The sequence below is a fragment of the Canis aureus genome, chromosome 20 (genome assembly GCF_053574225.1).
Source record: "Canis aureus isolate CA01 chromosome 20, VMU_Caureus_v.1.0, whole genome shotgun sequence".
Lineage (NCBI taxonomy): Eukaryota > Metazoa > Chordata > Mammalia > Carnivora > Canidae > Canis > Canis aureus.
The window spans coordinates 2,387,255-2,531,105 of NC_135630.1; positions in this window are offsets into that span (position 1 = coordinate 2,387,255).

A 143,851-nucleotide genomic window follows, 5' to 3' on the forward strand; every position below is an offset into this window, starting at 1 on the left:
CAGAGTGAGTTTCACACGTCTTCACCAGAGACGATTGCCAGAGGCTTCTGAGTACGTTAACAATGCAGACCTGGAGGGTATCTCCAGGTGCAGTAGAGCGGTAATCTTGGAACCTCCTGACTCAGAGTACTGCTACCTTCTCACTGCCATAGGAATGCAGCTAGTTGACAGCTGACTTCAAGACATGCTTCCCTGTGAGAGCTGAGGACAGGGCAGAACCCTCCCGCATCCTGCCTGACTGTAGGAGTAGCTGCTAACATCCTTATGTTAGTGGCTTGGAGAGGTTGCGGGAAAAGCATGTGTGAGCACTGGGCCTGAACTCCCGTGTATCTGAGTTGAATACAGCGATTTCCAACGGCTTTCCTCAACCAGAGTGTAGCTAGGTTCCAAATCCCATGTACGAGCGGGTAGCAGACATCTGCCTCCCATGCATACACACTTCTGAGAGTTGAGCTTATAGCCTGTACCTCCACATCCAGCCTGCTGGTACCCTTGGCTTCTAAAAGGCCTAGGCTCGCTGTTTGACGGAAGTGCTGGGAGAGGTAATTGGAATATCCCGGCACACAAGGCGAGTGCCTCCAAGCTCATATCACGATTTCCCAGTAATTCTTGTGGTAGACAGGTGCTACACACTAAGTTCCATATGTGAGATGGTAGCTGAACGCCTTGTCCAAAAGCATCTTACTTCTGAGAGTTGAGCCCACCCTCAGTCCCTCACAGTTCCACACTGCCTGCAGAGTGAGTTTCACACGTCTTCAGCAGAGACGATTGCCAGAGGCTTCTGAGTACAAGTTAACAATGCAGACCTGGAGGGTATCTCCAGGTGCAGTAGAGTGGTAATCTTGGAACCTCCTGACTCAGAGTACTGCTACCTTCTCACTGCCATAGGAATGCAGCTAGTTGACAGCTGGCTTCAAGACATGCTTCCCTGTGAGAGCTGAGGACAGGGCAGAACCCTCCCGCATGCTGCCTGACTGTAGGAGTAGCTGCTAACATCCTAATATTAGTGGCTTGGAGAGGTTGCGGGAAAAGCATGTGTGAGCACTGGGCCTGAACTCCCGTGTATCTGAGTTGAATACAGCGATTTCCAATGGCCTTCTTCAATCACAGTGTAGCTAGGTTCCAACTCCCATGTCCGAGTGGGTAGCATACATCTGCCTCCCATGCATATACACTTCTGAGAGTTGAGCTTATGGCCTGTACCTCCACAGCCAGCCTGCTGGTACCCTTGGCTTCTAAAGACCTAGGCTCGCTGTTTGACGGAAGTGCTGGGAGAGGTAATTGGAATCACCCGGCACACAAGACTAGTGCCTCCAAGCTCAGTTCAGCGATTTCCTAGTAATTCCTGTGGTAGACTGGTGCTACATACTAAGTTCCATACGTGAGAGGGTAGCTGAACGCCTTGTCCAAAACCATCTTACTTCTGAGAGTTGAGCTCAGCCTCAGTCCCTCACAGTTCCACACTGCCTGCAGAGTGAGTTTCGCAGGTGTTCAGCAGAGACGTTTGCCAGAGGCTTCTGAGACGCAGGGTAACAATGCAGACCTGGAGGGTATCCCCAGGTGCAGTCGACTGGTAATCTTGGAACCTCCTGACTCAGAATACTGCTACCTTCTCACTGCCATAGGAATGCAGCTAGTTGACAGCTGGCTTCAAGACATGCTTCCCTGTGAGAGCTGAGGACAGGGCAGAACCCTCCCGCATGCTGCCTGACTGTAGGAGTAGCTGCTAACATCCTTATGTTAGTGGCGGGGAGACGTTGCGGGAAAAGCATGTGTGAGCCTTGGGCCTGAACTCCCGTGTATCTGAGTTGAATACAGCGATTTCCAACGGCTTTCCTCAACCAGAGTGTAGCTAGGTTCCAAATCCCATGTACGAGCGGGTAGCAGACATCTGCCTCCCATGCATACACACTTCTGAGAGTTGAGCTTATGGCCTGTACCTCCACATCCAGCCTGCTGGTACCCTTGGCTTCTAAAAGGCCTAGGCTCGCTGTTTGACGGAAGTGCTGGGAGAGGTAATTAGAATCTCCCGGCACACAAGACGAGTGCCTCCAAGCTCAATTCACGATTTCCCAGTAATTCTTGTGGTAGACAGGTGCTACATACTAAGTTCCATATGTGAGAAGGTAGCTGAACGCCTTGTCCAAAAGCATCTTACTTCTGAGAGTTGAGCACACCCTCAGTCCCTCACACTTCCACACTGCCTGCAGAGTGAGTTTCACACGTCTTCACCGGAGACGATTGCCAGAGGCTTCTGAGTACAAGTTAACAATGCAGACCTGGAGGGTATCTCCAGGTGCAGTAGAGTGGTAATCTTGGAACCTCCTGACTCAGAGTACTGCTACCTTCTCACTGCCATAGGAATGCAGCTAGTTGACAGCTGGCTTCAAGACATGTTTCCCTGTGAGAGCTGAGGACAGGGCAGAACCCTCCCGCATGCTGCCTGACTGTAGGAGTAGCTGCTAACATCCTTATGTTAGTGGCTGGGAGAGGTTGCGGGAAAAGCATGTGTGAGCACTGGGCCTGAACTCCCGTGTACCTGAGTTGAATACAGCGATTTCCAACGGCTTTCCTCAACCAGAGTGTAGCTAGCTTCCAAATCCCATGTACGAGCGGGTAGCAGACATCTGCCTCCCATGCATACACACTTCTGAGAGTTGAGCTTATGGCCTGTACCTCCACACCCAGCCTGCTGGTACCCTTGGCTTCTAAAAGGCCTAGGCTCGCTGTTTGACGGAAGTGCTGGGAGAGGTAATTGGAATCACCCAGCACACAAGACTAGTGCCTCTAAGCTCAGTTCAGCGATTTCCTAGTAATTCCTGTGGTAGACTGGTGCTACATACTAACTTCCATACGTGAGAGGGTAGCTGAACGCCTTGTCCAAAACAATCTTACTTCTGAGAGTTGAGCTCACCCTCAGTCCCTCACAGTACCACACTGCATGCAGAGTGAGTTTCGCAGGTCTTCAGCAGAGACGTTTGCCAGAGGCTTCTGAGACGCAGGGTAACAATGCAGACCTGGAGGGTATCCCCAGGTGCAGTCGACTGGTAATCTTGGAACCTCCTGACTCAGAATACTGCTACCCTCTCACTGCCATAGGAATGCAGCTAGTTGACAGCTGGCTTCAAGACATGCTTCCCTGTGAGAGCTGAGGACAGGGCCGAACCCTCCCGCATGCTGCCTGACTGTAGGAGTAGCTGCTAACATCCTTATGTTTGTGGCTGGGAGAGGTTGTGGGAAAAGCATGTGTGAGCACTGGGCCTGAACTCCCGTGTATCTGAGTTGAATACAGCGATTTCCAACGGCTTTCCTCAACCAGAGTGTAGCTAGGTTCCAAATCCCATGTACGAGCGGGTAGCAGACATCTGCCTCCCATGCATACACACTTCTGAGAGTTGAGCTTATGGCCTGTACCTCCACAGCCAGCCTGCTGGTACCCTTGGCTTCTAAAAGGCCTAGGCTCGCTGTTTGACGGAAGTGCTGGGAGAGGTAATTGGAATCTCCCCGCACACAAGACGAGTGCCTCCAAGCTCAATTCACGATTTCCCAGTAATTCTTGTGGTAGACAGGTGCTACATACTAAGTTCCATATGTGAGAAGGTAGCTGAACGCCTTGTCCAAAAGCATCTTACTTCTGAGAGTTGAGCACACCCTCAGTCCCTCACACTTCCACACTGCCTGCAGAGTGAGTTTCACACGTCTTCACCAGAGACGATTGCCAGAGGCTTCTGAGTACAAGTTAACAATGCAGACCTGGAGGGTATCTCCAGGTGCAGTAGAGTGGTAGTCTTGGAACCTCCTGACTCAGAGTACTGCTACCTTCTCACTGCCATAGGAATGCAGCTAGTTGACAGCTGGCTTCAAGACATGCTTCCCTGTGAGAGCTGAGGACAGGGCCGAACCCTCCCGCATGCTGCCTGACTGTAGGAGTAGCTGCTAACATCCTTATGTTAGTGGCTGGGAGAGGTTGCGGGAAAAGCATTTGTGAGCACTGGGCCTGAACTCCCGTGTATCTGAGTTGAATACAGCGATTTCCAACGGCTTTCCTCAACCAGAGTGTAGCTAGTTTCCAAATCCCATGTACGAGCGGGTAGCAGACATCTGCCTCCCATGCATACACACTTCTGAGAGTTGAGCTTATGGCCTGTACCTCCACAGCCAGCCTGCTGGTACCCTTGGCTTCTAAAAGGCCTAGGCTCGCTGTTTGACGGAAGTGCTGGGAGAGGTAAATGGAATCTCCCGGCACACAAGGCGAGTGCCTCCAAGCTCAATTCACGATTTCCCAGTAATTCTTGTGGTAGACAGGTGCTACATACTAAGTTCCATATGTGAGAAGGTAGCTGAACACCTTGTCCAAAAGCATCTTACTTCTGAGAGTTGAGCTCAGCCTCAGTCCCTCACACTTCCACACTGCCTGCAGAGTGAGTTTCCCAGGTCTTCAGCAGAGACGTTTGCCAGAGGCTTCTGAGTACGTTAACAATGCAGACCTGGAGGGTATACCCAGGTGCAGTCGACTGGTAATCTTGGAACCTCCTGACTAAGAATACTGCTACCTTCTCACTGCCATAGGAATGCAGCTAGTTGACAGCTAGCTGGCTTCAAGACATGCTTCCCTGAGAGAGCTGAGGACAGGGCAGAACCCTCCCGCATGCTGCCTGACTGTAGGAGTAGCTGCTAACATCCTCATGTTAGTGGCTGGGAGAGGTTGCGGGAAAAGCATGTGTGAGCACTGGGCCTGAACTCCCGTGTATCTGAGTAGAATACAGCGATTTTCAACGGCTTTCCTCAACCATAGTGTAGGTAGGTTCCAAATCCCATGTACGAGCGGGTAGCAGACATCTGCCTCCCATGCATACACACTTCTGAGAGTTGAGCTTATGGCCTGTACGTCCACATCAAGCCTGCTGGTACCCTTGGCTTCTAAAAGGCCTAGGCTCGCTGTTTGACGGAAGTGCTGGGAGAGGTAATTGGAATCTCCCGGCACACAAGACGAGTGCCTCCAAGCTCAATTCACGATTTCCCAGTAATTCTTGTGGTAGACAGGTGCTACATACTAAGTTCCATATGTGAGATGGTAGCTGAACGCCTTGTCCAAAAGCTTCTTACTTCTGAGAGTTGAGCCCACCCTCAGGCCCTCACAGTTCCACACTGCCTGCAGAGTGAGTTTCACACGTCTTCACCAGAGACGATTCCCAGAGGCTTCTGAGTACAAGTTAACAATGCAGACCTGGAGGGTATCTCCAGGTGCAGTAGTGGTAATCTTGGAACCTCCTGACTCAGAGTACCGCTACCTTCTCACTGCCATAGGAATGCAGCTAGTTGACAGCTGGCTTCAAGACATGCTTCCCTGTGAGAGCTGAGGACAGGGCAGAACCCTCCCGCATGCTGCCTGACTGTAGGAGTAGCTGCTAACATCCTTATGTTAGTGGCTGGGAGAGGTTGTGGGAAAAGCATGTGTGAGCACTGGGCCTGAACTCCCGTGTATCTGAGTTGAATACAGCGATTTCCAATGGCCTTCTTCAATCAGAGTGTAGCTAGGTCCCAACTCCCATGTCCGAGTGGGTAGCAGACATCTGCCTCCCATGCATACACACTTCTGAGAGTTGAGCTTATGGCCTGTACCTCCACATCCAGCCTGCTGGTACCCTTGGCTTCTAAAAGGCCTAGGCTCGCTGTTTGACGGAAGTGCTGGGAGAGGTAATTGGAATCACCCGGCACACAAGACTAGTGCCTCGAAGCTCAGTTCAGCGATTTCCTAGTAATTCCTGTGGTAGACTGGTGCTACATACTAAGTTCCATACGTGAGAGGGTAGCTGAACGCCTTGTCCAAAACCATCTTACTTCTGAGAGTTGAGCTCAGCCTCAGTCCCTCACAGTTCCACACTGCCTGCAGAGTGAGTTTCGCAGGTCTTCAGCAGAGACGTTTGCCAGAGGCTTCTGAGACGCAGGGTAACAATGCAGACCTGGAGGGTATACCCAGGTGCAGTCGACTGGTAATCTTGGGACCTCCTGACTCAGAATACTGCTACCTTCTCACTGCCATAGGAATGCAGCTAGTTGACAGCTGACTTCAAGACATGCTTCCCTGTGAGAGCTGAGGACAGGGCAGAACCCTCCCGCATGCTGCCTGACTGTAGGAGTAGCTGCTAACATCCTTATGTTAGTGGCTGGGAGAGGTTGCGGGAAAAGCATGTGTGAGCACTGGGCCTGAACTCCCGTGTATCTGAGTTGAATACAGCGATTTCCAATGGCTTTCCTCAACCAGAGTGTAGCTAGGTTCCAAATCCCATGTACGAGCGGGTAGCAGACATCTGCCTCCCATGCATACACACTTCTGAGAGTTGAGATTATGGCCTGTACCTCCACATCCAGCCTGCTGGTACCCTTGGCTTCTAATAGGCCTTGGCTCGCTGTTTGACAGAAGTGCTGGGAGAGGTAATTGGAATCACCCGGTACACAAGACTAGTGCCTCAAAGCTCAGTTCAGCGATTTCCTAGTAATTCCTGTGGTAGACTGGTGCTACATACTAAGTTCCATACGTGAGAGGGTAGCTGAACGCCTTGTCCAAAAGCATCTTACTTCTGAGAGTTGAGCACACCCTCAGTCCCTCACACTTCCACACTGCCTGCAGAGTGAGTTTCAACGTCTTCACCAGAGACGATTGCCAGAGGCTTCTGAGTACAAGTTACACTGCAGACCTGGAGGGTATCTCCAGGTGCAGTAGAGTGGTAATCTTGGAACCTCCTGACTCAGAGTACTGCTACCTTCTCACTGCCATAGGAATGCAGCTAGTTGACAGCTGGCTTCAAGACATGCTTCCCTGTGAGAGCTGAGGACAGGGCAGAACCCTCCCGCATGCTGCCTGACTGTAGGAGTAGCTGCTAACATCCTTATGTTAGTGGCTGGGAGAGTTTGCGGGAAAAGCATGTGTGAGCACTGGGCCTGAACTCCCGTGTATCTGAGTTGAATACAGCGATTTCCAATGGCCTTCTTCAATCACAGTGTAGCTAGGTTCCAACTCCCATGTCCGAGTGGGTAGCAGACATCTGCCTCCCATGCATACACACTTCTGAGAGTTGAGCTTATGGCCTGTACCTCCACATCCAGCCTGCTGGTACCCTTGGCTTCTAAAGGCCTAGGCTCGCTGTTTGACGGAAATGCTGGGAGAGGTAATTGGAATCACACGGCACACAAGACTAGTGCCTCCAAGCTCATTTCAGCGATTTCCTAGTAATTCCTGTGGTAGACTGGTGCTACATACTAAGTTCCATACGTGAGAGGGTAGCTGAACGCCTTGTCCAAAACCATCTTACTTCTGAGAGTTGAGCTCAGCCTCAGTCCCTCACAGTTCCACACTGCCTGCAGAGTGAGTTTCGCAGGTCTTCAGCAGAGACGTTTGCCAGAGGCTTCTGAGACGCAGGGTAACAATGCAGACCTGGAGGGTATCCCCAGGTGCAGTCGACTGGTAATCTTGGAACCTCCTGACTCAGAATACTGCTACATTCTCACTGCCATAGGAATGCAGCTAGTTGACAGCTAGCTGGCTTCAAGACATGCCTCCCTGAGAGAGCTGAGGACAGGGCAGAACCCTCCCGCATGCTGCCTGACTGTAGGAGTAGCTGCTAACATCCTAATGTTAGTGGCTGGGAGAGGTTGCGGGAAAAGCATGTGTGAGCACTGGGCCTGAAATCCCGTGTGTCTGAGTTGAATACAGCGATTTCCAACGGCTTTCCTCAACCAGAGTGTAGCTAGGTTCCAAATCCCATGTACGAGCGGGTAGCAGACATCTGCCTCCCATGCATACACACTTCTGAGAGTTGAGCTTATGGCCTGTACCTCCACAGCCAGCCTGCTGGTACCCTTGGCTTCTAAAAGGCCTTGGCTCGCTGTTTGACAGAAGTGCTGGGAGAGGTAATTGGAATCACCCGGCACACAAGACTAGTGCCTCCAAGCTCAGTTCAGCGATTTCCTAGTAATTCCTGTGGTAGACTGGTGCTACATACTAAGTTCCATACGTGAGAGGGTAGCTGAACGCCTTGTCCAAAACCATCTTACTTCCGAGAGTTGAGCCCACCCTCAGTCCCTCAGAGTTCCACACTGCCTGCAGAGTGAGTTTCGCAGGTCTTCAGCAGAGATGTTTGCCAGAGGCTTCTGAGACGCAGGGTAACAATGCAGACCTGGAGGGTATCCCCAGGTGCAGTCGACTGGTAATCTTGGAACCTCCTGACTCAGAATACTGCTACCTTCTCACTGCCATAGGAATGCAGCTAGTTGACAGCTGGCTTCAAGACATGCTTCCCTGTGAGAGCTGAGGACAGGGCAGAACCCTCCCGCATGCTGCCTGACTGTAGGAGTAGCTGCTAACATCCTTATGTAAGTGGCTGGGAGAGGTTGCGGGAAAAGCATGTGTGAGCACTGGGCCTGAACTCCCGTGTATCTGATTTGAATACAGCCATTTCCAACGACTTTTCTCAACCAGAGTGTAGCTAGGTTCCAAATCCCATGTACGAGCGGGTAGCAGACATCTGCCTCCCATGCATACACACTTCTGAGAGTTGAGCTTATGGCCTGTACCTCCACATCCAGCCTGCTGGTACCCTTGGCTTCTAAAAGGCCTAGGCTCGCTGTTTGACGGAAGTGCTGGGAGAGGTAATTGGAATCTCCCGGCACACAAGACGAGTGCCTCCAAGCTCAATTCACGATTTCCCAGTAATTCTTGTGGTAGACAGGTGCTACATACTAAGTTCCATATGTGAGAAGGTAGCTGAACGCCTTGTCCAAAAGCATCTTACTTCTGAGAGTTGAGCACACCCTCAGTCCCTCACACTTCCACACTGCCTGCAGAGTGAGTTTCACACGTCTTCACCAGAGACGATTGCCAGAGGCTTCTGAGTACAAGTTACACTGCAGACCTGGAGGGTATCTCCAGGTGCAGTAGAGTGGTAATCTTGGAACCTCCTGACTCAGAGTACTGCTACCTTCTCACTGCCATAGGAATGCAGCTAGTTGACAGCTGGCTTCAAGACATGCTTCCCTGTGAGAGCTGAGGACAGGGCAGAACCCTCCCGCATGCTGCCTGACTGTAGGAGTAGCTGCTAACATCCTTATATTAGTGGCTGGGAGAGGTTGCGGGAAAAGCATGTGTGAGCACTGGGCCTGAACTCCCGTGTATCTGAGTTGAATACAGCGATTTCCAATGGCCTTCTTCAATCACAGTGTAGCTAGGTTCCAACTCCCATGTCCGAGTGGGTAGCAGACATCTGCCTCCCATGCATACACATTTCTGAGAGTTGAGCTTATGACCTGTACCTCCACATCCAGCCTGCTGGTACCCTTGGCTTCTAAAGGCCTAGGCTCGCTGTTTGACGGAAATGCTGGGAGAGGTAATTGGAATCACCCGGCACACAAGCCTAGTGCCTCCAAGCTCAGTTCAGCGATTTCCTAGTAATTTCTGTGGTAGACTGGTGCTACATACTAAGTTCCATACGTGAGAGGGTAGCTGAACGCCTTGTCCAAAACCATCTTACTTCTGAGAGTTGAGCTCAGCCTCAGTCCCTCACAGTTCCACACTGCCTGCAGAGTGAGTTTCGCAGGTCTTCAGCAGAGACGTTTGCCAGAGGCTTCTGAGACGCAGGGTAACAATGCAGACCTGGAGGGTATCCCCAGGTGCAGTCGACTGGTAATCTTGGAACCTCCTGACTCAGAATACTGCTACATTCTCACTGCCATAGGAATGCAGCTAGTTGACAGCTAGCTGGTTTAAAGACATGCCTCCCTGAGAGAGCTGAGGACAGGGCAGAACCCTCCCGCATGCTGCCTGACTGTAGGAGTAGCTGCTAACATCCTAATGTTAGTGGCTGGGAGAGGTTGCGGGAAAAGCATGTGTGAGCACTGGGCCTGAACTCCCGTGTATCTGAGTTGAATACAGCGATTTCCAACGGCTTTCCTCAACCAGAGTGTAGCTAGGTTCCAAATCCCATGTACGAGCGGGAAGCAGACATCTGCCTCCCATGCATACACACTTCTGAGAGTTGAGCTTATGGACTGTACCTCCACAGCCAGCCTGCTGGTACCCTTGGCTTCTAAAAGGCCTAGGCTCGCTGTTTGACGGAAGTGCTGCGAGAGGTAATTGGAATCTCCCGGCACACAAGACGAGTGCCTCCAAGCTCAATTCACGATTTCCCAGTAATTCTTGTGGTAGACAGGTGCTACATACTAAGTTCCATATGTGAGATGGTAGCTGAACGCCTTGTCCAAAAGCTTCTTACTTCTGAGAGTTGAGCCCACCCTCAGGCCCTCACAGTTCCACACTGCCTGCAGAGTGAGTTTCACACGTCTTCACCAGAGACGATTCCCAGAGGCTTCTGAGTACAAGTTAACAATGCAGACCTGGAGAGTATCTCCAGGTGGAGTAGAGTGGTAATCTTGGAACCTCCTGATTCAGAGTACTGCTACCTTCTCACTGCCATAGGAATGCAGCTAGTTGACAGCTGGCTTCAAGACATGCTTCCCTGTGAGAGCTGAGGACAGGGCAGAACCCTCCCGCATCCTGCCTGACTGTAGGAGTAGCTGCTAACATCCTTATGTTAGTGGCTGGGAGAGGTTGCGGGAAAAGCATGTGTGAGCACTGGGCCTGAACTCCCGTGTATCTGAGTTGAATACAGCGATTTCCAATGGCCTTCTTCAATCACAGTGTAGCTAGGTCCCAACTCCCATGTCCGAGTGGGTAGCAGACATCTGCCTCCCATGCATACACACTTCTGAGAGTTGAGCTTATGGCCTGTACCTCCACATCCAGCCTGCTGGTACCCTTGGCTTCTAATAGGCCTTGGCTCGCTGTTTGACAGAAGTGCTGGGAGAGGTAATTGGAATCACCCGGCACACAAGACTAGTGCCTCCAAGCTCAGTTCAGCGATTTCCTAGTAATTCCTGTGGTAGACTGGTGCTACATACTAAGTTCCATACGTGAGAGTGTAGCTGAACGCCTTATCCAAAACCATCTTACTTCTGAGAGTTGAGCTCAGCCACAGTCCCTCACAGTTCCACACTGCCTGCAGAGTGAGTTTCGGAGGTCTTCAGCAGAGACGTTTGCCAGAGGCTTCTGAGACGCAGCGTAACAATGCAGACCTGGAGGGTATCCCCAGGTGCAGTCGACTGGTAATCTTGGAACCTCCTGACTCAGAATACTGCTACCTTCTCACTGCCATAGGAATGCAGCTAGTTGACAGCTGGCTTCAAGACATGCTTCCCTGTGAGAGCTGAGGACAGGGCAGAACCCTCCCGCATCCTGCCTGACTGTAGGAGTAGCTGCTAACATCCTAATGTTAGTGGCTGGGAGAGGTTGCGGGAAAAGCATGTGTGAGCACTGGGCCTGAACTCCCGTGTATCTGAGTTGAATACAGCGATTTCCAATGGCCTTCTTCAATCACAGTGTAGCTGGGTTCCAACTCCCATGTCCGAGTGGGTAGCAGACATCTGCCTCCCATGCATACACACTTCTGAGAGTTGAGCTTATGGCCTGTACCTCCACATCCAGCCTGCTGGTACCCTTGGCTTCTAAAGGCCTAGGCTCGCTGTTTGACGGAAGTGCTGGGAGAGGTAATTGGAATCACCCGGCACACAAGACTAGTGCCTCCAAGCTCAGTTCAGCGATTTCCTAGTAATTCCTGTGGTAGACTGGTGCTACATACTAAGTTCCATACGTGAGAGGGTAGCTGAACGCCTTGTCCAAAACCATCTTACTTCTGAGAGTTGAGCTCAGCCTCAGTCCCTCACAGTTCCACACTGCCTGCAGAGTGAGTTTCGCAGGTCTTCAGCAGAGACGTTTGCCAGAGGCTTCTGAGACGCAGGGTAACAATGCAGACCTGGAGGGTATCCCCAGGTGCAGTCGACTGGTAATCTTGGAACCTCCTGACTCAGAATACTGCTACCTTCTCACTGCCATAGGAATGCAGCTAGTTGACAGCTAGCTGGCTTCAAGACATGCCTCCCTGAGAGAGCTGAGGACAGGGCAGAACCCTCCCGCATGCTGCCTGACTGTAGGAGTAGCTGCTAACATCCTAATGTTAGTGGCTGGGAGAGGTTGCGGGAAACGCATGTGTGAGCACTGGGCCTGAACTCCCGTGTATCTGAGTTGAATACAGCCATTTCCAACGGCTTTCCTCAACCAGAGTGTAGCTATGTTCCAAATCCCATGTACGAGCGGGTAGCAGACATCTGCCTCCCATGCATACACACTTCTGAGAGTTGAGCTTATGGCCTGTACCTCCACATCCAGCCTGCTGGTACACTTGGCTTGTAAAAGGCCTAGGCTCGCTGTTTGACGGAAGTGCTGGGAGAGGTAATTGGAATCTCCCGGCACACAAGACGAGTGCCTCCAAGCTCAATTCACGATTTCCCAGTAATTCTTGTGGTAGACAGGTGCTACATACTAAGTTCCATATGTGAGATGGTAGCTGAACGCCTTGTCCAAAAGCATCTTACTTCCGAGAGTTGAGCCCACCCTCAGTCCCTCACAGTTCCACACTGCCTGCAGAGTGAGTTTCACACGTCTTCACCAGAGACGATTGCCAGAGGCTTCTGAGTACAAGTTAACAATGCAGACCTGGAGGGTATCTCCAGGTGCAGTAGAGGTGTAATCTTGGAACCTCCTGACTCAGAGTACTGCTACCTTCTCACTGCCATAGGAATGCAGCTAGTTGACAGCTGGCTTCAAGACATGCTTCCCTGTGAGAGCTGAGGACAGGGCAGAACCCTCCCGCATCCTGCCTGACTGTAGGAGTAGCTGCTAACATCCTAATGTTAGTGGCTGGGAGAGGTTGCGGTAAAAGCATGTGTGAGCACTGTGCCTGAACTCCCGTGTATCTGAGTTGAATACAGCGATTTCTAATGGCCTTCTTCAATCACAGTGTAGCTAGGTTCGAACTCCCATGTCCGAGTGGGTAGCAGACATCTGCCTCCCATGCATACACACTTCTGAGAGTTGAGCTTATGGCCTGTACCTCCACATCCAGCCTGCTGGTACCCTTGGCTTCTAATAGGCCTTGGCTCGCTGTTTGACGGAAGTGCTGGGAGGGGTAATTGGAATCACACGGCACACAAGACTAGTGCCTCAAAGCTCAGTTCAGCGATTTCCTTGTAATTCCTGTGGTAGACTGGTGCTACATACTAAGTTCCATACGTGAGAGGGTAGCTGAACGCCTTGTCCAAAACCATCTTACTTCTGAGAGTTGAGCTCAGCCTCAGTCCCTCACAGTTCCACACTGCCTGCAGAGTGAGTTTCGCAGGTCTTCAGCAGAGATGTTTGCCAGAGGCTTCTGAGACGCAGGGTAGCAATGGAGACCTGGAGGGTATCCCCAGGTGCAGTCGACTGGTAATCTTGGAACCTCCTGACTCAGAATACTGCTACCTTCTCACTGCCATAGGAATGCAGCTAGTTGACAGCTGGCTTGAAGATATGCTTCCCTGTGAGAGCTAAGGACAGGGTAGAACCCTCCCGCATGCTGCCTGACTGTAGGAGTAGCTGCTAACATCCTTATATTAGTGGCTGGGAGAGGTTGCGGGAAAAGCATGTGTGAGCACTGGGCCTGAACTCCCGTGTATCTGATTTGAATACAGCCATTTCCAACGACTTTTCTCAACCAGAGGGTAGCTAGGTTCCAAATCCCATGTACGAGCGGGTAGCAGACATCTGCCTCCCATGCATACACACTTCTGAGAGTTGAGCTTATGGACTGTACCTCCACAGCCAGCCTGCTGGTACCCTTGGCTTCTAAAAGGCCTAGGCTCGCTGTTTGACGGAAGTGCTGGGAGAGGTAATTGGAATCTCCCGGCACACAAGACGAGTGCCTCCAAGCTCAATTCACGATTTCCCAGTAATTCTTGTGGTAGACAGGTGCTACATACTAAGTTCCATATGTGAGATGGTAGCTGAACGCCTTGTCCAAAAGCATCTTACTTCTGAGAGTTGAGCACACCCTCAGTCCCTCACACTTCCAGACTGCCTGCAGAGTGAGTTTCACACGTCTTCACCAGAGACGATTGCCAGAGGCTTCTGAGTACAAGTTACACTGCAGACCTGGAGGGTATCTCCAGGTGCAGTAGAGTGGTAATCTTGGAACCTCCTTACTCAGAGTACTGCTACCTTCTCACTGCCATTGGAATGCAGCTAGTTGACAGCTGGCTTCAAGACATGCTTCCCTGTGAGAGCTGAGGACAGGGCAGAACCCTCGGGCATCCTGCCTGACTGTAGGAGTAGCTGCTAACATCCTAATGTTAGTGGCTGGGAGAGGTTGCGGTAAAAGCATGTGTGAGCACTGTGCCTGAACTCCCGTGTATCTGAGTTGAATACAGCGATTTCTAATGGCCTTCTTCAATCACAGTGTAGCTAGGTTCCAACTCCCATGTCCGAGTGGGTAGCAGACATCTGCCTCCCATGCATACACACTTCTGAGAGTTGAGCTTATGGCCTGTACCTCCACATCCAGCCTGCTGGTACCCTTGGCTTCTAATAGGCCTTGGCTCGCTGTTTGACGGAAGTGCTGGGAGAGGTAATTGGAATCACCCGGCACACAAGACTAGTGCCTCAAAGCTCAGTTCAGCGATTTCCTTGTAATTCCTGTGGTAGACTGGTGCTACATACTAAGTTCCATACGTGAGAGGGTAGCTGAACGCCTTGTCCAAAACCATCTTACTTCTGAGAGTTGAGCTCAGCCTCAGTCCCTCACAGTTCCACACTGCCTGCAGAGTGAGTTTCGCAGGTCTTCAGCAGAGATGTTTGCCAGAGGCTTCTGAGACGCAGGGTAGCAATGGAGACCTGGAGGGTATCCCCAGGTGCAGTCGACTGGTAATCTTGGAACCTCCTGACTCAGAATACTGCTACCTTCTCACTGCCATAGGAATGCAGCTAGTTGACAGCTGGCTTGAAGATATGCTTCCCTGTGAGAGCTAAGGACAGGGTAGAACCCTCCCGCATGCTGCCTGACTGTAGGAGTAGCTGCTAACATCCTTATATTAGTGGCTGGGAGAGGTTGCGGGAAAAGCATGTGTGAGCACTGGGCCTGAACTCCCGTGTATCTGATTTGAATACAGCCATTTCCAACGACTTTTCTCAACCAGAGGGTAGCTAGGTTCCAAATCCCATGTACGAGCGGGTAGCAGACATCTGCCTCCCATGCATACACACTTCTGAGAGTTGAGCTTATGGACTGTACCTCCACAGCCAGCCTGCTGGTACCCTTGGCTTCTAAAAGGCCTAGGCTCGCTGTTTGACGGAAGTGCTGGGAGAGGTAATTGGAATCTCCCGGCACACAAGACGAGTGCCTCCAAGCTCAATTCACGATTTCCCAGTAATTCTTGTGGTAGACAGGTGCTACATACTAAGTTCCATATGTGAGATGGTAGCTGAACGCCTTGTCCAAAAGCATCTTACTTCTGAGAGTTGAGCACACCCTCAGTCCCTCACACTTCCAGACTGCCTGCAGAGTGAGTTTCACACGTCTTCACCAGAGACGATTGCCAGAGGCTTCTGAGTACAAGTTACACTGCAGACCTGGAGGGTATCTCCAGGTGCAGTAGAGTGGTAATCTTGGAACCTCCTTACTCAGAGTACTGCTACCTTCTCACTGCCATTGGAATGCAGCTAGTTGACAGCTGGCTTCAAGACATGCTTCCCTGTGAGAGCTGAGGACAGGGCAGAACCCTCACGCATGCTGCCTGACTGTAGGAGTAGCTGCTAACATCCTTATGTTAGTGGCTGGGAGAGGTTGCGGGAAAAGCATGTGTGAGCACTGGGCCTGAACTCCCGTGTATCTGAGTTGAATACAGCGATTTCCAATGGCCTTCTTCAATCACAGTGTAGCTAGGTTCCAACTCCCATGTCCGAGTGGGTAGCAGACATCTGCCTCCCATGCATACACACTTCTGAGAGTTGAGCTTATGGCCTGTACCACCACATCCAGCCTGCTGGTACCCTTGGCTTCTAAAAGGCCTAGGCTCGCTGTTTGACGGAAGTGCTGGGAGAGGTAATTGGAATCACCCGGCACACAAGACTAGTGCCTCCAAGCTCAGTTCAGCGATTTCCTAGTAATTCCTGTGGTAGACTGGTGCTACATACTAAGTTCCATACGTGAGAGGGTAGCTGAACGCCTTGTCCAAATCCATCTTACTTCTGAGAGTTGAGCTCAGCCTCAGTCCCTCACAGTTCCACACTGCCTGCAGAGTGAGTTTCGCAGGTCTTCTGCAGAGACGTTTGCCAGAGGCTTCTGAGACGCAGGGTAACAATGCAGACCTGGAGGGTATCCCCAGGTGCAGTCGACTGGTAATCTTGGAACCTCCTGACTCAGAATACTGCTAACTTCTCACTGCCATAGGAATGCAGCTAGTTGACAGCTGGCTTCAAGTCATGCTTCCCTGTGAGAGCTGAGGACAGGGCAGAACCCTCCCGCATGCTGCCTGACTGTAGGAGTAGCTGCTAACATCCTTATATTAGTGGCTGGGAGAGGTGGCTGGAAAAGCATGTGTGAGCACTGGGCCTGAACTCCCGTGTATCTGAGTTGAATACAGCGATTTCCAACGGCTTTCCTCAACCTGAGTGTAGCTAGGTTCGAAATCCCATGTACCAGCGGGTAGCAGACATATGCCTCCCATGCATACACACTTATGAGAGTTGAGCTTATGGCCTGTACCTCCACATCCAGACTGCTGGTACCTTTGGCTCCAAAAGACCTAGGCTCGCTGTTTGACGGACGTGCTGGGAGAGGTAATTGGAATCTCCCGGCACACAAGACGAGTGCCGCCAAGCTCAATTCACGATTTCCCAGTAATTCTTGTGGTAGACAGGTGCTACATACTAAGTTCCATATGTGAGAAGGTTGCTGAACGCCTTGTCCAAAAGCATCTTACTTCTGAGAGTTGAGCACACACTCAGTCCCTCACACTTCCTCACTGCTGCAGAGTGAGCTTCACACGTCTTCACCAGAGACGTTTGCCAGAGGCTTCTGAGTACAAGTTAACAATGCAGACCTGGAGGGTATCTCCAGGTGCAGTAGAGTGGTAATCTTGGAACCTCCTGACTCAGAGTACTGCTACTTTCTCACAGGCATAGGAATGCAGCTAGTTGACAGCTGGCTTCAAGACATGCTTCCCTGTGAGAGCTGAGGACAGGGCAGAACCCTCCCGCATCCTGCCTGACTGTAGGAGTAGCTGCTAACATCCTTATGTTAGTGGCTGGGAGAGGTTGCGGGAAAAGCATGTGTGAGCACTGGGCCTGAACTCCCGTGTATCTGAGTTGAATACAGCGATTTCCAACGGCTTTCCTCAACCAGAGTGTAGCTAGGTTACAAATCCCATGTACGAGCGGGTAGCAGACATCTGCCTCCCATGCATACACACTTCTGAGAGTTGAGCTTATGGCCTGTACCTCCACATCCACCCTGCTGGTACCCTTGGCTTCTAAAAGGCCTAGGCTCTCTGTTTGACGGAAGTGCTGGGAGAGGTAATTGGAATCTCCTGGCACACAAGACGAGTGCCTCCAAGCTCAATTCACGATTTCCCAGTAATTCTTGTGGTAGACAGGTGCTACATACTAAGTTCCATATGTGAGAAGGTAGCTGAACGCCTTGTCCAAAAGCATCTTACTTCTGAGAGTTGAGCACACCCTCAGTCCCTCACACTTCCACACTGCCTGCAGAGTGAGTTTCGCAGGTCTTCAGCAGAGACGTTTGCCAGAGGCTTCTGAGACGCAGGGTAACAATGCAGAACTGGAGCGTATCCCCAGGTGCAGTCGACTGGTAATCTTGGAACCTCCTGACTCAGCTAGTTGACAGCTGGCTTCAAGACGATTGCCAGAGGCTTCTGAGTACGTTAACAATGCAGACCTGGAGGGTATCTCCAGGTGCAGTAGAGTGGTAATCTTGGAACCTCCTGACTCAGAGTACTGCTACATTCTCACTGCCATAGGAATGCAGCTAGTTGACAGCTGGCTTCAAGACATGCTTCCCTGTGAGAGCTGAGGACAGGGCAGAACCCTCCCGCATGCTGCCTGACTGTAGGAGTAGCTGCTAACATCCTTATGTTAGTGGCTGGGAGAGGTTGCCGGAAAAGCATGTGTGAGCACTGGGCCTGAACTCCCGTGTATCTGAGTTGAATACAGCGATTTCCAACGGCTTTCCTCAACCAGAGTGTAGCTAGGTTCCAAATCCCATGTACGAGCGGGTAGCAGACATCTGCCTCCCATGCATACACACTTCTGAGAGTTGAGCTTATGACCTGTACCTCCACAGCCAGCCTGCTGGTACCCTTGGCTTCTAAAAGGCCTAGGCTCGCTGTTTGACGGAAGTGCTGGGAGAGGTAATAGGAATCTCCCGGCACACAAGACTAGTGCCTCCAAGCTCAATTCACGATTTCCCAGTAATTCTTGTGGTAGACAGGTGCTACATACTAAGTTCCATATGTGAGATGGTAGCTGTACGCCTTGTCCAAAAGCATCTTACTTCTGAGAGTTGAGCCCACCCTCAGTCCCTCCCAGTTCCACACTGCCTGCAGAGTGAGTTTCACACGTCTTCACCAGAGACGATTGCTAGAGGCTTCTGAGTACAAGTTAACAATGCAGACCTGGAGGGTATCTCCAGGTGCAGTAGAGTGGTAATCTTGGAACCTCCTGACTCAGAGTACTGCTACCTTCTCACTGCCATAGGAATGCAGCTAGTTGACAGCTGGCTTCAAGACATGCTTCCCTGTGAGAGCTGAGGACAGGGAAGAACCCTCCCGCATCCTGCCTGACTGTAGGAGTAGCTGTTAACATCCTAATGTTAGTGGCTGGGAGAGGTTGCGGGAAAAGTATGTGTGAGCACTGGGCCTGAACTCCCGTGTATCTGAGTTGAATACAGCGATTTCCAATGGCCTTCTTCAATCACAGTGTAGCTAGGTTCCAACTCCCATGTCCGAGTGGGTAGCAGACATCTGTCTCCCATGCATATACACTTCTGAGAGTTGAGCTTATGTTCTGTACCTCCACAGCCAGCCTGCTGGTACCCTTGGCTTCTAAAAGGCCTAGGCTCGCTGTTTGACGGAAGTGCTTGAGAGGAAATTGGAATCACCCGGCACACATGACTAGTGCCTCCAAGCTCAGTTCAGCGATTTCCTAGTAATTCCTGTGGTAGACTGGTGCTACATACTAAGTTCCATACGTGAGAGGGTAGCTGAACGCCTTGTCCAAAACCATCTTATTTCTGAGAGTTGAGCTCAGCCTCAGTCCCTCACAGTTCCACACTGCCTGCAGAGTGAGTTTCGCAGGTCTTCAGCAGAGACGTTTGCCAGAGGCTTCTGAGACGCAGGGTAACAATGCAGACCCGGAGGGTATCCCCAGGTGCAGTCGACTGGTAATAATTGGAACCTCCTGACTCAGAATACTGCTACCTTCTCACTGCCATAGGAATGCAGCTAGTTGACAGCTAGCTGGCTTCAAGACATGCCTCCCTGAGAGAGCTGAGGACAGGGCAGAACCCTCCCGCATGCTGCCTGACTGTAGGAGTAGCTGCTAACATCCTAATGTTAGTGGCTGGGAGAGGTTGCGGGAAAAGCATGTGTGAGCACTGGGCCTGAACTCCCGTGTATCTGAGTTGAATACAGCGATTTCCAACGGCTTTCCTCAACCAGAGTGTAGCTAGGTTCCAAATCCCATGTACGAGCGGGTAACAGACATCTGCCTCCCATGCATACACACTTCTGAGAGTTGAGCTTATGGCCTGTACCTCCACATCCAGCCTGCTGGTACCCTTGGCTTGTAAAAGGCCTAGGCTCGCTGTTTGACGGAAGTGCTGTGAGAGGTAATTGGAATCTCCCGGCACACAAGACGAGTGCCTCCAAGCTCAATTCACGATTTCCCAGTAATTCTTGTGGTAGACTGGTGCTACATACTAAGTTCCATATGTGAGATGGTAGCTGAACGCCTTGTCCAAAAGCATCTTACTTCCGAGAGTTGAGCCCACCCTCAGTCCCTCACAGTTCCACACTGCCTGCAGAGTGAGTTTCACACGTCTTCACCAGAGACGATTGCCAGAGGCTTCTGAGTACAAGTTAACAATGCAGACCTGGAGGGTATCCCCAGGTGCAGTCGACTGGTAATCTTGGAACCTCCTGACTCAGAATACTGCTACCTTCTCACTGCCATAGGAATGCAGCTAGTTGACAGCTGGCTTCAAGACATGCTTCCCTGTGAGAGCTGAGGACAGGGCAGAACCCTCCCGCATGCTGCCTGACTGTAGGAGTAGCTGCTAACATCCTTATGTTAGTGGCTGGGAGATGTTGCGGGAAAAGCATGTGTGAGCACTGGGCCTGAACTCCCGTGTATCTGAGTTGAATACAGCGATTTCCAATGGCCTTCTTCAATCACAGTGTAGCTAGGTTCCAACTCCCATGTCCGAGTGGGTAGCAGACATCTGCCTCCCATGCATACACACTTCTGAGAGTTGAGCTTATGGCCTGTACCTCCACAGCCAGCCTGCTGGTACCCTTGGTTTCTAAGGCCTAGGCTCGCTGTTTGACGGAAGTGCTGGGAGAGGTAATTGGAATCACCCGGCACACAAGACTAGTGCCTCCAAGCTCAGTTCAGCGATTTCCTAGTAATTCCTCTGGTAGACTGGTGCTACATACTAAGTTCCATACGTGAGAGGGTAGCTGAACGCCTTGTCCAAAACCATCTTACTTCTGAGAGTTGAGCTCAGCCTCAGTCCCTCACAGTTCCACACTGCCTGCAGAGTGAGTTTCGCAGGTCTTCAGCAGAGACGTTTGCCAGAGGCTTCTGAGACGCAGGGTAACAATGCAGACCTGGATGGTATCCCCAGGTGCAGTCGACTGGTAATCTTGGAACCTCCTGACTCAGAATACTGCTACCTTCTCACTGCCATAGGAATGCAGCTAGTTGACAGCTAGCTGGGTTCAAGACATGCTTCCCTGTGAGAGCTGAGGACAGGGCAGAACCCTCCCGCATCCTGCCTGACTGTAGGATTAGCTGCTAACATCCTAATGTTAGTGGCTGGGAGAGGTTCCGGGAAAAGCATGTTTGAGCACTGGGCCTGAACTCCCGTGTATCTGAGTTGAATACAGCGATTTCCAACGGCTTTCCTCAACCAGAGTGTAGCTAGGTTCCAAATCCCATGTACGAGCGGGTAGCAGACATCTGCCTCCCATGCATACACACTTCTGAGAGTTGAGCTTATGGCCTGTACCTCCACATCCAGCCTGCTGGTACCCTTGGCTTCTAAAAGGCCTAGGCTCGCTGTTTGACGGAAGTGCTGGGAGAGGTAATTGGAATCTCCCGGCACAAAAGACGAGTGCCTCCAAGCTCAATTCACGATTTCCCAGTAATTCTTGTGGTAGACAGGTGCTACATACTAAGTTCCATATGTGAGAAGGTAGCTGAACGCCTTGTCCAAAAGCATCTTACTTCTGAGAGTTGAGCACACCCTCAGTCCCTCACAGTTCCACACTGCCTGCAGAGTGAGTTTCACACGTCTTCACCAGAGACGATTGCCAGAGGCTTCTGAGTACAAGTTACACTGCAGACCTGGAGGGTATCTCCAGGTGCAGTAGAGTGGTAATCTTGGAACCTCCTGACTCAGAGTACTGCTACCTTCTCACTGCCATAGGAATGCAGCTAGTTGACAGCTGGCTTCAAGACATGCTTCCCTGTGAGAGCTGAGGACAGGGCAGAACCCTCCCGCATGCTGCCTGACTGTAGGAGTAGCTGCTAACATCCTTATGTTAGTGGCTGGGAGAGGTTGCGGGAAAAGCATGTGTGAGCACTGGGCCTTAACTCCCGTGTATCTGAGTTGAATACAGCGATTTCCAATGGCCTTCTTCAATCACAGTGTAGCTAGGTTCCAACTCCCATGTCCGAGTGGGTAGCAGACATCTGCCTCCCATGCATACACACTTTTGAGAGTTGAGTTTATGGCCTGTACCTCCACATCCAGCCTGCTGGTACCCTTGGCTTCTAAAGGCCTAGGTTCGCTGTTTGACGGAATTGCTGGGAGAGGTAATTGGAATCACCCGGCACACAAGACTAGTGCCTCCAAGCTCAGTTCAGTGATTTCCTAGTAATTCCTGTGGTAGACTGGTGCTGCATACTAAGTTCCATACGTGAGAGGGTAGCTGAACGCCTTGTCCAAAACCATCTTACTTCTGAGAGTTGAGCTCAGCCTCAGTCCCTCACAGTTCCACACTGCCTGCAGAGTGAGTTTCGCAGGTCTTCAGCAGAGACGTTTGCCAGAGGCTTCTGAGACGCAGGGTAAAAATGCAGACCTGGAGGGTATCCCCAGGTGCAGTCGACTGGTAATCTTGGAACCTCCTGACTCAGAATACTGCTACATTCTCACTGCCATAGGAATGCAGCTAGTTGACAGCTAGCTGGTTTCAAGACATGCATCCCTGAGAGAGCTGAGGACAGGGCAGAACCCTCCCGCATGCTGCCTGACTGTAGGAGTAGCTGCTAACATCCTAATGTTAGTGGCTGGGAGAGGTTGCGGGAAAAGCATGTGTGAGCACTGGGCCTGAACTCCCGTGTATCTGAGTTGAATACAGCGATTTCCAACGGCTTTCCTCAACCAGAGTGTAGCTAGGTTCCAAATCCCATGTACGAGCGGGTAGCAGACATCTGCCTCCCATGCATACACACTTCTGAGAGTTGAGCTTATGGACTGTACCTCCACAGCCAGCCTGCTGTTACCCTTGGCTTCTAAAAGGCCTAGGCTCGCTGTTTGACGGAAGTGCTGGGAGAGGTAATTGGAATGTCCCGGCACACAAGACGAGTGCCTCCAAGCTCAATTCACGATTTCCCAGTAATTCTTATGGTAGACAGGTGCTACATATTAAGTTCCATATGTGAGAAGGTAGCTGAACGCCTTGTCCAAAAGCATCTTACTTCTGAGAGTTGAGCACACCCTCAGTCCCTCACACTTCCACACTGCCTGCAGAGTGAGTTTCACACGTCTTCACCAGAGACGATTGCCAGAGGCTTCTGAGTACAAGTTACACTGCAGACCTGGAGGGTATCTCCAGGTGCAGTAGAGTGGTAATCTTGGAACCTCCTGACTCAGAGTACTGCTACCTTCTCACTGCCATAGGAATGCAGCTAGTTGACAGCTGGCTTCAAGACATGCTTCCCTGTGAGAGCTGAGGACAGGGCAGAACCCTCCCGCATGCTGCCTGACTGTAGGAGTAGCTGCTAACATCCTTATGTTAGTGGCTGGGAGAGGTTGCGGGAAAAGCATGTGTGAGCACTGGGCCTGAACTCCCGTGTATCTGAGTTGAATACAGCGATTTCCAATGGCCTTCTTCAATCACAGTGTAGCTAGGTTCCAACTCCCATGTCCGAGTGGGTAGCAGACATCTGCCTCCCATGCATACACACTTCTGAGAGTTGAGCTTATGGCCTGTACCTCCACATCCAGCCTGCTGGTACCCTTGGCTTCTAAAGGCCTAGGCTCGCTGTTTGACGGAAATGCTGGGAGAGGTAATTGGAATCACCCGGCACACAAGACTAGTGCCTCCAAGCTCAGTTCAGCGATTTCCTAGTAATTCCTGTGGTAGACTGGTGCTACATACTAAGTTCCATACGTGAGAGGGTAGCTGAACGCCTTGTCCAAAACCATCTTACTTCTGAGAGTTGAGCTCAGCCTCAGTCCCTCACAGTTCCACACTGCCTGCAGAGTGAGTTTCGCAGGTCTTCAGCAGAGACGTTTGCCAGAGGCTTCTGAGACGCAGGGTAACAATGCAGACCTGGAGGGTATCCCCAGGTGCAGTCGACTGGTAATCTTGGAACCTCCTGACTCAGAATACTGCTACATTCTCACTGCCATAGGAATGCAGCTATTTGACAGCTAGCTGGCTTCAAGACATGCCTCCCTGAGAGAGCTGAGGACAGGGCAGATCCCTCCCGCCTGCTGCCTGACTGTAGGAGTAGCTGCTAACATCCTAATGTTAGTGGCTGGGAGAGGTTGCGGGAAAAGCATGTGTGAGCACTGGGCCTGAACTCCCGTGTATCTGAGTTGAATACAGCGATTTCCAACGGCTTTCCTCAACCAGAGTGTAGCTAGGTTCCAAATCCCATGTACGAGCGGGTAGCAGACATCTGCCTCCCATGCATACACACTTCTGAGAGTTGAGCTTATGGCCTGTACCTCCACAGCCAGCCTGCTGGTCCCCTTGGCTTCTAAAAGGCCTTGGCTCGCTGTTTGACAGAAGTGCTGGGAGAGGTAATTGGAATCACCCGGCACACAAACTAGTGCCTCCAAGCTCAGTTCAGCGATTTCCTAGTAATTCCTGTGGTAGACTGGTGCTACATACTAAGTTCCATACGTGAGAGGGTAGCTGAACGCCTTGTCCAAAACCATCTTACTTCTGAGAGTTGAGCTCAGCCTCAGTCCCTCACAGTTCCACACTGCCTGCAGAGTGAGTTTCGCAGGTCTTCAGCAGAGACGTTTGCCAGAGGCTTCTGAGACGCAGGGAAACAATGCAGACCTGGAAGGTATACCCAGGTGCAGTAGACTCGTAATCTTGGAACCTCCTGACTCAGAATACTGCTACCTTCTCACTGCCATAGGAATGCAGCTAGTTGACAGCTGGCTTCAAGACATGCTTCCCTGTGAGAGCTGAGGACAGGGCAGAACCCTCCCGCATGCTGCCTGACTGTAGGAGTAGCTGCTAACATCCTTATGTTATGGCTGGGAGAGGTTGCGGGAAAAGCATGTGTGAGCACTGGGCCTGAACTCCCGTGTATCTGAGTTGAATACAGCGATTTCCAACGGCTTTCGTCAACCAGAGTGTAGCTAGGTTCCAAATCCCATGTACGAGCGGGTAGCAGACATCTGCCTCCCATGCATACACACTTCTGAGAGTTGAGCTTATGGCCTGTACCTCCACATCCAGCCTGCTGGTACCCTTGGCTTCTAAAAGGCCTAGGCTCGCTGTTTGACGGAAGTGCTGGGAGAGGTAATTGGAATCTCCCGGCACACAAGACGAGTGCCTCCAAGCTCAATTCACTATTTCCCAGTAATTCTTGTGGTAGACAGGTGCTACATACTAAGTTCCATATGTGAGAAGGTAGCTGAACGCCTTGTCCAAAAGCATCTTACTTCTGAGAGTTGAGCACACCCTCAGGCCCTCACACTTCAACACTGCCTGCAGAGTGAGTTTCACACGTCTTCACCAGAGACGATTGCCAAAGTTTTCTGAGTACAAGTTAACAACGCAGACCTGGAGGGTATCTCCAGGTGCAGTAGAGTGGTAATCTTGGAACCTCCTGACTCAGAGTACTGCTACCTTCTCACTGCCATAGGAATGCAGCTAGTTGACAGCTGGCTTCAAGACATGCTTCCCTGTGAGAGCTGAGGACAGGGCAGAACCCTCGCGCATGCTGCCTGACTGTAGGAGTAGCTGCTAACATCCTAATGTTAGTGGCTGGGAGAGGTTGCGGGAAAAGCATGTGTGAGCACTGGGCCTGAACTCCCGTATATCTGATTTGAATACAGCGATTTCCAACGGCTTTCCTCAACCAGAGTGTAGCTAGGTTCCAAATCCCATTTACGAGCGGGTAGCAGACATCTGCCTCCCATGCATACACACTTCTGAGAGTTGAGCTTATGGCCTGTACCTCCACAGCAAGCCTGCTGGTACCCTTGGCTTCTAAAAGGCCTAGGCTCGCTGTTTGACGGAAGTGCTGGGAGAGGTAATTGGAATCACCCGGCACACAAGACTAGTGCCTCCAAGCTCAGTTCAGCGATTTCCTAGTAATTCCTGTGGTAGACTGGTGCTACATACTAAGTTCCATACGTGAGAGGGTAGCTGAACGCCTTGTCCAAAACCATCTTACTTCTGAGAGTTGAGCTCAGCCTCAGTCCCTCACAGTTCCACACTGCCTGCAGAGTGAGTTTCGCAGGTCTTCAGCAGAGACGTTTGCCAGAAGCTTCTGAGACACAGGGTAACAATGCAGACCTGGAGGGTATCCCCAGGTGCAGTCGACTGGTAATCTTGGAACCTCCTGACTCAGAATACTGCTACCTTCTCACTGCCATAGGAATGCAGCTAGTTGACAGCTGGCTTCAAGACATACTTCCCTGTGAGAGCTGAGGACAGGGCAGAACCCTCCCGCATACTGCCTGACTGTAGGAGTAGCTGCTAACATCCTTATGTTAGTGACTGGGAGAGGTTGCGGGAAAAGCATGTGTGAGCACTGGGCCTGAACTCCCGTGTATCTGAGTTGAATACAGCGATTTCCAACGGCTTTCCTCAACCAGAGTGTAGCTAGGTTCCAAATCCCATGTACGAGCGGATAGCAGACATCTGCCTCCCATGCATACACACTTCTGAGAGTTGAGCTTATGGCCTGTACCTCCACTTCCAGCCTGCTGGTACCCTTGGCTTCTAAAAGGCCTAGGCTCGCTGTTTGACGGAAGTGCTGGGAGAGGTAATTGGAATCTCCCGGCACACAAGACGAGTGCCTCCAAGCTCAATTCACGATTTCCCAGTAATTCTTGTGGGAGACAGGTGCTACATACTAAGTTCCATATGTGAGATGGTAGCTGAACGCCTTGTCCAAAAGCATCTTACTTCTGAGAGTTGAGCACACCCTCAGGCCCTCACACTTCAACACTGCCTGCAGAGTGAGTTTCACACGTCTTCACCAGAGACGATTGCCAGAGGCTTCTGAGTACAAGTTAACAACGCAGACCTGGAGGGTATCTCCAGGTGCAGTAGAGTGGTAATCTTGGAACCTCCTGACTCAGAGTACTGCTACCTTCTCACTGCCATAGGAATGCAGCTAGTTGACAGCTGGCTTCAAGACATGCTTCCCTGTGAGAGCTGAGGACAGGGCAGAACCCTCAGCATCCTGCCTGACTGTAGGAGTAGCTGCTAACATCCTAATGTTAGTGGCTGGGAGAGGTTGCGGGAAAAGCATGTGTGAGCACTGGGCCTGAACTCCCGTATATGTGAGTTGAATACAGCGATTTCCAACGGCTTTCCTCAACCAGAGTTTAGCTAGGTTCCAAATCCCATGTACGAGCGGGTAGCAGACATCTGCCTCCCATGCATACACACTTCTGAGAGTTGAGCTTATGGCCTGTACCTCCACATCCAGCCTGCTGGTACCCTTGGGTTCTAAAAGGCCTAGGCTCGCTGTTTGACGGAAGTGCTGGGAGAGGTAATTGGAATCACCCGGCACACAAGACTAGTGCCTCCAAGCTCAGTTCAGTGATTTCCTAGTAATTCCTGTGGTAGACTGGTGCTACATACTAAGTTCCATAAGTGAGAGGGTAGCTGACCGCCTTGTCCAAAACCATCTTACTTCTGAGAGTTGAGCTCACCCTCAGTCCCTCACAGTTCCACACTGCCTGCAGAGTGAGTTTCGCAGGTCTTCAGCAGTGACGTTTGCCAGAGGCTTCTGAGACGCAGGGTAACAATGCAGACCTGGAGGGTATCCCCAGGTGCAGTCGACTGGTAATCTTGGAACCTCCTGACTCAGAATACTGCTACCTTCTCACTGCCATAGGAATGCAGCTAGGTGACAGCTGGCTTCAAGACATGCTTCCCTGTGAGAGCTGAGGACAGGGCAGAACCCTCCCGCATGCTGCCTGACTGTAGGAGTAGCTGCTAACATCCTTATGTTAGTGGCTGGGAGAGGTTGCGGGAAAAGCATGTGTGAGCACTGGGCCTGAACTCCCGTGTATCTGAGTTGAATACAGCGATTTCCAACGGCTTTCCTCAACCAGAGTGTAGCTAGGTTCCAAATCCCATGTACGAGCGGGTAGCAGACATCTGCCTCCCATGCATACACACTTCTGAGAGTTGAGCTTATGGCCTGTACCTCCACAGCCAGCCTGCTGGTACCCTTGGCTTCTAAAAGGCCTAGGCTCGCTGTTTGACGGAAGTGCTGGGAGAGGTAATTGGAAGCTCCCGGCACACAAGACGAGTGCCTCCAAGCTCAATTCACGATTTCCCAGTAATTCTTGTGGTAGACAGGTGCTACATACTAAGTTCCATATGTGAGAAGGTAGCTGAACGCCTTGTCCAAAAGCATCTTACTTCTGAGAGTTGAGCTCACCCTCAGGCCCTCACACTTCCACACTGCCTGCAGAGTGAGTTTCACACGTCTTCACCAGAGACGATTGCCAGAGGCTTTTGAGTACAAGTTACAATGCAGACCTGGAGGGTATCTCCAGGTGCAGTAGAGTGGTAATTTTGGAACCTCCTGACTCAGAGTACTGCTACCTTCTCACTGCCATAGGAATGCAGGTAGTTGACAGCTGGCTTCAAGACATGCTTCCCTGTGAGAGCTGAGGACAGGGCAGAACGCTCCCGCATCCTGCCTGACTGTAGGAGTAGCTGCTAACATCCTAATGTTAGTGGCTGGGAGAGGTTGCGGAAAAAGCACGTGTGAGCACTGGGCCTAAACTCCCGTGTATCTGAGTTGAATACAGCGAATTCCAATGGCCTTCTTCAATCACAGTGTAGCTAGGTTCCAACTCCCATGTCCGAGTGGGTAGCAGACATCTGCCTCCCATGCATACACACTTCTGAGAGTTGAGCTTATGGCCTGTACCTGCACATCCAGCCTGCTGGTACCCTTGGCTTCTAAAAGGCCTAGGCTCGCTGTTTGACGGAAGTGCTGGGAGAGGTAATTGGAATCACCCAGCACACAAGACTAGTGCCTCCAAGCTCAGTTCAGCGATTTCCTAGTAATTCCTGTGGTAGACTGGTGCTACATACTAAGTTCCATACGTGAGAGGGTAGCTGAACGCCTTGTCCCAAACCATCTTACTTCTGAGAGTTGAGCTCAGCCTCAGTCCCTCACAGTTCCACACTGCCTGGAGAGTGAGTTTCGCAGGTCTTCACTAGAGACGTTTGCCAGAGGCTTCTGAGACGCAGGGTAACAATGCAGACCTGGAGGGTATCCCCAGGTGCAGTCGACTGGTAATCTTGGAACCTCCTGACTCAGAATACTGCTACCTTCTCACTGCCATAGGAATGCAGCTAGTTGACAGCTGGCTTCAAGACATGCTTCCCTGTGAGAGCTGAGGACAGGGCAGAACCCTCCCGCATGCTGCCTGACTGTAGGAGTAGCTGCTAACATCCTTATGTTAGCGGCTGGGAGAGGTTGCGGGATAAGCATGTGTGAACACTGGGCCTGAACTCCCGTGTACCTGAGTTGAATACAGCGATTTCCAACGGCTTTCCTCAACCAGAGTGTAGCTAGGTTCCAAATCCCATGTACGAGCGGGTAGCAGACATCTGCCTCCCATGCATACACACTTCTGAGAGTTGAGCTTATGGCCTGTACCTCCACAGCCAGCCTGCTGGTACCCTTGGCTTCTAAAAGGCCTAGGCTCGCTGTTTGACGGAAGTGCTGGGAGAGGTAATTGGAATCTCCCGGCACACAAGACGAGTGCCTCCAAGCTCAATTCACGATTTCCCAGTAATTCTTGTGGGAGACAGGTGCTACATACTAAGTTCCATATGTGAGAAGGTAGCTGAACGCCTTGTCCAAAAGCATCTTACTTCTGAGAGTTGAGCACACCCTCAGGCCCTCACACTTCAACACTGCCTGCAGAGTGAGTTTCACACGTCTTCACCAGAGACGATTGCCAGAGGCTTCTGAGTACAAGTTAACAATGCAGACCTGGAGGGTATCTCCAGGTGCAGTAGAGTGGTAATCTTGGAACCTCCTGACTCAGAGTACTGCTACCTTCTCACTGCCATAGGAATGCAGCTAGTTGACAGCTGGCTTCAAGACATGCTTCCCTGTGAGAGCTGAGGACAGGGCAGAACCCTCCCGCATCCTGCCTGACTGTAGGAGTAGCTGCTAACATCCTAATGTTAGTGGCTGGGAGAGGTTGCCGGAAAAGCATGTGTGAGCACTGGGCCTGAACTCCCGTGTATCTGAGTTGTATACAGCGATTTCCAATGGCCTTCTTCAATCACAGTGTAGCTAGGTTCCAACACCCATGTCCGAGTGGGTAGCAGACATCTGCCTCCCATGCATACACACTTCTGAGAGTTGAGCTTATGGCCTGTACCTCCACATCCAGCCTTCTGGTACTCTTGGCTTCTAAAAGGCCTAGGCTCGCTGTTTGACGGAAGTGCTGGGAGAGGTAATTGGAATCACCCGGCACACAAGACTAGTGCCTCCAAGCTCAGTTCAGCGATTTCCTAGTAATTCCTGTGGTAGACTGGTGCTACATACTAAGTTCCATACGTGAGAGGGTAGCTGAACGCCTTGTCCAAAACCATCTTACTTCTGAGAGTTGAGCTCAGCCTCAGTCCCTCACAGTTCGACACTGCCTGCAGAGTGAGTTTCGCAGGTCTTCAGCAGAGACGTTTGCCAGAGGCTTCTGAGACGCAGGGTAACAATGCAGACCTGGAGGGTATCCGCAGGTGCAGTCGACTGGTAATCTTGGTACCTCCTGACTCAGAATACTGCTGCCTTCTCACTGCCATAGGAATGCAGCTAGTTGACAGCTGGCTTCAAGACATGCTTCCCTGTGAGAGCTGAGGACAGGGCAGAACCCTCCCGCATGCTGCCTGACTGTAGGAGTAGCTGCTAACATCCTTATGTTAGTGGCTGGAGGAGGTTGCGGGAAAAGCATGTGTGAGCACTGGGCCTGAACTCCCGTGTATCTGAGTTGAATACAGCGATTTCCAACGGCTTTCCTCAACCAGAGTGTAGCTAGGTTCCAAATCCCATGTACGAGCGGGTAGCAGACATCTGCCTCCCATGCATACACACTTCTGAGAGTTGAGCTTATGGCCTGTACCTCCACAGCCAGCCTGCTGGTACCCTTGGCTTCTAAAAGGCCTAGGCTCGCTGTTTGACGGAAGTGCTGGGAGAGGTAATTGGAATCTCCCGGCACACAAGACGAGTGCCTCCAAGCTCAATTCACGATTTCCCAGTAATTCTTGTGGTAGACAGGTGCTACATACTAAGTTCCATATGTGAGAAGGTAGCTGAACGCCTTGTCCAAAAGCATCTTACTTCTGAGAGTTGAGCACACCCTCAGTCCCTCACACTTCCACACTGCCTGCAGAGTGAGTTTCACACGTCTTCACCAGAGACGATTGCCAGAGGCTTCTGAGTACAAGTTAACAATGCAGACCTGGAGGGTATCTCCAGGTGCAGTAGAGTGGTAATCTTGGAACCTCCTGACTCAGAGTACTGCTACCTTCTCACTGCCATAGGAATGCAGCTAGTTGACAGCTGGCTTCAAGACATGCTTCCCTGTGAGAGCTGAGGACAGGGCAGAACCCTCACGCATCCTGCCTGACTGTAGGAGTAGCTGCTAACATCCTAATGTTAGTGGATGGGAGAGGTTGCGGGAAAAGCATGTGTGAGCACTGGGCCTGAACTCCCGTGTATCTGAGTTGAATACAGCGAATTCCAATGGCCTTCTTCAATCACAGTGTAGCTAGGTTCCAACTCCCATGTCCGAGTGGGTAGCAGACATCTGCCTCCCATGCATACACACTTCTGAGAGTTGAGCTTATGGCCTGTACCTCCACATCCAGCCTGCTGGTACCCTTGGCTTCTAAAAGGCCTAGGCTCGCTGTTTGACGGAAGTGCTGGGAGAGGTAATTGGAATCACCCGGCACACAAGACTAGTGCCTCCAAGCTCAGTTCAGCGATTTCCTAGTAAGTCCTGTGGTAGACTGGTGCTACATAATATGTTCCATACGTGAGAGGGTAGCTGAACGCCTTGTCCAAAAGCATCTTACTTCTGAGAGTTGAGCTCACCCTCAGTCCCTCACAGTTCGACACTGCCTGCAGAGTGAGTTTCGCAGGTCTTCAGCAGAGACGTCTGCCAGAGGCTTCTGAGACGCAGGGTAACAATGCAGACCTGGAGGGTATCCCCAGGTGCAGTCGACTGGTAATCTTGGAACCTCCTGACTCAGAATACTGCTACCTTCTCACTGCCATAGGAATGCAGCTAGTTGACAGCTGGCTTCAAGACATGCTTCCCTGTGAGAGCTGAGGACAGGGCAGAACCCTCCCGCATCCTGCCTGACTGTAGGAGTAGCTGCTAACATCCTTATGTTAGTGGCTGGGAGAGGTTGCGGGAAAAGCATGTGTGAGCACTGGGCCTGAACTCCCGTGTATCTGAGTTGAATACAGCGATTTCCAACGGCTTTCCTCAACCAGAGTGTAGCTAGTTTCCAAATCCCATGTACGAGCGGGTAGCAGACATCTGCCTCCCATGCATAAACACTTCAGAGAGTTGAGCTTATGGCCTGTACCTCCACAGCCAGCCTGCTGGTACCCTTGGCTTCTAAAAGGCCTAGCCTCGCTGTTTGATGGAAGTGCTGGGAGAGGTAATTGGAATCTCCCGGCACACAAGACGAGTGCCTCCAAGCTCAATTCACGATTTCCCAGTAATTCTTGTGGTAGACAGGTGCTACATACTAAGTTCCATATGTGAGATGGTAGCTGAACGCCTTGTCCAAAAGCATCTTACTTCTGAGAGTTGAGCCCACCCTCAGTCCCTACAATTCCACACTACCTGCAGAGTGAGTTTCACACGTCTTCACCAGAGACTATTGCCAGAGGCTTCTGAGTACAAGTTAACAATGCAGACCTGGAGGGTATCTCCAGGTGCAGTAGAGTGGTAATCTTGGAACCTCCTGACTCAGAGTACTGCTACCTTCTCACTGCCATAGGAATGCAGCTAGTTGACAGCTGGCTTCAAGACATGCTTCCCTGTGAGAGCTGAGGACAGGGCAGAACCCTCCCGCATCCTGCCTGACTGTAGGAGTAGCTGCTAACATCCTTAAGTTAGTGGCTGGGAGAGGTTGCGGGAAAAGCATGTGTGAGCACTGGGCCTGAACTCCCGTGTATCTGAGTTGAATACAGCGATTTCCAATGGCCTTCTTCAATCACAGTGTAGCTAGGTTCCAACTCCCATGTCCGAGTGGGTAGCAGACATCTGCCTTCCATGCATACACACTTCTGAGGGTTGAGCTTAAGGCCTGTACCTCCACATCCAGCCTGCTGGTACCCTTGGCTTCTAAAAGGCCTAGGCTCGCTGTTTGACGGAAGTGCTGGGAGAGGTAATTGGAATCACCCGGCACACAAGACTAGTGCCTCCAAGCTCAGTTCAGCTATTTCCTAGTAAGTCCTGTGGTAGACTGGTGCTACATACTAAATTCCATACGTGAGAGGGTAGCTGAACGCCTTGTCCAAAACCTTCTTACTTCTGAGAGTTGAGCTCAGCCTCAGTCCCTCACAGTTCCACACTGCCTGCAGAGTGAGTTTCGCAGGTCTTCAGCAGAGACGTTTGCCAGAGGCTTCTGAGACGCAGGGTAACAATGCAGACCTGGAGGGTATCCCCAGGTGCAGTCGACTGGTAATCTTGGAACCTCCTGACTCAGAATACTGCTACCTTCTCACTGCCATAGGAATGCAGCTAGTTGACAGCTAGCTGGCTTCAAGACATGCTTCCCTGAGAGAGCTGAGGACAGGGCAGAACCCTCCCGCAAGCTGCCTGACTGTAGGAGTAGCTGCTAACATCCTAATGTTAGTGGCTGGTAGAGGTTGCGGGAAAAGCATGTGTGAGCACTGGCTCTAAACTCCCGTGTATCTGAGTTGAATACAGCGATTTCCAACGGCTTTCGTCAACCAGAGTGTAGCTAGGTTCCAAATCCCATGTACGAGCGGGTAGCAGACATCTGCCTCCCATGCATACACACTTCTGAGAGTTGAGCTTATGGCCTGTACCTCCACAGCCAGCCTGCTGGTACCCTTGGCTTCTAAAAGGCCTAGGCTCGCTGTTTGACGGAAGTGCTGGGAGAGGTAATTGGAATTTCCCGGCACACAAGACGAGTGCCTCCAAGCTCAATTCACGATTTCCCAGTAATTCTTGTGGTAGACAAGTGCTACATACTAAGTTCCATATGGGAGATGGTAGCTGAACGCCTTGTCCAATAGCATCTTACTTCTGAGAGTTGAGACCACCCTCAGTCCCTCACAGTTCCACACTGCCTGCAGAGTGAGTTTCACACGTCTTCACCAGGACGATTGCCAGAGGCTTCTGAGTACAAGTTAACAATGCAGACCTGGAGGGTATCTCCAGGTGCAGTAGAGTGGTAATCTTGGAACCTCCTGACTCAGAGTACTGCTACCTTCTCACTGCCATAGGAATGCAGCTAGTTGACAGCTGGCTTCAAGACATGCTTCCCTGTGAGAGCTGAGGACAGGGCAGAACCCTCCCGCATGCTGCCTGACTGTAGGAGTAGCTGCTAACATCCTTATGTTAGTGGCTGGGAGAGGTTGCGGGAAAAGCATGTGTGAGCACTGGGCCTGAACTCCCGTGTATCTGAGTTGAATACAGCGATTTCCAACGGCTTTCCTAAACCAGGGGGTAGCTAGGTACCAAATCCCATGTACGAGCGGGTAGCAGATATCTGCCTCCCATGCATACACACTTCTGAGATTTGAGCTTATGGCCTGTACCTCCACAGCCAGCCTGCTGGTACCCTTGGCTTCTAAAAGGCCTAGGCTCGCTGTTTGACGGAAGTGCTGGGAGAGGTAATTGGAATCACCCGGCACACAAGACTAGTGCCTCCTTCTCAGTTCAGCGATTTCCTAGTAATTCCTGTGGTAGACTGGTGCTACATACTAAGTTCCATACGTGAGAGGGTAGCTGAACGCCTTGTCCAAAACCATCTTACTTCTGAGAGTTGAGCTCAGCCTCAGTCCCTCACAGTTCGACACTGCCTGCAGAGTGAGTTTCGCAGGTCTTCAGCAGAGACGTTTGCCAGAGGCTTCTGAGACGCAGGGTAACAATGCAGACATGGAGGGTATCCCCAGGTGCAGTCGACTGGTAATCTTGGAACCTCCTGACTCAGAATACTGCTACCTTCTCACTGCCATAGGAATGCAGCTAGTTGACAGTTGGCTTCAAGACATGCTTCCCTGTGAGAGCTGAGGACAGGGCAGAACCCTCCCGCATGCTGCCTGACTGTAGGAGTAGCTGCTAACCTCCTTATGTTATTGGCTGGGAGAGGTTGCGGGAAAAGCATGTGTGAGCACTGGGCCTGAACTCCCGTGTATCTGAGTTGAATACAGCGATTTCCAACGGCTTTCCTCAAACAGAGTGTAGCTAGGTTCCAAATCCCATGTACGAGCGGGTAGCAGACATCTGCCTCCCATGCATACACACTTCTGAGAGTTGAGCTTATGGCCTGTACCTCCACATCCAGCCTCCTGGTACCCTTGGCTTCTAAAAGGCCTAGGCTCGCTGTTTGACGGAAGTGCTGGGAGAGGTAATTGGAATCTCCCGGCACACAAGACGAGTGCCTCCAAGCTCAATTCACGATTTCCCAGTAATTCTTGTGGTAGACAGGTGCTACATACTAAGTTCCATATGTGAGAAGGTAGCTGAACGCCTTGTCCAAAAGCATCTTACTTCTGAGAGTTGAGCACACCCTCAGTCCCTCACAATTCCACACTGCCTGCAGAGTGAGTTTCACACGTCTTCACCAGAGACGATTGCCAGAGGCTTCTGAGTACAAGTTAACAATGCAGACCTGGAGGGTATCTCCAGGTGCAGTAGAGTGGTAATCTTGGAACCTCCTGACTCAGAGTACTGCTACCTTCTCAATGCCATAGGAATGCAGCTAGTTGACAGCTGGCTTCAAGACATGCTTCCCTGTGAGAGCTGAGGACAGGGCAGAACCCTCCCGCATCCTGCCTGACTGTAGGAGTAGCTGCTAACATCCTAATGTTAGTGGCTGGGAGAGGTTGCGGGAAAAGAATGTGTGAGCACTGGGCCTGAACTCCCGTGTATCTGAGTTGAATAGAGCGATTTCCAATGGCCTTCTTCAATCACAGTGTAGCTAGCTTCCAACTCCCATGTCCGAGGGGGTAGCAGACAGCTGCCTCCCATGCATACACACTTCTGAGAGTTGAGCTTATGGCCTGTACCCCCACATCCAGCCTGCTGGTACCCTTGGCTTCTAAAAGGCCTAGGCTCGCTGTTTGACGGAAGTGCTGGGAGAGGTAATTGGAATCACCCGGCACACAAGACTAGTGCCTCCAAGCTCAGTTCAGCGATTTCCTAGTAATTCCTGTGGTAGACTGGTGCTACATACTAAGTTCCATACGTGAGAGGGTAGCTGAACGCCTTGTCCAAAACCATCTTACTTCTGAGAGTTGAGCTCAGCCTCAGTCCCTCACAGTTCCACACTGATGCAGAGTGAGTTTCGCAGGTCTTCAGCAGAGACGTTTGCCAGAGGCTTCTGAGACGCAGGGTAACAATGCAGACCTGGAGTGTATCCCCAGGTGCAGTCGACTGGTAATCTTGGAACCTCCTGACTCAGAATACTGCTACCTTCTCACTGCCATAGGAATGCAGCTAGTTGACAGCTGGCTTCAAGACATGCTTCCCTGTGAGAGCTGAGGACAGGGCAGAACCCTCCCGCATGCTGCCTTACTGTAGGAGTAGCTGCTAACATCCTTATGTTAGTGGCTGGGAGAGGTTGCGGGAAAAGCATGTGTGAGCACTGGGCCTGAACTCCCGTGTATCTGAGTTGAATACAGCGATTTCCATCGGCTTTCCTCAACCAGAGTGTAGCTAGGTTCCAAATCCCATGTACGAGCGGGTAGCAGACATCTGCCTCCCATGCATACACACTTCTGAGAGTTGAGCTTATGGCCTGTACCTCCACAGCCAGCCTGCTGGTACCCTTGGCTTCTAAAAGGCCTAGGCTCGCTGTTTGACGGAAGTGCTGGGAGAGGTAATTGGAATCACCCGGCACACAAGACTAGTGCCTCCAAGCTCAGTTCAGCGATTTCCTAGTAATTCCTGTGGTAGACTGGTGCTACATACTAAGTTCCATACGTGAGAGGGTAGCTGAACGCCTTGTCCAAAACCATCTTACTTCTGAGAGTTGAGCTCAGCCTCCGTCCCTCACAGTTCGACACTGCCTGCAGAGTGAGTTTCGCAGGTCTTCAGCAGAGACGTTTGCCGGAGGCTTCTGAGACGCAGGGTAACATTGCAGAATTGGAAGGTATCCCCAGGTGCAGTCGACTGGTTATCTTGGAATCTCTTGACTCAGAATACCGCTACCTTCTCACTGCCATAGGAATGCAGCTAGTTGACAGCTAGCTGGCTTCAAGACATGCTTCCCTGTGAGAGCTGAGGACAGGGCAGAACCCTCCCGCATGCTGCCTGACTGTAGGAGTAGCTGCTAACATCCTTATGTTAGTGGCTGGGAGAGGCTGCGGGAAAAGCATGTGTGAGCACTGGGCCTGAACTCCCGTGTACCTGAGTTGAATACAGCGATTTCCAACGGCTTTCCTCAACCAGAGTGTAGCTACGTTCCAAATCCCATGTACGAGCGGGTAGCAGACATCTGCGTCCCATGCATACACACTTCTGAGAGTTGAGCTTATGGCCTGTACCTCCACAGCCAGCCTGCTGGTACCCTTGGCTTCTAAAAGGCCTAGGCTCGCTGTTTGGCGGAAGTGCTGGGAGAGGTATTTGGAATCACCCGGCACACAAGACTAGTGCCCCCAAGCTCAGTTCAGCGATTTCCTAGTAATTCCTGTGGTAGACTGGTGCTACATACTAAGTTCCATACGTGAGAGGGTAGCTGAACGCCTTCTCCAAAACCTTCTTACTTCTGAGAGTTGAGCTCAGCCTCAGTCCCTCACAGTTTCACACTGCCTGCAGAGTGAGTTTCGCAGGTCTTCAGCAGAGACGTTTGCCAGAGGCTTCTGAGACGCAGGGTAACAATGCAGACCTGGAGGGTATCCGCAGGTGCAGTCGACTGGTAATCTTGGAACCTCCTGACTCAGAATACTGCTACCTTCTCACTGCCATAGGAATGCAGCTAGTTGACAGCTGGCTTCAAGACATGCTTCCCTGTGAGAGCTGAGGACAGGCAGAACCCTCCCCCATGCTGCCTGACTGTAGGAGTAGCTGCTAACATCCTTATGTTAGTGGCTGGGAGAAGTTGCGGGAAAACCATGTTTGAGCACTGGGCCTGAACTCCCGTGTATCTGAGTTGAATACAGCGATTTCCAACGGCTTTCCTCAACCAGAGTGTAGCTAGGTTCCAAATCCCATGTACGAGCGGGTAGCAGACATCTGCCTCCCATGCATACACACTTCTGAGAGTTGAGCTTATGGCCTGTACCTCCACAGCCAGCCTGCTGGTACCCTTGGCTTCTAAAAGGCCTAGGCTCGCTGTTTGACGGAAGTGCTGGGAGAGGTAATTGGAATCAACCGGCACACAAGACTAGTGCCTCCAAGCTCAGTTCAGCGATTTCCTAGTAATTCCTGTGGTAGACTGGTGCTACATACTAAGTTCCATACGTGAGAGGGTAGCTGAACGCCTTGTCCAAAACCATCTTACTTCTGAGAGTTGAGCTCAGCCTCCGTCCCTCACAGTTCGACACTGCCTGCAGAGTGATTTTCGCAGGTCTTCAGCAGAGACGTTTGCCAGAGGCTTCTGAGACGCAGGGTAACAATGCAGACCTGGAAGGTATCCCCAGGTGCAGTCGACTGGTTATCTTGGAACCTCCTGACTCAGAATACTGCTACCTTCTCACTGCCATAGGAATGCAGCTAGTTGACAGCTGGCTTCAAGACATGCTTCCCTGTGAGAGCTGAGGACAGGGCCGAACCCTCCCGCATGCTGCCTGACTGTAGGAGTAGCTGCTAACATCCTTATGTTAGTGGCTGGGAGAGGTTGCGGGAAAAGCATGTGTGAGCACTGGGCCTGAACTCCCGTGTACCTGAGTTGAATACAGCGATTTCCAACGGCTTTCCTCAACCAGAGTGTAGCTAGGTTCCAAATCCCATGTACGAGCGGGTAGCAGACATCTGCGTCCCATGCGTACACACTTCTGAGAGTTGAGCTTATGGCCTGTACCTCCACAGCCAGCCTGCTGGTACCTTTGGCTTCTAAAAGGCCTAGGCTCGCTGTTTGACGGAAGTGCTGGGAGAGGTAATTGGAATCACCGGTCACACAAGACTAGTGCCTCCAAGCTCAGTTCAGCCATTTCCTAGTAATTCCTGTGGTAGACTGGTGCTACATACTAAGCTCCATACGTGAGAGGGTAGCTGAACGCCTTGTCCAAAACCATCTTACTTCTGAGAGTTGAGCTCAGCCTCAGTCCCTCACAGTTCGACACTTCCTGCAGAGTGAGTTTCGCAGGTCTTCAGCAGAGACGTTTGCCAGAGGCTTCTGAGACGCAGGGTAACAATGCAGACCTGGAGGGTATCCCCAGGTGCAGTCGACTGGTAATCTTGGAACCTCCTGACTCAGAATACTGCTACCTTCTCACTGCCATAGGAATGCAGCTAGTTGACAGCTGGCTTCAAGACATGCTTCCCTGTGAGAGCTGAGGACAGGGCAGAACCCTCCCGCATGCTGCCTGACTGTAGGAGTAGCTGCTAACATCCTTATGTTAGTGGCTGGGAGAGGTTGCGGGAAAAGCATGTGTGAGCACTGGGCCTGAACTCCCGTGTATCTGAGTTGAATACAGCGATTTCCAACGGCTTTCCTCAACCAGAGTGTAGCTAGGTTCCAAATCCCATGTACGAGCGGGTAGCAGACATCTGCCTCCCATGCATACACACTTCTGAGAGTTGAGCTTATGGCCTGTACCTCCACAGCCAGCCTGCTGGTACCCTTGGCTTCTAAAAGGCCTACGCTCACTGTTTGACGGAAGTGCTGGGAGAGGTAATTGGAATCACCCGGCACACAAGACTAGTGCCTCCAAGCTCAGTTCACGATTTCCTAGTAATTCCGGTGGTAGACTGGTGCTACATACTAAGTTCCATACGTGAGAGGGTAGCTGAACGCCTTGTCGAAAACCATCTTACTTCGGAGAGTTGAGCTCAGCCTCAGTCCCTCACAGTTCGACACTGCCTGCAGAGTGAGTTTCGCAGGTCTTCAGCAGAGACGTTTGCCAGAGGCTTCTGAGACGCAGGGTAACAATGCAGACCTGGAGGGTATCCCCAGGTGCAGTCGACTGCTAATCTTGGAACCTCCTGACTCAGAATACTGCTACCTTCTCACTGCCATAGGAATGCAGCTAGTTGACAGCTGGCTTCAAGACATGCTTCCCTGTGAGAGCTGAGGACAGGGCAGAACCCTCCCGCATGCTGCCTGACTGTAGGAGTAGCTGCTAACATCCTTATGTTAGTGGCTGGGAGAGGTTGCGGGAAAAGCATGTGTGAGCACTGGGCCTGAACTCCCGTGTATCTCAGTTGAATACAGCGATTTCCAACGGCTTTCCTCAACCAGAGTGTAGCTAGGTTCCAAATCCCATGTACGAGCGGGTAGCAGACATCTGCCTCCCATGCATACACACTTCTGAGAGTTGAGCTTATGGCCTGTACCTCCACAGCCAGCCTGCTGGTACCCTTGGCTTCTAAAAGGCCTAGGCTCGCTGTTTGACGGAAGTGCTGGGAGAGGTAATTGGAATCTCCCGGCACACAAGACGAGTGCCTCCAAGCTCAATTCACGATTTCCCAGTAATTCTTGTGGTAGACAGGTGCTACATACTAAGTTCCATATGTGAGAAGGTAGCTGAACGCCTTGTCCAAAAGCATCTTACTTCTGAGAGTTGAGCACACCCTCAGTCCCGCACACTTCCACACTGCCTGCAGAGTGAGTTTCACACGTCTTCACCAGGACGATTGCCAGAGGCTTCTGAGTACAAGTTAACAATGCAGACCTGGAGGGTATCTCCAGGTGCAGTAGAGTGGTAATCTTGGAACCTCCTGACTCAGAGTACTGCTACCTTCTCACTGCCATAGGAATGCAGCTGGTTGACAGCTGGCTTCAAGAGATGCTTCCCTGTGAGAGCTGAGGACAGGGCAGAACCCTCCCGCATCCTGCCTGACTGTAGGAGTAGCTGCTAACATCCTAATGTTAGTGGCTGGGAGAGGTTGCGGGAAAAGCATGTGTGAGCACTGGGCCTGAACTCCCGTGTATCTGAGTTCAATACAGCGATTTCCAATGGCCTTCTTCAATCACAGTGTAGCTAGGTTCCAACTCCCATGTCCGACAGGGTAGCAGACATCTGCCTCCCATGCATACACACTTCTGAGTGTTGAGCTTATGGCCTGTACCTCCACATCCAGCCTGCTGGTACCCTTACTTCTAAAAGTCCTAGGCTCGCTGTTTGACGGAAGTGCTGGGAGAGGTAATTGGAATCACCCGGCACACAAGACTAGTGCCTCCAAGCTCAGTTCAGCCATTTCCTAGTAATTCCTGAGGTAGACTGGTGCTACATTCTAAGTTCCATACTTGAGAGGGTAGCTGAACGCCTTGTCCAAAACCATCTTACTTCTGAGAGTTGAGCTCAGCCTCAGTCCCTCACAGTTCAACACTTCCTGCAGAGTGAGTTTCGCAGGTCTTCAGCAGAGACGTTTGCCAGAGGCTTCTGAGACGCAGGGTAACAATGCAGACCTGGAGGGTATCCCCAGGTGCATTCAACTGGTAATCTTGGAACCTCCTGACTCAGAATACTGCTACCTTCTCACTGCCATAGGAATGCAGCTAGTTGACAGCTGGCTTCAAGACATGCTTCCCTGTGAGAGCTGAGGACAGGGCAGAACCCTCCCGCATGCTGCCTGACTGTAGGAGTAGCTGCTAACATCCTTATGTTAGTGGCTGGGAGAGGTTGCGGGAAAAGCATGTGTGAGAACTGGGCCTGAACTCCCGTGTATCTGAGTTGAATACAGCGATTTCCAACGGCTTTCCTCAACCAGAGTGTAGCTAGGTTCCAAATCCCATGTACGAGCGGGTAGCAGACATCTGCCTCCCATGCATACACACTTCTGAGAGTTGAGCTTATGGCCTGTACCTCCACATCCAGCCTGCTGGTACCCTTGGCTTCTAAAAGGCCTAGGCTCACTTTTTGACGGAAGTGTTGGGAGAGGTAATTGGAATCACCCGGCACACAAGACTAGTGCCTCCAAGCTCAGTTCAGCGATTTCCTAGTAATTCCTGTGGTAGACTGGTGCTACATACTAAGTTCCATATGTGAGATGGTAGCTGAACGCCTTGTCCAAAAGCATCTTACTTCCGAGAGTTGAGCCCACCCTCAGTCCCTCACAGTTCCACACTGCCTGCAGAGTGAGTTTCACACGTCTTCACCAGAGACGATTGCCAGAGGCTTCTGAGTACAAGTTAACAATGCAGACCTGGAGGGTATCCCCAGGTGCAGTCTACTGGTAATCTTGGAACCTCCTGACTCAGAATACTGCTACCTTCTCACTGCCATAGGAATGCAGCTAGTTGACAGCTGGCTTCAAGACATGCTTCCCTGTGAGAGCTGAGGACAGGGCAGAACCCTCCCGCATGCTGCCTGACTGTAGGAGTAGCTGCTAACATCCTTATGTTAGTGGCTGGGAGATGTTGCGGGAAAAGCATGTGTGAGCACTGGGCCTGAACTCCCGTGTATCTGAGTTGAATACAGCGATTTCCAATGGCCTTCTTCAATCACAGTGTAGCTAGGTTCCAACTCCCATGTCCGAGTGGGTAGCAGACATCTGCCTCCCATGCATACACACTTCTGAGAGTTGAGCTTATGGCCTGTACCTCCACAGCCAGCCTGCTGGTACCCTTGGTTTCTAAGGCCTAGGCTCGCTGTTTGACGGAAGTGCTGGGAGAGGTAATTGGAATCACCCGGCACACAAGACTAGTGCCTCCAAGCTCAGTTCAGCGATTTCCTAGTAATTCCTCTGGTAGACTGGTGCTACATACTAAGTTCCATACGTGAGAGGGTAGCTGAACGCCTTGTCCAAAACCATCTTACTTCTGAGAGTTGAGCTCAGCCTCAGTCCCTCACAGTTCCACACTGCCTGCAGAGTGAGTTTCGCAGGTCTTCAGCAGAGACGTTTGCCAGAGGCTTCTGAGACGCAGGGTAACAATGCAGACCTGGATGGTATCCCCAGGTGCAGTCGACTGGTAATCTTGGAACCTCCTGACTCAGAATACTGCTACCTTCTCACTGCCATAGGAATGCAGCTAGTTGACAGCTAGCTGGGTTCAAGACATGCTTCCCTGTGAGAGCTGAGGACAGGGCAGAACCCTCCCGCATCCTGCCTGACTGTAGGATTAGCTGCTAACATCCTAATGTTAGTGGCTGGGAGAGGTTCCGGGAAAAGCATGTTTGAGCACTGGGCCTGAACTCCCGTGTATCTGAGTTGAATACAGCGATTTCCAACGGCTTTCCTCAACCAGAGTGTAGCTAGGTTCCAAATCCCATGTACGAGCGGGTAGCAGACATCTGCCTCCCATGCATACACACTTCTGAGAGTTGAGCTTATGGCCTGTACCTCCACATCCAGCCTGCTGGTACCCTTGGCTTCTAAAAGGCCTAGGCTCGCTGTTTGACGGAAGTGCTGGGAGAGGTAATTGGAATCTCCCGGCACAAAAGACGAGTGCCTCCAAGCTCAATTCACGATTTCCCAGTAATTCTTGTGGTAGACAGGTGCTACATACTAAGTTCCATATGTGAGAAGGTAGCTGAACGCCTTGTCCAAAAGCATCTTACTTCTGAGAGTTGAGCACACCCTCAGTCCCTCACAGTTCCACACTGCCTGCAGAGTGAGTTTCACACGTCTTCACCAGAGACGATTGCCAGAGGCTTCTGAGTACAAGTTACACTGCAGACCTGGAGGGTATCTCCAGGTGCAGTAGAGTGGTAATCTTGGAACCTCCTGACTCAGAGTACTGCTACCTTCTCACTGCCATAGGAATGCAGCTAGTTGACAGCTGGCTTCAAGACATGCTTCCCTGTGAGAGCTGAGGACAGGGCAGAACCCTCCCGCATGCTGCCTGACTGTAGGAGTAGCTGCTAACATCCTTATGTTAGTGGCTGGGAGAGGTTGCGGGAAAAGCATGTGTGAGCACTGGGCCTTAACTCCCGTGTATCTGAGTTGAATACAGCGATTTCCAATGGCCTTCTTCAATCACAGTGTAGCTAGGTTCCAACTCCCATGTCCGAGTGGGTAGCAGACATCTGCCTCCCATGCATACACACTTTTGAGAGTTGAGTTTATGGCCTGTACCTCCACATCCAGCCTGCTGGTACCCTTGGCTTCTAAAGGCCTAGGTTCGCTGTTTGACGGAATTGCTGGGAGAGGTAATTGGAATCACCCGGCACACAAGACTAGTGCCTCCAAGCTCAGTTCAGTGATTTCCTAGTAATTCCTGTGGTAGACTGGTGCTGCATACTAAGTTCCATACGTGAGAGGGTAGCTGAACGCCTTGTCCAAAACCATCTTACTTCTGAGAGTTGAGCTCAGCCTCAGTCCCTCACAGTTCCACACTGCCTGCAGAGTGAGTTTCGCAGGTCTTCAGCAGAGACGTTTGCCAGAGGCTTCTGAGACGCAGGGTAAAAATGCAGACCTGGAGGGTATCCCCAGGTGCAGTCGACTGGTAATCTTGGAACCTCCTGACTCAGAATACTGCTACATTCTCACTGCCATAGGAATGCAGCTAGTTGACAGCTAGCTGGTTTCAAGACATGCATCCCTGAGAGAGCTGAGGACAGGGCAGAACCCTCCCGCATGCTGCCTGACTGTAGGAGTAGCTGCTAACATCCTAATGTTAGTGGCTGGGAGAGGTTGCGGGAAAAGCATGTGTGAGCACTGGGCCTGAACTCCCGTGTATCTGAGTTGAATACAGCGATTTCCAACGGCTTTCCTCAACCAGAGTGTAGCTAGGTTCCAAATCCCATGTACGAGCGGGTAGCAGACATCTGCCTCCCATGCATACACACTTCTGAGAGTTGAGCTTATGGACTGTACCTCCACAGCCAGCCTGCTGTTACCCTTGGCTTCTAAAAGGCCTAGGCTCGCTGTTTGACGGAAGTGCTGGGAGAGGTAATTGGAATGTCCCGGCACACAAGACGAGTGCCTCCAAGCTCAATTCACGATTTCCCAGTAATTCTTATGGTAGACAGGTGCTACATATTAAGTTCCATATGTGAGAAGGTAGCTGAACGCCTTGTCCAAAAGCATCTTACTTCTGAGAGTTGAGCACACCCTCAGTCCCTCACACTTCCACACTGCCTGCAGAGTGAGTTTCACACGTCTTCACCAGAGACGATTGCCAGAGGCTTCTGAGTACAAGTTACACTGCAGACCTGGAGGGTATCTCCAGGTGCAGTAGAGTGGTAATCTTGGAACCTCCTGACTCAGAGTACTGCTACCTTCTCACTGCCATAGGAATGCAGCTAGTTGACAGCTGGCTTCAAGACATGCTTCCCTGTGAGAGCTGAGGACAGGGCAGAACCCTCCCGCATGCTGCCTGACTGTAGGAGTAGCTGCTAACATCCTTATGTTAGTGGCTGGGAGAGGTTGCGGGAAAAGCATGTGTGAGCACTGGGCCTGAACTCCCGTGTATCTGAGTTGAATACAGCGATTTCCAATGGCCTTCTTCAATCACAGTGTAGCTAGGTTCCAACTCCCATGTCCGAGTGGGTAGCAGACATCTGCCTCCCATGCATACACACTTCTGAGAGTTGAGCTTATGGCCTGTACCTCCACATCCAGCCTGCTGGTACCCTTGGCTTCTAAAGGCCTAGGCTCGCTGTTTGACGGAAATGCTGGGAGAGGTAATTGGAATCACCCGGCACACAAGACTAGTGCCTCCAAGCTCAGTTCAGCGATTTCCTAGTAATTCCTGTGGTAGACTGGTGCTACATACTAAGTTCCATACGTGAGAGGGTAGCTGAACGCCTTGTCCAAAACCATCTTACTTCTGAGAGTTGAGCTCAGCCTCAGTCCCTCACAGTTCCACACTGCCTGCAGAGTGAGTTTCGCAGGTCTTCAGCAGAGACGTTTGCCAGAGGCTTCTGAGACGCAGGGTAACAATGCAGACCTGGAGGGTATCCCCAGGTGCAGTCGACTGGTAATCTTGGAACCTCCTGACTCAGAATACTGCTACATTCTCACTGCCATAGGAATGCAGCTATTTGACAGCTAGCTGGCTTCAAGACATGCCTCCCTGAGAGAGCTGAGGACAGGGCAGATCCCTCCCGCCTGCTGCCTGACTGTAGGAGTAGCTGCTAACATCCTAATGTTAGTGGCTGGGAGAGGTTGCGGGAAAAGCATGTGTGAGCACTGGGCCTGAACTCCCGTGTATCTGAGTTGAATACAGCGATTTCCAACGGCTTTCCTCAACCAGAGTGTAGCTAGGTTCCAAATCCCATGTACGAGCGGGTAGCAGACATCTGCCTCCCATGCATACACACTTCTGAGAGTTGAGCTTATGGCCTGTACCTCCACAGCCAGCCTGCTGGTCCCCTTGGCTTCTAAAAGGCCTTGGCTCGCTGTTTGACAGAAGTGCTGGGAGAGGTAATTGGAATCACCCGGCACACAAACTAGTGCCTCCAAGCTCAGTTCAGCGATTTCCTAGTAATTCCTGTGGTAGACTGGTGCTACATACTAAGTTCCATACGTGAGAGGGTAGCTGAACGCCTTGTCCAAAACCATCTTACTTCTGAGAGTTGAGCTCAGCCTCAGTCCCTCACAGTTCCACACTGCCTGCAGAGTGAGTTTCGCAGGTCTTCAGCAGAGACGTTTGCCAGAGGCTTCTGAGACGCAGGGAAACAATGCAGACCTGGAAGGTATACCCAGGTGCAGTAGACTCGTAATCTTGGAACCTCCTGACTCAGAATACTGCTACCTTCTCACTGCCATAGGAATGCAGCTAGTTGACAGCTGGCTTCAAGACATGCTTCCCTGTGAGAGCTGAGGACAGGGCAGAACCCTCCCGCATGCTGCCTGACTGTAGGAGTAGCTGCTAACATCCTTATGTTATGGCTGGGAGAGGTTGCGGGAAAAGCATGTGTGAGCACTGGGCCTGAACTCCCGTGTATCTGAGTTGAATACAGCGATTTCCAACGGCTTTCGTCAACCAGAGTGTAGCTAGGTTCCAAATCCCATGTACGAGCGGGTAGCAGACATCTGCCTCCCATGCATACACACTTCTGAGAGTTGAGCTTATGGCCTGTACCTCCACATCCAGCCTGCTGGTACCCTTGGCTTCTAAAAGGCCTAGGCTCGCTGTTTGACGGAAGTGCTGGGAGAGGTAATTGGAATCTCCCGGCACACAAGACGAGTGCCTCCAAGCTCAATTCACGATTTCCCAGTAATTCTTGTGGTAGACAGGTGCTACATACTAAGTTCCATATGTGAGAAGGTAGCTGAACGCCTTGTCCAAAAGCATCTTACTTCTGAGAGTTGAGCACACCCTCAGGCCCTCACACTTCAACACTGCCTGCAGAGTGAGTTTCACACGTCTTCACCAGAGACGATTGCCAAAGTTTTCTGAGTACAAGTTAACAACGCAGACCTGGAGGGTATCTCCAGGTGCAGTAGAGTGGTAATCTTGGAACCTCCTGACTCAGAGTACTGCTACCTTCTCACTGCCATAGGAATGCAGCTAGTTGACAGCTGGCTTCAAGACATGCTTCCCTGTGAGAGCTGAGGACAGGGCAGAACCCTCGCGCATGCTGCCTGACTGTAGGAGTAGCTGCTAACATCCTAATGTTAGTGGCTGGGAGAGGTTGCGGGAAAAGCATGTGTGAGCACTGGGCCTGAACTCCCGTATATCTGATTTGAATACAGCGATTTCCAACGGCTTTCCTCAACCAGAGTGTAGCTAGGTTCCAAATCCCATTTACGAGCGGGTAGCAGACATCTGCCTCCCATGCATACACACTTCTGAGAGTTGAGCTTATGGCCTGTACCTCCACAGCAAGCCTGCTGGTACCCTTGGCTTCTAAAAGGCCTAGGCTCGCTGTTTGACGGAAGTGCTGGGAGAGGTAATTGGAATCACCCGGCACACAAGACTAGTGCCTCCAAGCTCAGTTCAGCGATTTCCTAGTAATTCCTGTGGTAGACTGGTGCTACATACTAAGTTCCATACGTGAGAGGGTAGCTGAACGCCTTGTCCAAAACCATCTTACTTCTGAGAGTTGAGCTCAGCCTCAGTCCCTCACAGTTCCACACTGCCTGCAGAGTGAGTTTCGCAGGTCTTCAGCAGAGACGTTTGCCAGAAGCTTCTGAGACACAGGGTAACAATGCAGACCTGGAGGGTATCCCCAGGTGCAGTCGACTGGTAATCTTGGAACCTCCTGACTCAGAATACTGCTACCTTCTCACTGCCATAGGAATGCAGCTAGTTGACAGCTGGCTTCAAGACATACTTCCCTGTGAGAGCTGAGGACAGGGCAGAACCCTCCCGCATACTGCCTGACTGTAGGAGTAGCTGCTAACATCCTTATGTTAGTGACTGGGAGAGGTTGCGGGAAAAGCATGTGTGAGCACTGGGCCTGAACTCCCGTGTATCTGAGTTGAATACAGCGATTTCCAACGGCTTTCCTCAACCAGAGTGTAGCTAGGTTCCAAATCCCATGTACGAGCGGATAGCAGACATCTGCCTCCCATGCATACACACTTCTGAGAGTTGAGCTTATGGCCTGTACCTCCACTTCCAGCCTGCTGGTACCCTTGGCTTCTAAAAGGCCTAGGCTCGCTGTTTGACGGAAGTGCTGGGAGAGGTAATTGGAATCTCCCGGCACACAAGACGAGTGCCTCCAAGCTCAATTCACGATTTCCCAGTAATTCTTGTGGGAGACAGGTGCTACATACTAAGTTCCATATGTGAGATGGTAGCTGAACGCCTTGTCCAAAAGCATCTTACTTCTGAGAGTTGAGCACACCCTCAGGCCCTCACACTTCAACACTGCCTGCAGAGTGAGTTTCACACGTCTTCACCAGAGACGATTGCCAGAGGCTTCTGAGTACAAGTTAACAACGCAGACCTGGAGGGTATCTCCAGGTGCAGTAGAGTGGTAATCTTGGAACCTCCTGACTCAGAGTACTGCTACCTTCTCACTGCCATAGGAATGCAGCTAGTTGACAGCTGGCTTCAAGACATGCTTCCCTGTGAGAGCTGAGGACAGGGCAGAACCCTCAGCATCCTGCCTGACTGTAGGAGTAGCTGCTAACATCCTAATGTTAGTGGCTGGGAGAGGTTGCGGGAAAAGCATGTGTGAGCACTGGGCCTGAACTCCCGTATATGTGAGTTGAATACAGCGATTTCCAACGGCTTTCCTCAACCAGAGTTTAGCTAGGTTCCAAATCCCATGTACGAGCGGGTAGCAGACATCTGCCTCCCATGCATACACACTTCTGAGAGTTGAGCTTATGGCCTGTACCTCCACATCCAGCCTGCTGGTACCCTTGGGTTCTAAAAGGCCTAGGCTCGCTGTTTGACGGAAGTGCTGGGAGAGGTAATTGGAATCACCCGGCACACAAGACTAGTGCCTCCAAGCTCAGTTCAGTGATTTCCTAGTAATTCCTGTGGTAGACTGGTGCTACATACTAAGTTCCATACGTGAGAGGGTAGCTGACCGCCTTGTCCAAAACCATCTTACTTCTGAGAGTTGAGCTCACCCTCAGTCCCTCACAGTTCCACACTGCCTGCAGAGTGAGTTTCGCAGGTCTTCAGCAGTGACGTTTGCCAGAGGCTTCTGAGACGCAGGGTAACAATGCAGACCTGGAGGGTATCCCCAGGTGCAGTCGACTGGTAATCTTGGAACCTCCTGACTCAGAATACTGCTACCTTCTCACTGCCATAGGAATGCAGCTAGGTGACAGCTGGCTTCAAGACATGCTTCCCTGTGAGAGCTGAGGACAGGGCAGAACCCTCCCGCATGCTGCCTGACTGTAGGAGTAGCTGCTAACATCCTTATGTTAGTGGCTGGGAGAGGTTGCGGGAAAAGCATGTGTGAGCACTGGGCCTGAACTCCCGTGTATCTGAGTTGAATACAGCGATTTCCAACGGCTTTCCTCAACCAGAGTGTAGCTAGGTTCCAAATCCCATGTACGAGCGGGTAGCAGACATCTGCCTCCCATGCATACACACTTCTGAGAGTTGAGCTTATGGCCTGTACCTCCACAGCCAGCCTGCTGGTACCCTTGGCTTCTAAAAGGCCTAGGCTCGCTGTTTGACGGAAGTGCTGGGAGAGGTAATTGGAAGCTCCCGGCACACAAGACGAGTGCCTCCAAGCTCAATTCACGATTTCCCAGTAATTCTTGTGGTAGACAGGTGCTACATACTAAGTTCCATATGTGAGAAGGTAGCTGAACGCCTTGTCCAAAAGCATCTTACTTCTGAGAGTTGAGCTCACCCTCAGGCCCTCACACTTCCACACTGCCTGCAGAGTGAGTTTCACACGTCTTCACCAGAGACGATTGCCAGAGGCTTTTGAGTACAAGTTACAATGCAGACCTGGAGGGTATCTCCAGGTGCAGTAGAGTGGTAATTTTGGAACCTCCTGACTCAGAGTACTGCTACCTTCTCACTGCCATAGGAATGCAGGTAGTTGACAGCTGGCTTCAAGACATGCTTCCCTGTGAGAGCTGAGGACAGGGCAGAACGCTCCCGCATCCTGCCTGACTGTAGGAGTAGCTGCTAACATCCTAATGTTAGTGGCTGGGAGAGGTTGCGGAAAAAGCACGTGTGAGCACTGGGCCTAAACTCCCGTGTATCTGAGTTGAATACAGCGAATTCCAATGGCCTTCTTCAATCACAGTGTAGCTAGGTTCCAACTCCCATGTCCGAGTGGGTAGCAGACATCTGCCTCCCATGCATACACACTTCTGAGAGTTGAGCTTATGGCCTGTACCTGCACATCCAGCCTGCTGGTACCCTTGGCTTCTAAAAGGCCTAGGCTCGCTGTTTGACGGAAGTGCTGGGAGAGGTAATTGGAATCACCCAGCACACAAGACTAGTGCCTCCAAGCTCAGTTCAGCGATTTCCTAGTAATTCCTGTGGTAGACTGGTGCTACATACTAAGTTCCATACGTGAGAGGGTAGCTGAACGCCTTGTCCCAAACCATCTTACTTCTGAGAGTTGAGCTCAGCCTCAGTCCCTCACAGTTCCACACTGCCTGGAGAGTGAGTTTCGCAGGTCTTCACTAGAGACGTTTGCCAGAGGCTTCTGAGACGCAGGGTAACAATGCAGACCTGGAGGGTATCCCCAGGTGCAGTCGACTGGTAATCTTGGAACCTCCTGACTCAGAATACTGCTACCTTCTCACTGCCATAGGAATGCAGCTAGTTGACAGCTGGCTTCAAGACATGCTTCCCTGTGAGAGCTGAGGACAGGGCAGAACCCTCCCGCATGCTGCCTGACTGTAGGAGTAGCTGCTAACATCCTTATGTTAGCGGCTGGGAGAGGTTGCGGGATAAGCATGTGTGAACACTGGGCCTGAACTCCCGTGTACCTGAGTTGAATACAGCGATTTCCAACGGCTTTCCTCAACCAGAGTGTAGCTAGGTTCCAAATCCCATGTACGAGCGGGTAGCAGACATCTGCCTCCCATGCATACACACTTCTGAGAGTTGAGCTTATGGCCTGTACCTCCACAGCCAGCCTGCTGGTACCCTTGGCTTCTAAAAGGCCTAGGCTCGCTGTTTGACGGAAGTGCTGGGAGAGGTAATTGGAATCTCCCGGCACACAAGACGAGTGCCTCCAAGCTCAATTCACGATTTCCCAGTAATTCTTGTGGGAGACAGGTGCTACATACTAAGTTCCATATGTGAGAAGGTAGCTGAACGCCTTGTCCAAAAGCATCTTACTTCTGAGAGTTGAGCACACCCTCAGGCCCTCACACTTCAACACTGCCTGCAGAGTGAGTTTCACACGTCTTCACCAGAGACGATTGCCAGAGGCTTCTGAGTACAAGTTAACAATGCAGACCTGGAGGGTATCTCCAGGTGCAGTAGAGTGGTAATCTTGGAACCTCCTGACTCAGAGTACTGCTACCTTCTCACTGCCATAGGAATGCAGCTAGTTGACAGCTGGCTTCAAGACATGCTTCCCTGTGAGAGCTGAGGACAGGGCAGAACCCTCCCGCATCCTGCCTGACTGTAGGAGTAGCTGCTAACATCCTAATGTTAGTGGCTGGGAGAGGTTGCCGGAAAAGCATGTGTGAGCACTGGGCCTGAACTCCCGTGTATCTGAGTTGTATACAGCGATTTCCAATGGCCTTCTTCAATCACAGTGTAGCTAGGTTCCAACACCCATGTCCGAGTGGGTAGCAGACATCTGCCTCCCATGCATACACACTTCTGAGAGTTGAGCTTATGGCCTGTACCTCCACATCCAGCCTTCTGGTACTCTTGGCTTCTAAAAGGCCTAGGCTCGCTGTTTGACGGAAGTGCTGGGAGAGGTAATTGGAATCACCCGGCACACAAGACTAGTGCCTCCAAGCTCAGTTCAGCGATTTCCTAGTAATTCCTGTGGTAGACTGGTGCTACATACTAAGTTCCATACGTGAGAGGGTAGCTGAACGCCTTGTCCAAAACCATCTTACTTCTGAGAGTTGAGCTCAGCCTCAGTCCCTCACAGTTCGACACTGCCTGCAGAGTGAGTTTCGCAGGTCTTCAGCAGAGACGTTTGCCAGAGGCTTCTGAGACGCAGGGTAACAATGCAGACCTGGAGGGTATCCGCAGGTGCAGTCGACTGGTAATCTTGGTACCTCCTGACTCAGAATACTGCTGCCTTCTCACTGCCATAGGAATGCAGCTAGTTGACAGCTGGCTTCAAGACATGCTTCCCTGTGAGAGCTGAGGACAGGGCAGAACCCTCCCGCATGCTGCCTGACTGTAGGAGTAGCTGCTAACATCCTTATGTTAGTGGCTGGAGGAGGTTGCGGGAAAAGCATGTGTGAGCACTGGGCCTGAACTCCCGTGTATCTGAGTTGAATACAGCGATTTCCAACGGCTTTCCTCAACCAGAGTGTAGCTAGGTTCCAAATCCCATGTACGAGCGGGTAGCAGACATCTGCCTCCCATGCATACACACTTCTGAGAGTTGAGCTTATGGCCTGTACCTCCACAGCCAGCCTGCTGGTACCCTTGGCTTCTAAAAGGCCTAGGCTCGCTGTTTGACGGAAGTGCCGGGAGAGGTAATTGGAATCTCCCGGCACACAAGACGAGTGCCTCCAAGCTCAATTCACGATTTCCCAGTAATTCTTGTGGTAGACAGGTGCTACATACTAAGTTCCATATGTGAGAAGGTAGCTGAACGCCTTGTCCAAAAGCATCTTACTTCTGAGAGTTGAGCACACCCTCAGTCCCTCACACTTCCACACTGCCTGCAGAGTGAGTTTCACACGTCTTCACCAGAGACGATTGCCAGAGGCTTCTGAGTACAAGTTAACAATGCAGACCTGGAGGGTATCTCCAGGTGCAGTAGAGTGGTAATCTTGGAACCTCCTGACTCAGAGTACTGCTACCTTCTCACTGCCATAGGAATGCAGCTAGTTGACAGCTGGCTTCAAGACATGCTTCCCTGTGAGAGCTGAGGACAGGGCAGAACCCTCACGCATCCTGCCTGACTGTAGGAGTAGCTGCTAACATCCTAATGTTAGTGGATGGGAGAGGTTGCGGGAAAAGCATGTGTGAGCACTGGGCCTGAACTCCCGTGTATCTGAGTTGAATACAGCGAATTCCAATGGCCTTCTTCAATCACAGTGTAGCTAGGTTCCAACTCCCATGTCCGAGTGGGTAGCAGACATCTGCCTCCCATGCATACACACTTCTGAGAGTTGAGCTTATGGCCTGTACCTCCACATCCAGCCTGCTGGTACCCTTGGCTTCTAAAAGGCCTAGGCTCGCTGTTTGACGGAAGTGCTGGGAGAGGTAATTGGAATCACCCGGCACACAAGACTAGTGCCTCCAAGCTCAGTTCAGCGATTTCCTAGTAAGTCCTGTGGTAGACTGGTGCTACATAATATGTTCCATACGTGAGAGGGTAGCTGAACGCCTTGTCCAAAAGCATCTTACTTCTGAGAGTTGAGCTCACCCTCAGTCCCTCACAGTTCGACACTGCCTGCAGAGTGAGTTTCGCAGGTCTTCAGCAGAGACGTCTGCCAGAGGCTTCTGAGACGCAGGGTAACAATGCAGACCTGGAGGGTATCCCCAGGTGCAGTCGACTGGTAATCTTGGAACCTCCTGACTCAGAATACTGCTACCTTCTCACTGCCATAGGAATGCAGCTAGTTGACAGCTGGCTTCAAGACATGCTTCCCTGTGAGAGCTGAGGACAGGGCAGAACCCTCCCGCATCCTGCCTGACTGTAGGAGTAGCTGCTAACATCCTTATGTTAGTGGCTGGGAGAGGTTGCGGGAAAAGCATGTGTGAGCACTGGGCCTGAACTCCCGTGTATCTGAGTTGAATACAGCGATTTCCAACGGCTTTCCTCAACCAGAGTGTAGCTAGTTTCCAAATCCCATGTACGAGCGGGTAGCAGACATCTGCCTCCCATGCATAAACACTTCAGAGAGTTGAGCTTATGGCCTGTACCTCCACAGCCAGCCTGCTGGTACCCTTGGCTTCTAAAAGGCCTAGCCTCGCTGTTTGATGGAAGTGCTGGGAGAGGTAATTGGAATCTCCCGGCACACAAGACGAGTGCCTCCAAGCTCAATTCACGATTTCCCAGTAATTCTTGTGGTAGACAGGTGCTACATACTAAGTTCCATATGTGAGATGGTAGCTGAACGCCTTGTCCAAAAGCATCTTACTTCTGAGAGTTGAGCCCACCCTCAGTCCCTACAATTCCACACTACCTGCAGAGTGAGTTTCACACGTCTTCACCAGAGACTATTGCCAGAGGCTTCTGAGTACAAGTTAACAATGCAGACCTGGAGGGTATCTCCAGGTGCAGTAGAGTGGTAATCTTGGAACCTCCTGACTCAGAGTACTGCTACCTTCTCACTGCCATAGGAATGCAGCTAGTTGACAGCTGGCTTCAAGACATGCTTCCCTGTGAGAGCTGAGGACAGGGCAGAACCCTCCCGCATCCTGCCTGACTGTAGGAGTAGCTGCTAACATCCTTAAGTTAGTGGCTGGGAGAGGTTGCGGGAAAAGCATGTGTGAGCACTGGGCCTGAACTCCCGTGTATCTGAGTTGAATACAGCGATTTCCAATGGCCTTCTTCAATCACAGTGTAGCTAGGTTCCAACTCCCATGTCCGAGTGGGTAGCAGACATCTGCCTTCCATGCATACACACTTCTGAGGGTTGAGCTTAAGGCCTGTACCTCCACATCCAGCCTGCTGGTACCCTTGGCTTCTAAAAGGCCTAGGCTCGCTGTTTGACGGAAGTGCTGGGAGAGGTAATTGGAATCACCCGGCACACAAGACTAGTGCCTCCAAGCTCAGTTCAGCTATTTCCTAGTAAGTCCTGTGGTAGACTGGTGCTACATACTAAATTCCATACGTGAGAGGGTAGCTGAACGCCTTGTCCAAAACCTTCTTACTTCTGAGAGTTGAGCTCAGCCTCAGTCCCTCACAGTTCCACACTGCCTGCAGAGTGAGTTTCGCAGGTCTTCAGCAGAGACGTTTGCCAGAGGCTTCTGAGACGCAGGGTAACAATGCAGACCTGGAGGGTATCCCCAGGTGCAGTCGACTGGTAATCTTGGAACCTCCTGACTCAGAATACTGCTACCTTCTCACTGCCATAGGAATGCAGCTAGTTGACAGCTAGCTGGCTTCAAGACATGCTTCCCTGAGAGAGCTGAGGACAGGGCAGAACCCTCCCGCAAGCTGCCTGACTGTAGGAGTAGCTGCTAACATCCTAATGTTAGTGGCTGGTAGAGGTTGCGGGAAAAGCATGTGTGAGCACTGGCTCTAAACTCCCGTGTATCTGAGTTGAATACAGCGATTTCCAACGGCTTTCGTCAACCAGAGTGTAGCTAGGTTCCAAATCCCATGTACGAGCGGGTAGCAGACATCTGCCTCCCATGCATACACACTTCTGAGAGTTGAGCTTATGGCCTGTACCTCCACAGCCAGCCTGCTGGTACCCTTGGCTTCTAAAAGGCCTAGGCTCGCTGTTTGACGGAAGTGCTGGGAGAGGTAATTGGAATTTCCCGGCACACAAGACGAGTGCCTCCAAGCTCAATTCACGATTTCCCAGTAATTCTTGTGGTAGACAAGTGCTACATACTAAGTTCCATATGGGAGATGGTAGCTGAACGCCTTGTCCAATAGCATCTTACTTCTGAGAGTTGAGACCACCCTCAGTCCCTCACAGTTCCACACTGCCTGCAGAGTGAGTTTCACACGTCTTCACCAGGACGATTGCCAGAGGCTTCTGAGTACAAGTTAACAATGCAGACCTGGAGGGTATCTCCAGGTGCAGTAGAGTGGTAATCTTGGAACCTCCTGACTCAGAGTACTGCTACCTTCTCACTGCCATAGGAATGCAGCTAGTTGACAGCTGGCTTCAAGACATGCTTCCCTGTGAGAGCTGAGGACAGGGCAGAACCCTCCCGCATGCTGCCTGACTGTAGGAGTAGCTGCTAACATCCTTATGTTAGTGGCTGGGAGAGGTTGCGGGAAAAGCATGTGTGAGCACTGGGCCTGAACTCCCGTGTATCTGAGTTGAATACAGCGATTTCCAACGGCTTTCCTAAACCAGGGGGTAGCTAGGTACCAAATCCCATGTACGAGCGGGTAGCAGATATCTGCCTCCCATGCATACACACTTCTGAGATTTGAGCTTATGGCCTGTACCTCCACAGCCAGCCTGCTGGTACCCTTGGCTTCTAAAAGGCCTAGGCTCGCTGTTTGACGGAAGTGCTGGGAGAGGTAATTGGAATCACCCGGCACACAAGACTAGTGCCTCCTTCTCAGTTCAGCGATTTCCTAGTAATTCCTGTGGTAGACTGGTGCTACATACTAAGTTCCATACGTGAGAGGGTAGCTGAACGCCTTGTCCAAAACCATCTTACTTCTGAGAGTTGAGCTCAGCCTCCGTCCCTCACAGTTCGACACTGCCTGCAGAGTGAGTTTCGCAGGTCTTCAGCAGAGACGTTTGCCAGAGGCTTCTGAGACGCAGGGTAACAATGCAGACATGGAGGGTATCCCCAGGTGCAGTCGACTGGTAATCTTGGAACCTCCTGACTCAGAATACTGCTACCTTCTCACTGCCATAGGAATGCAGCTAGTTGACAGTTGGCTTCAAGACATGCTTCCCTGTGAGAGCTGAGGACAGGGCAGAACCCTCCCGCATGCTGCCTGACTGTAGGAGTAGCTGCTAACCTCCTTATGTTATTGGCTGGGAGAGGTTGCGGGAAAAGCATGTGTGAGCACTGGGCCTGAACTCCCGTGTATCTGAGTTGAATACAGCGATTTCCAACGGCTTTCCTCAAACAGAGTGTAGCTAGGTTCCAAATCCCATGTACGAGCGGGTAGCAGACATCTGCCTCCCATGCATACACACTTCTGAGAGTTGAGCTTATGGCCTGTACCTCCACATCCAGCCTCCTGGTACCCTTGGCTTCTAAAAGGCCTAGGCTCGCTGTTTGACGGAAGTGCTGGGAGAGGTAATTGGAATCTCCCGGCACACAAGACGAGTGCCTCCAAGCTCAATTCACGATTTCCCAGTAATTCTTGTGGTAGACAGGTGCTACATACTAAGTTCCATATGTGAGAAGGTAGCTGAACGCCTTGTCCAAAAGCATCTTACTTCTGAGAGTTGAGCACACCCTCAGTCCCTCACAATTCCACACTGCCTGCAGAGTGAGTTTCACACGTCTTCACCAGAGACGATTGCCAGAGGCTTCTGAGTACAAGTTAACAATGCAGACCTGGAGGGTATCTCCAGGTGCAGTAGAGTGGTAATCTTGGAACCTCCTGACTCAGAGTACTGCTACCTTCTCAATGCCATAGGAATGCAGCTAGTTGACAGCTGGCTTCAAGACATGCTTCCCTGTGAGAGCTGAGGACAGGGCAGAACCCTCCCGCATCCTGCCTGACTGTAGGAGTAGCTGCTAACATCCTAATGTTAGTGGCTGGGAGAGGTTGCGGGAAAAGAATGTGTGAGCACTGGGCCTGAACTCCCGTGTATCTGAGTTGAATAGAGCGATTTCCAATGGCCTTCTTCAATCACAGTGTAGCTAGCTTCCAACTCCCATGTCCGAGGGGGTAGCAGACAGCTGCCTCCCATGCATACACACTTCTGAGAGTTGAGCTTATGGCCTGTACCCCCACATCCAGCCTGCTGGTACCCTTGGCTTCTAAAAGGCCTAGGCTCGCTGTTTGACGGAAGTGCTGGGAGAGGTAATTGGAATCACCCGGCACACAAGACTAGTGCCTCCAAGCTCAGTTCAGCGATTTCCTAGTAATTCCTGTGGTAGACTGGTGCTACATACTAAGTTCCATACGTGAGAGGGTAGCTGAACGCCTTGTCCAAAACCATCTTACTTCTGAGAGTTGAGCTCAGCCTCAGTCCCTCACAGTTCCACACTGATGCAGAGTGAGTTTCGCAGGTCTTCAGCAGAGACGTTTGCCAGAGGCTTCTGAGACGCAGGGTAACAATGCAGACCTGGAGTGTATCCCCAGGTGCAGTCGACTGGTAATCTTGGAACCTCCTGACTCAGAATACTGCTACCTTCTCACTGCCATAGGAATGCAGCTAGTTGACAGCTGGCTTCAAGACATGCTTCCCTGTGAGAGCTGAGGACAGGGCAGAACCCTCCCGCATGCTGCCTTACTGTAGGAGTAGCTGCTAACATCCTTATGTTAGTGGCTGGGAGAGGTTGCGGGAAAAGCATGTGTGAGCACTGGGCCTGAACTCCCGTGTATCTGAGTTGAATACAGCGATTTCCATCGGCTTTCCTCAACCAGAGTGTAGCTAGGTTCCAAATCCCATGTACGAGCGGGTAGCAGACATCTGCCTCCCATGCATACACACTTCTGAGAGTTGAGCTTATGGCCTGTACCTCCACAGCCAGCCTGCTGGTACCCTTGGCTTCTAAAAGGCCTAGGCTCGCTGTTTGACGGAAGTGCTGGGAGAGGTAATTGGAATCACCCGGCACACAAGACTAGTGCCTCCAAGCTCAGTTCAGCGATTTCCTAGTAATTCCTGTGGTAGACTGGTGCTACATACTAAGTTCCATACGTGAGAGGGTAGCTGAACGCCTTGTCCAAAACCATCTTACTTCTGAGAGTTGAGCTCAGCCTCCGTCCCTCACAGTTCGACACTGCCTGCAGAGTGAGTTTCGCAGGTCTTCAGCAGAGACGTTTGCCGGAGGCTTCTGAGACGCAGGGTAACATTGCAGAATTGGAAGGTATCCCCAGGTGCAGTCGACTGGTTATCTTGGAATCTCTTGACTCAGAATACCGCTACCTTCTCACTGCCATAGGAATGCAGCTAGTTGACAGCTAGCTGGCTTCAAGACATGCTTCCCTGTGAGAGCTGAGGACAGGGCAGAACCCTCCCGCATGCTGCCTGACTGTAGGAGTAGCTGCTAACATCCTTATGTTAGTGGCTGGGAGAGGCTGCGGGAAAAGCATGTGTGAGCACTGGGCCTGAACTCCCGTGTACCTGAGTTGAATACAGCGATTTCCAACGGCTTTCCTCAACCAGAGTGTAGCTACGTTCCAAATCCCATGTACGAGCGGGTAGCAGACATCTGCGTCCCATGCATACACACTTCTGAGAGTTGAGCTTATGGCCTGTACCTCCACAGCCAGCCTGCTGGTACCCTTGGCTTCTAAAAGGCCTAGGCTCGCTGTTTGGCGGAAGTGCTGGGAGAGGTATTTGGAATCACCCGGCACACAAGACTAGTGCCCCCAAGCTCAGTTCAGCGATTTCCTAGTAATTCCTGTGGTAGACTGGTGCTACATACTAAGTTCCATACGTGAGAGGGTAGCTGAACGCCTTCTCCAAAACCTTCTTACTTCTGAGAGTTGAGCTCAGCCTCAGTCCCTCACAGTTTCACACTGCCTGCAGAGTGAGTTTCGCAGGTCTTCAGCAGAGACGTTTGCCAGAGGCTTCTGAGACGCAGGGTAACAATGCAGACCTGGAGGGTATCCGCAGGTGCAGTCGACTGGTAATCTTGGAACCTCCTGACTCAGAATACTGCTACCTTCTCACTGCCATAGGAATGCAGCTAGTTGACAGCTGGCTTCAAGACATGCTTCCCTGTGAGAGCTGAGGACAGGCAGAACCCTCCCCCATGCTGCCTGACTGTAGGAGTAGCTGCTAACATCCTTATGTTAGTGGCTGGGAGAAGTTGCGGGAAAACCATGTGTGAGCACTGGGCCTGAACTCCCGTGTATCTGAGTTGAATACAGCGATTTCCAACGGCTTTCCTCAACCAGAGTGTAGCTAGGTTCCAAATCCCATGTACGAGCGGGTAGCAGACATCTGCCTCCCATGCATACACACTTCTGAGAGTTGAGCTTATGGCCTGTACCTCCACAGCCAGCCTGCTGGTACCCTTGGCTTCTAAAAGGCCTAGGCTCGCTGTTTGACGGAAGTGCTGGGAGAGGTAATTGGAATCAACCGGCACACAAGACTAGTGCCTCCAAGCTCAGTTCAGCGATTTCCTAGTAATTCCTGTGGTAGACTGGTGCTACATACTAAGTTCCATACGTGAGAGGGTAGCTGAACGCCTTGTCCAAAACCATCTTACTTCTGAGAGTTGAGCTCAGCCTCCGTCCCTCACAGTTCGACACTGCCTGCAGAGTGATTTTCGCAGGTCTTCAGCAGAGACGTTTGCCAGAGGCTTCTGAGACGCAGGGTAACAATGCAGACCTGGAAGGTATCCCCAGGTGCAGTCGACTGGTTATCTTGGAACCTCCTGACTCAGAATACTGCTACCTTCTCACTGCCATAGGAATGCAGCTAGTTGACAGCTGGCTTCAAGACATGCTTCCCTGTGAGAGCTGAGGACAGGGCCGAACCCTCCCGCATGCTGCCTGACTGTAGGAGTAGCTGCTAACATCCTTATGTTAGTGGCTGGGAGAGGTTGCGGGAAAAGCATGTGTGAGCACTGGGCCTGAACTCCCGTGTACCTGAGTTGAATACAGCGATTTCCAACGGCTTTCCTCAACCAGAGTGTAGCTAGGTTCCAAATCCCATGTACGAGCGGGTAGCAGACATCTGCGTCCCATGCGTACACACTTCTGAGAGTTGAGCTTATGGCCTGTACCTCCACAGCCAGCCTGCTGGTACCTTTGGCTTCTAAAAGGCCTAGGCTCGCTGTTTGACGGAAGTGCTGGGAGAGGTAATTGGAATCACCGGTCACACAAGACTAGTGCCTCCAAGCTCAGTTCAGCCATTTCCTAGTAATTCCTGTGGTAGACTGGTGCTACATACTAAGCTCCATACGTGAGAGGGTAGCTGAACGCCTTGTCCAAAACCATCTTACTTCTGAGAGTTGAGCTCAGCCTCAGTCCCTCACAGTTCGACACTTCCTGCAGAGTGAGTTTCGCAGGTCTTCAGCAGAGACGTTTGCCAGAGGCTTCTGAGACGCAGGGTAACAATGCAGACCTGGAGGGTATCCCCAGGTGCAGTCGACTGGTAATCTTGGAACCTCCTGACTCAGAATACTGCTACCTTCTCACTGCCATAGGAATGCAGCTAGTTGACAGCTGGCTTCAAGACATGCTTCCCTGTGAGAGCTGAGGACAGGGCAGAACCCTCCCGCATGCTGCCTGACTGTAGGAGTAGCTGCTAACATCCTTATGTTAGTGGCTGGGAGAGGTTGCGGGAAAAGCATGTGTGAGCACTGGGCCTGAACTCCCGTGTATCTGAGTTGAATACAGCGATTTCCAACGGCTTTCCTCAACCAGAGTGTAGCTAGGTTCCAAATCCCATGTACGAGCGGGTAGCAGACATCTGCCTCCCATGCATACACACTTCTGAGAGTTGAGCTTATGGCCTGTACCTCCACAGCCAGCCTGCTGGTACCCTTGGCTTCTAAAAGGCCTACGCTCACTGTTTGACGGAAGTGCTGGGAGAGGTAATTGGAATCACCCGGCACACAAGACTAGTGCCTCCAAGCTCAGTTCACGATTTCCTAGTAATTCCGGTGGTAGACTGGTGCTACATACTAAGTTCCATACGTGAGAGGGTAGCTGAACGCCTTGTCGAAAACCATCTTACTTCGGAGAGTTGAGCTCAGCCTCAGTCCCTCACAGTTCGACACTGCCTGCAGAGTGAGTTTCGCAGGTCTTCAGCAGAGACGTTTGCCAGAGGCTTCTGAGACGCAGGGTAACAATGCAGACCTGGAGGGTATCCCCAGGTGCAGTCGACTGCTAATCTTGGAACCTCCTGACTCAGAATACTGCTACCTTCTCACTGCCATAGGAATGCAGCTAGTTGACAGCTGGCTTCAAGACATGCTTCCCTGTGAGAGCTGAGGACAGGGCAGAACCCTCCCGCATGCTGCCTGACTGTAGGAGTAGCTGCTAACATCCTTATGTTAGTGGCTGGGAGAGGTTGCGGGAAAAGCATGTGTGAGCACTGGGCCTGAACTCCCGTGTATCTCAGTTGAATACAGCGATTTCCAACGGCTTTCCTCAACCAGAGTGTAGCTAGGTTCCAAATCCCATGTACGAGCGGGTAGCAGACATCTGCCTCCCATGCATACACACTTCTGAGAGTTGAGCTTATGGCCTGTACCTCCACAGCCAGCCTGCTGGTACCCTTGGCTTCTAAAAGGCCTAGGCTCGCTGTTTGACGGAAGTGCTGGGAGAGGTAATTGGAATCTCCCGGCACACAAGACGAGTGCCTCCAAGCTCAATTCACGATTTCCCAGTAATTCTTGTGGTAGACAGGTGCTACATACTAAGTTCCATATGTGAGAAGGTAGCTGAACGCCTTGTCCAAAAGCATCTTACTTCTGAGAGTTGAGCACACCCTCAGTCCCGCACACTTCCACACTGCCTGCAGAGTGAGTTTCACACGTCTTCACCAGGACGATTGCCAGAGGCTTCTGAGTACAAGTTAACAATGCAGACCTGGAGGGTATCTCCAGGTGCAGTAGAGTGGTAATCTTGGAACCTCCTGACTCAGAGTACTGCTACCTTCTCACTGCCATAGGAATGCAGCTGGTTGACAGCTGGCTTCAAGAGATGCTTCCCTGTGAGAGCTGAGGACAGGGCAGAACCCTCCCGCATCCTGCCTGACTGTAGGAGTAGCTGCTAACATCCTAATGTTAGTGGCTGGGAGAGGTTGCGGGAAAAGCATGTGTGAGCACTGGGCCTGAACTCCCGTGTATCTGAGTTCAATACAGCGATTTCCAATGGCCTTCTTCAATCACAGTGTAGCTAGGTTCCAACTCCCATGTCCGACAGGGTAGCAGACATCTGCCTCCCATGCATACACACTTCTGAGTGTTGAGCTTATGGCCTGTACCTCCACATCCAGCCTGCTGGTACCCTTACTTCTAAAAGTCCTAGGCTCGCTGTTTGACGGAAGTGCTGGGAGAGGTAATTGGAATCACCCGGCACACAAGACTAGTGCCTCCAAGCTCAGTTCAGCCATTTCCTAGTAATTCCTGAGGTAGACTGGTGCTACATTCTAAGTTCCATACTTGAGAGGGTAGCTGAACGCCTTGTCCAAAACCATCTTACTTCTGAGAGTTGAGCTCAGCCTCAGTCCCTCACAGTTCAACACTTCCTGCAGAGTGAGTTTCGCAGGTCTTCAGCAGAGACGTTTGCCAGAGGCTTCTGAGACGCAGGGTAACAATGCAGACCTGGAGGGTATCCCCAGGTGCATTCAACTGGTAATCTTGGAACCTCCTGACTCAGAATACTGCTACCTTCTCACTGCCATAGGAATGCAGCTAGTTGACAGCTGGCTTCAAGACATGCTTCCCTGTGAGAGCTGAGGACAGGGCAGAACCCTCCCGCATGCTGCCTGACTGTAGGAGTAGCTGCTAACATCCTTATGTTAGTGGCTGGGAGAGGTTGCGGGAAAAGCATGTGTGAGAACTGGGCCTGAACTCCCGTGTATCTGAGTTGAATACAGCGATTTCCAACGGCTTTCCTCAACCAGAGTGTAGCTAGGTTCCAAATCCCATGTACGAGCGGGTAGCAGACATCTGCCTCCCATGCATACACACTTCTGAGAGTTGAGCTTATGGCCTGTACCTCCACATCCAGCCTGCTGGTACCCTTGGCTTCTAAAAGGCCTAGGCTCACTGTTTGACGGAAGTGCTGGGAGAGGTAATTGGAATCACCCGGCACACAAGACTAGTGCCTCCAAGCTCAGTTCAGCGATTTCCTAGTAATTCCTGTGGTAGACTGGTGCTACATACTAAGTTCCATACGTGAGAGGGTAGCTGAACGCCTTGTCCAAAACCATCTTACTTCTGAGAGTTGAGCTCAGCCTCAGTCCCTCACAGTTCGACACTGCCTGCAGAGTGAGTTTCGCAGGTCTTCAGCAGAGACGTTTGCCAGAGGCTTCTGAGACGCAGGGTAACAATGCAGACCTGGAGGGTATCCCCAGGTGCAGTCGACTGGTAATCTTGGAACCTCCTGACTCAGAATACTGCTACCTTCTCACTGCCATAGGAATGCAGCTAGTTGACAGCTGGCTTCAAAACATGCTTCCCTGTGAGAGCTGAGGACAGGGAAGAACCCTCCCGCATGCTGCCTGACTGTAGGAGTAGCTGCTAACATCCTTATGTTAGTGGCTGGGAGAGGTTGCGGGAAAAGCATGTGTGAGCACTGGGCCTGAACTCCCGTGTACCTGAGTTGAATACAGCGATTTCCAACGGCTTTCCTCAACCAGAGTGTAGCTAGGATCCAAATCCCATGTACGAGCGGGTAGCAGACATCTGCCTCCCATGCATACACACTTCTGAGAGTTGAGCTTATGGCCTGTACCTCCACAGCCAGCCTGCTGCTACCCTTGGCTTCTAAAAGGCCTAGGCTCGCTGTTTGGCGGAAGTGCTGGGAGAGGTAATTGGAATCACCCGGCACACAAGACTAGTGCCTCCAAGCTCAGTTCAGCGATTTCCTAGTAATTCCTGTGGTAGACTGGTGCTACATACTAAGTTCCATACGTGAGAGGTTAGCTGAACGCCTTGTCCAAAACCATCTTACTTCGGAGAGTTGAGCTCAGCCTCAGTCCCTCACAGTTCGACACTGCCTGCAGAGTGAGTTTCGCAGGTCTTCAGCAGAGACGTTTGCCAGAGGCTTCTGAGAGGCAGGGTAACAATGCAGACCTGGAGGGTATCCCCAGGTGCAGTCGACTGGTAATCTTGGAACCTCCTGACTCAGAATACTGCTACCTTATCACTGCCATAGGAATGCAGCTAGTTGACAGCTGGCTTCAAGACATGCTTCCCTGTGAGAGCTGAGGACAGGGGAGAACCCTCCCTTATGCTGCCTGACTGTAGGAGTAGCTGCTAACATCCTTATGTTAGTGGCTGGCAGAGGTTGCGGGAAAAGCATGTGTTAGCACTGGGCCTGAACTCCCGTGTATCTGAGGTGAATACAGCGATTTCCAACGGCTTTCCTCAGCCAGAGTGTAGCTAGTTTCCAAATCCCATGTACGAGCGGGTAGCAGACATCTGCCTCCCATGCATACACACTTCTGAGAGTTGAGTTTATGGCCTGTACCTCCACAGCCAGCCTGCTGGTACCCTTGGCTTCTAAAAGGCCTAGGCTCGCTGTTTGACGGAAGTCCTGGGAGAGGTAATTGGAATCACCGGTCACACAAGACTAGTGCCTCCAAGCTCAGTTCAGCCATTTCCTAGTAATTCCTGAGGTAGACTGGTGCTACATTCTAAGTTCCATACTTGAGAGGGTAGCTGAACGCCTTGTCCAAAACCATCTTACTTCTGAGAGTTGAGCTCAGCCTCAGTCCCTCACAGTTCGACACTTCCTGCAGAGTGAGTTTCGCAGGTCTTCAGCAGAGACGTTTGCCAGAGGCTTCTGAGACGCAGGGTAACAATGCAGACCTGGAGGGTATCCCCAGGTGCATTCGACTGGTAATCTTGGAACCTCCTGACTCAGAATACTGCTACCTTCTCACTGCCATAGGAATGCAGCTAGTTGACAGCTGGCTTCAAGACATGCTTCCCTGTGAGAGCTGAGGACAGGGCAGAACCCTCCCGCATGCTGCCTGACTGTAGGAGTAGCTGCTAACATCCTTATGTTAGTGGCTGGGAGAGGTTGCGGGAAAAGCATGTGTGAGCACTGGGCCTGAACTCCCGTGTATCTGAGTTGAATACAGCGATTTCCAACGGCTTTCCTCAACCAGAGTGTAGCTAGGTTCCAAATCCCATGTACGAGCGGGTAGCAGACATCTGCCTCCCATGCATACACACTTCTGAGAGTTGAGCTTATGGCCTGTACCTCCACATCCAGCCTGCTGGTACCCTTGGCTTCTAAAAGGCCTAGGCTCACTGTTTGACGGAAGTGCTGGGAGAGGTATTTGGAATCACCCGGCACACAAGACTAGTGCCTCCAAGCTCAGTTCAGCGATTTCCTAGTAATTCCTGTGGTAGACTGGTGCTACATACTAAGTTCCATACGTGAGAGGGTAGCTGAACGCCTTGTCCAAAACCATCTTACTTCTGAGAGTTGAGCTCAGCCTCAGTCCCTCACAGTTCGACACTGCCTGCAGAGTGAGTTTCGGAGGTCTTCATCAGAGACGTTTGCCAGAGGCTTCTGAGACGCAGGGTAACAATGCAGACCTGGAGGGTATCCCCAGGTGCAGTCGACTGGTAATCTTGGAACCTCCTGACTCAGAATACTGCTACCTTCTCACTGCCATAGGAATGCAGCTAGTTGACAGCTGGCTTCAAAACATGCTTCCCTGTGAGAGCTGAGGACAGGGAAGAACCCTCCCGCATGCTGCCTGACTGTAGGAGTAGCTGCTAACATCCTTATGTTAGTGGCTGGGAGAGGTTGCGGGAAAAGCATGTGTGAGCACTGGGCCTGAACTCCCGTGTACCTGAGTTGAATACAGCGATTTCCAACGGCTTTCCTCAACCAGAGTGTAGCTAGGTTCCAAATCCCATGTACGAGCGGGTAGCAGACATCTGCCTCCCATGCATACACACTTCTGAGAGTTGAGCTTATGGCCTGTACCTCCACAGCCAGCCTGCTGCTACCCTTGGCTTCTAAAAGGCCTAGGCTCGCTGTATGGCGGAAGTGCTGGGAGAGGTAATTGGAATCACCCGGCACACAAGACTAGTGCCTCCAAGCTCAGTTCAGCGATTTTCTAGTAATTCCTGTGGTAGACTGGTGCTACATACTAAGTTCCATACGTGAGAGGTTAGCTGAACGCCTTGTCCAAAACCATCTTACTTCGGAGAGTTGAGCTCAGCCTCAGTCCCTCACAGTTCGACACTGCCTGCAGAGTGAGTTTCGCAGGTCTTCAGCAGAGACGTTTGCCAGAGGCTTCTGAGAGGCAGGGTAACAATGCAGACCTGGAGGGTATCCCCAGGTGCAGTCGACTGGTAATCTTGGAACCTCCTGACTCAGAATACTGCTACCTTATCACTGCCATAGGAATGCAGCTAGTTGACAGCTGGCTTCAAGACATGCTTCCCTGTGAGAGCTGAGGACAGGGGAGAACCCTCCCTTATGCTGCCTGACTGTAGGAGTAGCTGCTAACATCCTTATGTTAGTGGCTGGCAGAGGTTGCGGGAAAAGCATGTGTGAGCACTGGGCCTGAACTCCCGTGTATCTGAGTTGAATACAGCGATTTCCAACGGCTTTCCTCAACCAGAGTGTAGCAAGGTTCCAAATCCCATGTACGAGCGGGTAGCAGACATCTGGCTCCCATGCATACACACTTCTGAGAGTTGAGGTTATGGCCTGTACCTCCACAGCCAGCCTGCTGGTACCCTTGGTTTCTAAAAGGCCTAGCATCGCTGTTTGACGGAAGTGCTGGGAAAGGTAATTGGAATCTCCCGGCACACAAGACGAGTGCCTCCAAGCTCAATTCACGATTTCCCAGTAATTCTTGTGGGAGACAGGTGCTACATACTAAGTTCCATATGTGAGAAGGTAGCTGAACGCCTTGTCCAAAAGCATCTTACTTCTGAGAGTTGAGCACACCCTCATTCCCTCACACTTCCACACTGCCTGCAGAGTGAGTTTCACACGTCTTCACCAGAGACGATGGCCAGAGGCTTCTGAGTACAAGTTAACAATGCAGACCTGGAGGGTATCTCCAGGTGCAGTAGAGTGGTAATCTTGGAACCTCCTGACTCAGAGTACTGCTACCTTCTCACTGCCATAGGAATGCAGCTAGTTGACAGCTGGCTTCAAGACATGCTTCCCTGTGGGAGCTGAGGAGAGGGCAGAACCCTCCCGCATGCTGCCTGACTGTAGGAGTAGCTGCTAACATCGCTATGTTAGTGGCTGGGAGAGGTTGCGGGAAAAGCATGTGTGAGCACTGGGCCTGAACTCCCGTGTATCTGAGTTGAATACAGCGATTTCCAATTGCCTTCTTCAATCACAGTGTAGCTAGGTTCCAACTCCCATGTCCGAGTGGGTAGCAGACATCTTCCTCCCATGCATACACACTTCTGAGAGTTGAGCTTATGGCCTGTACCTCCACATCCAGTCTGCTGGTACCCTTGGATTCTAAAAGGCCTAGTCTCGCTGTTTGACGGAAGTGCTGGGAGAGGTAATTGGAATCACCCGGCACACAAGATTAGTGCCTCCAAGCTCAGTTCAGCGATTTCCTAGTAATTCCTGTGGTAGACTGGTGCTACATACTAAGTTCCATACGTGAGAGGGTAGCTGAACGCCTTGTCCAAAACCATCTTACTTCTGAGAGTTGAGCTCAGCCTCAGTCCCTCACACTTCCACACTGCCTGCAGAGTGAGTTTCACACGTCTTCACCAGACACGATTGCCAGAGGCTTCTGAGTACAAGTTAACAATGCAGACCTGGAGGGTATCTCCAGGTGCAGTAGAGTGGTAATCTTGGAACCTCCTGACTCAGAGTACTGCTACCTTCTCACTGCCATAGGAATGCAGCTAGTTGACAGCTGGCTTCAAGACATGCTTCCCTGTGAGAGCTGAGGACAGGGCAGAACCCTCCCGCATCCTGCCTGACTGTAGGAGTAGCTGCTAACATCCTTATGTTAGTGGCTGGGAGAGGTTGCGGGAAAAGCATGTGTGAGCACTGGGCCTGAACTCCCGTGTATCTGAGTTGAATACAGCGATTTCCAACGGCTTTCCTCAACCAGAGTGTAGCTAGGTTCCAAATCCCATGTACGAGCGGGTAGCAGACATCTGCCTCCCATGCATACACACTTCTGAGTGTTGAGCTTATGGCCTGTACCTCCACATCCAGCCTGCTGGTACCCTTGGCTTCTAAAAGGCCTAGGCTCGCTGTTTGACGGAAGTGCTGGGAGAGGTAATTGCAATCTCCCGGCACACAAGACGAGTGCCTCCAAGCTCAATTCACGATTTCCCAGTAATTCTTGTTGTAGACAGGTGCTACATACTAAGTTCCATATGTGAGAAGGTAGCTGAACGCCTTGTCCAAAAGCATCTTACTTCTGAGAGTTGAGCCCTCCCTCAGTCCCTCACACTTCCACACTGCCTGCAAAGTGAGTTTCACACGTCTTCACCAGAGACGATTGCCAGAGGCTTCTGAGTACAAGTTAACAATGCAGACTTGGAGGGTACTCCAGGTGCAGTAGAGTGGTAATCTTGGAACCTCCTGACTCAGAGTACTGCTACCTTCTCACTGCCATAGGAATGCAGCTAGTTGACAGCTGGCTTCAAGACATGCTTCCCTGTGAGAGCTGAGGACAGGGCAGAACCCTCCCGCATCCTGCCTGACTGTAGGAGTAGCTGCTAACATCCTAATGTTAGTGGCTGGGAGAGGATGCGGGAAAAGCATGTGTGAGCACTGGGCCTGAACTCCCGTGTATCTGAGTTGAATACAGCGATTTCCAATGGCCTTCTTCAATCACAGTGTAGCTAGTTTCCAACTCCCATGTCCGAGTGGGTAGCAGACATCTGCCTCCCATGCATACACACTTCTGAGAGTTGAGCTTATGGCCTGTACCTCCACATCCAGCCTGCTGGTACCCTTGGCTTCTAAAAGGCCTAGGCTCGCTGTTTGACGGAAGTGCTGGGAGTGGTAATTGGAATCACCCGGCACACAAGACTAGTGCCTTCAAGCTCAGTTCAGCGATTTCTTGTAATTCATGTGGTAGACTGGTGCTACATACTAAGTTCCATACGTGAGAGGGTAGGTGAACGCCTTGTCCAAAACCATCTTACTTCTGAGAGTTTTGCTCAGCCTCAGGCCCTCACAGATCCACACTGCCTGCAGAGTGAGTTTCGCAGGTCTTCAGCAGAGACGTTTGCCAGAGGCTTCTGAGACGCAGGGTAACAATGCAGACCTGGAGGGTATCCCCAGGTGCAGTCGACTGTTAATCTTGGAACCTCCTGACTCAGAATACTGCTACCTTCTCACTGCCATAGGAATGCAGCTAGTTGACAGGTAGCTGGCTTCAAGACATGCTTCCCTGAGAGAGCTGAGGACAGGGCAGAACCCTCTCGCATGCTGCCTGACTGTAGGAGTAGCTGCTAACATCCTAATGTTAGTGGCTGGGAGATGTTGCGGGAAAAGCATGTGTGAGCACTGGGCCTGAACTCCCGTGTATCTGAGTTGAATACAGCGATTTCCAATGGCTTTCCTCAACCAGAGTGTAGCTAGGTTCCAAATCCCATGTACGAGCGGGTAGCTGACATCTGCCTCCCATGCATACACACTTCTGAGAGTTGAGCTTATGGCCTGTACCTCCACATCCAGCCTGCTGGTACCCTTGGCTTCTAAAAGGCCTAGGCTCGCTGTTTGACGGAAGTGCTGCGAGAGGTAATTGGAATCTCCCGGCACACAAGACGAGTGCCTCCAACTCAATTCACATTTCCCAGTAATTTTTGTCGTAGAAAGGTGCTACATACTAAGTTCCATATGTGAGATGGTAGCTGAACGCCTTGTCCAAAAGCATCTTACTTCTGAGAGTTGAGCCCACCCTCAGTCCCTCACAGTTCCACACTGCCTGCAGAGTGAGTTTCACACGTCTTCACCAGAGACGATTGCCAGAGGCTTCTGAGTACATGTTAACAATGTAGACCTGGAGGGTATCTCCAGGTGCAGTAGAGTGGTAATCTTGGAACCTCCTGACTCAGAGTCCTGCTACCTTCTCACTGCCATAGGAATGCAGCTAGTTGACAGCTGGCTTCAAGACATGCTTCCCTGTGAGAGCTGAGGACAGGGCAGAACCCTCCCGCATGCTGCCTGACTGTAGGAGTAGCTGCTAACATCCTTATGTTAGTGGCTGGGAGAGGTTGCGGGAAAAGCATGTGTGAGCACTGGGCCTGAACTCCCTTGTATCTGAGTTGAATACAGCGATTTCCAATGGCCTTCTTCAATCACAGTGTAGCTAGCTTCCAACTCCCATGTACGAGTGGGTAGCAGACATCTGCCTCCCATGCATACACACTTCTGAGAGTTGAGCTTATGGCCTGTACCTCCACAGCCAGCCTGCTGGTACCCTTGGCTTCTAAAAGGCCTAGGCTCGCTGTTTGACGGAAGTGCTGGGAGAGGTAATTGGAATCACCCGGCACACAAGACTAGTGCCTCCAAGCTCAGTTCAGCGATTTCCTAGTAATTCCTGTGGTAGACTGGTGCTACATACTAAGTTCCATTCGTGAGAGGGTAGGTGAACGCCTTGTCCAAAACCATCTTACTTCTGAGAGTTGAGCTCAGCCTCAGTCCCTCACAGTTCGACACTGCCTGCAGAGTGAGTTTCGCAGGTCTTCAGCAGAGACGTTTGCCAGAGGCTTCTGAGACGCAGGGTAACAATGCAGACCTGGAGGGTATCCCCAGGTGCAGTCGACTGGTAATCTTGGAACCTCCTGACTCAGAATACTGCTACCTTCTCACTGCCATAGGAATGCAGCTAGTTGACAGCTGGCTTCAAGACATGCTTCCCTGTGAGAGCTGAGGACAGGGCAGAACCCTCCCGCATGCTGCCTGACTGTAGGAGTAGCTGCTAACATCCTTATGTTAGTGGCTGGGAGAGGTTGCGGGAAAAGCATGTGTGAGCACGGGCCTGAACTCCCGTGTATCTGAGTTGAATACAGCCATTTCCAACGGCTTTCCTCAACCAGAGTGTAGCTAGGTTCCAAATCCCATGTACGAGCGGGTAGCTGACATCTGCCTCCCATGCATACACACTTCTGAGAGTTGAGCTTATGGCCTGTACCTCCACAGCCAGCCTGCTGGTACACTTGGCTTCTAAAAGGCCTAGGCTCGCTGTTTGACGGAAGTGCTGGGAGAGGTAATTGGAATCTCCCGGCACACAAGACGAGTGCCTCCAAGCTCAATTCACGATTTCCCAGTAATTCTTGTGGTAGACAGGTGCTACATACTAAGTTCCATATGTGAGAAGGTAGCTGAACGCCTTGTCCAAAAGCATCTTACTTCTGAGAGTTGAGCACACCCACAGTCCCTCACACTTCCACACTGCCTGCAGATTGAGTTTCACACGTCTTCACCAGGACGATTGCCAGAGGCTTCTGAGTACAAGTTAACAATGCAGACCTGGAGGGTTTCTCCAGGTGCAGTAGAGTGGTAATCTTGGAACCTCCTGACTCAGAGTACTGCTACCTTCTCACTGCCATAGGAATGCAGCTAGTTGACAGCTGGCTTCAAGACATGCTTCCCTGTGAGAGCTGAGGACTGGGCAGAACCCTCCCGCATCCTGCCTGACTGTGGGAGTAGCTGCTAACATCCTAATGTTAGTGGCTGGGAGAGGTTGCGGGAAAAGCATGTGTGAGCACTGGGCCTGAACTCCCATATATCTGAGTTGAATACAGCGATTTCCAATGGCCTTCTTCAATCACAGTGTAGCTAGCTTCCAACTCCCCTGTCCGAGTGGGTAGCAGACATCTGCCTCCCATGCATACACACTTCTGAGAGTTGAGCTTATGGCCTGTACCTCCACATCCAGCCTGCTGGTACCCTTGGCTTCTAAAAGGCCTAGGCTCGCTGTTTGACGGAAGTGCTGGGAGAGGTAATTGGAATCACCCGGCACACAAGACTAGTGCCTCCAAGATCAGTTCAGCGATTTCCTAGTAATTCCTGTGGTAGACTGGTGCTACATACTAAGTTCCATACGTGAGCGGGTAGCGGAACGCCTTGTCCAAAACCATCTTACTTCTGAGAGTTGAGCTCAGCCTCAGTCCCTCACAGTTCCACACTGCCCGCAGAGTGAGTTTCGCAGGTCTTCAGCAGAGACGTTTGCCAGAGGCTTCTGAGACGCAGGGTAACAATGCAGACCTGGAGGGTATCCCCAGGTGCAGTCGACTGGTAATCTTGGAACCTCCTGACTCAGAATACTGCTACCTTCTCACTGCCATAGGAATGCAGCTAGTTGACAGCTGGCTTCAAGACATGCTTCCCTGTGAGAGCTGAGGACAGGGCAGAACCCTCCCGCATGCTGCCTGACTGTAGGAGTAGCTGCTAACATCCTTATGTTAGTGGCTGGGAGAGGTTGCGGGAAAAGCATGTGTGAGCACTGGGCCTGAACTCCCGTGTATCTGAGTTGAATACAGCGATTTCCAACGGCTTTCCTCAACCAGAGTGTAGCTAGGTTCCAAATCCCATGTACGAGCGGGTAGCAGACATCTGCCTCCCATGCATACACACTTCTGAGTGTTGAGTTTATGGCCTGTACCTCCACATCCAGCCTGCTGGTACCCTTGGCTTCTAAAAGGCCTAGGCTCGCTGTTTGACGGAAGTGCTGGGAGAGGTAATTGCAATCTCCCGGCACACAAGACGAGTGCCTCCAAGCTCAATTCACGATTTCCCAGTAATTCTTGTTGTAGACAGGGGCTACATACTAAGTTCCATATGTGAGAAGGTAGCTGAACGCCTTGTCCAAAAGCATCTTACTTCTGAGAGTTGAGCCCTCCCTCAGTCCCTCACACTTCCACACTGCCTGCAAAGTGAGTTTCACACGTCTTCACCAGAGACGATTGCCAGAGGCTTCTGAGTACAAGTTAACAATGCAGAATTGGAGGGTACTCCAGGTGCAGTAGAGTGGTAATCTTGGAACCTCCTGACTCAGAGTACTGCTACCTTCTCACTGCCATAGGAATGCAGCTAGTTGACAGCTGGCTTCAAGACATGCTTCCCTGTGAGAGCTGAGGATAGGGCAGAAACCTCCCGCATCCTGCCTGACTGTAGGAATAGCTGCTAACATCCTTATGTTAGTGGCTGGGAGAGGTTGCGGGAAAAGCATGTGTGAGCACTGGGCCTGAACTCCCTTGTATCTGAGTTGAATACAGCGATTTCCAATGGCCTTCTTCAATCACAGTGTAGCTAGGTTCCAACTCCCATGTCCGAGTGGGTAGCAGACATCTGCCTCCCATGCATACACACTTCTGAGAGTTGAGCTTATGGCCTGTACCTCCACAGCCAGCCTGCTGGTACCCTTGGCTTCTAAAAGGCCTAGGCTCGCTGTTTGACGGAAGTGCTGGGAGAGGTAATTGGAATCACCCGGCACACAAGACTAGTGCCTCCAAGCTCAGTTCAGCGATTTCCTAGTAATTCCTGTGGTAGACTGGTGCTACATACAAAGTTCCATACGTGAGAGGTTGGTGAACGCCTTGTCCAAAACCATCTTACTTCTGAGAGTTGAGCTCAGCCTCAGTCCCTCACAGTTCCACACTGCCTGCAGAGTGAGTTTCGCAGGTCTTCAGCAGAGACCTTTGCCAGAGGCTTCTGAGACGCAGGGTAACAATGCAGACCTGGAGGGTATCCCCAGGTGCAGTCGACTGGTAATCTTGGAACCTCCTGACTCAGAATACTGCTACCTTCTCACTGCCATAGGAATGCAGCTAGTTGACAGCTGGCTTCAAGACATGATTCCCTGTGAGAGCTGAGGACAGGGCAGAACCCTCCCGCATGCTGCCTGACTGTAGGAGTAGCTGCTAACATCCTTATGTTAGTGGCTGGGAGAGGTTGCGGGAAAAGCATGTGTGAGCACGGGCCTGAACTCCCGTGTATCTGAGTTGAATACAGCCATTTCCAACGGCTTTCCTCAACCAGAGTGTAGCTAGGTTCCAAATCCCATGTACGAGCGGGTAGCTGACATCTGCCTCCCATGCATACACACTTCTGAGAGTTGAGCTTATGGCCTGTACCTCCACAGCCAGCCTGCTGGTACACTTGGCTTCTAAAAGGCCTAGGCTCGCTGTTTGACGGAAGTGCTGGGAGAGGTAATTGGAATCTCCCGGCACACAAGACGAGTGCCTCCAAGCTCAATTCACGATTTCCCAGTAATTCTTGTGGTAGACAGGTGCTACATACTAAGTTCCATATGTGAGAAGGTAGCTGAACGCCTTGTCCAAAAGCATCTTACTTCTGAGAGTTGAGCACACCCTCAGTCCCTCACACTTCCACACTGCCTGCAGATTGAGTTTCACACGTCTTCACCAGGACGATTGCCAGAGGCTTCTGAGTACAAGTTAACAATGCAGACCTGGAGGGTTTCTCCAGGTGCAGTAGAGTGGTAATCTTGGAACCTCCTGACTCAGAGTACTGCTACCTTCTCACTGCCATAGGAATGCAGCTAGTTGACAGCTGGCTTCAAGACATGCTTCCCTGTGAGAGCTGAGGACTGGGCAGAACCCTCCCGCATCCTGCCTGACTGTAGGAATAGCTGCTAACATCCTTATGTTAGTGGCTGGGAGAGGTTGCGGGAAAAGCATGTGTGAGCACTGGGCCTGAACTCCCTTGTATCTGAGTTGAATACAGCGATTTCCAATGGCCTTCTTCAATCACAGTGTAGCTAGGTTCCAACTCCCATGTCCGAGTGGGTAGCAGACATCTGCCTCCCATGCATACACACTTCTGAGAGTTGAGCTTATGGCCTGTACCTCCACAGCCAGCCTGCTGGTACCCTTGGCTTCTAAAAGGCCTAGGCTCGCTGTTTGACGGAAGTGCTGGGAGAGGTAATTGGAATCACCCGGCACACAAGACTAGTGCCTCCAAGCTCAGTTCAGCGATTTCCTAGTAATTCCTGTGGTAGACTGGTGCTACATACAAAGTTCCATACGTGAGAGGTTGGTGAACGCCTTGTCCAAAACCATCTTACTTCTGAGAGTTGAGCTCAGCCTCAGTCCCTCACAGTTCCACACTGCCTGCAGAGTGAGTTTCGCAGGTCTTCAGCAGAGACGTTTGCCAGAGGCTTCTGAGACGCAGGGTAACAATGCAGACCTGGAGGGTATCCCCAGGTGCAGTCGACTGGTAATCTTGGAACCTCCTGACTCAGAATACTGCTACCTTCTCACTGCCATAGGAATGCAGCTAGTTGACAGCTGGCTTCAAGACATGATTCCCTGTGAGAGCTGAGGACAGGGCAGAACCCTCCCGCATGCTGCCTGACTGTAGGAGTAGCTGCTAACATCCTTATGTTAGTGGCTGGGAGAGGTTGCGGGAAAAGCATGTGTGAGCACGGGCCTGAACTCCCGTGTATCTGAGTTGAATACAGCCATTTCCAACGGCTTTCCTCAACCAGAGTGTAGCTAGGTTCCAAATCCCATGTACGAGCGGGTAGCTGACATCTGCCTCCCATGCATACACACTTCTGAGAGTTGAGCTTATGGCCTGTACCTCCACAGCCAGCCTGCTGGTACCCTTGGCTTCTAAAAGGCCTAGGCTCGCTGTTTGACGGAAGTGCTGGGAGAGGTAATTGGAATCACCCGGCACACAAGACTAGTGCCTCCAAGATCAGTTCAGCGATTTCCTAGTAATTCCTGTGGTAGACTGGTGCTACATACTAAGTTCCATACGTGAGAGGGTAGCGGAACGCCTTGTCCAAAACCATCTTACTTCTGAGAGTTGAGCTCAGCCTCAGTCCCTCACAGTTCCACACTGCCCGCAGAGTGAGTTTCGCAGGTCTTCAGCAGAGACGTTTGCCAGAGGCTTCTGAGACGCAGGGTAACAATGCAGACCTGGAGGGTATCCCCAGGTGCAGTCGACTGGTAATCTTGGAACCTCCTGACTCAGAATACTGCTACCTTCTCACTGCCATAGGAATGCAGCTAGTTGACAGCTGGCTTCAAGACATGCTTCCCTGTGAGAGCTGAGGACAGGGCAGAACCCTAATGCATGCTGCCTGACTGTAGGAGTAGCTCCTAACATCCTTATGTTAGTGGCTGGGAGAGTTTGCGGGAAAAGCATGTGTGAGCACTGGGCCTGAACTCCCGTGTATCTGAGTTGAATACAGCGATTTCCTACGGCTTTCCTCAACCAGAGTGTAGCTAGTTTCCAAATCCCATGTACGAGCGGGTAGCAGACATCTGCCTCCCATGCATACACACTTCTGAGAGTTGAGCTTATGGCCTGTACCTCCACATCCAGCCTGCTGGTACCCTTGGCTTCTAAAAGTCCTAGGCTCGCTGTTTGACGGAAGTGCTGGGAGAGGTAATTGGAATCTCCCGGCACACAAGACGAGTGCCTCCAAGCTCAATTCACGATTTCCCAGTAATTCTTGTGGTAGACAGGTGCTACATATTAAGTTCCATATGTGAGAAGGTAGCTGAACGCCTTGTCCAAAAGCATCTTACTTCTGAGAGTTGAGCACACCCTCAGTCCCTCACACTTCCACACTGCCTGCAGAGTGAGTTTCACACGTCTTCACCAGAGACGATTGCCAGAGGCTTCTGAGTACAAGTTAACAATGCAGACCTGGAGGGTATCTCCAGGTGCAGTAGAGTGGTAATCTTGGAACCTCCTGACTCAGAGTACTGCTACCTTCTCACTGCCATAGGAATGCAGCTAGTTGACAGCTGGCTTCAAGACATGCTTCCCTGTGAGAGCTGAGGATAGGGCAGAAACCTCCCGCATCCTGCCTGACTGTAGGAGTAGCTGCTAACATCCTTATGTTAGTGGCTGGGAGAGGTTGCGGGAAAAGCATGTGTGAGCACTGGGCATGAACTCCCGTGTATCTGAGTTGAATACAGCGATTTCCAACGGCTTTCCTCAACCAGAGTGTAGCTAGGTTCCAAATCCCATGTACGAGCGGGTAGCAGACATCTGCCTCCCATGCATACACACTTCTGAGAGTTGAGCTTATGGCCTGTACCTCCACAGCCAGCCTGCTGGTACCCTTGGCTTCTAAAAGGCCTAGGCTCGCTGTTTGGCGGAAGTGCTGGGAGAGGTAATTGGAATCACCCGGCACACAAGACTAGTGCCTCCAAGCTCAGTTCAGCGATTTCCTAGTAATTCTTGTGGTAGACTGGTGCTACATACTAAGTTCCATACGTGAGAGGGTAGCTGAACGCCTTGTCCAAAACCAACTTACTTCTGAGAGTTGAGCTCAGCCTCAGTCCCTCACAGTTCCACACTGCCTGCAGAGTGAGTTTCGCAGGTCTTCAGCAGAGACGTTTGCCAGAGGCTTCTGAGACGCAGGGTAACAATGCAGACCTGGAGGGTATCCCCAGGTGCAGTCGACTGGTAATCTTGGAACCTCCTGACTCAGAATACTGCTACCTTCTCACTGCCATAGGAATGCAGCTAGTTGACAGCTGGCTTCAAGACATGCTTCCCTGTGAGAGCTGAGGACAGGGGAGAACCCTCCCTTATGCTGCCTGACTGTAGGAGTAGCTGCTAACATCCTTATGTTAGTGGCTGGGAGAGTTTGCGGGAAAAGCATGTGTGAGCACTGGGCCTGAACTCCCGTGTATCTGAGGTGAATACAGCGATTTCCAACGGCTTTCCTCAACCAGAGTGTAGCTAGGTTCCAAATCCCATGTACGAGCGGGTAGCAGACATATGCCTCCCATGCATACACACTTCTGAGAGTTGAGCTTATGGCCTGTACCTCCACAGCCAACCTGCTGGTACCCTTGGCTTCTAATAGGCCTAGGCTCGCTGTTTGACGCAAGTGCTGGGAGAGGTAATTGGAATCACCCGGCACACAAGACTAGTGCCTCCAAGCTCAGTTCAGCGATTTCCTAGTAATTCCTGTGGTAGACTGGTGCTACATACTAAGTTCCAAACGTGAGAGGGTAGCTGAACGCCTTGTCCAAAACCATCTTACTTCTGAGAGTTGAGCTCAGCCTCAGTCCCTCACAGTTCCACACTGCCTGCAGAGTGAGTTTCGCAGGTCTTCAGCAGAGACGTTTGCCAGAGGCTTCTGAGACGCAGGGTAACAATGCAGACCTGGAGGGTATCCCCAGGTGCATTCGACTCGTAATCTTGGAACCTCCTGACACAGAATACTGCTACCTTCTCACTGCCATAGGAATGCAGCTAGTTGACAGCTCGCTTCAAGACCTGCTTCCCTGTGAGAGCTGAGGACAGGGCAGAACCCTCCCGCATGCTGCCTGACTGTAGGAGTAGCTCTAACATCCTAATGTTAGTGGCTGGGAGAGGTTGCGGGAAAAGCATGTGTGAGCACTGGGCCTGAACTCCCGTGTATCTGAGTTGAATACAGCGATTTCCAACGGCTTTCCTCAACCAGAGTGTAGCTAGGTTCCAAATCCCATGTACGAGCGGGAAGCAGACATCTGCCTCCAATGCATACACACTTCTGAGAGTTGAGCTTATGGCCTGTACCTCCACATCCAGCCTGCTGTTACCTTTGGCTTCTAAAAGGCCTAGGCTCGCTGTTTGACTGAAGTGCTGGGAGAGGTAATTGGAATCACCCTGCACACAAGACTAGAGCCTCCAAGCTCAGTCCAGCGATTTCCCAGTAATTCTTGTGGTAGACAGGTGCTACATACTAAGTTCCATATGTGAGAAGGTAGCTGAACGCCTTGTCCAAAAGCATCTTATTTCTGAGAGTTGAGCTCAGCCTCAGTCCCTCACAGTTCCACACTACCTGCAGAGTGAGTTACACACGTCTTCACCAGAGACGATTACCAGAGGCTTCTGAGACGCAGGGTAACAATGCAGACCTGGAGGGTATCTCCAGGTGCAGTAGAGTGGTAATCTTGGAACCTCCTGACTAGAGTACTGCTACCTTCTCACTGCCAGAAGAATGCAGCCAGTTGACAGCTGGCTTCAAGACATGCTTCCCTGTGAGAGCTGAGGACAGGGCAGAACCCTCCCGCATCCTGCCTGACTGTAGGAGTAGCTGCTAACATCCTAATGTTAGTGGCTGGGAGAGGTTGCGGGAAAAGCATGTGTGAGCACTGGGCATGAACTCCCGTGTATCTGAGTTGAATACAGCGATTTCCAATGGCCTTCTTCAATCACAGTGTAGCTAGGTTGCAACTCCCATGTCCGAGTGGGTAGCAGACATCTGCCTCCCATGCATACACACTTCTGAGAGTTGAGCTTATGGCCTTTACCTCCACATCCACCCTGCTGGTACACTTGGCTTCTAAAAGGCCTAGGCTCGCTGTTTGACGGAAGTGTTGGGAGAGTTAATTGGAATCACCCGGCACACAAGACTAGTGCCTCCAAGCTCAGTCCAGCGATTTCCTAGTAATTCCTGTGGTAGACTGGTGCTACATACTAAGTTCCATACGTGAGAGGGTAGCTGAACGCCTTGTCCAAAAGCATCTTACTTCTGAGAGTTGAGCTCAGCCTCAGTCTCTCACAGTTCCACACTGCCTGCAGAGTGAGTTTCGCAGGTCTTCAGCAGAGACGTTTGCCAGAGGCTTCTGAGACGCAGAGTAACAATGCAGACCTGGAGGGTATCCCAAGGTGCAGTAGACTGGTAATCTTGGAACCTCCTGACTCAGAATACTGCTACCTTCTCACTGCCATAGGAATGCAGCTAGTTGACAGCTGGCTTCAAGACATGCTTCCCTGTGAGAGCTGAGGACAGGGCAGAGCCCTCCCGCATCCTGCCTGACTGTAGGAAGGCTGCTAACATCCTAATGTTAGTGGCTGGGAGAGGTTGCGGGAAAAGCATGTGTGAGCACTGGGCCTGAACTCCCGTGTATCTGAGTTGAATACAGCGATTTCCAATGGCCTTCTTCAATCACAGTGTAGCTAGTTTCCAACTCCCATGTCCGAGTGGGTAGCAGACATCTGCCTCCCATGCATACACACTTCTGAGAGTTGAGCTTATGGCCTTTACCTCCACATCCACCCTGCTGGTACCCTTGGCTTCTAAAAGGCCTAGGCTCGCTGTTTGACGGAAGTGCTGGGAGAGGTAATTGGAATCTCCCGGCACACAAGACGAGTGCCTCCAAGCTCAATTCACGATTTCCCAGTAATTCTTGTGGTAGACAGGTGCTACATTCTAAGTTCCATATGTGAGAAGGTAGCTGAACGCCTTGTCCAAAAGCATCTTACTTCTGAGAGTTGAGCACACCCTCAGTCCCTCACACTTCCACACTGCCTGCAGAGTGAGTTTCACACGTCTTCACCAGAGACGATTGCCAGAGGCTTCTGAGTACAAGTTAACAATGCAGACCTGGAGGGTATCTCCAGGTGCAGTAGAGTGGTAATCTTGGAACCTCCTGACTCAGAGTACTGCTACCTTCTCACTGCCATAGGAATGCAGCTAGTTGACAGCTGGCTTCAAGACATGCTTCCCTGTGAGAGCTGAGGACAGGGCAGAAGCCTCCCGCATCCTGCCTGACTGTAGGAGTAGCCTCTAACATCCTAATGTTAGTGGCTGGGAGAGGTTGCGGGAAAAGCATGTGTGAGCACTGGGCCTGAACTCCTGTGTATCTGAGTTGAATAGAGCGATTTCCAATGGCCTTCTTCAATCACAGTGTAGCTAGGTTCCAACTCCCATGTCCGAGTGGGTAGCAGACATCTGCCTCCCATGCATACACACTTCTGAGAGTTGAGCTTATGGCCTGTACCTCCACATCCAGCCTGCTGGTACCCTTGGCTTCTAAAAGGCCTAGGCTCGCTGTTTGACGGAAGTGCTGGGAGAGGTAATTGGAATCACCCGGCACACAAGACTAGTGCCTCCAAGCTCAGTTCAGCGATTTCCTAGTAATTCCTGTGGTAAACTGGTGCTACATACTAAGTTCCATACGTGAGAGGGTAGCTGAACGCCTTGTCCAAAACCATCTTACTTCTGAGAGTTGAGCTCAGCCTCAGTCCCTCACAGTTCCACACTGCCTGCAGAGTGAGTTTCGCAGGTCTTCAGCAGAGACGTTTGCAAGAGTCTTCTGAGACGCAGGGTAACAATGCAGACCTGGAGGGTATCCCCAGGTGCAGTCGACTGGTAATCTTGGACCCTGCTGACTCAGAATACTGCTACCTTCTCACTGCCATAGGAATGCAGCTAGTTGACAGCTGGCTTCAAGACATGCTTCCCTGTGAGAGCTGAGGACAGGGCAGAACCCTCCCGCATGCTGCCTGACTGTAGGAGTAGCTGCTAACATCCTTATGTTAGTGGCTGGGAGAGGTTGCGGGAAAAGCATGTGTGAGCACTGGGCCTGAACTCCCGTGTATCTGAGTTGAACACAGCGATTTCCAACGGCTTTCCTCAACCAGAGTGTAACTAGGTTCCAAATCCCATGTACGAGCGGGTAGCAGACATCTGCCTCCCATGCATACACACTTCTGAGAGTAGAGCTTATGGCCTGTACCTCCACATCCACCCTGCTGGTACCCTTGGCTTCTAAAAGGCCTAGGCTCGCTGTTTTACGGAAGTGCTGCGAGAGGTAATTGGAATCTCCCGGCACACAAGACGAGTGCCTCCAAGCTCAATTCACGATTTCCCAGTAATTCTTGTGGTAGACAGGTGCTACATTCTAAGTTCCATATGTGAGAAGGTAGCTGAACGCCTTGTCCAAAAGCATCTTACTTCTGAGAGTTGAGCACACCCTCAGTCCCTCACACTTCCACACTGCCTGTAGAGTGAGTTTCACACGTCTTCACCAGAGACGATTGCCAGAGGCTTCTGAGTACAAGTTAACAATGCAGACCTGGAGGGTATCTCCAGGTGCAGTAGAGTGGTAATCTTGGAACCTCCTGACTCAGAGTACTGCTACCTTCTCACTGCCATAGGAATGCAGCTTGTTGACAGCTGGCTTCAAGACATGCTTCCCTGTGAGAGCTGAGGACAGGGCAGAACCCTCCCGCATCCTGCCTGACTGTAGGAGTAGCCTCTAACATCCTAATGTTAGTGCCTGGGAGAGGTTGCGGGAAAAGCATGTGTGAGCACTGGGCCTGAAGTCCTGTGTATCTGAGTTGAATAGAGCGATTTCCAATGGCCTTCTTCAATCACAGTGTAGCTAGGTTCCAACTCCCATGTCCGAGTGGGTAGCAGACATCTGCCTCCCATGCATACACACTTCTGAGAGTTGAGCTTATGGCCTGTACCTCCACATCCAGCCTGCTGGTACCCTTGGCTTCTAAAAGGCCTAGGCTCGCTGTTTGACGGAAGTGCTGGGAGAGGTAATTGGAATCACACGGCACACAAGACTAGTGCCTCCAAGCTCAGTTCAGTGATTTCCTAGTAATTCCTGTGGTAGACTGGTGCTACATACTAAGTTCCATACGTGAGAGGGTAGCTGAACGCCTTGTCCAAAACCATCTTACTTCTGAGAGTTGAGCTCAGCCTCAGTCCCTCACAGTTCGACACTGCCTGCAGAGTGAGTTTCACACGTCTTCACCAGAGACGATTGCCAGAGGCTTCTGAGACGCAGGGTAACAATGCAGACCTGGAGGGTATCCCCAGGTGCAGTCGACTGGTAATCTTGGAACCTCCTGACTCAGAATACTGCTACCTTCTCACTGCCATAGGAATGCAGCTAGTTGACAGCTGGATTAAAGACCTGCTTCCCTGTGAGAGCTGAGGACAGGGCAGAACCCTCCCGCATGCTGCCTGACTGTAGGAGTAGCTGCTAACATCCTTATGTTAGTGGCTGGGAGAGGTTGCGGGAAAAGTATGTGTGAGCACTGGGCCTGAACTCCCGTGTATCTGAGTTTATTACAGCGATTTCCAACGGCTTACCTCAACCAAAGTGTATCTAGTTTCCAAATCCCATGTACGAGCGGGAAGCAGACATCTGCCTCCCATGCATACACACTTCTGAGAGTTGAGCTTATGGCCTGTACCTCCACAGCAAGCTTGCTGGTACCCTTGGCTTCTAAAAGGCCTAGGCTCGCTGTTTGTCGGAAGTGCTGGGAGAGGTAATTGGAATCTCCCGGCACACAAGACGAGTGTCTCCAAGCTCAATTCACGATTTCCCAGTAATTCTTGTGGTAGACAGGTGCTACAAACTAAGTTCCATATGTGAGAAGTTAGCTGAACGCCTTGTCCAAAAGCATCTTACTTCTGAGAGTTGAGCTCATCCTCAGTCCCTCACAGTTCCACACTGCCTGCAGAGTGAGTTTCGCAGGTCTTTAGCAGAGACGTTTGCCAGAGGCTTCTGAGACGCAGGGCAACAATGCAGACCTGGAGTATAACCCCAGGTGCAGTAGACTCGTAATCTTGGAACCTCCTGACTCAGAATACTGCTACCTTCTCACTGCCATAGGAATGCAGCTAGTTCACAGCTGGCTTCAAGACATGCTTCCCTGTGAGTGCTGAGGACAGGGCAGCACCCTCCCGCATCCTGCCTGACTGTAGGAGTAGCTGCTAACATCCTAATGTTAGTGGCTGGGAGAGGTTGCGGGAAAAGCGTGTGTGAGCACAGGGCCTGAACTCCCGTGTATCTGAGTTGAATACAGCGATTTCCAACGGCTTTCATCAACCAGAGTGTAGCTAGGATACAAATCCCATGTACGAGCGGGTAGCAGACATCTGCCTCCCATGCATACACACTTCTGAGAGTTGAGCTTATGGCCTGTACCTCCACATCCAGCCTGCTGGTACCCTTGGCTTCTAAAAGGCCTAGGCTCGTTGTTTGACGGAAGTGTTGGGAGAGTTAATTGGCATCACCCGGCACACAAGACTAGTGCCACCAAGCTCAGTCCAGCGATTTCCTAGTAATTCCTGTGGTAGACTGGTGCTACATACTAAGTTCCATACGTGAGAGGGTAGCTGAACGCCTTGACCAAAAGCATCTTACTTCTGAGAGTTGAGCTCAGCCTCAGTCCCTCACAGTTCCACACTGCCTGCAGAGTGAGTTTCGCAGGTCTTCAGCAGAGACGTTTGCCAGAGGCTTCTGAGACGCAGGGTAACAATGCAGACCTGGAGGGTATCCCCAGGTGCAGTATACTGGTAATCTTGGAACCTCCTGACTCAGAATACTGCTACCTTCTCACTGCCATAGGAATACAGCTAGTTGACAGCTGGCTTCAAGACATGCTTCCCTGTGAGAGCTGAGGTCAGGGCAGAAGCATCCCGCATCCTGCCTGACTGTAGGAGTAGCTGCTAACATCCTTATGTTAGTGGCTGGGAGAGGTTGCGGGAAAAGCATGTGTGAGCACTGGGCCTGAACTCCCGTGTATCTGAGGTGAATACAGCGATTTCCAACGGCTTTCCTCAACCAGAGTGTAGCTAGGTTCCAAATCCCATGTACGAGCGGGAAGCAGACATCTGCCTCCCATGCATACACACTTCTGAGAGTTGAGGTTATGGCCTGTACCTCCACAGCCAGCCTGCTGGTACCCTTGGTTTCTAAAAGGCCTAGCATCGCTGTTTGACGGAAGTGTTGGGAGAGGTAATTGGAATCACCCGGCACACAAGACTAGTGCCTCCGCGCTCAATTCACGGTTTCCCTGTAATTCTTGTGGTAGACAGGTGCTGCATACTAAGTTCCATACGTGAGAAGGTAGCTGAACGCCTTGACCAAAAGCATCTTACTTCTGAGAGTTGAGCTCAGCCTCAGTAACTCACAGTTCCACACTGCCTGCAGAGTGAGTTTCGCAGGTCTTCAGCAGAGATGATTGCCAGAGGTTTCTGAGTACAAGTTAACAATGCAGACCTGGAGGGTGTCTCCAGGTGCAGTAGAGTGGTAATCTTGGCACCTCCTGACTCAGAATACTGCTACCTTCTCACTGCTATAGGAATGCAGCTAGTTGACAGCTGGCTTCAAGACATGCTTCCCTGTGAGAGCTGAGGACAGGGCAGAACCCTCCCGCATCCTGCCTGACTGTAGGAGTAGCTGCTAACATCCTAATGTTAGTGGCTGGGAGAGGTTGCGGGAAAAGCATGTGTGAGCACTGGGCCTGAACTCCCGTGTATCTGAGTTGAATACAGCGATTTCCAACGGCTTTCCTCAATCAGAGTGTAGCTAGGTTCCAAATCCCATGTACGAGCGGGTAGCAGACATCTGCCTCCAATGCATACACACTTCTGAGAGTTGAGCTTATGGCGTGTACCTCCACAGCCACCTGCTGGTACCCTTGGCTTCTAAAAGGCCTAGGCTCGCTGTTTGGCGGAAGTGCTGGGAGAGGTAATTGGAATCACCCTGTACACAAGACTAGTGCCTCCAAGATCAATTCACGATTTCCCAGTAATTCTTGTGGTAGACAGGTGCTACATACTAAGTTCCATATGTGAGAAGGTAGCTGAACGCCTTGTCCAAAAGCATCTTACTTCTGAGAGTTGAGCTCACCCTCAGTCCCTCACACTTCCACACTACCTGCAGAGTGAGTTCCACACGTCTTCACCAGAGACGATTGCCAGAGGCTTCTGAGTACAAGTTAACAATGCAGACCTGGAGGGTATCTCCAGGTGCAGTAGAGTGGTAATCTTGGAACCTCCTGACTCAGAGTACTGCTACCTTCTCACTGCCAGAGGAATGCAGCCAGTTGACAGCTGGCTTCAAGACATGCTTCCCTGTGAGAGCTGAGGACAGGGCAGAACCCTCCCGCATCCTGCCTGACTGTAGGAGTAGCTGCTAACATCCTTATGTTAGTGGCTGGGAGAGGTTGCGGGAAAAGCATGTGTGAGCACTGGGCCTGAACTCCCGTGTATCTGAGTTGAATACAGCGATTTCCAATGGCCTTCTTCAATCACAGTGTAGCTAGGTTCCAACTCCCATGTCCGAGTGGGTAGCAGACATCTGCCTCCCATGCATACACACTTCTGAGAGTTGAGCTTATGGCCTGTACCTCCACAGCCAGCCTGCTGGTACCCTTGGCTTATAAAAGGCCTAGGCTCGTTGTTTGACGGAAGTGTTGGGAGAGTTAATTGGAATCACCCGGCACACAAGACTAGTGCCTCCAAGCTCAGTCCAGCGATTTCCTAGTAATTCCTGTGGTAGACTGGTGCTACATACTAAGTTCCATACGTGAGAGGGTAGCTGAACGCCTTGTCCAAAAGCATCTTACTTCTGAGAGTTGAGCTCAGCCTCATCCCTCACAGTTCCACACTGCCTGCAGAGTGAGTTTCGCAGGTCTTCAGCAGAGACGTTTGCCAGAGGCTTCTGAGACGCAGAGTAACAATGCAGACCTGGAGGGTATCCCCAGGTGCAGTAGACTGGTAATCATGGAACCTCCTGACTCAGAATACTGCTACCTTCTCACTGCCATAGGAATGCAGCTAGTTGACAGCTGGCTTCAAGACATGCTTCCCAGTGAGAGCTGAGGACAGGGCAGAACCCTCCCGCATCCTGCCTGATTGTAGGAGTAGCTGCTAACATCCTAATGTTAGTGGCTGGGAGAGGTTGCGGGAAAAGCATGTGTGAGCACTGGGCCTGAACTCCCGTGTATCTGAGTTGAATACAGCGATTTCCAATGGCCTTCTTCAATCACAGTGTAGCTAGGTTCCAACTCCCATGTCCGAGTGGGTAGCAGACATCTGTCTCCCATGCATACACACTTCTGAGAGTTGAGCTTATGGCCTTTACCTCCACATCCACCCTGCTGGTACCCTTGGCTTCTAAAAGGCCTAGGCTCGCTGTTTGACGGAAGTGCTGGGAGAGGTAATTGGAATATCCCGGCACACAAGACGAGTGCCTCCAAGCTCAATTCACGATTTTCCAGTAATTCTTGTGGTAGACAGGTGCTACATACTAAGTTCCATACGTGAGAAGGTAGCTGAACGCCTTGTCCAAAAGCATCTTACTTCTGAGAGTTGAGCTCAGCCTCAGTCCCTCACAGTTCCACACTGCCTGCAGAGCGAGTTTCACACGTCTTCACCAGAGACGATTACCAGAGGCTTCTGAGACGCAGGGTAACAATGCATACCTGGAGGGTATCTCCAGGTGCAGTAGAGTGGTAATCTTGGAATCTCCTGTCTCAGAGTACTGCTACCTTCTCACTGCCATAGGAATGCAGCTAGTTGACAGCTGACTTCAAGACATGCTTCCCTGGGAGAGCTGAGGACAGGGCAGAACCCTCCCGCATCCTGCCTGACTGTAGGAGTAGCTGCTAACATCCTTATGTTAGTGGCTGGGAGAGGTTGCGGGAAAAGCATGTGTGAGCACTGGGCCTGAACTCCCGTGTATCTGAGTTGAATACAGCGATTTCCATCGGCTTTCCTCAACCAGAGTGTAGCTATGTTCCAAATCCCATGTACGCGCGGGTAGCAGACATCTGCCTCCCATGCATACACACTTCTGAGAGTTGAGCTTATGGCCTGTACCTCCACATCCAGCCTGCTGGTACCCTTGGCTTCTAAAAGGCCTAGGCTCGCTGTTTGACGGAAGTGTTGGGAGAGGTAATTGGAATTACCCGGCAAAAAAGACTAGTGCCTCCAAGCTCAATTCACGATTCCCAGTAATTCTTGTGGTAGACAGGTGCTACATACTAAGTTCCATACGTGAGAAGGTAGCTGAACGCCTTGTCCAAAAGCATCTTACTTCTGAGAGTTGAGCTCAGCCTCAGTCCCTCACAGTTCCACACTGCCTTCAGAGTGAGTTTCGCAGGTCTTCAGCAGACGATTGCCAGAGGCTTCTGAGTACAAGTTAACAATGCAGACCTGAAGGGTATCTCCAGGTGCAGTAGAGTGGTAATCTTGGACATCCTGACTCAGAGTACTGCTACCTTCTCACTGCCATAGGAATGCAGCTAGTTGACAGCTGGCTTCAAGACATGCTTCCCTGTGAGAGCTGAGGACAGGGCAGAACCCTCCCGCATCCTGCCTGACTGTAGGAGTAGCTGCTAACATCCTAATGTTAGTGGCTGGGAGAGGTTGCGGGAAAAGCATGTGTGAGCACTGGGCCTGAACTCCCGTGTATCTTAGTTGAATACAGCGATTTCCAATGGCCTTCTTCAATCACAGTGTAGCTAGGTTCCAACTCCCATGTCCGAGTGGGTTGCAGACATCTGCCTCCCATGCATACACACTTCTGAGAGTTGAGCTTATGGCCTGTACCTCCGCATCCAGCCTGCTGGTACCCTTGGCTTCTAAAAGGCCTAGGCTCGCTGTTTGGCGGAAGTGCTGGGAGAGGTAATTGGAATCACCCGGCACACAAGACTAGTGCCTCCAAGCTCAGTTCAGCGATTTCCTAGTAATTCCTGTGGTAGACTGGTGCTACATACTAAGTTCCATACGTGAGAGGGTAGCTGAACTCCTTGTCCAAAACCATCTTACTTCTGAGAGTTGAGCTCAGCCTCAGTCCCTCACAGTTCCACACTGCCTGCAGAGTGAGTTTCGCAGGTCTTCAGCAGAGACGTTTGCCAGAGGCTTCTGAGACGCAGGGTAACAATGCAGACCTGGAGGTTATCCCCAGGTGCAGTCGACTGGTAATCTTGGAACCTCCTGACTCAGAATACTGCTACCTTCTCACTGCCATAGGAATGAAGCTAGTTGACAGCTGGCTTCAAGACATGCTTCCCTGTGAGAGCTGAGGACAGGGCAGAACCCTCCCGCATGCTGCCTGACTGTAGGAGTATCTGCTAACATCCTTATGTTAGTGGCTGGGAGAGGTTGCGGGAAAAGCATGTGTGAGCACTGGGCCTGAACTCCCGTGTATCTGAGTTGAATACAGCGATTTCCAACGGCTTTCCTCAACCAGAGTGTTGCTAGGTTCCAAATCCCATGTACGAGCGGGTAACAGATATCTGCCTCCCATGCATACACACTTCTGAGAGTTGAGCTTATGGCCTGTACCTCCACAGCCAGCCTGCTGGTACCCTTGGCTTATAAAAGGCCTAGGCTCGCTGTTTGACGGAAGTGCTGGGAGAGGTCATTGGAATCACCCGGCACACAAGACTAGTGCCTCCAAGCTCAGTTCAGCGATTTCCTAGTAATTCCTGTGGTAGACTGGTGCTACATACTAAGTTCCATACGTGAGAGGGTAGCTGAACGCCTTGTCCAAAACCATCTTACTTCTGAGAGTTGAGCTCAGCCTCAGTCCCTCACACTTCCACACTGCCTGCAGAGTGAGTTTCGCAGGTCTTCAGCAGAGACGTTTGCCAGAGGCTTCTGAGACGCAGGGTAACAATGCAGACCTGGAGGGTATCCCCAGGTGCAGTCGACTGGTAATCTTGGAACCTCCTGACTCAGAATACTGCTACCTTCTCACTGCCATAGGAATGCAGCCAGTTGACAGCCTGCTTCAAGACATGCTTCCCTGTGAGAGCTGAGGACAGGGCAGAACCCTCCCGCATGCTGCCTGACTGTAGGAGTAGCTGCTAACATCCTTATATTAGTGGCTGGGAGAGGTTGCGGGAAAAGCATGTGTGAGCACTGGGCCTGAACACCCGTGTATCTGAGTTGAATACAGCGATTTCCAACGGCTTTCCTCAACCAGAGTGTAGCTAGGTTCCAAATCCCATGTACCAGCGGGTAGCAGACATCTGCCTCCCATGCATACACACTTCTGAGAGTTGAGCTTATGGCCTGTACCTCCACAGCCAGCCTGCTGGTACCCTTGGCTTCTAAAAGGCCTAGGCTCGCTGTTTGACGGAAGTGCTGGGAGAGGTAATTGGAATCTCCTGGCACACAATACGAGTGCGTCCAAGCTCAATTCACGATTTCCCAGTAATTCTTGTGGTAGACAGGTGCTACATACTAAGTTCCATATGTGAGAAGGTAGCTGAAGGCCTTGTCCAAAAGCATCTTACTTCTGAGAGTTGAGCACACCCTCAGTCCCTCACACTTCCACACTGCCTGCAGAGTGAGTTTCACACGTCTTCACCAGAGACGATTGCCAGAGGCTTCTGAGACGCAGGGTAACAATGCAGACCTGGAGGGTATCCCCAGGTGCAGTCGACTGGTAATCTTGGAACCTCCTGACTCAGAATACTGCTACCTTCTCACTGCCATAGGAATGCAGCTAGTTGACAGCTGGATTAAAGACCTGCTTCCCTGTGAGAGCTGAGGACAGGGCAGAACCCTCCCGCATGCTGCCTGACTGTAGGAGTAGCTGCTAACATCCTTATGTTAGTGGCTGGGAGAGGTTGCGGGAAAAGTATGTGTGAGCACTGGGCCTGAACTCCCGTGTATCTGAGTTTATTACAGCGATTTCCAACGGCTTACCTCAACCAAAGTGTATCTAGTTTCCAAATCCCATGTACGAGCGGGTAGCAGACATCTGCCTCCCATGCATACACACTTCTGAGAGTTGAGCTTATGGCCTGTACCTCCACAGCAAGCTTGCTGGTACCCTTGGCTTCTAAAAGGCCTAGGCTCGCTGTTTGTCGGAAGTGCTGGGAGAGGTAATTGGAATCTCCCGGCACACAAGACGAGTGTCTCCAAGCTCAATTCACGATTTCCCAGTAATTCTTGTGGTAGACAGGTGCTACATACTAAGTTCCATATGTGAGATTGTAGCTGAACGTCTTGTCCAAAAGCATCTTACTTCTGAGAGTTGAGCCCACCCTCAGTCCCTCACACTTCCACACTGCCTGCAATGTGAGTTTCACACGTCTTCACCAGAGACGATTGCCAGAGGCTTCTGAGTACAAGTTAACAATGCAGACCTGGAGGGTATCTCCAGGTGCAGTAGAGTGGTAATCTTGGAACCTCCTGACTCAGAGTACTGCTACCTTCTCACTGCCATAGGAATGCAGCTAGTTGACAGCTGGCTTCAAGACATGCTTCCCTGTGAGTGCTGAGGACAGGGCAGCACCCTCCCGCATCCTGCCTGACTGTAGGAGTAGCTGCTAACATCCTTATGTTAGTGGCTGGGAGTGGTTGCGGGAAAAGCATGTGTGAGCACTGGGACTGAACTCCCGTGTATGTGAGTTGAATACAGCGATTTCCAACGGCTTTCATCAACCAGAGTGTAGCTAGGATACAAATCCCATGTACGAGCGGGTAGCAGACATCTGCCTCCCATGCATACACACTTCTGAGAGTTGAGCTTATGGCCTGTACCTCCACATCCAGCCTGCTGGTACCCTTGGCATCTAAAAGCCCTAGCCTCGCTGTTTGACGGAAGTGTTGGGAGAGGTAATTGGAATCAACCGGCACACAAGACTAGTGCCTCCAAGCTGAGTCCAGCGATTTCCTAGTAATTCCTGTGGTAGACTGGTGCTACATACTAAGTTCCATACGTGAGAGGGTAGCTGAACGCCTTGTCCAAAAGCATCTTACTTCTGAGAGTTGAGCTCACCCTCAGTCCCTCACAGTTCTACACTGCCTGCAGAGTGAGTTTCGCAGGTCTTCAGCAGAGACGTTTGCCAGAGGCTTCTGAGACGCAGGGTAACAATGCAGACCTGGAGGGTATCCCCAGGTGCAGTAGACTGGTAATCTTGGAACCTCCTGACTCAGAATACTGCTACCTTCTCACTACCATAGGAATGCAGCTAGTTGACAGCTGGCTTCAACACATGCTTCCCTGTGAGAGCTGAGGACAGGGCAGAACCCTCCCGCATCCTGCCTGACTGTAGGAGTAGCTGCTAACATCCTAATGTTAGTGGCTGGGAGAGGTTGCGGGAAAAGCATGTGTGAGCACTGGGCCTGAACTCCCGTGTATCTGAGTTGAATACAGCGATTTCCAACGGCTTTCCTCAACCAGAGTGTAGCTAGTTTCCAAATCCCATGTCCGAGTGGGTAGCAGACATCTGCCTCCCATGCATACACACTTCTGAGAGTTGAGCTTATGGCCTGTACCTCCACATCCAGCCTGCTGGTACCCTTGGCTTCTAAAAGGCCTAGGCTCGCTGTTTGACTGAAGTGCTGGGAGAGGTAATTGGAATTTCCCGGCACACAATTCGAGTGCCTCCAAGCTCAATTCACGATTTCCCAGTAATTCTTGTGGTAGACAGGTGTTACATACTAAGTTCCATATGTGAGAAGGTAGCTGAACGCCTTGTCCGAAAGCATCTACTTCTGAGAGTTGAGCTCACCCTCAGTCCCTCACAGTTCCACACTACCTGCAGAGTGAGTTCCACACGTCTTCACCAGAGACGATTGCCAGAGGCTTCTGAGTACAAGTTAACAATGCAGACCTGGAGGGTATCTCCAGGTGCAGTAGAGTGGTAATCTTGGAACCTCCTGACTCAGAGTACTGCTACCTTCTCACTGCCAGAGGAATGCAGCCAGTTGACAGCTGGCTTCAAGACATGCTTCCCTGTGAGAGCTGAGGACAGGGCAGAACCCTCCCGCATCCTGCCTGACTCTGGGAGTAGCTGCTAACATCCTTATGTTAGTGGCTGGGAGAGGTTGCGGGAAAAGCATGTGTGAGCACTGGGCTTGAACTCCCGTGTATCTGAGCTGAATACAGCGATTTCCAATGGCCTTCTTCAATCACAGTGTAGCTAGGTTCCAACTCCCATATCCGAGTGGGTAGCAGACATCTGCCTCCCATGCATACACACTTCTGAGAGTTGAGCTTATGGCCTGTACCTCCACAGCCAGCCTGCTGGTACCCTTGGCTTCTAAAAGGCCTAGGCTCGTTGTTTGACGGAAGTGTTGGGAGAGTTAATTGGAATCACCCGGCACACAAGACTAGTGCCACCAAGCTCAGTCCAGCGATTTCCTAGTAATTCCTGTGGTAGACTGGTGCTACATACTAAGTTCCATACGTGAGAGGGTAGCTGAACGCCTTGTCCAAAAGCATCTTACTTCTGAGAGTTGAGCTCAGCCTCAGACCCTCACAGTTCCACACTGCCTGCAGAGTGAGTTTCACACGTCTTCACCAGAGACGCTTACCAGAGGCTTCTGAGACGCAGGGTAACAATGCATACCTGGAGGGTATCTCCAGGTGCAGTAGAGTGGTAATCTTGGAATCTCCTGTCTCAGAGTACTGCTACCTTCTCTCTGCCATATGAATGCAGCTAGTTGACAGCTGACTTCAAGACATGCTTCCCTGGGAGAGCTGAGGACAGGGCAGAACCCTCCCGCATGCTGCCTGACTGTAGGAGTAGCTGCTAACATCCTTATGTTAGTGGCTGGGAGAGGTTGCGGGAAAAGCATGTGTGAGCACTGGGCCTGAACTCCCGTGTATCTGAGTTGAATACAGCGATTTCCAACGGCTTTCCTCAACCAGAGTGTAGCTATGTTCCAAATCCCATGTACGAGCGGGTAGCAGACATCTGCCTCCCATGCATACACACTTCTGAGAGTTGAGCTTATGGCCTGTACCTCCACATCCAGCCTGCTGGTATCCTTGGCTTCTAAAAGGCCTAGGCTCGCTGTATGACGGAAGTGTTGGGAGAGGTAATTGGAATTACCCGGCAAAAAAGACTAGTGCCTCCAAGCTCAATTCACGATTCCCAGTAATTCTTGTGGTAGACAGGTGCTACATACTAAGTTCCATACGTGAGAAGGTAGCTGAACGCCTTGTCCAAAAGCATCTTACTTCTGAGAGTTGAGCTCAGCCTCAGTCCCTCACAGTTCCACACTGCCTTCAGAGTGAGTTTCGCAGGTCTTCAGCAGAGACGATTGCCAGAGGCTTCTGAGTACAAGTTAACAATGCAGACCTGAAGGGTATCTCCAGGTGCAGTAGAGTGGTAATCTTGGACATCCTGACTCAGAACACTGCTACCTTCTCACTGCTATAGGAATGCAGCTAGTTGACAGCTCGCTTCAAGACATGCTTCCCTGTGAGAGCTGAGGACAGGGCAGAACGCTCCCGCATGCTGCCTGACTGTAGGAGTAGCTCTAACATCCTAATGTTAGTGGCTGGGAGAGGTTGCGGGAAAAGCATGTGTGAGCACTGGGCGTGAACTCCCGTGTATCTGAGTTGAATACAGCGATTTCCAACGGCTTTCCTCAACCAGAGTGTAGCTAGGTTCCAAATCCCATGTACGAGCGGGTAGCAGACATCTGCCTCCAATGCATACACACTTCTGAGAGTTGAGCTTATGGCCTTTACCTCCACATCCACCCTGCTGGTACCCTTGGCTTCTAAAAGGCCTAGGCTCGCTGTTTGACGGAAGTGTTGGGAGAGTTAATTGGAATCACCCGGCACACAAGACTAGTGCCTCCAAGCTCAGTCCAGCGATTTCCTAGTAATTCCTGTGGTAGACTGGTGCTACATACTAAGTTCCATACGTGAGAGGGTAGCTGAACGCCTTGTCCAAAAGCATCTTACTTCTGAGAGTTGAGCTCAGCCTCAGTCCCTCACAGTTCCACACTGCCTGCAGAGTGAGTTTCGCAGGTCTTCAGCAGAGACGTTTGCCAGAGGCTTCTGAGACGCAGAGTAACAATGCAGACCTGGAGGGTATCCCCAGGTGCAGTAGACTGGTAATCTTGGAACCTCCTGACTCAGAATACTGCTACCTTCTCACTGCCATAGGAATGCAGCTAGTTGACAGCTGGCTTCAAGACATGCTTCCCTGTGAGAGCTGAGGACAGGGCAGAACCCTCCCGCATCCTGCCTGACTGTAGGAGTAGCTGCTAACATCCTAATGTTAGTGGCTGGGAGAGGTTGCGGGAAAAGCATGTGTGAGCACTGGGCCTGAACTCCCGTGTATCTGAGTTGAATACAGCGATTTCCAATGGCCTTCTTCAATCACAGTGTAGCTAGTTTCCAACTCCCATGTCCGAGTGGGTAGCAGACATCTGCCTCCCATGCATACACATTTCTGAGAGTTGAGCTTGTGGCCTGTACCTCCACATCCAGCCTGCTGGTACCCTTGGCTTCTAAAAGGCCTAGACTCGCTGTTTGACGGATATGTTGGGAGAGGTAATTGGAATCACACGGCACATAAGACTAGTGCCTCCAAGCTCAATTCACGATTTCCCAGTAATTCTTGTGGTAGGCAGGTGCTACATACTAAGTTCCATACGTGAGAAGGTAGCTGAACGCCTTGTCCAAAATCATCTTACTTCTGAGAGTTGAGCTCAGCCTCAGTCCCTCACAGTTCCACACTGCCTGCAGAGTGAGTTTCGCAGGTCTTCAGCAGAGACGATTGCCAGAGGCTTCTGAGTACAAGTTAACAATGCAGACCTGGAGGGTATCTCCAGGTGCAGTAGAGTGGTAATCTTGGACTTCCTGACTCAGAATACTGCTACCTTCTCACTGCTATAGGAATGCAGCTAGTTGACAGTTGGCTTCAAGACATGCTTCCCTGTGAGAGCTGAGGACAGGGCAGAACCGTCCCGCATCCTGCCTGACTGTAGGAGTAGCTGCTAACATCCTAATGTTAGTGGCTGGGAGAGGTTGCGGGAAAAGCATGTGTGAGCACTGGGCCTGAACTCCCGTGTATCTGAGTTGAATACAGCGATTTCCAACGGCTTTCCTCAACCAGAGTGTAGCTAGGTTACAAATCCCATGTACGAGCGGGTAGCAGACATCTGCCTCCAATGCATACACACTTCTGAGAGTTGAGCTTATGGCCTGTACCTCCACATCCAGCCTGCTGGTACCCTTGGCTTCTAAAAGGCCTAGGCACGCTGTTTGACGGAAGTGCTGGGAGAGGTAATTGGAATCACCCGGCACACAAGACTAGTGCCTCCAAGCTCAGTTCAGCGATTTCCTAGTAATTCCTGTGGTAGACTGGTGCTACATACTAATTTCCATACGTGAGAGGGTAGCTGAACGCCTTGTCCAAAACCATCTTACTTCTGAGAGTTGAGCTCAGCCTCAGTCCCTCACAGTTCCACACTGCCTGCAGAGTGAGTTTCGCAGGTCTTCAGCAGAGACGTTTGCCAGAGGCTTCTGAGACGCAGGGTTACAATGCAGCCCTGGAGGGTATCCCCAGGTGCAGTCGACTGGTAATCTTGGACCCTCCTGACTCAGAATACTGCTACCTTCTCACTGCCATAGGAATGCAGCTAGTTGACAGCTGGCTTCAAGACATGCTTCCCTGTGAGAGCTGAGGACAGGGCAGAACCCTCCCGCATCCTGCCTGACTGTAGGAGTAGCTGCTAATATCCTAATGTTAGTGGCTGGGAGAGGTTGCGGGAAAAGCATGTGTGAGCACTGGGCCTGAACGACCGTGTATCTGAGTTGAATACAGCGATTTCCAATGGCCTTCTTCAATCACAGTGTAGCTAGGTTCCAACTCCCATGTCCGAGTGGGTAGCAGACATCTGCCTCCCATGCATACACACTTCTGAGAGTTGAGCTTATGGCCTGTACCTCCACATCCAGCCTGCTGGTACCCTTGGCTTCTAAAAGGCCTAGGCTCGCTGTTTGACGGAAGTGCTGGGAGAGGTAATTGGAATCACCCAGCACACAAGACTAGTGCCTCCAAGCTCAGTTCAGCGATTTCCTAGTAATTCCTGTGGTAGACTGCTGCTACATACTAAGTTCAATACGTGAGAGGGTAGCTGAACGCCTTGTCCAAAACCATCTTACTTCTGAGAGTTGAGCTCAGCCTCAGTCCCTCACAGTTCCACACTGCCTGCAGAGTGAGTTTCGCAGGTCTTCAGCAGAGACGTTTGCCAGAGGCTTCTGAGACGCAGGGTAACAATGCAGACCTGGAGGGTATCCCCAGGTGCAGTCGACTGGTAATCTTGGAACCTCCTGACTCAGAATACTGCTACCTTCTCACTGCCATAGGAATGCAGCTAGTTGACAGCTGGCTTCAAGACATGCTTCCCTGTGAAGCTGAGGACAGGGCAGAACCCTCCCGCATGCTGCCTGACTGTAGGAGTAGCTGCTAACATCCTTATGTTAGTGGCTGGGAGAGGTTGCGGGAAAAGCATGTGTGAGCACTGGGCCTGAACTCCCGTGTACCTGAGTTGAATACAGCGATTTCCAACGGCTTTCCTCAACCAGAGTGTAGCTAGGTTCCAAATCCCATGTACGAGCGGGTAGCAGACATCTGCCTCCATGCATACACACTTCTGAGTGTTGAGCTTATGGCTTGTACCTCCACAGGCAGCCTGCTGGTACCCTTGGCTTCTAAAAGGCCTAGGCTCGCTGTTTGACGGAAGTGCTGGGAGAGGTAATTGGAATCTCCCGGCACACAAGACGAGTGCCTCCAAGCTCAATTCCCGATTTCCAAGTAATTCTTGGGGGAGACAGGTGCTACATACTAAGTTACATATGTGAGAAGGTAGGTGAACGCCTTGTCCAAAAGCATCTTACTTCTGAGACTTGAGCACACCCTCAGTCCCTCACACTTCCACACTGCCTGCAGAGTGAGTTTCACACGTCTTTACCAGAGACGATTGCCAGGGGCTTCTGAGTACAAGTTAACAATGCAGACCTGGAGGGTATCTCCAGGTGCAGTAGAGTGGTAATCTTGGAACCTCCTGACTCAGAGTACTGCTACCATCGCACTGCCATAGCAATGCAGCTAGTTTACAGCTGGCTTCAAGACATGCTTCCCTGTGAGAGCTGAGGACAGGGCAGAACCCTCCCGCATCCTGCCTGACTGTAGGAGTAGCTGCTAATATCCTTATGTTAGTGGCTTGGAGAGGTTGCGGGAAAAGCATGTGTGAGCACTGGGTCTGAACTCCCGTGTATCTGAGTTGAATACAGCGATTTCCATCGGCTTTCCTCAACCAGAGTGTAGCTAGGTTCCAAATCCCATGTACGAGCGGGTAGCAGACATCTGCCTCCCATGCATACACACTTCTGAGAGTTGAGCTTATGGCCTGTACCTCCACATCCAGCCTGCAGGTACCCTTGGCTTCTAAAAGGCCTAGGCTCGCTGTTTGACGGAAGTGCTGCGAGAGGTAATTGGAATCTCCCGGCACACAAGACGAGTGCCTCCAAGCTCAATTCACGATTTTCCAGTAATTCTTGTGGTAGACAGGTGCTACATACTAAGTTCCATATGTGAGAAGGTAGCTGAACGCCTTGTCCAAAAGCATATTACTTCTGAGAGTTGAGCACACCCTAAGTCCCTCACACTTCCACACTGCTTGCAGAGTGAGTTTCACACGTCTTCACCAGAGACGATTGCCAGAGGCTTCTGAGTACAAGTTAACAATGCAGACCTGGAGGGTATCTCCAGGTGCAGTAGAGTGGTAATCTTGGAACCTCCTGACTCAGAGTACTGATACCTTCTCACTGCCATAGGAATGCAGCTAGTTGACAGCTGGCTTCAAGACATGCTTCCCTGTGAGAGCTGAGGACAGGGCAGAACCCTCCCGCATCCTGCCTGACTGTAGGAGTAGCTGCTAATATCCTAAAGTTAGTGGCTGGGAGAGGTTCCGGGAAAAGCATGTGTGAGCACTGGGCCTGAACTCCCGTGTATCTGAGTTGAATACAGCGATTTCCAATGCCCTTCTTCAATCACAGTGTAGCTAGGTTCCAACTCCCATGTCCGAGTGGGTAGCAGACATCTGCCTCCCATGGATACACACTTCTGAGAGTTGAGCTTATGGCCTATACCTCCACATCCAGCCTGCTGGTACCCTTGGCTTCTAAAAGGCCTAGGCTCGCTGTTTGACGGAAGTGCTGGGAGAGGTAATTGGAATCACCCGGCACACAAGACGAGTGCTCCAAGCTCAATTCACGATTTCCCAGTAATTCTTGTTGTAGACAGGTGCTACATACTAAGTTCCATATGTGAGAGGGTAGCTGAACGCCTTGTCCAAAACCATCTTACTTCTGAGAGTTGAGCTCAGCCTCAGTCCCTCACAGTTCGACACTGCCTGCAGAGTGAGTTTCGCAGGTCTTCAGTAGAGACGTTTGCCAGAGGCTTCTGAGACGCAGGGTAACAATGCAGACCTGGAGGGTATCCCCAGGTGCAGTCGACTGGTAATCTTGGAACCTCCTGACTCAGAATACTGCTACCTTCTCACTGCCATAGGAGTGAAGCTAGTTGACAGCTGGCTTCAAGACATGCTTCCCTGTGAGAGCTGAGGACAGGGCAGAACCCTCCCGCATGCTGCCTGACTGTAGGAGTAGCTGCTAACATCCTTATGTTAGTGGCTGGGAGAGGTTGCGGGAAAAGCATGTGTGAGCACTGGGCCTGAACTCCCGTGTATCTGAGGTGAATACAGCGATTTCCAACGGCTTTCCTCAACCAGAGTGTAGCTAGGTTCCAAATCCCATGTACGAGCGGGTAGCAGACATCTGCCTCCCATGCATACACACTTCTGAGAGTTGAGCTTATGGCCTGTACCTCCACATCCAGCCTGCTGGTACCCTTGGCTTCTAAAAGGCCTAGGCTCGCTGTTTGACGGAAGTGTTGGGAGAGGTAATTGGAATCACCCGGCACACAAGACTAGTGCCTCCAAGCTCAATTCACGGTTTCCCTGTAATTCTTGTGGTAGACAGGTGCTACATACTAAGTTCCATACGTGAGAAGGTAGCTGAACGCCTTGACCAAAAGCATCTTACTTCTGAGAGTTGAGCTCAGCCTCAGTAACTCACAGTTCCACATTGCCTGCAGAGTGAGTTTCGCAGGTCTTCAGCAGAGATGATTGCCAGAGGTTTCTGAGTACAAGTTAACAATGCAGACCTGGAGGGTATCTCCAGGTGCAGTAGAGTGGTAATCTTGGCACCTCCTGACTCAGAATACTGCTACCTTCTCACTGCCATAGGAATGCAGCTAGTTGACAGCTGGCTTCAAGACATGCTTCCCAGTGAGAGCTGAGGACAGGGCATAACCCTCCCGCATCCTGCCTGACTGTAGGAGTAGCTGCTAACATCCTAATGTTAGTGGCTGGGAGAGGTTGCGGGAAAAGCATGTGTGAGCACTGGGCCTGAACTCCCGTGTATCTGAGTTGAATACAGCGATTTCCAATGGCCTTCTTCAATCACAGTGTAGCTAGGTTCCAAATCCCATGTCCGAGTGGGTAGCAGACATCTGCCTCCCATGCATACACACTTCTGAGAGTTGAGCTTATGGCCTTTACCTCCACATCCACCCTGCTGGTACCCTTGGCTTCTAAAAGGCCTAGGCTCGCTGTTTGACGGAAGTGCTGGGAGAGGTAATTGGAATATCCCGGCACACAAGACGAGTGCCTCCAAGCTCAATTCACGATTTTCCAGTAATTCTTGTGGTAGACTGGTGCTACATACTAAGTTCCATACGTGAGAAGGTAGCTGAACGCCTTGTCCAAAAGCATCTTACTTCTGAGAGTTGAGCTCAGCCTCAGTCCCAGCAGTTCCACACTGCCTGCAGAGTGAGTTTCACACGTCTTCACCAGAGACGCTTACCAGAGGCTTCTGAGACGCAGGGTAACAATGCATACCTGGAGGGTATCTCCAGGTGCAGTAGAGTGGTAATCTTGGAATCTCCTGTCTCAGAGTACTGCTACCTTCTCTCTGCCATATGAATGCAGCTAGTTGACAGCTGACTTCAAGACATGCTTCCCTGGGAGAGCTGAGGACAGGGCAGAACCCTCCCGCATCCTGCCTGACTGTAGGAGTAGCTGCTAACATCCTTATGTTAGTGGCTGGGAGAGGTTGCGGGAAAAGCATGTGTGAGCACTGGGCCTGAACTCCCGTGTATCTGAGTTGAATACAGCGATTTCCAACGGCTTTCCTCAACCAGAGTGTAGCTATGTTCCAAATCCCATGTACGAGCGGGTAGCAGACATCTGCCTCCCATGCATACACACTTCTGAAAGTTGAGCTTATGGCCTGTACCTCCACATCCAGCCTGCTGGTACCCTTGGCTTCTAAAAGGCCTAGGCTCGCTGTATGACGGAAGTGTTGGGAGAGGTAATTGGAATTACCCGGCAAAAAAGACTAGTGCCTCCAAGCTCAATTCACGATTCCCAGTAATTCTTGTGGTAGACAGGTGCTACATACTAAGTTCCATACGTGAGAAGGTAGCTGAACGCCTTGTCCAAAAGCATCTTACTTCTGAGAGTTGAGCTCAGCCTCAGTCCCTCACAGTTCCACACTGCCTTCAGAGTGAGTTTCGCAGGTCTTCAGCAGAGACGATTGCCAGAGGCTTCTGAGTACAAGTTAACAATGCAGACCTGAAGGGTATCTCCAGGTGCAGTAGAGTGGTAATCTTGGACATCCTGACTCAGAACACTGCTACCTTCTCACTGCTATAGGAATGCAGCTAGTTGACAGCTCGCTTCAAGACATGCTTCCCTGTGAGAGCTGAGGACAGGGCAGAACCCTCCCGCATGCTGCCTGACTGTAGGAGTAGCTCTAACATCCTAATGTTAGTGGCTGGGAGAGGTTGCGGGAAAAGCATGTGTGAGCACTGGGCGTGAACTCCCGTGTATCTGAGTTGAATACAGCGATTTCCAACGGCTTTCCTCAACCAGAGTGTAGCTAGGTTCCAAATCCCATGTACGAGCGGGTAGCAGATATCTGCCTCCAATGCATACACACTTCTGAGAGTTGAGCTTATGGCCTTTACCTCCACATCCACCCTGCTGGTACCCTTGGCTTCTAAAAGGCCTAGGCTCGCTGTTTGACGGAAGTGTTGGGAGAGTTAATTGAATCACCCTGCACACAAGACTAGTGCCTCCAAGCTCAGTCCAGCGATTTCCTAGTAATTCCTGTGGTAGACTGGTGCTACATACTAAGTTCCATACGTGAGAGGGTAGCTGAACGCCTTGTCCAAAAGCATCTTACTTCTGAGAGTTGAGCTCAGCCTCAGTCCCTCACAGTTCCACACTGCCTGCAGAGTGAGTTTCGCAGGTCTTCAGCAGAGACGTTTGCCAGAGGCTTCTGAGACGCAGAGTAACAATGCAAACCTGGAGGGTATCCCCAGGTGCAGTAGACTGGTAATCTTGGAACCTCCTGACTCAGAATACTGCTACCTTCTCACTGCCATAGGAATGCAGCTAGTTGACAGCTGGCTTCAAGACATGCTTCCCTGTGAGAGCTGAGGACAGGGCAGAACCCTCCCGCATCCTGCCTGACTGTAGGAGTAGCTGCTAACATCCTAATGTTAGTGGCTGGGAGAGGTTGCGGGAAAAGCATGTGTGAGCACTGGGCCTGAACTCCCGTGTATCTGAGTTGAATACAGCGATTTCCAATGGACTTCTTCAATCACAGTGTAGCTAGTTTCCAACTCCCATGTCCGAGTGGGTAGCAGACATCTGCCTCCCATGCATACACATTTCTGAGAGTTGAGCTTGTGGCCTGTACCTCCACATCCAGCCTGCTGGTACCCTTGGCTTCTAAAAGGCCTAGACTCGCTGTTTGACGGATATGTTGGGAGAGGTAATTGGAATCACACGGCACATAAGACTAGTGCCTCCAAGCTCAATTCACGATTTCCCAGTAATTCTTGTGGTAGACAGGTGCTACATACTAAGTTCCATACGTGAGAAGGTAGCTGAACGCCTTGTCCAAAATCATCTTACTTCTGAGAGTTGAGCTCAGCCTCAGTCCCTCACAGTTCCACACTGCCTGCAGAGTGAGTTTCGCAGGTCTTCAGCAGAGACGATTGCCAGAGGCTTCTGAGTACAAGTTAACAATGCAGACCTGGAGGGTATCTCCAGGTGCAGTAGAGTGGTAATCTTGGACTTCCTGACTCAGAATACTGCTACCTTCTCACTGCTATAGGAATGCAGCTAGTTGACAGTTGGCTTCAAGACATGCTTCCCTGTGAGAGCTGAGGACAGGGCAGAACCCTCCCGCATCCTGCCTGACTGTAGGAGTAGCTGCTAACATCCTAATGTTAGTGGCTGGGAGAGGTTGCGGGAAAAGCATGTGTGAGCACTGGGCCTGAACTCCCGTGTATCTGAGTTGAATACAGCGATTTCCAACGGCTTTCCTCAACCAGAGTGTAGCTAGGTTACAAATCCCATGTACGAGCGGGTAGCAGACATCTGCCTCCAATGCCTACACACTTCTGAGAGTTGAGATTATGGCCTGTACCTCCAAATCCAGTCTGCTGGTACCCTTGGCTTCTAAAAGGCCTAGGCTCGCTGTTTGACTGAAGTGCTGGGAGAGGTAATTGGAATCACCCTGTACACAAGACTAGTGCCTCCAAGCTCAGTCCAGCGATTTCCCAGTAATTCTTGTGGTAGACAGGTGCTACATACTAAGTTCCATATGTGAGAAGGTAGCTGATCGCCTTGTCCAAAAGCATCTTACTTCTGAGAGTTGAGCTCACCCTCAGTCCCTCACAGTTCCACACTGCCTGCAGAGTGAGTTTCACACGTCTTCACCAGAGACGATTACCAGAGGCTTCTGAGACGCAGGGTAACAATGCAGACCTGGAGGGTATCTCCATGTGCAGTAGAGAGGTAATCTTGGAACCTCCTGACTCAGAGTGCTGCTACCTTCTCACTGCCATAGGAATGCAGCTAGTTGACAGCTGACTTCAAGACATGCTTCCCTGTGAAAGCTGAGGACAGGGCAGAACCCTCCCGCATCCTGCCTGACTGTAGGAGTAGCTGCTAACATCCTAATGTTAGTGGCTGGGAGAGGTTGCGGGAAAAGCATGTGTGAGCACTGGGCCTGAACTCCCGTGTATCTGAGTTGAAGACAGCGATTTCCAATGGCCTTCTTCAATCACAATATAGCTAGGTTCCAACTCCCATGTCCGAGTGGGTAGCAGACATCTGCCTCCCATGCATACACACTTCTGAGAGTTGAGCTTATGGCCTGTACCTCCACATCCAGCCTGCTGGTACCCTTGGCTTCTAAAAGGCCTAGGCTCGCTGTTTGACGGAAGTGCTGGGAGAGGTAATTGGAATCACCCGGCACACAAGACGAGTGCTCCAAGCTCAATTCACGATTTCCCAGTAATTCTTGTTGTAGACAGGTGCTACATACTAAGTTCCATATGTGAGAGGGTAGCTGAACGCCTTGTCCAAAACCATCTTACTTCTGAGAGTTGAGCTCAGCCTCAGTCCCTCACAGTTCGACACTGCCTGCAGAGTGAGTTTCGCAGGTCTTCAGTAGAGACGTTTGCCAGAGGCTTCTGAGACGCAGGGTAACAATGCAGACCTGGAGGGTATCCCCAGGTGCAGTCGACTGGTAATCTTGGAACCTCCTGACTCAGAATACTGCTACCTTCTCACTGCCATAGGAGTGAAGCTAGTTGACAGCTGGCTTCAAGACATGCTTCCCTGTGATAGCTGAGGACAGGGCAGAACCCTCCCGCATGCTGCCTGACTGTAGGAGTAGCTGCTAACATCCTTATGTTAGTGGCTGGGAGAGGTTGCGGGAAAAGCATGTGTGAGCACTGGGCCTGAACTCCCGTGTATCTGAGGTGAATACAGCGATTTCCAACGGCTTTCCTCAACCAGAGTGTAGCTAGGTTCCAAATCCCATGTACGAGCGGGTAGCAGACATCTGCCTCCCATGCATACACACTTCTGAGAGTTGAGCTTATGGCCTGTACCTCCACATCCAGCCTGCTGGTACCCTTGGCTTCTAAAAGGCCTAGGCTCGCTGTTTGACGGAAGTGTTGGGAGAGGTAATTGGAATCACCCGGCACACAAGACTAGTGCCTCCAAGCTCAATTCACGGTTTCCCTGTAATTCTTGTGGTAGACAGGTGCTACATACTAAGTTCCATACGTGAGAAGGTAGCTGAACGCCTTGACCAAAAGCATCTTACTTCTGAGAGTTGAGCTCAGCCTCAGTAACTCACAGTTCCACATTGCCTGCAGAGTGAGTTTCGCAGGTCTTCAGCAGAGATGATTGCCAGAGGTTTCTGAGTACAAGTTAACAATGCAGACCTGGAGGGTATCTCCAGGTGCAGTAGAGTGGTAATCTTGGCACCTCCTGACTCAGAATACTGCTACCTTCTCACTGCTATAGGAATGCAGCTAGTTGACAGCTGGCTTCAAGACATGCTTCCCAGTGAGAGCTGAGGACAGGGCATAACCCTCCCGCATCCTGCCTGACTGTAGGAGTAGCTGCTAACATCCTAATGTTAGTGGCTGGGAGAGGTTGCGGGAAAAGCATGTGTGAGCACTGGGCCTGAACTCCCGTGTATCTGAGTTGAATACAGCGATTTCCAATGGCCTTCTTCAATCACAGTGTAGCTAGGTTCCAACTCCCATGTCCGAGTGGGTAGCAGACATCTGCCTCCCATGCATACACACTTCTGAGAGTTGAGCTTATGGCCTTTACCTCCACATCCACCCTGCTGGTACCCTTGGCTTCTAAAAGGCCTAGGCTCGCTGTTTGACGGAAGTGCTGGGAGAGGTAATTGGAATATCCCGGCACACAAGACGAGTGCCTCCAAGCTCAATTCACGATTTTCCAGTAATTCTTGTGGTAGACTGGTGCTACATACTAAGTTCCATACGTGAGAAGGTAGCTGAACGCCTTGTCCAAAAGCATCTTACTTCTGAGAGTTGAGCTCAGCCTCAGTCCCAGCAGTTCCACACTGCCTGCAGAGTGAGTTTCACACGTCTTCACCAGAGACGATTACCAGAGGCTTCTGAGACGCAGGGTAACAATGCATACCTGGAGGGTATCTCCAGGTGCAGTAGAGTGGTAATCTTGGAATCTCCTGTCTCAGAGTACTGCTACCTTCTCTCTGCCATATGAATGCAGCTAGTTGACAGCTGACTTCAAGACATGCTTCCCTGTGAGAGCTGAGGACAGGGCAGAACCCTCCCGCATCCTGCCTGACTGTAGGAGTAGCTGCTAACATCCTTATGTTAGTGGCTGGGAGAGGTTGCGGGAAAAGCATGTGTGAGCACTGGGCCTGAACTCCCGTGTATCTGAGTTGAATACAGCGATTTCCAACGGCTTTCCTCAACCAGAGTGTAGCTATGTTCCAAATCCCATGTACGAGCGGGTAGCAGACATCTGCCTCCCATGCATACACACTTCTGAGAGTTGAGCTTATGGCCTGTACCTCCACATCCAGCCTGCTGGTACCCTTGGCTTCTAAAAGGCCTAGGCTCGCTGTATGACGGAAGTGTTGGGAGAGGTAATTGGAATTACCCGGCAAAAAAGACTAGTGCCTCCAAGCTCAATTCACGATTCCCAGTAATTCTTGTGGTAGACAGGTGCTACATACTAAGTTCCATACGTGAGAAGGTAGCTGAACGCCTTGTCCAAAAGCATCTTACTTCTGAGAGTTGAGCTCAGCCTCAGGCCCTCACAGTTCCACACTGCCTTCAGAGTGAGTTTCGCAGGTCTTCAGCAGAGACGATTGCCAGAGGCTTCTGAGTACAAGTTAACAATGCAGACCTGAAGGGTATCTCCAGGTGCAGTAGAGTGGTAATCTTGGACATCCTGACTCAGAACACTGCTACCTTCTCACTGCTATAGGAATGCAGCTAGTTGACAGCTCGCTTCAAGACATGCTTCCCTGTGAGAGCTGAGGACAGGGCAGAACCCTCCCGCATGCTGCCTGACTGTAGGAGTAGCTCTAACATCCTAATGTTAGTGGCTGGGAGAGGTTGCGGGAAAAGCATGTGTGAGCACTGGGCGTGAACTCCCGTGTATCTGAGTTGAATACAGCGATTTCCAACGGCTTTCCTCAACCAGAGTGTAGCTAGGTTCCAAATCCCATGTACGAGCGGGTAGCAGACATCTGCCTCCAATGCATACACACTTCTGAGAGTTGAGCTTATGGCCTTTACCTCCACATCCACCCTGCTGGTACCCTTGGCTTCTAAAAGGCCTAGGCTCGCTGTTTGACGGAAGTGTTGGGAGAGTTAATTGGAATCACCCGGCACACAAGACTAGTGCCTCCAAGCTCAGTCCAGCGATTTCCTAGTAATTCCTGTGGTAGACTGGTGCTACATACTAAGTTCCATACGTGAGAGGGTAGCTGAACGCCTTGTCCAAAAGCATCTTACTTCTGAGAGTTGAGCTCAGCCTCAGTCCCTCACAGTTCCACACTGCCTGCAGAGTGAGTTTCGCAGGTCTTCAGCAGAGACGTTTGCCAGAGGCTTCTGAGACGCAGAGTAACAATGCAGACCTGGAGGGTATCCCCAGGTGCAGTAGACTGGTAATCTTGGAACCTCCTGACTCAGAATACTGCTACCTTCTCACTGCCATAGGAATGCAGCTAGTTGACAGCTGGCTTCAAGACATGCTTCCCTGTGAGAGCTGAGGACAGGGCAGACCCTCCCGCATCCTGCCTGACTGTAGGAGTAGCTGCTAACATCCTAATGTTAGTGGCTGGGAGAGGTTGCGGGAAAAGCATGTGTGAGCACTGGGCCTGAACTCCCGTGTATCTGAGTTGAATACAGCGATTTCCAATGGACTTCTTCAATCACAGTGTAGCTAGTTTCCAACTCCCATGTCCGAGTGGGTAGCAGACATCTGCCTCCCATGCATACACATTTCTGAGAGTTGAGCTTGTGGCCTGTACCTCCACATCCAGCCTGCTGGTACCCTTGGCTTCTAAAAGGCCTAGACTCGCTGTTTGACGGATATGTTGGGAGAGGTAATTGGAATCACACGGCACATAAGACTAGTGCCTCCAAGCTCAATTCACGATTTCCCAGTAATTCTTGTGGTAGGCAGGTGCTACATACTAAGTTCCATACGTGAGAAGGTAGCTGAACGCCTTGTCCAAAATCATCTTACTTCTGAGAGTTGAGCTCAGCCTCAGTCCCTCACAGTTCCACACTGCCTGCAGAGTGAGTTTCGCAGGTCTTCAGCAGAGACGATTGCCAGAGGCTTCTGAGTACAAGTTAACAATGCAGACCTGGAGGGTATCTCCAGGTGCAGTAGAGTGGTAATCTTGAACTTCCTGACTCAGAATACTGCTACCTTCTCACTGCTATAGGAATGCAGCTAGTTGACAGTTGGCTTCAAGACATGCTTCCCTGTGAGAGCTGAGGACAGGGCAGAACCCTCCCGCATCCTGCCTGACTGTAGGAGTAGCTGCTAACATCCTAATGTTAGTGGCTGGGAGAGGTTGCGGGAAAAGCATGTGTGAGCACTGGGCCTGAACTCCCGTGTATCTGAGTTGAATACAGCGATTTCCAACGGCTTTCCTCAACCAGAGTGTAGCTAGGTTACAAATCCCATGTACGAGCGGGTAGCAGACATCTGCCTCCAATGCCTACACACTTCTGAGAGTTGAGATTATGGCCTGTACCTCCAAATCCAGTCTGCTGGTACCCTTGGCTTCTAAAAGGCCTAGGCTCGCTGTTTGACTGAAGTGCTGGGAGAGGTAATTGGAATCACCCTGTACACAAGACTAGTGCCTCCAAGCTCAGTCCAGCGATTTCCCAGTAATTCTTGTGGTAGACAGGTGCTACATACTAAGTTCCATATGTGAGAAGGTAGCTGATCGCCTTGTCCAAAAGCATCTTACTTCTGAGAGTTGAGCTCACCCTCAGTCCCTCACAGTTCCACACTGCCTGCAGAGTGAGTTTCACACGTCTTCACCAGAGACGATTACCAGAGGCTTCTGAGACGCAGGGTAACAATGCAGACCTGGAGGGTATCTCCATGTGCAGTAGAGAGGTAATCTTGGAACCTCCTGACTCAGAGTGCTGCTACCTTCTCACTGCCATAGGATGCAGCTAGTTGACAGCTGACTTCAAGACATGCTTCCCTGTGAAAGCTGAGGACAGGGCAGAACCCTCCCGCATCCTGCCTGACTGTAGGAGTAGCTGCTAACATCCTAATGTTAGTGGCTGGGAGAGGTTGCGGGAAAAGCATGTGTGAGCACTGGGCATGAACTCCCGTGTATCTGAGTTGAAGACAGCGATTTCCAATGGCCTTCTTCAATCACAATATAGCTAGGTTCCAACTCCCATGTCCGAGTGGGTAGCAGACATCTGCCTCCCATGCATACACACTTCTGAGAGTTGAGCTTATGGCCTGTACCTCCACATCCAGCCTGCTGGTACCCTTGGCTTCTAAAAGGCCTAGGCTCGCTGTTTGACGGAAGTGCTGGGAGAGGTAATTGGAATCTCCCGGCACACAAGACGAGTGGCTCTAAGATCAATTCACGATTTCCCAGTAATTCTTGTGGTAGGCAGGTGCTACATACTAAGTACCATACGTGAGAAGGTAGCTGAACGCCTTGTCCAAAATCATCTTACTTCTGAGAGTTGAGCTCAGCCTCAGTCCCTCACAGTTCCACACTGCCTGCAGAGTGAGTTTCGCAGGTCTTCAGCAGAGACGATTGCCAGAGGCTTCTGAGTACAAGTTAACAATGCAGACCTGGAGGGTATCTCCAGGTGCAGTAGAGTGGTAATCTTGGACATCCTGACTCAGAATACTGCTACCTTCTCACTGCTATAGGAATGCAGCTAGTGGACAGTTGGCTTCAAGACATGCTTCCCTGTGAGAGCTGAGGACAGGGCAGAACCCTCCCGCATGCTGCCTGACTGTAGGAGTAGCTGCTAACATCCTTATGTTAGTGGCTGGGAGAGGTTGCGGGAAAAGCATGTGTGAGCACTGGGCCTGAACTCCCGTGTATCTGAGGTGAATACAGCGATTTCCAACGGCTTTCCTCAACCAGAGTGTAGCTAGGTTCCAAATCCCATGTACGAGCGGGTAGCAGACATCTGCCTCCCATGCATACACACTTCTGAGAGTTGAGCTTATGGCCTGTACCTCCACATCCAGCCTGCTGGTACCCTTGGCTTCTAAAAGGCCTAGGCTCGCTGTTTGACGGAAGTGCTGGGAAAGGTAATTGGAATCACCCGGCACACAAGACTAGTGCCTCCAAGCTCAGTTCAGCGATTTCCTAGTAATTCCTGTGGTAGACAGGTGCTACATACTAAGTTCCATATGTGAGAAGGTAGCTGAACGCCTTGTCCAAAAGCATCTTACGTCTGAGAGTTGAGCACACCCTCAGTCCCTCACACTTCCACACTGCCTGCACAGTGAGTTTCACACGTCTTCACCAGAGACGATTGCCAGAGGCTTCTGAGTACAAGTTAACAATGCAGACCTGGAGGGTATCCCCAGGTGCAGTAGAGTGATAATCTTGGAACCTCCTGACTCAGAGTACTGCTACCTTCTCACTGCCATAGGAATGCAGCTAGTTGACAGCTGGCTTCAAGACATGCTTCCCTGTGAGAGCTGAGGACAGGGCAGAACCCTCCCGCATCCTGCCTGACTATAGGAGTAGCTGCTAACATCCTAATGTTAGTGGCTGGGAGAGGTTGCGGGAAAAGCATGTGTGAGCACTGGGCCTGAATTCCAGTGTATCTGAGTTGAATACAGCGATTTCCAATGGCCTTCTTCAATCACAGTGTAGCTAGGTTCCAACTCCCATGTCCGAGTGGGTAGCAGACATCTGCCTCCCATGCATACACACTTCTGAGAGTTGAGCTTATGGCCTGTACCTCCACATCCAGCCTGCTGGTACCCTTGGCTTCTAAAAGGCCTAGGCTCGCTGTTTGACGGAAGTGCTGGGAGCGGTAATTGGAATCACCCGGCACACAAGACTAGTGCCTTCAAGCTCAGTTCAGCGATTTCCTAGTAATTCCTGTGGTAGACTGGTGCTACATACTAAGTTCCATACGTGAGAGGGTAGCTGAACGCCTTGTCCAAAACCATCTTACTTCTGATAGTTGAGCTCAGCCTCAGTCCCTCACAGTTCCACACTGCCTGCAGAGTGAGTTTCCCAGGTCTTCAGCAGAGACGTTTGCCAGAGGCTTCTGAGACGCAGGGTAACAATGCAGACCTGGAGGGTATCCCCAGGTGCAGTCGACTGGTAATCTTGGAACGTCCTGACTCAGAATACTGCTACCTTCTCACTGCCATAGGAATGCAGCTAGTTGACAGCTAGCTGGCTTCAAGACATGCTTCCCTGAGAGAGCTGAGGACAGGGAAGAACCCTCCCGCATGCTGCCTGACTGTAGGAGTGGCTGCTAACATCCTAATGTTAGTGGCTGGGAGATGTTGCGGGAAAAACATGTGTGAGCACTGGGCCTGAACTCCCGTGAATCTGAGTTGAATACAGCGATTTTCAACGGCTTTCCTCAACCAGAGTGTAGCTAGGTTCCAAATCCCATGTACGAGCGGGTAGCAGACATCTGCCTCCCATGCATACACACTTCTGAGAGTTGAGGTTATGGCCTGTACCTCCAAATCCAGCCTGCTGGTACCCTTGGCTTCTAAAAGGCCTAGGCTCGCTGTTTGACGGAAGTGCTGCGAGAGGTAATTGGAATCTCCCGGCACACAAGACGAGTGCCTCCAATCTCAATTCACGATTTCCCAGTAATTCTTGTGGTAGACAGGTGCTACATACTAAGTTCCATATGTGAGAAGGTAGCTGAACGCCTTGTCCAAAAGCATCTTACTTCTGAGAGTTGAGCACACCCTCAGTCCCTCACACTTCCACACTGCCTGCAGAGTGAGTTTCACACGTCTTCACCAGAGACGATTGCCAGAGGCTTCTGAGTACAAGTTAACAATGCAGACCTGGAGGGTATCTCCAGGTGCAGTAGAGTGGTAATCTTGGAACCTCCTGACTCAGAGTACTGCTACCTTCTCACTGCCATAGGAATGCAGCTAGTTGACAGCTGGCTTCAAGACATGCTTCCCTGTGAGAGCTGAGGACAGGGCAGAACCCTCCCGCATCCTGCCTGACTGTAGGAGTAGCTGCTAACAACCTAATGTTAGTGGCTGGGAGAGGTGCGGGAAAAGCATGTGTGAGCACTGGGCCTGAACTCCCGTGTATCTGAGTTGAATACAGCGATTTCCAATGGCCTTCTTCAATCACAGTGTAGCTAAGTTCCAACTCCCATGTCCGAGTGGATAGCAGACATCTGCCTCCCATGCATACACACTTCTGAGAGTTGAGCTTATGGCCTGTACCTCCACATCCAGCCTGCTGGTACCCTTGGCTTCTAAAAGGCCTAGGCTCGCTGTTTGACGGAAGTGCTGGGAGAGGTAATTGGAATCACCCGGCACACAAGACTAGTGCCTCCAAGCTCAGTTCAGCGATTTCCTAGTAATTCCTGTGGTAGACTGGTGCTACATACTAAGTTCCATACGTGAGAGGGTAGCTGATCGCCTTGTCCAAAACCATCTTACTTCTGAGAGTTGAGCTCAGCCTCAGTCCCTCACAGTTCCACACTGCCTGCAGAGTGAGTTTCGCAGGTCTTCAGCAGAGACGTTTGCCAGAGGCTTCTGAGACGCAGGGTAACAATGCAGACCTGGAGGCTATCCCCAGGTGCAGTCGACTGGTAATCTTGGAACCTCGTGACTCAGAATACTGCTACCTTCTCACTGCCATAGGAATGCAGCTAGTTGACAGCTGGCTTCAAGACATGCTTCCCTGTGAGAGCTGAGGACAGGGCAGAACCCTCCCGCATGCTGCCTGACTGTAGGAGTAGCTGCTAACATCCTTATGTAAGTGGCTGGGAGAGGTTGCGGGAAAAGCATGTATGAGCACTGGGCCTGAACTCCCGTGTACCTGAGTTGAATACAGCGATTTCCAACGGCTTTCCTCAACCAGAGTGTAGCTAGGTTCCAAATCCCATGTACGAGCGGGTAGCAGACATCTGCGTCCCATGCATACACACTTCTGAGTGTTGCGCTTATGGCCTGTACCTCCACAGCCAGCCTGCTGGTACCCTTGGCTTCTAAAAGGCATAGGCTCGCTGTTTGGCGGAAGTGCTGGGAGAGGTAATTGGAATCACCGGGCACACAAGACTAGTGCCTCCAAGCTCAGTTCAGCGATTTCCTAGAAATTCCTGTGGTAGACTGGTGCTACATACTAAGTTCCATACGTGAGAGGGTAGCTGATCGCCTTGTCCAAAACCATCTTACTTCTGAGAGTTGAGCTCACCCTCAGTCCCTCACAGTTCCACACTGCCTGGAGAGTGAGTTTCGCAGGTCTTCAGCAGAGACGTTTGCCAGAGGCTTCTGAGACGCAGGATAACAATGCAGACCTGGAGGGTATCCCCAGGTGCAGTCGACTGGTAATCTTGGAACCTCCTGACTCTGAATACTACTACCTTCTCACTGCCATAGGAATGCAGCTAGTTGACAGCTGGCTTCAAAGACATGCTTCCCTGTGAGAGCTGAGGACAGGGCAGAACCATCCCGCATGCTGCCTGACTGAAGGAGTAGCTGCTAACATCCTTATGTTAGTGGCTGGGAGAGGTTGTGGGAAAAGCATGTGTGAGCACTGAGCCTGAAATCCCGTGTACCTGAGTTGAATACAGCGAATTCCAACGGCTTTCCTCAACCAGAGTGTAGCTAGGTTCCAAATCCCATGTACGAGCGGGTAGCAGACATCTGCCTCCCATGCATACACACTTCTGAGAGTTGAGCTTATGGCCTGTACCTCCACAGCCAGCCTGCTGGTACCCTTGGCTTCTAAAAGTTCTAGGCTCGCTGTTTGACGGAAGTGCTGGGAAAGGTAATTGGAATCACCCGGCACACAAGACTAGTGCCTCCAAGCTCAGTTCAGCGATTTCCTAGTAATTCCTGTGGTAGACAGGTGCTACATACTAAGTTCCATATGTGAGAAGGTAGCTGAACGCCTTGTCCAAAAGCATGTTACTTCTGAGAGTTGAGCACACCCTCAGTCCCTCACACTTCCACACTGCCTGCACAGTGAGTTTCACACGTCTTCACCAGAGACGATTGCCAGAGGCTTCTGAGTACAAGTTAACAATGCAGACCTGGAGGGTATCCCCAGGTGCAGTAGAGTGATAATCTTGGAACCTCCTGACTCAGAGTACTGCTACCTTCTCACTGCCATAGGAATGCAGCTAGTTGACAGCTGGCTTCAAGACATGCTTCCCTGTGAGAGCTGAGGACAGGGCAGAACCCTCCCGCATCCTGCCTGACTATAGGAGTAGCTGCTAACATCCTAATGTTAGTGGCTGGGAGAGGTTGCGGGAAAAGCATGTGTGAGCACTGGGCCTGAACTCCAGTGTATCTGAGTTGAATACAGCGATTTCCAATGGCCTTCTTCAATCACAGTGTAGCTAGGTTCCAACTCCCATGTCCGAGTGGGTAGCAGACATCTGCCTCCCATGCATACACACTTTTGAGAGTTGAGCTTATGGCCTGTACCTCCACATCCAGCCTGCTGGTACCCTTGGCTTCTAAAAGGCCTAGGCTCGCTGTTTGACGGAAGTGCTGGGAGAGGTAATTGGAATCACCCGGCACACAAGACTAGTGCCTTCAAGCTCAGTTCAGCGATTTCCTAGTAATTCCTGTGGTAGACTGGTGCTACATACTAAGTTCCATACGTGAGAGGGTAGCTGAACGCCTTGTCCAAAACCATCTTACTTCTGAGAGTTGAGCTCAGCCTCAGTCCCTCACACTTCCACACTGCCTGCAGAGTGAGTTTCGCAGGTCTTCAGCAGAGACGTTTGCCAGAGGCTTCTGAGACGCAGGGTAACAATGCAGACCTGGAGGGTATCCCCAGGTGCAGTCGACTGGTAATCTTGGAACCTCCTGACTCAGAATACTGCTATCTTCTCACTGCCATAGGAATGCAGCTAGTTGACAGCTAGCTGGCTTCAAGACATGCTTCCCTGAGAGAGCTGAGGACAGGGAAGAACCCTCCCGCATGCTGCCTGACTGTAGGAGTGGCTGCTAACATCCTAATGTTAGTGGCTGGGAGATGTTGCGGGAAAAACATGTGTGAGCACTGGGCCTGAACTCCCGTGTATCTGAGGTGAATACAGCGATTTCCAACGGCTTTCCTCAACCAGAGTGTAGCTAGGTTCCAAATCCCATGTACGAGCGGGTAGCAGACATCTGCCTCCCATGCATACACACTTCTGAGAGTTGAGCTTATGGCCTGTACCTCCACATCCAGCCTGCTGGTACCCTTGGCTTCTAAAAGGCCTAGGCTCGCTGTTTGACGGAAGTGCTGCGAGAGGTAATTGGAATCTCCCGGCACACAAGACGAGTGCCTCCAAGCTCAATTCACGATTTCCCAGTAATTCTTGTGGTAGACAGGTGCTACATACTAAGTTCCATATGTGAGAAGGTAGCTGAACGCCTTGTCCAAAAGCATCTTACTTCTGAGAGTTGAGCACACCTTCAGTCCCTCACACTTCCACACTGCCTGCAGAGTGAGTTTCACACGTCTTCACCAGAGACGATTGCCAGAGGCTTCTGAGTACAAGTTAACAATGCAGACCTGGAGGGTATCTCCAGGTGCAGTTGAGTGGTAATCTTGGAACCTCCTGACTCAGAGTACTGCTACCTTCTCACTGCCATAGGAATGCAGCTAGTTGACAGCTGGCTTCAAGACATGCTTCCCTGTGAGAGCTGAGGACAGGGCAGAACCCTCCCGCATCCTGCCTGACTGTAGGAGTAGCTGCTAACATCCTAATGTTAGTGGCTGGGAGAGGTTGCGGGAAAAGCATGTGTGAGCACTGGGACTGAACTCCCGTGTATCTGAGTTGAATACAGCGATTTCCAACGGCTTTCCTCAACCAGAGTGTAGCTAGGTTCCAAATCGCATGTACGAGCGGGTAGCAGACATCTGCCTCCCATGCATACACACTTCTGAGAGTTGAGCTTATGGCCTGTACCTCCACAGCCAGCCTGCCGGTACCCTTGGCTTCTAAAAGGTCTAGGCTCGCTGTTTGACGGAAGTGCTGGGAGAGGTAATTGGAATCACCCGGCACACAAGACTAGTGCCTCCAAGCTCAGTTCAGCGATTTCCTAGTAATTCCTGTGGTAGACTGGTGCTACATACTAAGTTCCATACGTGAGAGGGTAGCTGAACGCCTTGTCCAAAACCATCTTACTTCTGAGAGTTGAGCTCAGCCTCAGTCCCTCACAGTTCCACACTGCCTGCAGAGTGAGTTTCGCAGGTCTTCAGCAGAGACGTTTGCCAGAGGCTTCTGAGACGCAGGGTAACAATGCAGACCTGGAGGGTATCCCCAGGTGCAGTCGACTGGTAATCTTGGAACCTCCTGACTCAGAATACTGCTACCTTCTCACTGCCATAGGAATGCAGCTAGTTGACAGCTAGCTGGCTTCAAGACATGCTTCCCTGAGAGAGCTGAGGACAGGGAAGAACCCTCCCGCATGCTGCCTGACTGTAGGAGTAGCTGCTAACATCCTAATGTTTGTGGCTGGGAGATGTTGCGGGAAAAACATGTGTGAGCACTGGGCCTGAACTCCCGTGTATCTGAGTTGAATACAGTGATTTCCAACGGCTTTCCTCAACCAGAGTGTAGCTAGGTTCCAAATCCCATGTACGAGGGGTTAGCAGACATCTGCCTCCCATGCATACACACTTCTGAGAGTTGAGCTTATGGCCTGTACCTCCACATCCAGCCTGCTGGTACCCTTGGCTTCTAAAAGGCCTAGGCTCGCTGTTTGACGGAAGTGCTGGGAGAGGTAATTGGAATCTCCCGGCACACAAGACGAGTGCCTCCAAGCTCAATTCACGATTTCCCAGTAATTCTTGTGGTAGACAGGTGCTACATACTAAGTTCCATAGGTGAGATGGTAGCTGAACGCCTTGTCCAAAAGCATCTTACTTCTGAGAGTTGAGCACACCCTCAGTCCCTCACACTTCCACACTGCCTGCAGAGTGAGTTTCACACGTCTTCACCAGAGATGTTTGCCAGAGGCTTCTGAGACGCAGGGTAACAATGCAAACCTGGAGGGTATCCCCAGGTGCAGTCGACTGGTAATCTTGGAACCTCCTGACTCAGAATACTGCTACCTTCTCACTGCCATAGGAATGCAGCTAGTTGACAGCTAGCTGGCTTCAAGACATGCTTCCCTGAGAGAGCTGAGGACAGGGCAGAACCCTCCCGCATGCTGCCTGACTGTAGGAGTAGCTGCTAACATCCTAATGTTAGTGGCTGGGAGAGGTTGCGGGAAAAGCATGCGTGAGCACTGGGTCTAAACTCCCGTGTATCTGAGTTGAATACAGCGATTTCCAACGGCTTTCCTCAACCAGAGTGTAGCTAGGTTCCAAATCCCATGTACGAGCGGGTAGCAGACATCTGCCTCCCATGCATACACACTTCTGAGAGTTGAGCTTATGGCCTGTACCTCCACAGCCAGCCTGCTGGTACCCTTGGCTTCTAAAAGGCCTAGGCTCGCTGTTTGACGGAAGTGCTGGGAGAGGTAATTGGAATCTCCCGGCACACAAGACGAGTGCCTCCAAGCTCAATTCACGATTTCCCAGTAATTCTTGTGGTAGACAGGTGCTACATACTAAGTTCCATATGTGAGAAGGTAGCTGAACGCCTTGTCCAAAAGCATCTTACTTCTGAGAGTTGAGCCCACCCTCAGTCCCTCACAGTTCCACACTGCCTGCAGAGTGAGTTTCACACGTCTTCACCAGAGACGATTGCCAGAGGCTTCTGAGTACAAGTTAACAATGCAGACCTGGAGGGTATCTCCAGGTGCAGTAGAGTGGTAATCTTGGAACCTCCTGACTCAGAGTACTGCTACCTTCTCACTGCCATAGGAATGCAGGTAGTTGACAGCTGGCTTCAAGACATGCTTCCCTGTGAGAGCTGAGGACAGGGCAGAGCCCTCCCGCATGCTGCCTGACTGTAGGAGTAGCTGCTAACATTCTAATGTTAGTGGCTGGGAGAGGTTGCGTGAAAAGCATATGTGAGCACTGGGCCTGAACTCCCGTGTATCTGAGTTGAATACAGCGATTTCCAATGACCTTCTTCAATCACAGTGTAGCTAGGTTCCAAATCCCATGTAGGAGCGGGTAGCAGACATCTGCCTCCCATGCATACACACTTCTGAGAGTTGAGCTTATGGCCTGTACCTCCACATCCAGCCTGCTGGTACCCTTGGCTTCTAAAAGGCCTAGGGTCGCTGTTTGACGGAAGTGCTGGGAGAGGTAACTGGAATCTCCCGGCACACAAGACGAGTGCCTCCAAGCTCAATTCACGATTTCCCAGTAATTCTTGTGGTAGACAGGTGCTACATACTAAGTTCCATATGTGAGAAGGTAGCTGAACGCCTTGTCCAAAAGCATTTTACTTCTGAGAGTTGAGCACACCCTCAGTCCCTCACACTTCCACACTGCCTGCAGAGTGAGTTTCACACGTCTTCACCAGAGACGATTGCCAGAGGCTTCTGAGTACAAGTTAACAATGCAGACCTGGAGGGTATCTCCAGGTGCAGTAGAGTGGTAATCTTGGAACCTCCTGACTCAGAGTACTGCTACCTTCTCACTGCCATAGGAATGCAGCTAGTTGACAGCTGGCTTCAAGACATGCTTCCCTGTGAGAGCTGAAGACAGGTCAGAACCCTCCCGCATGCTGCCTGACTGTAGGAGTAGCTGCTAACATCCTTATGTTAGTGGCTGGGAGAGGTTGCGGGAAAAGCATGTGTGAGCACTGGGCCTGAACTCCCGTGTATCTGAGTTGAATACAGCGATTTCCACCGGCGTTCCTCAACCAGAGTGTAGCTAGGTTCCAAATCCCATGTACGAGCGGGTAGCAGACATCTGCCTCCCATGCATACAAACTTCTGAGAGTTGAGCTTATGGCCTGTACCTCCACAGCCAGCCTGCTGGTACCCTTGGCTTCTAAAAGGCGTAGGCTCGCTGTTTGACGGAAGTGCTGGGAGAGTTAATTGGAATCACCCGGCACACAAGACTAGTGCCTCCAAGCTCAGTTCAGCGATTTCCTAGTAAATCCTGTGGTAGACTGGTGCTACATACTAAGTTCCATACGTGAGAGGGTAGCTGAACGCCTTGTCCAAAACCATCTTACTTCTGAGAGTTGAGCTCAGCCTCAGTCCCTCACAGTTCCACACTGCCTGCAGAGTGAGTTTCGCAGGTCTTCAGCAGAGACGTTTGCCAGAGGCTTCTGAGACGCAGGGTAACAATGCAGACCTGGAGGGTATCCCCAGGTGCAGTCGACTGGTAATCTTGGAACCTCCTGACTCAGAATACTGCTACCTTCTCACTGCCATAGGAATGCAGTTAGTTGACAGCTGGCTTCAAGACATGCTTCCCTGTGTGAGCTGAGGACAGGGCAGAACCCTCCCGCATGCTGCCTGACTGTAGGAGTAGCTGCTAACATCCTTATGTTAGTGGCTGGGAGAGGTTGCGGGAAAAGCATGTGTGAGCACTGGGCCTGAACTCCCGTGTATCTGAGTTGAATACAGCGATTTCCAACGGCTTTCCTCAACCAGAGTGTAGCTAGGTTCCAAATCCCATGTACGAGCGGGTAGCAGACATCTGCCTCCCATGCATACACACTTCTGAGAGTTGAGCTTATGGCCTGTACCTCCACAGCCAGCCTGCTGGTACACTTGGCTTCTAAAAGGCCTAGGCTCGCTGTTTGACGGAAGTGCTGGGAGAGGTAATTGGAATCTCCCGGCACACAAGGCGAGTGCCTCCAAGCTCAATTCACGATTTCCCAGTAATTCTTCTGGTAGACAGGTGCTCCATACTAAGTTCCTTATGTGAGATGGTAGCTGAACGCCTTGTCCAAAAGCATCTTACTTCTGAGAGTTGAGCCCACCGTCAGTCGCTCACAGTTCCACACTGCCTGCAGAGTGAGTTTCACACGTCTTCACCAGAGACGATTGCCAGAGGCTTCTGAGTACAAGTTAACAATGCAGACCTGGAGGGTATCTCCAGGTGCAGTAGAGTGGTAATCTTGGAACCTCCTGACTCAGAGTACCGCTACCTTCTCACTGCCATAGGAATGCAGCTAGTTGACAGCTGGCTTCAAGACATGCTTCCCTGTGAGAGCTGAGGACAGGGCAGAACCCTCCCGCATGCTGCCTGACTGTAGGAGTAGCTGCTAACATCCTAATGTTAGTGGCTGGGAGAGGTTGCGGGAAAAGCATGTGTGAGCACTGGGCCTGAACTCCCGTGTATCTGAGTTGAATACAGCGATTTCCAATGGCCTTCTTCAATCACAGTGTAGCTAGGTTCCAACTCCCAGTCCGAGTGGGTAGCAGACATCTGCCTCCCATGCATATACACTTCTGAGAGTTGAGCTTATGGCCTGTACCTCCACAGCCAGCCTGCTGGTACCCTTGGCTTCTAAAAGGCCTAGGCTCGCTGTTTGACGGAATGCTGGGAGAGGTAATTGGTATCACCCGGAACAGAAGACTAGTGCCTCCAAGCTCAGTTCAGCGATTTCCTAGTAATTCCTGTGGTAGACTGGTGCTACATACTAAGTTCCATACGTGAGAGGGTAGCTGAACGCCTTGTCCAAAACCATCTTACTTCTGAGAGTTGAGCTCAGCCTCAGTCCCTCACAGTTCCACACTGCCTGCAGAGTGAGTTTCGCAGGTCTTCAGCAGAGACGTTTGCCAGAGGCTTCTGAGACGCAGGGTAACAATGCAGACCTGGAGGGTATCCCCAGGTGCAGTCGACTGGTAATCTTGGAACCTCCTGACTCAGAATACTGCTACCTTCTCACTGCCATAGGAATGCAGCTAGTTGACAGCTGGCTTCAAGACATGCTTCCCTGTGAGAGCTGAGGACAGGGCAGAACCCTCCCGCATGCTGCCTGACTGTAGGAGTAGCTGCTAACATCCTTATGTTAGTGGCGGGGAGACGTTGCGGGAAAAGCATGTGTGAGCCTTGGGCCTGAACTCCCGTGTATCTGAGTTGAATACAGCGATTTCCAACGGCTTTCCTCAACCAGAGTGTAGCTAGGTTCCAAATCCCATGTACGAGCGGGTAGCAGACATCTGCCTCCCATGCATACACACTTCTGAGAGTTGAGCTTATGGCCTGTACCTCCACATCCAGCCTGCTGGTACCCTTGGCTTCTAAAAGGCCTAGGCTCGCTGTTTGACGGAAGTGCTGGGAGAGGTAATTAGAATCTCCCGGCACACAAGACGAGTGCCTCCAAGCTCAATTCACGATTTCCCAGTAATTCTTGTGGTAGACAGGTGCTACATACTAAGTTCCATATGTGAGAAGGTAGCTGAACGCCTTGTCCAAAAGCATCTTACTTCTGAGAGTTGAGCACACCCTCAGTCCCTCACACTTCCACACTGCCTGCAGAGTGAGTTTCACACGTCTTCACCAGAGACGATTGCCAGAGGCTTCTGAGTACAAGTTAACAATGCAGACCTGGAGGGTATCTCCAGGTGCAGTAGAGTGGTAATCTTGGAACCTCCTGACTCAGAGTACTGCTACCTTCTCACTGCCATAGGAATGCAGCTAGTTGACAGCTGGCTTCCAGACATGTTTCCCTGTGAGAGCTGAGGACAGGGCAGAACCCTCCCGCATGCTGCCTGACTGTAGGAGTAGCTGCTAACATCCTTATGTTAGTGGCTGGGAGAGGTTGCGGGAAAAGCATGTGTGAGCACTGGGCCTGAACTCCCGTGTATCTGAGTTGAATACAGCGATTTCCAACGGCTTTCCTCAACCAGAGTGTAGCTAGGTTCCAAATCCCATGTACGAGCGGGTAGCAGACATCTGCCTCCCATGCATACACACTTCTGAGAGTTGAGCTTATGGCCTGTACCTCCACAGCCAGCCTGCTGGTACCCTTGGCTTCTAAAAGGCCTAGGCTCGCTGTTTGACGGAAGTGCTGGGAGAGGTAATTGGAATCTCCCGGCACACAAGGCGAGTGCTTCCAAGCTCAATTCACGATTTCCCAGTAATTCTTGTGGTAGACAGGTGCTACATACTAAGTTCCATATGTGAGAAGGTAGCTGAACGCCTTGTCCAAAAGCATCTTACTTCTGAGAGTTGAGCTCAGCCTCAGTCACTCACACTTCCACACTGCCTGCAGAATGAGTTTCACACGTCTTCACCAGAGACGATTGCCAGAGGCTTCTGAGTACGTTAACAATGCAGACCTGGAGGGTATCTCCAGGTGCAGTAGAGTGGTAATCTTGGAACCTCCTGACTCAGAGTACTGCTACCTTCTCACTGCCATAGGAATGCAGCTAGTTGACAGCTGGCTTCAAGACATGCTTCCCTGTGAGAGCTGAGGACACGGCAGAACCCTCCCGCATGCTGCCTGACTGTAGGAGTAGCTGCTAACATCCTTATGTTAGTGGCTGGGAGAGGTTGCGGGAAAAGCATGTGTGAGCGCTGGGCCTGAACTCCCGTGTATCTGAGTTGAATACAGCGATTTCCAACGGCTTTCCTCAACCAGAGTGTAGCTAGGTTCCAAATCCCATGTACGAGCGGGTAGCAGACATCTGCCTCCCATGCATACACACTTCTGAGAGTTGAGCTTATGGCCTGTACCTCCACAGCCAGCCTGCTGGTACCCTTGGCTTCTAAAAGGCCTAGGCTCGCTGTTTGACGGAAGTGCTGGGAGAGGTAATTGGAATCTCCCGGCACACAAGGCGAGTGCCTCCAAGCTCAATTCACGATTTCCCAGTAATTCTTGTGGTAGACAGGTGCTACATACTAAGTTCCATATGTGAGATGGTAGCTGAACGCCTTGTCCAAAAGCATCTTACTTCTGAGAGTTGAGCCCACCCTCAGTCCCTCACAGTTCCACACTGCCTGCAGAGTGAGTTTCACACGTCTTCACCAGAGACGATTGCCAGAGGCTTCTGAGTACAAGTTAACAATGCAGACCTGGAGGGTATCTCCAGGTGCAGTAGAGTGGTAATCTTGGAACCTCCTGACTCAGAGTACCGCTACCTTCTCACTGCCATAGGAATGCAGCTAGTTGACAGCTGGCTTCAAGACATGCTTCCCTGTGAGAGCTGAGGACAGGGCAGAACCCTCCCGCATGCTGCCTGACTGTAGGAGTAGCTGCTAACATCCTAATGTTAGTGGCTGGGAGAGGTTGCGGGAAAAGCATGTGTGAGCACTGGGCCTGAACTCCCGTGTATCTGAGTTGAATACAGCGATTTCCAATGGCCTTCTTCAATCACAGTGTAGCTAGGTTCCAACTCCCATGTCCGAGTGGGTAGCAGACATCTGCCTCCCATGCATATACACTTCTGAGAGTTGAGGTTATGGCCTGTACCTCCACAGCCAGCCTGCTGGTACCCTTGGCTTCTAAAAGGCCTAGGCTCGCTGTTTGACGGAAGTGCTGGGAGAGGTAATTGGAATCACCCGGCACACAAGACTAGTGCCTCCAAGCTCAGTTCAGCGATTTCCTAGTAATTCCTGTGGTAGACTGGTGCTACATACTAAGTTCCATACGTGAGAGGGTAGCTGAACGCCTTGTCCAAAACCATCTTACTTCTGAGAGTTGAGCTCAGCCTCAGTCCCTCACAGTTCCACACTCCCTGCAGAGTGAGTTTCGCAGGTCTTCAGCAGAGACGTTTGCCAGAGGCTTCTGAGACGCAGGGTAACAATGCAGACCTGGAGGGTATCCCCAGGTGCAGTCGACTGGTAATCTTGGAACCTCCTGACTCAGAATACTGCTACCTTCTCACTGCCATAGGAATGCAGCTAGTTGACAGCTAGCTGGCTTCAAGACATGCTTCCCTGAGAGAGCTGAGGACAGGGCAGAACCCTCCCGCATGCTGCCTGACTGTAGGAGTAGCTGCTAACATCCTAATGTTAGTGGCTGGGAGAGGTTGCGGGAAAAGCATGTGTGAGCACTGGGCCTGAACTCCCGTGTATCTGAGTTGAATACAGCGATTTCCAACGGCTTTCCTCAACCAGAGTGTAGCTAGGTTCCAAATCCCATGTACGAGCGGGTAGCAGACATCTGCCTCCCATGCATACACACTTCTGAGAGTTGAGCTTATGGCCTGTACCTCCACATCCAGCCTGCTGGTACCCTTGGCTTCTAAAAGGCCTAGGCTTGCTGTTTGGCGGAAGTGCTGGGAGAGGTAATTGGAATCTCCCGGCACACAAGACGAGTGCCTCCAAGCTCAATTCACGATTTCCCAGTAATTCTTGTGGTAGACAGGTGCTCCATACTAAGTTCCATATGTGAGATGGTAGCTGAACGCCTTGTCCAAAAGCATCTTACTTCTGAGAGTTGAGCCCACCGTCAGTCGCTCACAGTTCCACACTGCCTGCAGAGTGAGTTTCACACGTCTTCACCAGAGACGATTGCCAGAGGCTTCTGAGTACATGTTAACAATGCAGACCTGGAGGGTATCTCCAGGTGCAGTAGAGTGGTAATTTGGAACCTCCTGACTCAGAGTACCGCTACCTTCTCACTGCCATAGGAATGCAGCTAGTTGACAGCTGGCTTCAAGACATGCTTCCCTGTGAGAGCTGAGGACAGGGCAGAACCCTCCCGCATCCTGCCTAACTGTAGGTGTAGCTGCTAACATCCTAATGTTAGTGGCTGGGAGAGGTTGCGGGAAAAGCATGTGTGAGCACTGGGCCTGAACTCCCGTGTATCTGAGTTGAATACAGGGATTTCCAATGGCCTTATTCAATCACAGTGTAGCTAGGTTCCAACTCCCATGTCCTAGTGGGTAGCAGACATCTGCCTCCCATGCATACACACTTCTGAGAGTTGAGCTTATGGCCTGTACCTCCACATCCAGCCTGCTGGTACCCTTGGCTTCTAAAAGGCCTAGGCTCGCTGTTTGACGGAAGTGCTGGGAGAGGTAATTGGAATCACCCGGCACACAAGACTAGTGCTTCCAAGCTCAGTTCAGCGATTTCCTAGTAATTTCTGTGGTAGACTGGTGCTACATGCTAAGTTCCATACGTGAGAGGGTAGCTGAACGCCTTGTCCAAAACCATCTTACTTCTGAGAGTTGAGCTCAGCCTCAGTCCCTCACAGTTCCACACTGCCTGCAGAGTGAGTTTCGCAGGTCTTCAGCAGAGACGTTTGCCAGAGGCTTCTGAGACGCAGGGTAACAATGCAGACCTGGAGGGTATCCCCAGGTGCAGTCGACTGGTAATCTTGGAACCTCCTGACTCAGAATACTGCTACCTTCTCACTGCCATAGGAATGCAGCTAGTTGACAGCTGGCTTCAAGACATGCTTCCCTGTGAGAGCTGAGGACAGGGCAGAACCCTCCCGCATGCTGCCTGACTGTAGGAGTAGCTGCTAACATCCTTATGTTAGTGGCGGGGAGACGTTGCGGGAAAAGCATGTGTGAGCCTTGGGCCTGAACTCCCGTGTATCTGAGTTGAATACAGCGATTTCCAACGGCTTTCCTCAACCAGAGTGTAGATAGGTTCCAAATCCCATGTACGAGCGGGTAGCAGACATCTGCCTCCCATGCATACACACTTCTGAGAGTTGAGCTTATGGCCTGTACCTCCACATCCAGCCTGCTGGTACCCTTGGCTTCTAAAAGGCCTAGGCTCGCTGTTTGACGGAAGTGCTGGGAGAGGTAATTAGAATCTCCCGGCACACAAGACGAGTGCCTCCAAGCTCAATTCACGATTTCCCAGTAATTCTTGTGGTAGACAGGTGCTACATACTAAGTTCCATATGAGAGAAGGTAGCTGAACGCCTTGTCCAAAAGCATCTTACTTCTGAGAGTTGAGCACACCCTCAGTCCCTCACACTTCCACACTGCCTGCAGAGTGAGTTTCACACGTCTTCACCAGAGACGATTGCCAGAGGCTTCTGAGTACAAGTTAACAATGCAGACCTGGAGGGTATCTCCAGGTGCAGTAGAGTGGTAATCTTGGAACCTCCTGACTCAGAGTACTGCTACCTTCTCACTGCCATAGGAATGCAGCTAGTTGACAGCTGGCTTCCAGACATGTTTCCCTGTGAGAGCTGAGGACAGGGCAGAACCCTCCCGCATGCTGCCTGACTGTAGGAGTAGCTGCTAACATCCTTATGTTAGTGGCTGGGAGAGGTTGCGGGAAAAGCATGTGTGAGCACTGGGCCTGAACTCCCGTGTACCTGAGTTGAATACAGCGATTTCCAACGGCTTTCCTCAACCAGAGTGTAGCTAGGTTCCAAATCCCATGTACGAGCGTGTAGCAGACATCTGCCTCCCATGCATACACACTTCTGAGAGTTGAGCTTATGGCCTGTACCTCCACAGCCAGCCTGCCTGTACCCTTGGCTTCTAAAAGGCCTAGGCTCGCTGTTTGACGGAAGTGCTGGGAGAGGTAATTGGAATCACCCAGCACACAAGACTAGTGCCTCTAAGCTCAGTTCAGCGATTTCCTAGTAATTCCTGTCGTAGACTGGTGCTACATACTAAGTTCCATACGTGAGAGGGTAGCTGAACGCCTTGTCCAAAACCATCTTACTTCTGAGAGTTGAGCTCAGCCTCAGTCCCTCACAGTACCACACTGCCTGCAGAGTGAGTTTCGCAGGTCTTCAGCAGAGACGTTTGCCAGAGGCTTCTGAGACGCAGGGTAACAATGCAGACCTGGAGGGTATCCCCAGGTGCAGTCGACTGGTAATCTTGGAACCTCCTGACTCAGAATACTGCTACCCTCTCACTGCCATAGGAATGCAGCTAGTTGACAGCTGGCTTCAAGACATGCTTCCCTGTGAGAGCTGAGGACAGGGCCGAACCCTCCCGCATCCTGCCTGACTGTAGGAGTAGCTGCTAACATCCTTATGTTTGTGGCTGGGAGAGGTTGCGGGAAAAGCATGTGTGAGCACTGGGCCTGAACTCCCGTGTATCTGAGTTGAATACAGCGATTTCCAACGGCTTTCCTCAACCAGAGTGTAGCTAGGTTCCAAATCCCATGTACGAGCGGGTAGCAGACATCTGCCTCCCATGCATACACACTTCTGAGAGTTGAGCTTATGGCCTGTACCTCCACATCCAGCCTGCTGGTACCCTTGGCTTCTAAAAGGCCTAGGCTCGCTGTTTGACGGAAGTGCTGGGAGAGGTAATTGGAATCTCCCCGCACACAAGACGAGTGCCTCCAAGCTCAATTCACGATTTCCCAGTAATTCTTGTGGTAGACAGGTGCTACATACTAAGTTCCATATGTGAGAAGGTAGCTGAACGCCTTGTCCAAATGCATCTTACTTCTGAGAGTTGAGCACACCCTCAGTCACTCACACTTCCACACTGCCTGCAGAGTGAGTTTCACACGTCTTCACCAGAGACGATTGCCAGAGGCTTCTGAGTACAAGTTAACAATGCAGACCTGGAGGGTATCTCCAGGTGCAGTAGAGTGGTAGTCTTGGAACCTCCTGACTCAGAGTACTGCTACCTTCTCACTGCCATAGGAATGCAGCTAGTTGACAGCTGGCTTCAAGACATGCTTCCCTGTGAGAGCTGAGGACAGGGCAGAACCCTCCCGCATGCTGCCTGACTGTAGGAGTAGCTGCTAACATCCTTATGTTAGTGGCTGGGAGAGGTTGCGGGAAAAGCATGTGTGAGCACTGGGCCTGAACTCCCGTGTATCTGAGTTGAATACAGCGATTTCCAACGGCTTTCCTCAACCAGAGTGTAGCTAGGTTCCAAATCCCATGTACGAGCGGGTAGCAGACATCTGCCTCCCATGCATACACACTTCTGAGAGTTGAGCTTATGGCCTGTACCTCCACATCCAGCCTGCTGGTACCCTTGGCTTCTAAAAGGCCTAGGCTCGCTGTTTGACGGAAGTGCTGGGAGAGGTAATTGGAATCTCCCGGCACACAAGGCGAGTGCCTCCAAGCTCAATTCACGATTTCCCAGTAATCTTGTGGTAGACAGGTGCTACATACTAAGTTCCATATGTGAGATGGTAGCTGAACGCCTTGTCCAAAAGCATCTTACTTCTGAGAGTTGAGCCCACCCTCAGTCCCTCACAGTTCCACACTGCCTGCAGAGTGAGTTTCACACGTCTTCACCAGAGACGATTGCCAGAGGCTTCTGAGTACAAGTTAACAATGCAGACCTGGAGGGTATCTCCAGGTGCAGTAGAGTGGTAATCTTGGAACCTACTGACTCAGAGTACCGCTACCTTCTCACTGCCATCGGAATGCAGCTAGTTGACAGCTGGCTTCAAGACATGCTTCCCTGTGAGAGCTGAGGACAGGGCAGAACCCTCCCGCATGCTGCCTGACTGTAGGAGTAGCTGCTAACATCCTAATGTTAGTGGCTGGGAGAGGTTGCGGGAAAAGCATGTGTGAGCACTGGGCCTGAACTCCCGTGTATCTGAGTTGAATACAGCGATTTCCAATGGCCTTCTTCAATCACAGTGTAGCTAGGTTCCAACTCCCATGTCCGAGCGGGTAGCAGACATCTGCCTCCCATGCATACACACTTCTGAGAGTTGAGCTTATGGCCTGTACCTCCACATCCAGCCTGCTGGTACCCTTGGCTTCTAAAAGGCCTAGGCTCGCTCTTTGACGGAAGTGCTGGGAGAGGTAATTGGAATCACCCGGCACACAAGACTAGTGCCTCCAAGCTCAGTTCAGCGATTTCCTAGTAATTCCTGTGGTAGACTGGTGCTACATACTAAGTTCCATACGTGAGAGGGTAGCTGAACGCCTTGTCCACAACCATCTTACTTCTGAGAGTTGAGCTCAGCCTCAGTCCCTCACAGTTCCACACTCCCTGCAGAGTGAGTTTCGCAGGTCTTCAGCAGAGACGTTTGCCAGAGGCTTCTGAGACGCAGGGTAACAATGCAGACCTGGAGGGTATCCCCAGGTGCAGTCGACTGGTAATCTTGGAACCTCCTGACTCAGAATACTGCTACCTTCTCACTGCCATAGGAATGCAGCTAGTTGACAGCTAGCTGGCTTCAAGACATGCTTCCCTGAGAGAGCTGAGGACAGGGCAGAACCCTCCCGCATGCTGCCTGACTGTAGGAGTAGCTGCTAACATCCTAATGTTAGTGGCTGGGAGAGGTTGCGGGAAAAGCATGTGTGAGCACTGGGCCTGAACTCCCGTGTATCTGAGTTGAATACAGCGATTTCCAACGGCTTTCCTCAACCAGAGTGTAGCTAGGTTCCAAATCCCATGTACGAGCGGGTAGCAGACATCTGCCTCCCATGCATACACACTTCTGAGAGTTGAGCTTATGGCCTGTACCTCCACATCCAGCCTGCTGGTACCCTTGGCTTCTAAAAGGCCTAGGCTCGCTGTTTGACGGAAGTGCTGGGAGAGGTAATTGGAATCTCCCGGCACACAAGGCGAGTGCCTCCAAGCTCAATTCACGATTTCCCCGTAATCTTGTGGTAGACAGGTGCTACATACTAAGTTCCATATGTGAGATGGTAGCTGAACGCCTTGTCCAAAAGCATCTTACTTCTGAGAGTTGAGCCCACCCTCAGTCCCTCACAGTTCCACACTGCCTGCAGAGTGAGTTTCACACGTCTTCACCAGAGACGATTGCCAGAGGCTTCTGAGTACAAGTTAACAATGCAGACCTGGATGGTATCTCCAGGTGCAGTAGAGTGGTAATCTTGGAACCTCCTGACTCAGAGTACTGCTACCTTCTCACTGCCATAGGAATGCAGCTAGTTGACAGCTGGCTTCAAGACATGCTTCCCTGTGAGAGCTGAGGACATGGCAGAACCCTCCCGCATGCTGCCTGACTGTAGGAGTAGCTGCTAACATCCTTATGTTAGTGGCTGGGAGAGGTTGCGGGAAAAGCATGTGTGAGCACTGGGCCTGAACTCCCGTGTATCTGAGTTGAATACAGCGATTTCCAATGGCCTTCTTCAATCACAGTGTAGCTAGGTCCCAATTCCCATGTCCGAGTGGGTAGCAGACATCTGCCTCCCATGCATACACACTTCTGAGAGTTGAGCTTATGGCCTGTACCTCCACATCCAGCCTGCTGGTACCCTTGGCTTCTAAAAGGCCTAGGCTCGCTGTTTGACGGAAGTGCTGGGAGAGGTAATTGGAATCACCCGGCACACAAGACTAGTGCCTCCAAGCTCAGTTCAGCGATTTCCTAGTAATTCCTGTGGTAGACTGGTGCTACATACTAAGTTCCATACGTGAGAGGGTAGCTGAACGCCTTGTCCAAAACCATCTTACTTCTGAGAGTTGAGCACACCCTCAGTCCCTCACAGTTCCACACTGCCTGCAGAGTGAGTTTCGCAGGTCTTCAGCAGAGACGTTTGCCAGAGGCTTCTGAGTACAAGTTACAATGCAGACCTGGTGCGTATCTCCAGGTGCAGTAGAGTGGTAATCTTGGAACCTCCTGACTCAGAGTACTGCTACCTTCTCACTGCCATAGGAATGCAGCTAGTTGACAGCTGGCTTCAAGACATGCTTCCCTGTGAGAGCTGAGGACAGGGCAGAACCCTCCCGCATGCTGCCTGACTGTAGGAGTAGCTGCTAACATCCTTATGTTAGTGGCTGGGAGAGGTTGCGGGAAAAGCATGTGTGAGCACTGGGCCTGAACTCCCGTGTATCTGAGTTGAATACAGCGATTTCCAATGGCCTTCTTCAATCACAGTGTAGCTAGGTTCCAAGTCCTATGTCCGAGTGGGTAGCAGACATCTGCCTCCCATGCATATACACTTTTGAGAGTTGAGCTTATGGCCTGTACTTCCACAACCAGCCTGCTGGTACCCTTGGCTTCTAAAAGGCCTAGGCTCGCTGTTTGACGGAAGTGCTGGGAGAGGTAATTGGAATCACCCGGCACACAAGACTAGTGCCTCCAAGCTCAGCTCAGCGATTTCCTAGTTATTCCTGTGGTAGACTGGTGCTACATACTAAGTTCCATACGTGAGAGGGTAGCCGAACGCCTTGTCCAAAACCATCTTACTTCTGAGAGTTGAGCTCAGCCTCAGTCCCTCACAGTTCCACACTGCCTGCAGAGTGAGTTTCGCAGGTCTTCAGCAGAGACGTTTGCCAGAGGCTTCTGAGACGCAGGGTAACAATGCAGACCTGGAGTGTATCCCCAGGAGCAGTCGACTGCTAATCTTGGAACCTCCTGACTCAGAATACTGCTACCTTCTCACTGCCATAGGAATGCAGCTAGTTGACAGCTGGCTTCAAGACATGCTTCCCTGTGAGAGCTGAGGACAGGGCAGAACCCTCCCGCATGCTGCCTGACTGTAGGAGTAGCTGCTAACATCCTTATGTTAGTGGCTGGGAGAGGTTGCGGGAAAAGCATGTGTGAGCACTGGGCCTGAACTCCCGGGTATCTGAGTTGAATACAGCGACTTCCAACGGCTTTCCTCAACCAGAGTGTAGCTATGTTCCAAATCCCATGTACGAGCGGGTAGCAGACATCTGCCTCCCATGCATACACACTTCTGAGAGTTGAGCTTATGGCCTGTACATCCACATCCAGCCTGCTGATACCCTTGGCTTCTAAAAGGCCTAGGCTCGCTGTTTAACGTAAGTGCTGGGAGAGGTAATTGGAGTCTCCCGGCACACAAGACGAGTCCCTCCAAGCTCAATTCACGATTTCCCAGTAATTCTTGTGGTAGACAGGTGCTACATACTAAGTTCCATATGTGAGAGGGTAGCTGAACGCCTGGTCCAAAAGCATCTTACTACTGAGAGTTGAGCACACCCTCAGGCCCTCACACTTCAACACTTCCTGCAGAGTGAGTTTCACACGTCTTCACCAGAGACGATTGCCTGAGGCTTCTGAGTACAAGTTAACAACGCAGACCTGGAGGGTATCTCCAGGTGCAGTAGAGTGGAAATCTTGGAACCTCCTGACTCAGAGTACTGCTACCTTCTCACTGCCATAGGAATGCAGCTAGTTGACAGCTGGCTTCAAGACCTGCTTCCCTGTGAGAGCTGAGGACAGGGCAGAACCCTCCCACATCCTGCCTGACTGTAGGAGTAGCTGCTAACATCCTAATGTTAGTGGCTGGGAGAGGTTGCGGGAAAAGCATTTGTGAGCACTGGGCCTGAACTCCCGTGTATCTGAGTTGAATACAGCGATTTCCAATGGCTTTCCTCAACCAGAGTGTAGCTAGGTTCCAAATCCCATGTACGAGCGGGTAGCAGACATCTGCCTCCCATGCATACACACTTCTGAGAGTTGAGCTTATGGCCTGTACCTCCACAGCCAGCCTGCTGGTACCCTTGGCTTCTAAAAGGCCTAGGCTCGCTGTTTGACGGAAGTGCTGGGAGAGGTAATTGGAATCTCCCGGCACACAAGACGAGTGCCTCCAAGCTCAATTCACGATTTCCCAGTAATTCTTGTGGTAGACAGGTGCTACATACTAAGTTCCATATGTGAGAAGGTAGCTGAACGCCTTGTACAAAAGCATCTTACTTCTGAGAGTTGAGCACACCCTCAGTCCTCACACTTCCACACTGCCTGCAGAGTGAGTTTCACACGTCTTCACCAGAGACGATTGCCAGAGGCTTCTGAGTACAAGTTAACAATGCAGACCTGGAGGGTATCTCCAGGTGCAGTAGAGTGGTAATCTTGGAACCTCCTGACTCAGAGTACTGCTACCTTCTCACTGCCATAGGAATGCAGCTAGTTGACAGCTGGCTTCAAGACATGCTTCCCTGTGGGAGCTGAGGACAGGGCAGAACTCTCCCGCATGCTGCCTGACTGTAGGAGTAGCTGCTAACATCCTAATGTTAGTGGCTGGGAGAGTTTGCGGGAAAAGCATGTGTGAGCACTGGGCCTGAACTCCCGTGTATCTGAGTTGAATACAGCGATTTCCAATGGACTTCTTCAATCACAGTGTAGCTAGGTTCCATCTCCCATGTCCGAGTGGGTAGCAGACATCTTCCTCCCATGCATATACACTTCTGAGAGTTGAGCTTATGGCCTGTACCTCCACATCCAGCCTGCTGGTACCCTTGGCTTCTAAAAGGCCTAGGCTCGCTGTTTGACGGAAGTGCTGGGAGAGGTAATTGGAATCACCCGGCACACAAGACTAGTGCCTCCAAGCTCAGTTCAGCGATTTCCTAGTAATTCCTGTGATAGACTGGTGCTACATACTAAGTTCCATACGTGAGAGGTTAGCTGAACGCCTTGTCCAAAACCATCTTACTTCTGAGAGTTGAGCTCAGCCTCAGTCCCTCACAGTTCCACACTGCCTGCAGAGTGAGTTTCGCAGGTCTTCAGCAGAGACGTTTGCCAGAGGATTCTGAGACGCAGGGTAACAATGCAGACCTGGAGTGTATCCCCAGGAGCAGTCGACTGCTAATCTTGGAACCTCCTGACTCAGAATACTGCTACCTTCTCACTGCCATAGGAATGCAGCTAGTTGACAGCTGGCTTCAAGACATGCTTCCCTGTGAGAGCTGAGGACAGGGCAGAACCCTCCCGCATGCTGCCTGACTGTAGGAGTAGCTGCTAACATCCTTATGTTAGTGGCTGGGAGAGGTTGCGGGAAAAGCATGTGTGAGCACTGGGCCTGAACTCCCGTGTATCTGAGTTGAATACAGCGATTTCCAACGGCTTTCCTCAACCAGAGTGTAGCTAGGTTCCAAATCCCATGTACGATCGGGTAGCAGACATCTGCCTCCCATGCATACACACTTCTGAGAGTTGAGCTTATGGCCTGTACCTCCACAGCCAGCCTGCTGGTACCCTTGGCTTCTAAAAGGCCTAGGCTCGCTGTTTGACGGAAGTGCTGGGAGAGGTTTTGGAATCACCCGGCACACAAGACTAGTGCCTCCAAGCTCAGTTCAGCGATTTCCTAGTAATTCCTGTGGTAGACTGGTGCTACATACTAAGTTCCATACGTGAGAGGGTAGCTGAACGCCTTGTCCAAAACCATCTTACTTCTGAGAGTTGAGCACACCCTCAGGCCCTCACAATTCAACACTGCCTGCAGAGTGAGTTTCACACGTCTTCACCAGAGAGGATTGCCAGAGGCTTCTGAGTTCAAGTTAACAATGCAGACCTGGAGGGTATCTCCAGGTGCAGTAGAGAGGTAATCTTGGAACCTCCTGACTCAGAGTACTGCTACCTTCTCACTGCCATAGGAATGCAGCTAGTTGACAGCTGGCTTTAAGACATGCTTCCCTGTGAGAGCTGAGGACAGGGCAGAACCCTCCCGCATGCTGCCTGACTGTAGGAGTAGCTGCTAACATCCTAATGTTAGTGGCTGGGAGAGGTTGCGGGAAAAGCATGTGTGAGCACTGGGCCTGAACTCCCGTGTATCTGAGTTGAATACAGCGATTTCCAATGGCCTTCTTCAATCACAGTGTAGCTAGGTTCCATCTCCCATGTCCGAGTGGGTAGCAGACATCTTCCTCCCATGCATATACACTTCTGAGAGTTGAGCTTATGGCCTGTACCTCCACATCCAGCCTGCTGGTACACTTGGCTTCTAAAAGGCCTAGGCTCGCTGTTTGACGGATGTTCTGGGAGAGGTAATTGGAATCACCCGGCACACAAGACTAGTGCCTCCAAGCTCAGTTCAGCGATTTCCTAGTAATTCCTGTGGTAGACTGGTGCTACATACTAAGTTCAATACGTGAGAGGGTAGCTGAACGCCTTGTCCAAAACCATCTTACTTCTGAGAGTTGAGCTCAGCCTCAGTCCCTCACAGTTCCACACTGCCTGCAGAGTGAGTTTCGCAGGTCTTCAGCAGAGACGTTTGCCAGAGGCTTCTGAGACGCAGGGTAACAATGCAGACCTGGAGGGTATCCCCAGGTGCAGTCGACTGGTAATCTTGGAACCTCCTGACTCAGAATACTGCTACCTTCTCACTGCCATAGGAATGCAGCTAGTTGACAGCTGGCTTCAAGACATGCTTCCCTGTGAGAGCTGAGGACAGGGCAGAACCCTGCCGCATGCTGCCTACCTGTAGGAGTAGCTGCTAACATCCTTATGTTAGTGGCTGGGAGAGGTTGCGGGAAAAGCATGTGTGAGCACTGGGCCTGAACTCCCGTGTATCTGAGTTGAATACAGCGATTTCCAACGGCTTTCCTCAACCAGAGTGTAGCTAGGTTCCAAATCCCATGTACGAGCGGGTAGCAGACATCTGCCTCCCATGCATACACACTTCTGAGAGTTGAGCTTATGGCCTGTACCTCCACAGCCAGCCTGCTGGTACCCTTGGCTTCTAAAAGGCCTAGGCTCGCTGTTTGACGGAAGTGCTGGGAGAGGTAATTGGAATCACCCGGCACACAAGACTAGTGCCTCCAAGCTCAGTTCAGCGATTTCCTAGTAATTCCTGTGGTAGACTGGTGCTACATACTAAGTTCCATACGTGAGAGGGAAGCTGAACGTCTTGTCCAAAACCATCTTACTTCTGAGAGTTGAGCTCAGCCTCAGTCCCTCACAGTTCCACACTGCCTGCAGAGTGAGTTTCGCAGGTCTTCAGCAGAGACGTTTGCCAGAGGCTTCTGAGACGCAGGGTAACAATGCAGACCTGGAGGGTATCCCCAGGTGCAGTCGACTGGTAATCTTGGAACCTCCTGACTCAGAATACTGCTACCTTCTCACTGCCATAGGAATGCAGCTAGTTGACAGCTGGCTTCAAGACATGCTTCCCTGTGAGAGCTGAGGACAGGGCAGAACCCTGCCGCATGCTGCCTGACTGTAGGAGTAGCTGCTAACATCCTTATGTTAGTGGCTGGGAGAGGTTGCGGGAAAAGCATCTGTGAGCACTGGGCCTGAACTCCCGTGTATCTGAGTTGAATACAGCGATTTCCAACGGCTTTCCTCAACCAGAGTGTAGCTAGGTTCCAAATCCCATGTACGAGCGGGTAGCAGACATCTCCCTCCCATGCATACACACTTCTGAGAGTTGAGCTTATGGCCTGTACCTCCACAGCCAGCCTGCTGGTACCCTTGGCTTCTAAAAGGCCTAGGCTCGCTGTTTGAAGGAAGTGCTGGGAGAGGTAATTGGAATCTCCCGGCACACAAGACGAGTCCTTCCAAGCTCAATTCAGGATTTCCCAGTAATTCTTGTGGTAGACAGGTGCTACATACTAAGTTCCATATGTGAGAAGGTAGCTGAACGCCTTGTCCAAAAGCATCTTACTTCTGAGAGTTGAGCACACCCTCAGGCCCTCACACTTCAACACTGCCTGCAGAGTGAGTTTCACACGTCTTCACCAGAGACGATTGCCAGAGGCTTCTGAGTACAAGTTAACAACGCAGACCTGGAGGGTATCTCCAGGTGCAGTAGAGTGGTAATATTGGAACCTCCTGACTCAGAGTACTGCTACCTTCTCACTGCCATAGGAATGCAGCTAGTTGACAGCTGGCTTCAAGACATGCTTCCCTGTGAGAGCTGAGGACAGGGCAGAACCCTCCCGCATCCTGCCTGACTGTAGGAGTAGCTGCTAACATCCTAATGTTAGTGGCTGGGAGAGGTTGCGGGAAAAGCATGTGTGAGCACTGGGCCTGAACTCCCGTGTATCTGAGTTGAATACAGCGATTTCCAATGGCCTTCTTCAATCACAGTGTAGCTAGGTTCCAACTCCCATGTCCGAGTGGGTAGCAGACATCTGCCTCCCATGCATATACACTTCTGAGAGTTGAGCTTATCCCCTGTACCTCCACATCCAGCCTGCTGGTACCCTTGGCTTCTAAAAGGCCTAGGCTCGCTGTTTGTCGGAAGTGCTGGGAGAGGTAATTGGAATCACCCGGCACACAAGACTAGTGCCTCCAAGCTCAGTTCAGGGATTTCCTAGTAATTCCTGTGGTAGACTGGTGCTACATACAAAGTTCCATACGTGAGAGGGTAGCTGAACGCCTTGTCCAAAACCATCTTACTTCTGAGAGTTGAGCTCAGCCTCAGTCCCTCACAGTTCCACACTGCCTGCAGAGTGAGTTTCGCAGGTCTTCAGCAGAGACGTTTGCCAGAGGCTTCTGAGACGCAGGGTAACAATGCAGACCTGGAGGGTATCCCCAGGTGCAGTCGACTGGTAATCTTGGAACCTCCTGACTCAGAATACTGCTACCTTCTCACTGCCATAGGAATGCAGCTAGTTGACAGCTGGCTTCAAGACATGCTTCCCTGTGAGAGCTGAGGACAGGGCAGAACCCTCCCGCATGCTGCCTGACTGTAGGAGTAGCTGCTAACATCCTTATGTTAGTGGCTGGGAGAGGTTGCGGGAAAAGCATGTGTGAGCACTGGGCCTGAACTCCCGTGTATCTGAGTTGAATACAGCGATTTCCAACGGCTTTCCTCAACCAGAGTGTAGCTAGGTTCCAAATCCCATGTACGAGCGGGTAGCAGACATCTGCCTCCCATGCATACACACTTCTGGGAGTTGAGCTTATGGCCTGTACCTCCACATCCAGCCTGCTGGTACCCTTGGCTTCCAAAAGGCCTAGGCTCTCTGTTTGACGGAAGGGCTGGGAGAGGTAATTGGTATCTCCCGGCACACAAGACGAGTGCCTCAAAGCTCAATTCACGATTTCCCAGTAATTCTTGTGGTAGACAGGTGCTACATACTAAGTTCCATATGTGAGAAGGTAGCTGAACGCCTTGTCCAAAAGCATCTTACTTCTGAGAGTTGAGCACACCCTCAGTCTCTCACACTTCCACACTGCTGCAGAGTGAGTTTCACACGTCTTCACCAGAGACGATTGCCAGAGGCTTCTGAGTACGTTAACAATGCAGACCTGGAGGTTATCTCCAGGTGTAGTAGAGTGGTAATCTTGGAACCTCCTGACTCAGAGTACTGCTACCTTCTCAGTGCCATAGGAATGCAGCTAGTTGACAGCTGGCTTCAAGACATGCTTCCCTGTGAGAGCTGAGGACAGGGCAGAACCCTCCCGCATCCTGCCTGACTGTAGGAGTAGCTGCTAACATCCTTATGTTAGTGGCTGGGAGAGGTTGCGGGAAAAGCATGTGTGAGCACTGGGCCTGAACTCCCGTGTATCTGAGTTGAATACAGCGATTTCCAATGGCCTTCTTCAATCACAGTGTAGCTAGGTTCCAACTCCCATGTCCGAGCGGGTAGCAGACATCTGCCTCCCATGCATACACACTTCTGAGAGTTGAGCTTATGGCCTGTACCTCCACATCCAGCCTGCTGGTACCCTTGGCTTCTAAAAGGCCTAGGCTCGCTGTTTGACGGAAGTGCTGGGAGAGGTAATTGGAATCACCCGGCACACAAGACTAGTGCCTCCAAGCTCAGTTCAGCGATTTCCTAGTAATTCCTGTGGTAGACTGGTGCTACATACTAAGTTCCATACGTGAGAGGGTAGCTGAACGCCTTGTCCAAAACCATCTTACTTCTGAGAGTTGAGCTCAGCCTCAGTCCCTCACAGTTCCACACAGCCTGCAGAGTGAGTTTCGCAGGTCTTCAGCAGAGACATTTGCCAGAGGCTTCTGAGACGCAGGGTAACAATGCAGACCTGGAGGGTATCCCCAGGTGCAGTCGACTGGTAATCTTGGAACCTCCTGACTCAGAATACTGCTATCTTCTCACTGCCATAGGAATGCAGCTAGTTGACAGCTGGCTTCAAGACATGCTTCCCTGAGAGAGCTGAGGACAGGGCAGAACCCTGCCGCATGCTGCCTGACTGTAGGAGTAGCTGCTAACATCCTTATGTTAGTGGCTGGGAGAGGTTGCGGGAAAAGCATCTGTGAGCACTGCGCCTGAACTCCCGTGTATCTGAGTTGAATACAGCGATTTCCAACGGCTTTCCTCAACCAGAGTGTAGCTAGGTTCCAAATCCCATGTACGAGCGGGTAGCAGACATCTGCCTCCCATGCATACACACTTCTGAGAGTTGAGCTTATGGCCTGTACCTCCACAGCCAGCCTGCTGGTACCCTTGGCTTCTAAAAGGCCTAGGCTCGCTGTTTGACGGAAGTGCTGGGAGAGGTAATTGGAATCTCCCGGCACACAAGACGAGTCCTTCCAAGCTCAATTCACGATTTCCCAGTAATTCTTGTGGTAGACAGGTGCTACATACTAAGTTCCATATGTGAGAAGGTAGCTGAACGCCTTGTCCAAAAGCATCTTACTTCTGAGAGTTGAGCACACCCTCAGGCCCTCACACTTCAACACTGCCTGCAGAGTGAGTTTCACACGTCTTCACCAGAGACGATTGCCAGAGGCTTCTGAGTACAAGTTAACAACGCAGACCTGGAGGGTATCTCCAGGTGCAGTAGAGTGGTAATCTTGGAACCTCCTGACTCAGAGTACTGCTACCTTCTCACTGCCATAGGAATGCAGCTAGTTGACAGCTGGCTTCAAGACATGCTTCCCTGTGAGAGCTGAGGACAGGGCAGAACCCTCCCGCATGCTGCCTGACTGTAGGAGTAGCTGCTAACATCCTTATGTTAGTGGCTGGGAGAGGTTGCGGGAAAAGCATGTGTGAGCACTGGGCCTGAACTCCCGTGTATCTGAGTTGAATACAGCGATTTCCAACGGCTTTCCTCAACCAGAGTGTAGCTAGGTTCCAAATCCCATGTACGAGCGGGTAGCAGACATCTGCCTCCCATGCATACACACTTCTGGGAGTTGAGCTTATGGCCTGTACCTCCACAGCCAGCCTGCTGGTACCCTTGGCTTCTAAAAGGCCTAGGATCGCTGTTTGACGGAAGTGCTGGGAGAGGTAATTGGAATCACCCGGCACACAAGACTAGTGCCTCCAAGCTCAGTTCAGCGATTTCCTAGTAATTCCTGTGGTAGACTGGTGCTACATACTAAGTTCCATATGTGAGAGGGTAGCTGAACGCCTTGTCCAAAACCATCTTACTTCTGAGAGTTGAGCTCAGCCTCAGTCCCTCACAGTTGCACACTGCCTGCAGAGTGAGTTTCGCAGGTCTTCAGCAGAGACGTTTGCCAGAGGCTTCTGAGACGCAGGGTAACAATGCAGACCTGGAGGGTATCCCCAGGTGCAGTCGACTGGTAATCTTGGAACCTCCTGACTCAGAATACTGCTACCTTCTCACTGCCATAGGAATGCAGCTAGTTGACAGCTGGCTTCAAGACATGCTTCCCTGTGAGAGCTGAGGACAGGGCAGAACCCTCCCGCATGCTGCCTGACTGTAGGAGTAGCTGCTAACATCCTTATGTTAGTGGCTGGGAGAGGTTGCGGGAAAAGCATGTGTGAGCACTGGGCCTGAACTCCCGTGTATCTGAGTTGAATACAGCGATTTCCAACGGCTTTCCTCAACCAGAGTGTAGCTAGGTTCCAAATCCCATGTACGAGCGGGTAGCAGACATCTGCCTCCCATGCATACACACTTCTGAGAGTTGAGCTTATGGCCTGTACCTCCACAGCCAGCCTGCTGGTACCCTTGGCTTCTAAAAGGCCTAGGCTCGCTGTTTGACGGAAGTGCTGGGAGAGGTAATTGGAATCACCCGGCACACAAGACTAGTGCCTCCAAGCTCAGTTCAGCGATTTCCTAGTAATTCCTGTCGTAGACTGGTGCTACATACTAAGTTCCATACGTGAGAGGGTAGCTGAACGCCTTGTCCAAAACCATCTTACTTCTGAGAGTTGAGCTCAGCCTCAGTCCCTCACAGTTCCACACTGCCTGCAGAGTGAGTTTCGCAGGTCTTCAGCAGAGACGTTTGCCAGAGGCTTCTGAGACGCAGGGTAACAATGCAGACCTGGAGGGTATCCCCAGGTGCAGTCGACTGGTAATCTTGGAACCTCCTGACTCAGAATACTGCTACCTTCTCACTGCCATAGGAATGCAGCTAGTTGACAGCTGGCTTCAAGACATGCTTCCCTGTGAGAGCTGAGGACAGGGCAGAACCCTCCCGCATGCTGCCTGACTGTAGGAGTAGCTGCTAACATCCTAATGTTAGTGGCTGGGAGAGGTTGCGGGAAAAGCATGTGTGCGCACTGGGCCTGGACTCCCGTGTATCTGAGTTGAATACAGCGCTTTCCAACGGCTATCCTCAACCAGAGTGTAGCTAGGTTCCAAATCCCATGTACGAGCGGGTAGCAGACATCTGCCTCCCATGCATACACACTTCTGAGAGTTGAGCTTATGGCCTGTACCTCCACATCCAGCCTGCTGGTACCCTTGTCTTCTAAAAGGCCTAGGCTCGCTGTTTGACGGAAGTGCTGGGAGAGGTAATTGGAATCTCCCGGCACACAAGACGAGTGCCTCCAAGCTCAATTCACGATTTCCCAGTAATTCTTGTGGTAGACAGGTGCTACATACTAAGTTCCATATGTGAGAAGGTAGCTGAACGCCTTGTCCAAAAGCATCTTACTTCTGAGAGTTGAGCACACCCTCAGTCCCTCACACTTCCACACTGCCTGCAGAGTGAGTTTCACACGTCTTCACCAGAGACGATTGCCAGAGGCTTCTGAGTACAAGTTAACAATGCAGACCTGGAGGGTATCTCCAGGTGCAGTAGAGTGGTAATCTTGGAACCTCCTGACTCAGAATACTGCTACCTTCTCACTGCCATAGGAATGCAGCTAGTTGACAGCTGACTTCAAGACATGCTTCCCTGTGAGAGCTGAGGACAGGGCAGAACCCTCCCGCATGCTGCCTGACTGTAGGAGTAGCTGCTAACATCCTTATGTTAGTGGCTGGGAGAGGTTGCGGGAAAAGCATGTGTGAGCACTGGGCCTGAACTCCCGTGTATCTGAGTTGAATACAGCGAATTCCAACGGCTTTCCTCAACCAGAGTGTAGCTAGGTTCCAAATCCCATTTACGAGCGGGTAGCAGACATCAGCCTCCCATGCATACACACTTCTGAGAGTTGAGCTTATGGCCTGTACCTCCACATCCAGCCTGATGGTACCCTTGGCTTCTAAAAGGCCTAGGCTCGCTGTTTGACGGAAGTGCTGGGAGAGGTAATTGGAATCTCCCGGCACACAAGACGATTCCCTCCAAGCTCAATTAACGATTTCCCAGTAATTCTTGTGGTAGACAGGTGCTACATACTAAGTTCCATATGTGAGAAGGTAGCTGAACGCCTTGTCCAAAAGCATCTTACTTCTGAGAGTTGAGCACACCCTCAGTCCCTCACACTTCAACACTGCCTGCAGAGTGAGTTTCACACGTCTTCACCAGAGACGATTGCCAGAGGCTTCTGAGTACAAGTTAACAACGCAGACCTGGAGGGTATCTCCAGGTGCAGTAGAGTGGTAATCTTGGAACCTCCTGACTCAGAGTACTGCTACCTTCTCACTGCCATAGGAATGCAGCTAGTTGACAGCTGGCTTCAAGACATGCTTCCCTGTGAGAGCTGAGGACAGGGCAGAACCCTCCCGCATGCTGCCTGACTGTAGGAGTAGCTGCTAACATCCTAATGTTAGTGGCTGGGAGAGGTTGCGGGAAAAGCATGTGTGAGCACTGGGCCTGAACTCCCGTGTATCTGAGTTGAATACAGCGATTTCCAATGGCCTTCTTCAATCACAGTGTAGCTAGGTTCCAACTCCCATGTCCGAGTGGGTAGCAGACATCTGCCTCCCATGCATACACTTCTGAGAGTTGAGCTTATGGCCTGTACCTCCACAGCCAGCCTGCTGGTACCCTTGGCATCTAAAAGGCCTAGGCTCGCTGTTTGACGGAAGTGCTGGGAGAGGTAATTGGAATCACCCGGCACACAAGACTAGTGCCTCCAAGCTCAGTTCAGCGATTTCCTAGTAATTCCTGTGGTAGACTGGTGCTACATACTAAGTTCCATACGTGAGAGGGTAGCTGAACGCCTTGTCCAAAAGCATCTTACTTCTGAGAGTTGAGCACACCCTCAGGCCCTCACACTTCAACACTGCCTGCAGAGTGAGTTTCGCAGGTCTTCAGCAGAGACGTTTGCCAGAGGCTTCTGAGACGCAGAGTAACAATGCAGACCTGGAGGGAATCCCCAGGTGCAGTCGACTGGTAATCTTGGAACCTCCTGACTCAGAATACTGCTACCTTCTCACTGCCATAGGAATGCAGCTAGTTGACAGCTGGCTTCAAGACATGCTTCCCTGTGAGAGCTGAGGACAGGGCAGAACCCTCCCGCATGCTGCCTGACTGTAGGAGTAGCTGCTAACATCCTTATGTTAGTGGCTGGGAGAGGTTGCGGGAAAAGCATGTGTGAGCACTGGGCCTGAACTCCCGTGTATCTGAGTTGAATACAGCGATTTCCAACGGCTTTCCTCAACCAGAGTGTAGCTAGGTTCCAAATCCCATGTACGAGCGGGTAGCAGACATCTGCCTCCCATGCATACACACTTCTGAGAGTTGAGCTTATGGCCTGTACCTCCACATCCAGCCTGCTGGTACCCTTGGCTTCTAAAAGGCCTAGGCTCGCTGTTTGACGGAAGTGCTGGGAGAGGTAATTGGAATCTCCCGGCACACAAGACGATTCCCTCCAAGCTCAATTAACGATTTCCCAGTAATTCTTGTGGTAGACAGGTGCTACATACTAAGTTCCATATGTGAGAATGTAGCTGAACGCCTTGTCCAAAAGCATCTTACTTCTGAGAGTTGAGCACACCCTCAGTCCCTCACACTTCCACACTGCCTGCAGAGTGAGTTTCACACGTCTTCACC